The following is a 116,731-nucleotide window of genomic DNA, read 5'->3' on the forward strand; positions in this document are numbered from 1 at the left end:
CAGGATGCATTGTATTTAGTTAGAAGGCAGCTCATCTCTTGTGTGGCCTCTGCAGGCATATTAAGAGTTTAGTGTTTAGTAGCAGTCTGGGGTTTTCTGGGTCACCAGAATGCTAGGCCATCCGAAACACCTTGTTTGTAAATACAGTACATAAGGTAACTTGTGTGTTGTATGTAGTGTAGTTTCTGTCCTGTCATTGTAACAATTATTTGTTTACCAAGAGTGTCTGGATTGTTACTCCTCTCAACAAAGCTGTGCCAGAGAAATAATTCACGTGCCTCCAATTATACCAACCACACGGGGAACATTTCTAGAAATTACTTACAAGATGGGGGTTATGGATAATTATTTCACTGATTGACTAAACCGCTCAGTCTGGGGGTTTCTACTGTGGGATTACAGAGTGTAGCAGATATTGTAAGGGGAAAGTCATGACCTCCACTGTTCATATGTTATGGAGTTCAGTCCACAATTCAGCCCTCATTACATTGATTCATATAACATTTAAACCAATATAAATGAGGAAACAGCTATTTTACTTTCTGTACAATTTGGAAAATACATGCCAGCAGGCCATGAGAGCACACACATGGCTTGCTCAGACAACGGGCCAGCCCAGAATGCCCACCGCAACCTTCCACCAATTTGAATGGTTGCCAAGGCAGACCTTGGCCTTGGAATAGTGCAAGAGGCCAGTTGTGGCGTTATGGAAAATCAGTGTCAGACATTACTGGACGAAAGCAGAACCACTTCCTTAGGAGGGGAAGGTACAGTCAGGTAGAGACACATTAAGCCAATTAAGTGTCTTCCTACAGAAACAAAGCACCAGCCCTTTGACCAAATATACCTGCTATATTCCAGTTCCCTATGTTTATCATAGAGTATTGGATAATTTGAGGAAAGATAAAGTTCCTCTTAGCACATGCTAAAATGAGCATTATGCATTATATGGTTTAGAGAAATAGTTCTCATCATTTGCACAATCAATAATAGTCTTTCCTGTGGGGAGTCTTGTTTAGAAACCTGTCCCATCTCACTATGGTGTCCCTTTCTTATCATTTGCACTGAAGTTGGTCTATCTTTGAGGAGGTGAATGAGGGTAGCTTTGGACTGTGGAGGTCCTGGGCTCAGGGATTCTGTCTTTGTGAATAAATTTGCACAGTAGGTAGCAATTGATGTGTATCCTGCAGACACTAGGACAACTAAGTGGTCAATTTCAATTTCTTACTCCTCAATGTTGGTTTTGCAGGCAGCGGATGCTTTCTAATATCAATGATCATGTCTTTGGTTTTTGACACATTAAGAAAGGAGGGAATAATCCACTACAGGCCCATGATCAGTGTCTATGTCTTGGAGGAGACTGACGTTGACAGAGTCATCAGCAAATGTAATAATTTGTCTGTCTTCCTAAGGGCTTCTACATCTGTCTGCATACAGAATACAGAATGTATGAGATGGGGGACGGCACACAGCCCAGAGCGGGCCCAGTAAGCCTGCTCTTTTATCAAGGCTCTGATATAACACTGTTTACGATCACTCTTTGTGATCTGTTAGTCAAAATGTTCTCAAATGACTTCTAAATTAAAGAGGTCAATACCACTGGTCGGAAATCATCTTATCTTGGGACATTCGTGTTTAGCAACTGGTATGATTGTTGCCTATTTCCAAATTTTGGGTACTGTTTTCTGATTCAGAGACATTTTGAAAATATAATGAAATATTGTACTGAGTTACACAGCACATGACCTTAGCCTTAATGATTCATATCATTAATATGGAATATCAAAAATAAGGAATATCAAATTCTTGAAAATGTCTGAAACACATTTAGTATCAAATTCATCCTTGGTGGTTTCAGAGAGCTTCTCTTTAAGTTCCCTGATGTCTCCACTAAAGTCATGCTCGTCAGATCTAAGGTAAAAATGATTAAGTCCATCATCCAGCTCTTTGTTGGTGTTTCAACCATCAATATGCACTGTGATTTTGGATGAGATTACTTTTGTCTGTAGCCCCACCATAGTTTTCATCCCACTCCATGCAGTTATCACATTATTAGAACTGAGTTTGCCTTCAAATTTTATCTTCTACTTTAATTTTTCCTTTCTCATTTCTGCTCTTACTTCAGATCTGATTTCTCTCTAAACAGACTCATTAACCTGTTATGAAGCAAATGTAGTTTTTTTTCTCATTTTCTTTGTTGAGATGTTCACCGCAATAGTGTTCTGCAGAAATATTTCCACAGAATCATCCCACGCACCAGGCTGGTTCCACTGTAGCAGGAGTTCCCTAGAGTATCGAATCACATTTGTATGTGGAGGACGCAGGTCAGGTGGACTCTGTGTATAGTTTAAGAGAGTCACTAAAAGTAGTAAAAAGGTAGCACCAAACATTAAATGATTATCTTGACTGGAAATGGGTTCACACAGGACTTTACAAAAAAAAGTTAGGGCTCCTTTCCACCAGACAAGAAACAAACAACCTGCTGCCATTCACTACAAGAGCAGAACCCCTAGTTTGACCACTCATTCTGCTAAACGACAGTGTTTATTATTTTATGCGCCTGTTACCCCACCTGCAGGTACACAGCACTTGCCGTTCTAGTGTGTACAATAAACGCAGAGTGATGGTGTCAACAATATCTACATGTATACAATAAGCTGTAGCAGGACACACAGAGAACGACCAATTGCTCTTGCATCACAAAAATATGGTATCTGAGTCAGACAACATCCAGGAAGATACTGTATGTGCACATGTTTTACAATTCAGCAAAATGGGACATTACTAGAAATGTGAGGAAGCAACCAATATTCACTTTTGTCATCTTAAGACTTTTTAATTTCTGTTTTTTAAAAAATGGGTGGTATTATTTAGGCAATATAACAGTATTATAAATATGGCTCCAATTCTAAAGTTGTGTTTATAAAACTGTCTTCTAAATAGGTGATTAAAATGACTGTAAAAGGAACAAATATGGTTCTACTGTATCTCTTTATTGGTTTTTCCATATAGTTTCTTTTTCACATCTTTTACAGCTCAACAATATGGGACATTACTAGAAAGGGGTGAATATTTTTGCAGGGTACTGTGTCCATATAACAGAATTTACAGTCTGAAACCTGCTGAGAATAATTGTACAGTATGTACATTGTAACACCCCTGCCAATTAAATAAATATAAAAACATCACAGTTTTTGTTTCTGTAGTGATGAAATGCCACTGAATAATTTCCTGTTTAGATGTGCAACATGGCCTTGGTATTTTAAGGATTAAATTATTTATCTTAAAGCACTGAACTGTACTAAAAGCACTTGTAAAGTAGGGAATATTAAAACACATACTGTAAGTAACATACAGCAAGTAACAGATCACAAAGGGACTTAGAAAATGCTGATGATTTCTCACACTTCATATTTTATCAACTGACTGTTCAATTCTCAAAGTGGTTTTACAGTACAACTTCAGGTTGTGTATTAAGACCATGCTAATGAAAGAGTACATCATTTAGTACAGTGGTTCTCAAACTATGGTACGAGTGGTACACCATATGACCCTGGAACTTTGTTGTGTGAACTGAAAAATCGGGACGGGTTTTCATATTTTTTTATTTTAATACGTGTCGAATACGCAGCCCACGTACTACGACACAGAGCTACAATGTAATTCTATTTCGTTCTATAGGAATGCGTGCTACGAACGAAAGCGGCCAATTGTATTTAAAAAAAGGTATCTCCAGCACATAGGGAGGTAGGAGAATGTGCGTGACTTTGGAACACCGCCAATCTTGTAAGCACGGGAAAGTCGAGCAAAACAGAAAAAAAAACTTACCTCTTAAATAAAAAGCGTACAAAGAATGACTTCGAAACATTTCCTATAAAAATGAGAAGAAGCAATGTAAGCGCAGTATTTCTATTCGTTTCCAACATTAGTAACCTGGGATAACGGCGAAAAAGGCTTGCTTTCTGACTGTAACCCCCAGGTGACCTCGAGCTCACAGCCAGCCTCTGCTCACCAAGGCCCGTTCCCCTCTGTCACTGTTCTTGGGTTTGCACCCCGAGGGTGTTTCTCGAAGTGTTTCTTGCACAAACCCACCTGACTGAGAGTAATCCAGCCATCTGCCTGAAACTGTCAGAGCCTTGGACCCTGACTCCGAGTCAGAACCCGACTACTAACCGGATTTCTGGCTGTTTTCTGTGTGTTGCAGGGCCGCTGATGGCATGTACAGCCCCCCCCGCTGATTCTGCCCACCTGCGCCATTCATGCCCTCATATCCCCTGCCCTGCCCGTCTGCACCACTCTGAGATAAACTCCGAGACATGGTGGTCTTTGTGCACAAAAATAATAATCTGCTACACTCAAGACTTTTGAAATGTAAAACAACTTTTCTTAATTGGAGGATGAACTATTTCTAAGAGTTTCGTAAACCCGACATTAGTAGTATAATAAAGCAATAGATGGGACCTGACTTGTCCAGTGTATTATACAGTATATGCCTGAGAATGATATATCTGAGAATCGTGCTGCGAAGCCAAGTGCGGAACTAGAGAGAAAAAAACATTAAAGCAGCAGAAAGGGCACTGTGGACAGCAGAAACGGGCACAGCGGTGACGAGTACGCAGGCGCATCCGAAGTGTACGTAAATACCGATTATTTTAATTTTGTTATTTCTGCAAAAACAACAAACATTACAATACAAGCAAGAGTACATATAACAATTCAAGACAAAAACATCGTCGGGGGGGTTATTACAAAATAAATTCACATAAATTCAAATATAAATATAAATACCGAATTTACGAAGTCGGAGTGATATGAAAACACAAAAAAAAGGGCAAAAAATGAAGAACGGCACTTTCCTATTACCTGTGTGTCTTTATCACATTCCACCCAGTTTTGAGGAAGTAAAAAATGTTGTGCTATAAATGTGACTTTACCTTGTCCGGGATTCGTTTCTGAGGCAGGTTTTAGGGAACATTCATTTTTGAAAGATGCTACCAAGCTTGCGTCGCTTAATGTTGCGAGCTTCACGCTGCTGAGCCTTAATGAAAGGGGAAAGGCAAAGCTTTGCCAAACAAAGCACCTAGGGATCCCCCGAGCTATTTAAAAAAAAAGATATAATCCTGTCATTCTGAAAGTGCTAAAATAAAGTCTAGAACATATTTGATCACAGCGGGTCAATTGCGACGAACTGAAAGTAGCGTACTAACAGTAGTTCAACCCGTGCTTAATACGCAGCTGCGGTTTAAACTTGTGCTCCACTTTAAGACCAAATGCAACGAATTTTGCCGCTGTGCTTAGTCCGCAGCACCTTAATAAACCCGTTCCCAATAGCAACGAACACAAAGTAACAGCTGCTGTCCTCTAGAGGTGACTCAAGTAGCGGACTAACTTAAACCACCTCTTCATATGGTTTAAGGAGCATTTTAGCCTGGTCACACTGTAAATGTATTTACAAAATAGAAAACTTACCATTTTCAATATCTACTGCAGTAATTTTAGAAATTTCCTGTATGAATGAGATAATGCGAGTTCAATATTTCTACTAATTTCTAACATGATGAAACTGGGTTAACTGTAGGATGCAAAAGAAGAAGTAAATGTGTATTCCATACTGAAAAGAGAAAAAAGAAGCACAGCGTGTTGGCTGTGGGACCTTCTTCAGGTGTAGGATTGCCACTTTCTGACTTGATATTTACCAAAAACACTTCACTGACATGAACTGCATTAAATGTCATTTTTGTGATCATATTAGAATGTCTGAATGTATTTTATTGGGATAACAGACACTGACTGAGCATCGCGCAGTAACATTTAATGGAAACACCATTTAGACTGTGTAAAAAACATGTGAAATATACTTTCACCTGCCTATATTCACAACTGTGTAAACAGTAGAGAAAATGACACAATAGATCAGATAATTATAATCTGTAAATTACTGCCAGAAGAATTAAATGTTAATATAGTTTATTTTGAAAATAAAAAAAAATCTGAATGTACTAAAATAATATCAAGTAAAACATTGTTTTAGCCAAAAATACTGCCATGTTGGTGTTTGATATTATTCAGATTTAGGACTGTGCGACTTGTGTTTACTCACCATCGTGTAGGTGATACACAGCTTCTGGATCTGACAAAAAGAAAATAATTAAATTAAAACAAGTCCTTTCGAAATGCCAGTATATTGCAACAATCTACTAATTACAAACAATGCGGATTTATATGTAACAAAATGTTGAGAATAAGCTACTGATCTGAATTAAAGATGGACACCTATATGAATGAACGTTTTTCCATCTAGACGAATTTCTATTGTTTTCCTTCTTTTGAGAAAACTAACTGTTGTTAATTAACATTTGCAAGATACAATTAAGACATAAATGACATTTCCTGTTTTACTATTCGAATAACGTTGGTGTCATTAACGCGATATACAGGTTTTAAAGAATACGGACTCAGTACTTCATTCTATGGAAGGCGGGATCCGCCAGGGAGTATAAAAAACTCGCTATGGTATCTCGCAATTCCAACTAAGTATCTCAGAATTGCGACTTAGTACAGTATCTCAGAATTCCTACTTAGTATCTGAGAATTGCGATTTAAAAACTCAGAATTATGACTTTATATCTCAGAATTGCGACTTAAAAACTCAGAATTAAGTGTTCTTTAGCTCAGGTGGCAAGACCTGGGTTCGAGCCCATGCAGTGAGGTACGAAATATTGTGGGAGCGGCGAGGGCACAAGCCCTAGAACCCGAATCCGTCACAATAACAAAAGGACAGGCAATGAAATGTGGGCTATTTCGAAGTCGCAAGTGTGAGATATAAACTCGTAATTCTGAGTTTTTAAGTCGCAATTCTGAGTTTGTAAGTAGCAATTCTGAGATATAAAGTCAGAATTCTGAGAAACAGTACCATAGCGCGTTTTTTTTTTCAATCCCTGGCAGAAACGGGCTTTCATAGCATTCCCTTTTCTACATCTCCAATAAAACTGTTGCTGCCTAGGAGACGCTGAGTCTCGTTTTCAGGCAATGGAGAACGAAATAGGAGATATTGGCAATGGAGAAACAACATCACCTTTTACTTACAGTAGTAGCGCAGCAGCACAAAGCAGCTTTGCAATGCCGTGTAGCGACAACTGTTTTAAAGGTTTTGCGTTTCACCAAGCTAGACCCACAACTTTCGGGCAGTCCTTCAGATTCTGCAACTCTTCTGATTAAAAGAAGCTCCAACAACAGGGCAGGTACAGTAGTCCCAGTTGTGCGTTCTTTGTGATAACACGTTTTGTGAAAGTCAAGGTCACAGCTTACCCAATAATAGGTAAGTATTACTAGCTGAACGAACTGCCGATTGGCTGTATTTTATACTCTTAACCTTGGTTTTAACCCTTCCTTTATTACAGATAGGCCGTGAGTCTGGCGATATCTTAATTTTCAGTGACTTTCTTCTTTGGCAACACTGCAATTCATCAGTTATGTCAATGAAATTTGAACTGGATTTTATATCTATCCGTTAGGACTGCGCCCGCAATCATTTGAGTTTCTGACCTACATTAAGATTATTTCCATTAAAGCGCGTTTCAACACCGAACGTGAAAGTGAAAGTTTCTGCTGATTCATTTTGAAAAAAAAATATCCAACGTTCAGCATATTTACACTATGACTGCTAATTTACTAGCGCTTGCTCAGAGTAACAAATGTGGGCAGAAAATCTTCTTAAAGCTTTGCAGAAAAATGTTCCTTTCCAAACATATAATTCTTAGCTGATGTAGTGCACATCTTTTGTCACTAATAAAATAAAAACCCGGACCACACAACCATGAATCAGAGCCATTTGTCACATGCATGGCCGGTTAAGACACAATAATGTAAATCACTGTTGTGTCTGGAAGAATTCACTAAGTACACCTTGTGTGTACTAAGAGAAGAAATGCTGTGTACCACACGGTATCAAACATTTAAAGACATTTATCATTTTTTTGTCGACTCTTTGGATTTCCTTCTGACTGGAGTCCTACATCTTTGCATTATTTTTATTTATTCGAGGCAGGAACAATGCCCAGAGGGGATTGGGCTTCTTATAACTTTTACTAAATAAAGTAAAAAATACTTCAGCAGTAAGGGTGAGTAAAATAGAAATATGTGTAGTTTCACCTTTGGATAAGAATGACTGAACAAACATAGTGTATAGCAAACTAAACTGACATAGAGAAATGTGTATAATGAAAAATCCTAATAAATCCTAATTCTGCAATGCGAATACATCCCAGGGACACGAATGTGTTAGCAATGCAAAGAAACAGGTAACGGGTTAATCCCATCGTATTGCAAACAACACTTTTTCACCCTTCAAGTCTGGTTTCAGACAATTACACAGCAAAATTTCCCATTGGCCCTTACCCATCATGGCCTCCTAATAATCCCCATCTCTGAACTGGCTTCATCACTCTGCTCTCCTCCCCACTGAGAGCTGGTGTGTGGGGAGAGTACTGGAGCACACCTGTAAAGTGCTTTGAGTGGAGTGTCCAGAAAAGCGCTTTATAAGTGTAAGCAATTATTATTATTATTATTATTATTATTATTATTATTATTATTATTATTATTATAGCACAGAAAGTGTCCTTTAACAGGTTAGTGTTAAAGTCACTAATCATTTTCTCATGTCCTCTGCTACTGATTCTCTATCCCTAATCTTCTTGAGGTCAATACTACTATCAGTTTTAACTGGAACTGTTACCTACTTAAATGCAGAGATGTAGTATTACATTCAGAAATGAGAATGTAACAAGCAACTATAGTCATTGTGGGAGTGACTGTGCTTTTATTTCTGTTTTGTTTAGTAAGGTCACAACTCCTGTAGGAGAGGATAACAAAATTATTTTCTTCCATAGTGCGGAGTTAACACTCACACAATTCACACATATATCCTAATATACGTATATACAAAAATCCACATCCTAGGAAGCTACTAAAAAATGATAAAAATCTTCACTGTCAATACATTTTTACATCTTTTGTTGTTGTTGTTTTTCCTACAGGACAATGAATATCACTCTTGAACAATTCTCCAGGCCACTGACATTGCTCTTTTTAATATCTTGCTTTTTTATACACAGCTTTAAAAATTTGGGAAATTAAAATAAAGTTTTTTTGTACAAATTTGGATTAACAGTTTTAGAACATAAATACTAATCCTGGAGGCAAATCCTCAGACTTTTTCAAATTAATGACATCAACAATGAATTCCAAAATGCATTCTGTGTCAAGCGTCTTCACAACACTTTCAATAGCCACTATTCCCATTCAGGGTCATGCTGGCTGGTGCCTATCCCAGTGGATATTGGCAGGCATTTAGCGCAAGGCAGGGTACACCCTGGACCGGCACACTGGGATCATTTTTGTTACAGAAGCCAACTTACCTACTGGTACATCTTCGACTGTGGGAGGAAACTGGAGCACCTGGTGTAAACCTACATGAACACTGAGAGACCATGCAAACTCCACACAGACAACACCCCAGGTCCGGAATTCAACCCAGAGCCACAGTACTGCGAGGCACAACCACTGCACCACCACTCCCAGTACATTCCATTTTAAGAAATAACAGATTTGCCAAGAAGTACTCAGGTAGGTTGCAGATATTACAATATGTGAAATTAAAGTGATGCTGATACTGTATTTTTACTTGTCAAGTTTTATACATCTGCTTGCTTCAAAACAAACCGTTATATGTTTAAATATGAATTAAATAGTCCTAGATGACCATAATAGCACATAGCAAAATTGACACCTCTCAAACAAACGCATCTTGTGCATTACCACACTATGCTCCCAAGCACCCAGACAAATAATTTCAAAATAGTAGTTTTTTATATAAAATAGTTTTTATAATTTTAACGCAGCTGCAAAAACATGTAAAATGAAACAATTTTTATATACACAGTTTCAGTTTGACCCTTATCAATTTGAAGTTTCCAAAAGTTTCTTGGACAACTGCAACTTATTTGTCAAGGGTAAATTTGTAAGGAGTTCAATTAAAAGTGATGATAATAAAAGATATCCAAAATGGTCAACACGACTTGTACATAGATCGTAGTACATTGAGTTTTAAGATTTACTTTAGCAGGATATTATTCAAGGGCAGTTAAACTCCTGTTAATAATCCTGAGTTATGATCAGAGGGTCCAGATCGCTGTTCCCAGGGGAGAAGAAAGGACGGACAGTCCTGTCAATTTCCTCTTTGAAAGTATGGATGAGGGTGTATTTTTCACTTTTGTTGGAATCTTTAGAAGCATCAGCATTGTAGAAGTGTACTTTCTTCTCCTTATAGTTCACATAGATCCCAACTCTTCTGGGAACTTCTGTGTTCAGTGGTGTCTCTGGGTCAGTCAGGGCCGTCAGCTTCCCATCCCAAAGACTCAGGACCCAAAACCCAGCTCCAGGGCTCAGACTCAGTTGCCCCTTCCTGAAAACTGAGTCTCGGGCCACTCCCAGCTCCCAGGACTTTTTGTTTCCAACCTCCACCTCCCAGTAACACCCCCATCTCATCTCTGCTGGTAACCTGTTGCCCAGCACACAGGGGTATTCATCAAACCGCTCAGGATTGTCAGGGAGATTCTGGCGCTGGTCTGTCCACCTCAGTTCTCTGCCATCTTCTGACACCATCAGGTAGGGGTTCATTGTGTCCTCATCCAGGGTCATTATCACTATAAAATAGAGAGAGGGTATAAGTTTTCTCTGTCTCCACTTGAAATACAATCCACCTCTTAGAACTCTTCAGTGCAATAGTGGGTTTCTCTAAACAAAGAGGTTAAAGATTGAAAATTGAGCATTATTGAGAATAGTTATAGCTATAAATGATGGTACATTGTGAGCAGTAAGCTGTGTGAAAACTGTGTGTGAGGCTGAGCTGTACAAGAGCTGTTTCTTGAGAGAAAGAATGAGTGTATTGCGCTGGGCCAGAGAAAGACCCTGCTGGGGCTTGATGAAGAGATCAGGGGCTTAGGTGCAGACTAAGCCTTGTGAGCAACTGTGGGCTGTGAATAAGACAGCACACACTGTATGCTTAGCCTGAAGTCAGACGGGGATTTAAAGTCATCTGTGGGAGCACATTCGATTCGATGAATTTGAGTGCCCTGCATCGGCTGACCAAATTTGAAGAGACTAGAGTAAAACTTGCTTAAACACTCCTTCACGTTGACAGTTTCCTTTACGTCACCTCTAGAATAAACTTGTCTGGTTTTCATGCATTATAGAAATGTAAAGAAATGTGTTCTTCGTCTGTTTCTTTTTATGATAGTCTTCATGTTTTACTGAGTGCTGAAGCAGCAGCATGTTCAAGAAAATGAACCAAAGATATCACTGTTCTCAGTAAGCCATGGTACACTCGTTACCAGTAGATAAGTAATCTTAGGATCACGGCTATCCTCTTCATCAAGGTTGCCAAGGTAATTTTAACCCACTCTGATGGAAACTATTCTACCCACCTAACCTTAGTTTCATATCAGCTACATATTAATTTATACTGGAAATCACATTAAATACAGTGCTGAGTGCTTCAACATAACAGAACATCCAAATGAAATTTAAATAAGAACTGAACATCTCAGTTTATATAATTAAAAAATAATAAAATTAATTAAAATGGAGAAGTTACCTTCAAAAATATGCACATGAAGGAAATCTGGAAAACATAAAATCAACAAGTTAGTTAATATATTCTTTGGTTTATAACATTTGAATCACTTGTAGTGGGTGAACTACTGTTGTATGAAAATGTAATTGATGACTCTGTCTTCCAGAAATCTAGGTGAATTGATTTATGGAATATTTGTTATATAAAACTTTCCCAGCTGCTCAGCCTTCCTGATCTCACCACTCTTGTTTTTGAGCGCACTTGTTTTTTATTTCTTACTTAATTGGAGATTTATTTCTTCCATTTCTTTCCACAAAAGTTTCAATGCAGTCATTTGTAATTTGTTATAATTTTGAAGTAACAGAGGTCCTGTTGTTATTTAATGTTATTAATATTCCTACTGTATTTATTACTTTCAGTGTTAAAGTACATGCTATCCTTGTAAACTGTGTGTCTCGCGTTATTATTTATAAGTTATTTATTATGTGTTCTTCAAAGCTGGTTAACAAGTTTTCTAGTTAAGAATGTATTTGTAATAATTTTAATAATTTATCATTTATATATTTAATTGCTCTAAGTAGTCAAATATGGTTGTGTTGGGAGCTGATAATAATGTCTGTGCAAATCATGATCTGGAGGGACCCCTTTCCAAGATGTTGTCTAGGACCCCAAAAAGCTGGGGCTGTCCCTCATATAGCTTCATGTGCATCATTTAATATACACAATACCCTTTACATAAATAGCTTGAAAAATACAAACTTGGCATCAGTGAATTACAGTGTAGTTCAGGGGTCAGTAACCTGTTTTGTATCCCGTGCCACTTTTCCTGCTGTTAAGTTTAACATGTGCCACGTACTATCAGCTGGTTTCAACAGTAAATATTTGTACAAAAATATACTAGAAATGTATTATAAAAAAGTATTTAATTGACAAGTAGATCACAAACACACCTGTAATTAACAACCAGTTTAAATGTTTTAACTGGCTATGTACAATGCCAACAATGTTGCATATACATCGCTGAACACTTCTATCCGAGAGAGGTACGTCTCTAATTTTAGCCAAAATATCACTTTTGTTGGCAAAGCCCTCAAACACATCTTCGGCGCATTATGAAAAGATGTTCATTTAAAAAATGCGCAATACTATGTGAAATATATAGTTCCGCTGTTGCCTTACTAGACATTTTGAGCTTTTTTGAAAAACTTCAATAGCGTGGAATAAACCTATTACTTTGATCCTTTACAGCCTACGCATGCTGACGCAGCTACCCACCTGAAATATTTCTTTATATATTTGGCTCTGTCAGCAGTATCCGTATGTAACCATGATAATTCGTGTTAAAATGTCTCAAAACATTGTGTGTGCCAGCTTTCTTTGGCTGACATTTTTTGAAAGGGTTGACTTGCAACAATACCAAATGTTCAACTGAAAGCATTTTAGTCATACATATCTCACTCACGCACAAGGTTTTTTTAACAGAAAGACCACTTACAGAATACCACTTAGTCAGAGACTACAAGTTTATGTCACGGGGAAGACGCTAGATCAAACAGGACTGGAAACCACCAGTCTGGCTCTTGTCCGTCCGGTTTATGTAAGGACATGCAGCGACCGTGACGTGATTCTCATCTCTTAATTTGCTGTCACGCCTCAGGCGCATCAACACTTCCACTCTGCTGGAATTTAAGTAGTCCTCTTTAGGATCAAGTATGTAGCAGATCAATCCCCACAAATCCCAATTTTTGGGTTGCTTTTTGTGCCCTACGCTAAATCTCAGCGGGTTCCACTTAGCACGCGTGCCACAGTTTGCCAGCCCCCGGACTAGAGTAAAACTCTCTCAAACTCTCTCCCCCATTGACAGTTTACCTTACCTCACCTCTAGAATAAGCTTGTCTGTTTTAGTGCATATGCTAGAGAAATCGCTCTTTCATCTCTGCCTTCTCATGATAGTATTCATGTTTTACTTGGTTACAAGGCTTGAATTAAAAGTCAATTATCCAGAGCTCAGTCTGAGAACATGAAGTGTTTGGAGTATAGAAGTAGTGGAAAGTTCAAGGAGATGAACCAAATGAATAGAGAGGATTAGAAGGAAACGAGTCTGTCGTTGAGAGAAGAGGGAAGGTGTGATCCTAGTTTCAGGATAATTTTGGTTTCAAATGTCTTTCTGTAAAAGGAGTTTTGATATCAATCTCTGAAAATGCAGATGAAGAGATCAGCAAGATTGTGGCTGTTAGAAATGAAATGGGGAACTAAGGGTTTGGAGACATCTTTGATCCTGACAGCTATGACAGTGGAGGACCAATTCTGAAAGACATATAAGAGTCTGGGTAGGTGGATCAAGCACTGTGCATTTGTCCAGGGTGTGCTTGAGGGCTATAAGACCATCATTGTGGAGAAAAATGATGTATAAGGATGAGATGTCCAAAAGTGATAAAAAACAAATTAAACCCTGAAAATGGAAATAGTTAAAAGACTTGGAGAGCACGGTCAGTGTCCTTAATATACTGTATGAAGGAAGCCCTTCAACCAGTGGTCTCATAAGGCTGTCGAAAAATAAATCACTAGTCTCAGCCAACCAGGTTACACTCATTTTCCTTTATGCCAGCATCACACTACGTAAATTTTCCTAGGATTTTCAGTCGTAGCCATATATATGCAATCGTAACAAAATCACAGCGAGTTGTAGAGTGTCGGAGCGCGCGCCCGTTACCTTCAGTTGTGTAGTGTGACGCCCCCAGAGACTCTTAACAGCCCCTACGACTCTTTGCGACCCGCTACGACAAAATCAAACTGGTCTCATTTTCTCGTAGAGAGTCGTAAGTCGTAGGATTGGGCAGTGAGCCAGATGTGTAATAATATTACACGTTATAGCGCAATATATAATTTGTTTACAATATTTGTTTTAAAGGTGTTTTATCTTTTTAACTTGTATTTTTGTAAATTTGTTCTATATTTATAAAGAAGAATTATATTTTTGAAGATTATTTGTGGAAAACAATGCCTGTGTTACATTTTTCAAGATGTTTACGTGCTTGGTCTCCGTGTTGGTTGGCTGCCAAAATGAGGCGGCCTCGCGGTACTTTTGCGGCGCAATATGAGATTTGGACCCGTGATGAAAAGTCATGAGGGAATTGTGTAGTCACCCCCTGCGATTCCTAGTCCTAGAATTTGACACCCTCTAGTACAGAAAAGGCAGCGAGATTCAGCAACTGCAGTCGTTAAATTTGACGTGCTGTCTGACTAGAAGTCATGTCGAGTCCTGTAGTGTGATGCCAGCTTTAGTTACTATTAATTAAGTAATCTAAGGATCCCATCCACCCACTTAATCAAGCATGTCAAGGTGATTTGAAACAATATGACAGGGAATCTGTTACCAGACTCCCAAAACCTCTGTGTAACACAACATTTTCTGTTGTCCGCATTAAAAGCACTTAATTTCAAACAATATAATCTTGTTTTCACTGCTGGTTTTGAAGGGGTCTGCTGGATTGACCTTTCAGAATTTTTGTTATTTGGATAAAGTCTCCTCATACGTGTGTTCTGTTACAAATTGGAAGAAAAAAAAAACGACATTCTCTCAGCATCCTGGATCAGCCCAGCTACAGTACTAGGACAGCAGCCCCTACTCTGCTGGAAACTGTTTCACCGCACCTGATGAACCCTAGCTGTATATCAATTATATATTAATTAATATGGAAAATGTAATTAAATGCATGTTGAGTGCTTTTTCACAATAGAATGCACAAACGCCAATGAATCTGAGCTGAACATTTCAGTTTATAAAATGAAAAAAAAACTATTACAAAAGAGACATTACCTTCCAAATGTTTTATCTGAAACAAACCTGGAAAACCTGGAAAATATAAAGTCATCTTGTTAATATATTCTATTGTTTATTATTAACATTACGTCATCATTTGTATCATTTCAATTAGCTAGAATCAGTGATGGAATGAGATACTAGTGAGATACGATCAATTGTCTACTATGATACTGTCCATTTCAAAATGAATGATCTCTTCTCGGGTTATGTGATTTTAAGGAATGGTATTCCTAGGAATACCATATACACATATACAGAAACATATACACATTCATCTGGAAGTTTGTCATGATACCTCAAGCGTATATATATAAGGTGCCGTTTAGGCCATTATTCAAACTTTACCTTTTCGTACACACACAAATTGCTCTCACACTCTCCATTTTACCTTTCACACACACACACACAAAATGCTCTTACATTCACTAGTTTTACCTCACACACACAAAAGGCTCTCACATTCACTAGTTTTACCTCTAAGGTTTTATTACTTAAAGCTATGGCTTGGCACAGTGCTTGATGCGGTTGAGGTTGCTTTTTTCCTCCATCTTGTAGAGCAGTAGAAAATGAGAAAGCTTGTTGATAAATTCTCAGCCAATCACATTGTGCCATTTAGACGGACTGCCTACATTGGGCCAAAATTTGCATTTTGTGTGAATGTGAGAGCGTTTTGTGTGTATGTGAGAGGTAAAACTATTTGGATCATTATTTGAACTATAGATGGGCTAGAGAATTTCAGTTTCTTAGTTTGGAACAGAGAGTGTGAGGAAACTTGATCCAAATAATGAAAACTATTTGGCTCAAGTCTCCTCATACTATCTGTTCCAAACTAAGAAAAAAATGAAATTCTGTAGCCCATCTACAGTACTGAGACAGAAGAGCCTACTTTGGTGGAAACTATTTCACTCCACCTGATAAACCTTGTTTTATATCACTTATATATTAAATTATACTGGAAATTAATGTCCAAACAACATTTGGATTTGAATGTAACATCTCAGTTTAAAAAAAAAAAGAGAAATTACCTTCAAAACGTTGTATCTGATGGAAACCTGGAAAATATAAACTCATGAGTTAGTTAATATGTTCTATTGTTTATTAACAATATTAACGTTTTCATTTGAATCATTTAGATTAGCCAGAATCAATCAGATTCTAATAAGCATAATAATTTGATTACTATAACACTGGACATTTCAAAATGAATGATTAGGCAAGGAACTGTTCTCAGGATAGATGATTTTAAAGAACAGTGTTCCTACATTAGTCCTTATTAGTCAGTTCATGATGGAATATAAGTTGTGAGGCACGAAACATACAGTATATACAGTACCTGTAAGGAACAAACATCATTCTCTGCATGTGTGCATGTATGTGGCTATAGGTATTACTGCACATAAACTATACATTAAAGCTTTTTATCTGAAGCCCTCTGAGAAAGAAATATAAAGTTCTCAAATTTCCAGAAATGTAGGTATAATGTATAAACAAACATATCTGTGTTTTCCCGAATTCACTACTCTAATGCTCTACTCTCTGGGGTATCTAAATCTACATTGAACAAACTGCGGTATGTCCAAAATTCTGCAGCCAGAATCCTGACCAGGTCCAGTGCAAGTGTTCACATTACTCCTATCCTGGAGTCCTTGCACTGGCTTCCTGTCAAATTCCATGTGGACTTTAAAAGGACAACCGATGAGATCAGATCAAGAGAGAACAGAGAAAAAGAATAGACAGAGAAAGAGAGGAGACAGAACATAAAGCATGTGCCAGGTGAGAGGTTCTTTTCTAAGAAAAAAACCTTTCTGAGGAAAGACCTGAATGAAACTAATTTTTTTAACCTTGCTAAGTGAGCCTGCTATTCTGTAGTTTTGGGGGAATTTTGATTTCCTAAAGTGAAGAATCTCTTTGAGTGCATTTTAGAATAATGACCTTTTTAGGATATGTTCCCATTTATTTTGTGACATCTGAGTTGGCAGAGAGAATGGTTTAACTGCAGGTCATATTCTATTTAGTTTATTACACAAATTCTCTCTTTTTTGGCCTCTGTAGGCATTATTGAAAAGTCAAGTACTTGGTAGCAGTTTGGGGGTTTTCTGGGTAGTCTAGACATTGTCACGCCCTCATCCAACCAGATTCCCACACGGAAGCGCTCTCATGCTAATTACACTCCAGCCCTGAGCACTTCTTCCAAACTGTCAATCAACCAACCCCAACACCACCTGTCAGCGCACCTTCCTCCTCTCACAATATTTAAACCCTCTAAAACCCTCTGTTCTTTGTTTGGTATTGGTCGCCCCTTCAGAGCTCCTACCTTGCCGTCCTTTCCAAATCTTCTATGCGCTTTTGGATAAGAACTACAGACCTCACCCTTGACCATGTTTCTCGCCTAGCCCTCTCTTGCATTGGAAGCTTCTGGGTCTTTTCCCTTTGTCTCCTGATCACTGAGGTACCGCACTGGGTTCATCCTCTCGATTGGTCTGCTGATCATTCGTGACAGACATACAGTAGGTCTCTGAAATGCCTTGTCTTTGTTAATAAATATGTGTTTACCCAGGTGTGCCTGGATTAATACGTTTTTCACCAATGCTGTGCCAGAGAACAAACAATTCACTTGCCTCTAAACTATAGCAACCGCTCGGGTATATTCTTGGCAGAAATCTTTACAAGCAGTTATTTCCTGATTTTCTCCATTTTTGTAACCCCTCATTTGTTTCAATAAGTATGTATGACTAAAGGTATTATTCACCTTGTGTTCTTTAGATATTTTAGTATACCTCAATTTAGATAATTTAATATAATACATACATTATATACTCATAGCTTCAAAAATACAAACCTGGCATTAAGGAAGGAAAGTGTAGTTCCTGCAGTCTAATTAAGTCACTAGTTGTGTGTTGTGTATTCTGATAGACTTCAGCTGTCCTTTTAGATATGTGTTCTTTTTACATCTTATTTTCCAGATTGAACACATAGTGAATCTTTTCACTTATTTAATAAAATACAATATCAATATGTTGTATAAACATACAAATACTTTTTAAATACATTCCAAATCATATTTCTAATCGTGAAAAAAGCATCTGTAAAGATTACCTCCCAAAGACCAACCCCTAGCAAGCCGGGAGCAGATTATTATTATTGCTCAAGTAAATAAAGGGGAGAAATAAATGGCTGGATAATGAAAAATGGACAGGAAAGGACTGGAAAAGTACAACAAGAGCATTTAAAACATGTGTGGACATAAAAAACCTCAAATCACCGATTTCATGAAGAGGTGGAAAATATAAGTAATGGATACTTCAGACTGTAGGCAAAAATGATCTGGTATAAAATACATTTCTTCAGATTATGTTCTCATATGGAGTGGTGTGAACACTAATCTCTCATCCTAGCTTTAATCCTGCATCAGCAGGTCCGCTTGTCGGCACGCCCGTCTCCATTTGGTGGTTTGAACCAAATCTTTGAGCTGACGTTGCCATTAAATGCGACAGAGAATACTCCAAGCGGCGCGTCGCTCCGCCTGCCGTCGGAGTGGGAGGGGAGGAGAACAAAGTAATGTAGCCAATTAATAGAGGGGGATTATTGGGCTTTTTAATGACCACAGAGAGTCAGCACCCCAGTTTTACATCTCATCCAAAAGACGGCGCTTGTTTACAGTCTACTGTCCCCATCACTATACTGAGGCATTAGGACCCACATGGACCGCAGGGTGAGTGCCCCCTGCTGGCCCCACTAACACCTCTTCCAGCAGCAACCTTAGCTTTCCCAGGAGTCTCCCATCCAGGTACTGACCAGGCTCACACCTGCTGGGCTCCAGTGGGGCTGCCAGTTGTGAGTTGCAGGGTAACATGGCTGCTGGCTAGTGGTGTGAACACTAATACTAATACTAGAGCAGCACATGGTGTGGGTTTCATCTTGCATCCAGATACTGTATAGCAGCAAATGTCTTGGAAGCTGAATATATTTCAGAGAGAATTATTAAGATTCTGACTATATCCAAGTTTATGCACCATGTAATGTAAGACCAGACAAAAAATACAGTACAGTACAATACGGTACAGAAATACTGGGAGCTTCACCAGTCCACCACAACAGCTGATCAGGTGTTTTAGTCATCTTGCTCACCAATCAACTGGCGTACAGTGAGATGTCAGGGTACAAAGTCAAAACCTGGACTGAGGTTATCAAAAAGCCACTGAGAACACATAGACAGTGGGCCACACAGGGCCTTCCAGCTGGCAGCTGGCCTATAGTTGTATCTCCCTGCGACACCTCATGGTATTGAAGAAAGATATAAGATGTGAAAAAAGGGTTAACTGATTTCTTTCTGCACAAAGATGTCTTGTGACACAAGACATCTCATGCTTAGGCACCTTTGAGTTATGGTAGGGATGGGAGTTAATTGATATGAACTTCCAAGTGCAAGATAAAGACCCCCCCCCCCCAACTAAGAAAAGATAAAACCGACCATTCAAAGTGGTCAAGGTCTTGGGAATGTCCAAACACAGGTGCCCCCCCCATTACCATGGTAACAATTTGCGTCAGAAGCAGCTGAAGTTTGCTCTATAAACTGGAAGTTTTGTACCTATATTTCGAACAATACTTTGGTCTTATTGTTCCTTGCATGCAATAAACTCAGTTGTTTAAACTTCATCTCAGGTTCTAGAACTTATTTGGCTGTTACTGCAGTATCTAGTCATCTATTATTCCCTTCCATGATGAAGTCTAACCAAACAGACAGTGCGCCAGTGTACCATTTGTTGGTCGGGTTGATATGCTGGTGTTGGCAAGAAACGAAAGAGTAGAAAATAGAAACTCAAATAGAAACCATGGACACGTAAAAGCATAAAGCATGAGGCCAAGTAACCGACTTCTATACAAAATGAAAACCTCTCCTAGTAAAGCCACTAAACTGTAAATATTTCAATACTTACAGAGCTCCTCTTGCTTTTCTTTCAAATTTTCTATGACAAGGTTTGCTCTGCCTGCACATAGACATTTACAGTTAATAACAGGATATGACAGAGACTTTAAATAACTAAAAAAGGAAGAGTTATTTAGTTATTGTTGAATGACAAAATTCATCACAATGTGAGGGATGTCAAACAGAAACAGGTGGAATGTGCATAAACCTCTTTGTGTTTCAAAACAAGGATTGTGAAAATGTTTCATTTACTCTTCCAGACCACTAAATATATGTACTGTATATACTGTAGTCTCTATATACTGTATGTGAATATGTGAATATACTGTATGTGACTATGTGAATATGTCTGTAAGTCTAGCATGTTATCTGTATTCTCAGAGGCTATTCAGTGGAAACAAGCTGACAGGAGAAAGATGAAATTGTCCTCTTTTGTGAGAGAAATCATCTGAGCTGGAGACAGAGAATGACTCTTGGGGAGACCTGAAGGAAGACAATGTATGGGGACAACACAGACACACTGCGCACATTGTGCTGATTGCTGCTTTTTTCAAGCCAACCAGTGAGGTAAGAGAACTCTGATGAGAGAAATCTCCATTAATAGAAGATCACCATTGTTGCAGATTATGGGGATATTTCCTGCTCAGTAAGTCAATGCAGAAGTGTTGTTTTTCTGAGTGGACAATACAAGACATGACAGTGCTGGGAATACAATGGTGTGCCTTCAAAAAAACAATCTAGATAAAACCAGAACTTTTTCCTGTATGTTTTTTTCTCCTAACCTCCTTTTCCTCAAATGGTACATATATGGGTCAAACATGCAAATCAATAGGAGACAACAGTAACTGGACAACACTGATTCATAACATTCGTGCTGTAACTTTTGCAAATGCACAGTGTTCATCTGTACCGCTATTTGTAATATGGGCTTTATGTAATGTTTGAATGCTGGGAAACTACAATCAGTTCACAAAGAGACCATGTTGTTAAATGACCACTGTTTGAAAGTCCATTGAGTGATCGAAAAATAAAGACTTGACTGTACATAGCTGTTCCTGTCGAGATTAACAGAACACTACACCCTCCTGAGTGAGATCATGAGTGCTTAACTAAAAAAAACCAAAGTATTATATCTGCTCTTATGCCTGTAAAACTACACTATTAAATGATATCATACTTCAAAGACAGAAAATAGAGCAGTACTTACTGATCTCATCACGCAGCTCTTTATTCCATTGTTCAAGCTCCGCTATTTTCTCTACAAATAAAGATAACAGTAGATAACCACAGAGCAAAGGTCCCAATAATGCAGTAGCATATCTATAAGATAAGATCACTTTATTAGCCATATACAATTTCTTGCATTAGAAATGTCTTTTCAGAGACAGGGAGAGAGAAGCTGGGGGTCAGAGCACAGGGTCAGTCACTTATACAGCACCCCTGGAGCAGCTGGGGTTAAGGGTCTTGCTGAGGGGCCCAACTGAGTAGGATTCCTCTACTGGCCACAGGATTTGAACCGGCAATGTTCCAGCCACAGGCACAGAGCCTTACCACAGTGCCATGCCTTCACCCCAGTCTGTGTGAAGCTGAAGGAACCTTTGGCTTCTTCTGAGTTAACAATGAAGTCTTTCACTTTAGACTTTAATGAAGTCTTGAAGAATTGTTTTTTTGTTTTGGACACTGAGGGTTCTGAGGATTCATGTATCCCACACTCAGGTTTAGCAACATGAAGGGAACAGGGGTCTTGGTTTACTGCCAGGGCTGACCTGAACTAACTGCCAGACTCTCTGACCTTGTTTATGCCTTATTAACCAACAAATTTTTACTGACCAATCATAGAAACGCACGTCTCAGTATGAAACATTTTGCTCATCTTCAAGAATAAAAGCCTGTTGTTCTGTTTGAAAAATCGAGTGAGAGACAAGCTTAACCTCTTAAGTTTTCTATCCTCCTTTCTTTATTTCAATAAAAAATAGATTACTAAATAAAAAAATATGTTTACTCAGAATCAAATGTGTGTGTTTTTTTTTTGTGGGGTCTAACAAAGCAAAATGCTGAGGGCCTGAATACAATGTACAGACAGGGAGCTTTTATGCACAATCTCAGAAGTGCAAGATTAGAATTTGACCATCACACAAAATTCTGTTCACTAACACCATTTGTTGTTTTGCAGAATTTATATTGGGCACATTTAGAATATTATGCAATACACAGATACACGTGTGAAGGACCAAAAGAGATTAAGATTGAGCCATTCTGCCCCTATATCTCCTCGCATTGGAGGCAGGATAGTGATGCCACAATCCTTCCTGACTTATCGTTCAGTATTATATAAGACAGGGCCAACTTATTACCCCAGTGCAGAGGCCAGTGGATGGAGGAAAGACTGTAATGCTCCTCTTACTGTTAGACAGCTCTAGACATCACTCTTTCACATCTGGCCAGAGAATATTTTTAACTGTATGTTGAAGGACGAATGGTGCTTCTGGGTGATGTTGCCCACGACAGTACCATTCCAGCAGCAAAACTATTGTTCTGTACAGATCTAGTCTGGGACTCATCAGCCTCTTGTTGAAATTCCGTGTCAGGACGTCTGTGCCTCTCAAGATTGTGAATACATACAGAACTTACTTTTTTGCTCAGTGTTGTCTACTTCATCCATGTTGTGCCTTTTGTGCCTCTTAGGTGTTGTTTGAAACTCTTGGCCCTTTTGGTCTTTTTTGGCTGGAAATATGTAGACAGCAGTAGTTAATGATGATATTGAAGTGAAGTGTATTATTAATACCAGTGTCATTCAATTGAATCCTCTGGCTCATTCAGTTCTCCTTGACTGACAGAAGAATACAGACAGCAGTAGTTGTTGTATCCTGGCATTAGAACCACTGTCCGTCCAGACATACAAACTCACCATCTGTTTTCAGAGCTAGGCCTGTTTCACCCATTTGGTGTGTTTGGTACTCTTTTCCTAAATGTGAACATAACCACTGAATGTGAATTTGAAGTGATGTAAAGTGTATTATTAACACACAGTACTGTACCTACCAGTGTCATTCACTTGAACCTTTTGGCCCATTTGTTTTTGCTTGACTGAAAGAAAGAATATAGACAGAAGTAGTTAATGTTGAGGTAGTGTGAAGGACTTGTAATTTATCTCAGATCAATATTATCGTAGCTACGTATTGGCAGAGCAATACCAACAACAAAACTAATGTTCTGTACAGATCTTGATTGGGAATCAACAGCATCTTGTTGTATCCTGGCATTAGAACCACTGTCCCTCTCGAGATATGAACTCACCATCTGTTTTCAGAGTTAGGTCTGTTTCATCCACTTGGTGGTGTGTTTGGTGCTCGTTCCCTAAATGTGAACATAAACACTGAATGTGAATTTGGAGTGAAGTAAAGTGTATTATTAATAACACACAGTACTGTACCTACCAGTGTCATTCACTTCAGTCTTTTGGCCCATTTGGTTTTCCTTGACTGAAAGTGAATACAGACAGCAGTAGTTTATGTGGAGTCATGTGTAAAGCTTCTGTTGTATCTAATAGAAATGGCTTTGTCCTGTGACGCTGAACAAATTTAATAGGATTTGCAATTTAAGGATAGTAATGGACATTTGAACAAAGGGGTACAAGAAAAATAAGTTCACTTGGTTTACACTTTTCATGTTAGATGCTAAAAAAAAGGAGGATGCAAATGGGGGATGCAAACAACAACCTAGTGTTATGTACAGTACGTTTAATGGTTATTTGTATAGTCTGTAACTTTCCTAGTGTTAGTAGCAGCGACACGTGGATGAAAGAGTCAGTCTACACATCCAATGCACCATCAGAAAGACTGCCATACCTGTTGAGGGAACCCAGAGCCTACTCTGTCATGGCAACCCTAGGCTAATCATATCCATGGCAACCCAAGGCCTATCCTGTCCATGGTGAGCCACAGCCTATGCTATCTAGGATAATCCAAGGTCTATCCCAGAATCATAAGGTGCAAAACAAACAAACAAACAAACAAACAAAGACTTTACATGTAAATTCACAACTATAATTTACTATAATCACCTGGCTAAACAACAGTTAAGGCACGTTTCTCAGATGAACAATATTGTGATTATCAAGGTCATAAATATACCTCGTTGTGTCTTTCCTAAACAGCACAGGCAAACCAAAAGGGAAGAAACTGCGGTAAAGACAAGGCTCACTGCAAATCCCATTCCAGCTGGCAGTAACCAGGAGGGCACACCTTCTCCAGACTGAATACCTGGACAATTAAAAGGAACAGAAATGAGCTGAGTAAAACAGTCCTGGGGTCAATAATATGTCAATTATTACATCCCGTACTGTGACTGAGACCCTCATTCTGATTAAAACATCAAAGTTCAACACAACCCCATGATGATATTATAAAATTAAAGAGTGCATCATTAAAGAAAATTGTTTTTCAGAAAACATGTACTCATAATGTTTATTGACTAACTTTACTTAGGGATTTACTGCTGTTTACCTTTCCTTTTGTGTTCTATTATGTATTTTTGTTGACAACAGAACTAGGTTCTACTACAATAAAATTCTGAGCACAGATTGCCAGGCAGTACTTAGTAAGGTGTGTTTGCTGCTTATGTTGGATTTAGGAAATAATGACATAATAGAAAAGTAGTATGTGTCATTCCCACAGTGGCACTTGGTTAACAAAGAAGGTTCCTGTTAGAATCTTGTGAATCCATTTCTCTGTGTTTCGTTTTTATCACTAAAATGAGCCTATGAACAAGCCAGGCAGAACTTCTTACCTCTGAAATTTTCAAAATAATCTGTCAAACTTTTCAACTGCCAGTATGCTGCAATATTTTCTGGCAAGCCTGAAAAAAGAGCATAACATCCATCATGTAATGAACTCGTTTGAAGCAAAAGGTATCCAGTGATTTATGGCCTCATACTGCAGGATCATACAATTCAGTAATTCAGTCAAATTGGAATTGACCAGCCACCAACATGGCTGACCAGACCCACAAGACGACAGCATGGAGGTAATTCCTGTATTCTCAATTAATCAAATGAGAAAAAGGCGTGAAGCTCTGAAAACACTATAAATCAAGCTCGGATCAGGTTGATCACGTGGAAGCCGATACAGTAAAAGTGAGGAAGGTTATATGAGAACCGTGGCGCAGTAAGAATCTGTGAATGAGAAGTGTGGAATGTGAATTTGGACAGTTAAGGACTGTGGACTGCTAAAGAAGAGTGAATATTGGATTAAAGACTGTGATTGGTTGCTAACGATTTATTTTCAGAACTGTGAACAACATTCCATCCCTCAGGCTAACAAACCAGGACATACATTTTTAATAAACAGTCTTAATATATTAAGAGGGATCGGTCAATGCTGTTTAAAGAAGGATATCTTTCCCTTATCTAGAACTTATCCCCATAAAATCCTTACTTTGGGGAGACTAGTGGCATGCTTGTCTTCTATGCAATTAGTTATTATTTACCTTGTGTAGAAGAGAGGAAGTGCAAGATTAGAATTTGACCTCCACCTGAGCTTCTGTTCATCAACACCATTAAGTGTAGCAATGGATAGGGCTACTCCAAACATATGTATCATAGAATAACATTGCTGCATATTTCTTGCAATGGTAATGTTTTACAGTCTGGCAATTTTTTCTGGTTTTAGTAGCTTGAAAACCTCATATTCTGTATACGGGTTTCTATCCAAAAGCCTACTCTGGGAGCACAGGGAGCATAAAAACAACACACTTTTGTGACGACTGATACAAAACAATTAAGACGAGTGTCTCTCAGATCCTTCTCCCAGAGAACACTGCTGGGCCCCAAAAAGAAGAGTTAACTGACCAGCACCTCCCTGACCTAATCATAGCAGAAAGTGTCAGAGGATTCCCCCCCACCACCTCCTGAAGGGGAAATAATAATTGTGAGTGTGCTTGCCCCTTTCAAACAACACAATACATTGCATTGGTCTGACATACATCACAGAATACTCTGCATCGATGGCAGGTACTACTTGTATTTTATTTTTTGTGATTATATTTACTTTCTACTGTATATTGGTTAAACTTTGTAAACAAATGAGCTCTACAAATTTAAAATTCATCATGGGATTGTACACAAGTGTTCCTGTATCTTATGGCTCTTTGAATCCTGTGCTGTAAAACATACCTGATGGCTCCTGTGGTAATTTGTCTGTGTAAAACAGACCTCCACCAACTGCAGCAACTGCAGACAGAAATATCAGGCCAAGACACGTGTTCCGCAACATTCGAGACTTCTTTTCTAGAAAAAAACAACAACCAGTGTTCCAGTGAAAAGAGATCTGAACTATCATATATAGGGCTGTACGTACTGGTGTCATTCACCTGAAGCTTTTGGTCAATTCATTTCCCCTTGACTGAAAAACATTACAGAAAGCAGTAACTAATGTGAATATACAGAACATCTAATATAAATGGCTTTTTGTTCAGTCCCATGGCACTGGACACATTCAAGGAATGTTTCCAACTAACTGAGAGGAAAGACAGTGGAGAATAGAGACTGTACAATACAAAAATGTGTACCATAAATAAAATGTTTAATTTGCTCTCAGCTTTCCTTTAAAATAACAAAATGTTAAAATGTAGGATACAAAAATGTTCTGGTATTCTAGATATTTCATGTAATGGCAGTTTTTATAATCTGGTAATTATTTTAGTGTTATTACCTTGAATACTTCATTCATTTCAATTGTTCAGTCTCATCCATTGCAACCCTAAGCTAATCATATCCATGTAAGCCCAAGGCCTGTCCTGTCCAGGGTAATCCAAGACCCATCCCAGAATCATGAGTTGCAAACAAACATCAGGAGCTTACATGTAAATTCACTGAGTTACTACAATCACCTGGCCAAACAAAGCAGAAAAGGTGTATGTTTCTCAGAGCTTTAATTCAGTTTGAGATCATCAAGATCATACATTTACCTTGTTTTCTTAAGCACAGCCGGTAGACCAAAAGGAAACACACTCCAATAATAAGGCCCACTACAAATCCAACTCCAGCTGGCAGTAACCAGGAGGGAACACCTTCTTCGGGCTGAATATCTGGACAATTGAATCAGAACAGAAATGAGTAGAGTACAACAGCCCTGGAGTCCACAACCATACCAACAGGATTTCATTATAAAATTAAAAAGTGAATTATTAAAGAAAATAGTTTGTTTAGAAAATGTAGATTTATATTTTTTTTCACTCACCTATCTGAAAAATTTACTATTCCTTACATTGTCTTTTGCCTTCTCTTATGTTTTTGTTAACAATTGAACACAGCACTTCAATTTTGAGAAGTCATTAAATGGAAGCATTTACATACTTTATCTACTGTGGTGTTTGCTGGTACCTAGTGTTTTTTGTAAATAATGGAATTTCAGAAAACAGAATGTGTATTTCTTGCTGTGGCATTTGGTTAAAAAATGAGATTCCAGTTTCATGAATCTTGTGAATCCAATTCTCTGTGTTTCACTTACTAGGATGAGTCTGTGATGATGCTAGACTGTACAATATTTCTTACCTCTGAAATTTTGCAAATAATCTGTCAATCTTTTCAACTGCAAGTATGCTGCAATATTTTCTGGCAAGCCTGACAAAAAAGAGCATAACATCCATTAGGTTACAAACTATATTGAAGTTAAAGGTATCCAGTGATTTATAGCCTCATACTGCAGGATCATGCAATTCAATAATTCGGTCAAACTTGAATTAAGAAATGAATTGTTGAATGTAAAGGGATAGCATACTTCTAACATTGGTGGTAGCTCTCCTGGCAGAGGAAATAACAGCACTGGCTGAAGATTATGAGGAATGAACCAGGGAGCTGCTGCTAGGGTGAAGTTGGGGTGGAGGGAGGGGTGATTGAAAAGATGTGTGTAGAGATATAGGCAGCCAGGGAGCTTTTACATTTATCTGATAAACTCTTGAATTACCAGAATTAAACTATTCTCATGCAAACCTAAAAAGAGAGAATAATATCCATTATATCTGTTGAAATATCTTCAATTTATTAGTTTGGTCAAATTATAATTGCTATGACACAAGCTGACAAATGTCAAGGAGTAGCGTACTTTGTATTATGATGTTAGCTCTCTTGGCTGAGGAAATGACATGAATTTGCTGAAGATCAGCTCTGTCACAACCCTCCTCAGTTATGAGGAATGAACCAGGGAGGTGCTGTTAGGGTGCAGCTGGGGTGGAGATTTGGTACTTGTAATTGTGATGAAACGAGATAAATATAATTCAGTAGCATACTTTATACTTTGGCATTGCCTGTGTTGACAGAGGAAATGGCAGTGCTAGCTGATGATCAGCATTGTCACAAGCCCCTTCATTCATGAGGAATGAACTAGAGAGGCAGCTGCAAGTATGAAATTGAGGTCAAGGGATGGAAACTAGAAAAGATGTGAATAGAGTTGTGTCTGCAGCCAGTGAGCTTTTCTAATACCTTACTGCATGCGTTAGATATATGCCCAGACCCCACCAACACGTCTGACCAGAGCCACAAGGTGGCAGAACTGAGGAAATTCCTGTATTCTTAATTAAACAAATGCGGAAGAGGTGTGCAGCTCTGAAAACACTATAAATCAAGCTCGGATCAGGTTGATAATGTGGAAGCCGATACAGTAAAAGTGAGGAAGGTTATATGAGAACCGTGGTGCAGTAAGAATCTGTGAATGAGAAGTGTGGAGTGTGTATTTGGACAGTTAAGGACTGTGGACTGCTAATGAAGAGTGAATATTGGATTAAGGACTGTGATTGGTTGCTAACGATTTATTTTCAGAACTGTGAACAACATTCCATCACCTCAGGCTAACAAACCAGGACATACATTTTTAGTAAACAGTCTTAATATATTAAGAGGGATCGGTCAATGCTGTTTAAAGAAGGATATCTTTCCCTTATCTAGAACTTATCCCCATAAAATCCTTACTTGGGGAGACTGGTGGCATGCTTGTCTTCTATGCAATTAGTTATTATTTACCTTGTGTAGAAGAGAGGAAGTGCAAGATTAGAATTTGACCTCCACCTGAGCTTCTGTTCATCAACACCATTAAGTGTAGCAATGGATAGGGCTACTCCAAACATATGTATCATAGAATAACATTGCTGCATATTTCTTGCAATGGTAACGTTTCACAGTCTGGCAATTTTTTCTGGTTTTAGTAGCTTGAAAACCTCATATTCTGTATACGGGTTTCTATCCAAAAGCCTATTCTGGGAGCACAGGGAGCATAAAAACAACACACTTTTGTGACGACTGATACAAAACAATTAAGACGAGTGTCTCTCAGATCCTTCTCCCAGAGAACACTGCTGGGCCCCAAAAAGAAGAGTTAACTGACCAGCACCTCCCTGACCTAATCATAGCAGAAAGTGTCAGAGGATTCCCCCCCACCACCTCCTGAAGGGGAAATAATAATTGTGAGTGTGCTTGCCCCTTTCAAACAACACAATACATTGCATTGGTCTGACATACATCACAGAATACTCTGCATCGATGGCAGGTACTACTTGTATTTTATTTTTTGTGATTATATTTACTTTCTACTGTATATTGGTTAAACTTTGTAAACAAATGAGCTCTACAAAATTAAAATTCATCATGGGATTGTACACAATTGTTCATGTATCTTATGGCTCTTTGAATCCTGTGCTGTAAAACATACCTGATGGCTCCTGTGGTAATTTGTCTGTGTAAAACAGACCTCCACCAACTGCAGCAACTGCAGACAGAAATATCAGGCCAAGACACGTGTTCCGCAACATTCGAGACTTCTTTTCTAGAAAAAAACAACAACCAGTGTTCCAGTGAAAAGAGATCTGAACTATCATATATAGGGCTGTACGTACTGGTGTCATTCACCTGAAGCTTTTGGTCAATTCATTTCCCCTTGAATGAAAAAGATTACAGAAAGCAGTAACTAATGTGAATATACAGAACGTCTAATATAAATGGCTTTTTGTTCAGTCCCATAGCACTGGACACATTCAAGGAATGTTTCCAACTAACTGAGAGGAAAGACAGTGGAGAATAGAGACTGTACAATACAAAAATGTGTACCATAAATAAAATGTTTCATCTGCTCTCAGCTTTCCTTTAAAATAACAAAATGTTAAAATGTAGGATACAAAAATGTTCTGGTATTCTAGATATTTCATGTAATGGCAGTTTTTATAATCTGGTAATTATTTTAGTGTTATTACCTTGAATACTTCATTCATTTCAATTGTTCAGTCTCATCCATTGCAACCCTAAGCTATCATATCCATGTAAGCCCAAGGCCTGTCCTGTAATCCAAGACCCATCCCAGAATCATGAGTTGTAAACAAACATCAGGAGCTTACATGTAAATTCACTGAGTTACTACAATCACCTGGCCAAACAAAGCAGTAAAGGTGTATGTTTCTCAGAGCTTTAATTCAGTTTGAGATCATCAAGATCATACATTTACCTTGTTTTCTTAAGCACAGCCGGTAGACCAAAAGGAAACACACTCCAACAATAAGGCCCACTACAAATCCAACTCCAGCTGGCAGTAACCAGGAGGGAACACCTTCTTCGGGCTGGATATCTGGACAATTGAATAAGAACAGAAATGAGCTGAGTACAACAGCCCTGGAGTCCACAACCATACCAACAGGATTTCATTATAAAATAAAAAAATGAATTATTAAAGAAAATAGTTTGTTTAGAAAATATAGATTTATATTTTTATTGACTAACCTATCTGAGGAATTTAATATTCCTTGCATTGTCTTTTGCCTGCTCTTGTATGTTTGTGTTAACAATTGAACACAGCACTTCATTAAATGGAAGTATTGACATACTTTAATGTTGTAAAATAATCTGCTGTGGTGTTTGCTGGTACCTAGTGTATTCTGGAAATAATACATTTTAGAAAATTCTGCATTTTAGAATTCTGCATTTTAGAATTTTAGAATTCTGCATTTTAGAAAACAGAATGTGTATTTCTTGCTGTGGCATTTGGTTAAAAATGAAGTTCCAGTTACATGAATCTTGTGAATCCATTTCTCTGTGTTTGCCTGTGATGATGCCAGTCTGCACAATATTTCTTACCTCTGAAATTTTCAAAATAATCTGTCAATCTTTTAAACTGCAAGTACGCTGCAATATTTTCTGGCAAGCCTGAAAAAAAGAGCATAATATCCAATATGTGACAAACTATCTTGAAGCAAAAGGAATCCAGTGATTTATAACCTCATACTGCAGGATCATGCAATGCAACAATTCGGTCAAACTGGAACTGAGAAATTAATTGCTAAATGTAAAGGGATAGCATACTTCTAACTTTGGTGGTAGCTCTCCTGGCAGAGGAAATAACAGCACTGGCTGAAGATCAGCTCTGTCACAACCCTGCTCACTTATGAGGAATGAACCAGGGAGCTGCTGCTAGGGTGAAGTTGGAGTTGAGGGAGGGGTGATAGAAACAATGTGTGTAGAGATATGGGCAGCCAGGAAGCTTTTTCATGTATCTGTTAAACTCTTAAATTGCCAGAATTCACAACTATTATCTTGCAAACCTAAAAAGAGAGAATAACATCCATAACTTAATACTGTGGTGTGAGTTCTCCTGGCTAAGGAAATGGTGCCATTTGCTGAAGATCAGCTCTGTCACAATCCCCTTCAGTTATGAGGAATGAACATGGGAGCTGCTGCTAGGGTGGAGATTGGGTAGTATATATATACTGTATAGGAGAGTGGAAGTGCAGGATTAGAATTAGACCTCCTTCCAGCTTCCAATTAATCATCACCCTTACATGCAGTAATGGATGTGGTTACTTAAAATGTATATAAAATATATACTTATATATATTTATACTTGGATACATATTTTTTGCACTGGTAATTGTTTATAGTCTGATGCTTTTTTAGTTTTAGCAGCTTGAAAGCCTCTTATTCCTTGTAACTCTCACACCCATCCAACAGGGTCTCACAAGCAAATTCATCATTCGCTCAGCTTTATGATACAGTAGTGGCATACTACTAATGTTTTTTATGTGGGAGAACAACATTTGTGATTACCACGGACATATTGTGATTATACAAATTTGCTGATTTAGAAATTAATATACCTTGTTTGCTCTTCATTATGAAGTACAGGCAAATACTTCCGATTCCAACAAACAAGCCCACACCAAATCCCATTAATGTAGGCAGGAACCAGGAAGGCACTGCTACTTCAGTTTTAATCCCTGGACATTGAATAAAAACAGAAAAGAGTTGAGTACAACAATAAATAATGCATAAATAATTTACAGTCCAACCTTGATTGAAATTTGAATAATTGTGATTAACATTCTAAAGTCCACCAATCCTAAAACTATTTTATCAAAAAGATCAGTCACATGAAACACAAACATGTTGAACATGAGGTACTTTTGATCAAATATGATGTATATAATTATATTTATTCATCAAATTACCCAAAATAAAATGTATGTTATATTGAACTATTAATATTCCTATTAATTTCATGATTAAAAATAGAAATGGCTTGATTTTAAGGTAGTAATAACAGTTTTGACTGTGGTGTCCCCCTACATTTTTTTACCTTTTGGGTTGTGTTTCTCACTGCTGTGGACTGCCTATTCCACATATGCATTTATGTTTTCTGAGCAAAACAAAATCTAATGATGATTTTTAAAGTGTGTATTGCAACTATTATTAGAGCTAAAAGCTGTCATGTTAATATTGCTGACTACAGTAAGTGCATGGGGAGTAAAAATTATTAAAAATTATTTCAGAGAACCCTCATGGTTTTATTGCGTATTGACTTGTATAGTGTGGACGTCTGATTTGACTGTGCTATGTTGTAATCTGTCTTAGTAGAGTCTTCAGATGCTTTTCATCATGGCAAACTCTACATGACAACTATCGACATGAAGCTGTGCTGTGTACCTGGATTCTCCTGGACCCTGACGACTCGGATGAAAGAGTATGTAGAAATCAAGATGGTCACAGCAGCTGACACAACAGGCAGGCAGCTGTCTGCATCATCACAAGGCATCATTCCTTAAAACAAAAAATGAAAGGTCTTCAAAGCAATTAAGAAAACTGTCACTAAATCTCAATAATGCTTCCCCCATTAGAACACTACAGGGCCCCAAAATGGAGAATCAATTTGCAACATGTTTCTGTAAACAATAGCAGAACGGTGAACTCCCCTTCCCCCATCTCCAGGAAGGGAAAATTATCTTCAAAACCATTAAAAAGTACAAATAGTATGGCAAAGAAGTGAGGTAATGGAGAAATGGGATGATTGCTGGGTTAAAGATCTTCATAATCAAAACACTCTAACCAGCTTAGCACTCATTGAGGAGAAAGTCATAAGATTGCCTACTGACCATAAAAAAGCTGTGAGAGGAAGGTACTGCAATGAAAACAGCTGATTTGAGATATGATGTCAACTTTATAAAGTTCATATTAAACCTCCCTATCATACTTAGATGCTTTTGTGTTTTTAAATAAAAAAAAGAGATTGTCCCTAACCATACCATTTTCTGGGAGGGTTTTAGTGTTAAAAGTCTAAACAAAAAAAAAGTTTTCTGGGTGTCATTGGTATATATCTAAATATGTATTTTATGATATAAAGGAAAATGATTTAAGGACATGGTAAATATCCTAAGCTGTTCTTATGGAAGAAATACCAGGATTATGGTCTCTAGCACCTCGTATTTACATTTTAAATTGCTACTTTTCAGTCCTTAAAAGTGACATAATGGGGACTCTCTGTATTAAGATTAATCACAAAGTTCAAATCAATCATGTGATCAAACAATGTTCACGGATCCTACACCTCTCTGGATTCTGTGCTGTAAAACATACCTGACAGCTCCTGTGGCAATTTACCAGTGTAAAGCAGACCTCCAACAACTGCAGACAGAAATATCAGGCCGAGACACGTGTTCCGCAGGCCTCGAGACTTCTTTCCTAGAAAAAAACAACCAATGTTCCAAAGAAAGCAGGTTAAAAACAGGAAAAAACGTATTAAGCCCATCGTGCTCAATTCCATTATTTCTTCAATCTCCCCCTGGAAGACTCACAGAGAGAACTTGCTTGCTCTGGGAAAATGAGCTATCTTTCTCCTGAAGCCAGACCAGTAAATGACAAATACACACTGATAAATATTTAAAGAAAATGAATTATATACATGTATACAGCAGTGGTGCTGACAGACCCCCCCACAAACCAAAGTAGCAGACTCATTTATTAGTCTTTATTAATATGTTTTCATTAACGATAAGTAAGATAAGTAAAATACATATTTCCCCATATTACTTTAGTGGCGTGTCATGGCTTCATATCTAAATGGTTTAGCAAATCTCTTTGTCCACACCTTTTATTTTAATGAACCAGACAATGGAAACTAGCAGACAAAATAAAAATAGAACGATGTGCTTACAAGTTAGTGGAAATAAGGTGATTCTAATACATTTTGATGAGGATAAAATAGGGGCAGTGCAGTGGCTCTGTGGCTAAGGATCTGCGCCTATCGCTGGAAGGTTCTTATCCCAAGGCCGACAGAGGAATCCTACTCCGTTAGGCCCCAGCTGCTCCAGGGGCGCTGTACAAATGCCTGACCTGCGCTCTGACCCCATGAAGACGTGGTCCATATAGCAATTTACCAGTTTTCCTAAAAACATTTCAGTTTAAAAATGAAGTACCTTCATATATTTGTATTACAATAACTTCAAAAAATACAGCCTTTTTTGTGTTGTATTCTATCATAATAACACTTGTTATGTAAATGCATGTGTCATGATTATGTTTACATAATATACCTTTAATAACACAGATTTTGAGATTTTATAATACCTTGTGTTTTTCTATTCTTCATCCACTGGAACAATATAAAAACCATCAGAGCCACTGCCATTCCCAGTACAAAACCTTCTCTTCGGTGATCCCAATGGGAGGATAATGGCTGTCCATGCTTCTGGCCTGGAAGATAAAAGAATGGATATATAGTGAACATTTGATCAATCAGTTATCCATAGCTTGACAGTAAGTAGAATCTAATTATGAACCAATCTAATTGAACACCTTTAACTTCGAGGAGGGGGTGAAAGAACACATCCTATATTCACTCTTGCATTATAGTCAGATTTAAAATTTCAAAACAGCTGAGAGATCATTTTTTTGGCTAATTAATTATGCAGTTCTGATCCCCAAACCTAACACCATTCTGCTCCATTACATTGGTGTAAGTAGTGGGATGTGGAGCAATTAGTCTGGTCAATTGTGTGATTTACTACAGGAAAATATAGCAGCACTGTAATCTAATATAGTATAATATTATTTTATAACATTATTAATATAATATAAACTATAATACGATGTTGTGGTGTAGCTGGCATTATACAGTAGAGTGTTGACGCACCTTACTAAAATGAAAGGTCTTCTAAGGAAACTATCAAAATGACACCATTCAAAAAGCCTTTTATTGACACGTAATCTGTACACATATTAACAATATTGTTCAATAATGTCACTGTTAAAGACTATTTTGTGTATTTCTGAACACAAAATTCAATTAATACCAATATGTAACTGAGATCTAATGAGCAGGGATAAGTAGTGCTTGGGGATGAGTGTTAACTGCAAACGTCCAAATAGCATATATTATATATAATATATAACTGAAAGTAACAGCCATAGTATAAAAAGCTCCAGTACTCACCTCTAACCACTATCTTCAACTTAGACTCCAGCTTGTTCCTAAACCCCGAGCTGACTTGGCATGTGTAGATCCCTTGGTCAGTGATCCTGATATCTTCAAGCAGCAGGGACACGTTGCCTCTCTCCAGCTCCTGATGGAACAGCTGCACTCTGCCCTGGTAGCCTGGGCCTTCTGTCTCCCTCCTGTCTGTGTACTGATGGACCAGCTCACCAGAGCTCCCTTTGTACCACCTCACCTCCAGAGACACGGCGCTCGTCTCAGGTGTGAGGTGACAGGGCAGGACGATGTCACGGCCCACATTGCCAGACAAAGATTTTGATGGAACCATGAGTGTAAATTGATCTGTGGTGAACAAAAGAGAATAGTGCTTTGGTGAATGTCGTTAAAGGGATTTAGTGTGCCTTTACACTTACAGTATATAAGAGAATTAACAGTGTAATATTTAAAAGATGGTCTAAAAGCCACTTTTCTTGCTTGTCAAGATTCCAAATCCCAGTGCCACAAAAACTGAACCTCAACACAAAGGAAAAGAAAAAAATAAAATATTGCGATCTTGCACACAGTCGCATATTAGTCCCAGGAATATCTTGGAGGCAGATTAATTCCTTATCTGGAGGTTAGAAAATTTTGACACTGCAAGACTGCATTACAAGCGAATAACATTTAGTATTATTTAGTATTGGTTTCAGATTCCTTTACTGCACAGTGTTGCATTGGTATTACTAGTAGGCTGGGGACCCAGCTGTTTGGCTATCTATGTGCTGCAATGCAGGCACACAATGTGTCTCTTAGACGTACAGTCTATAGGATGCTATTATGGTACAGTTCCCATCATACAGAACTTTTTGGCACAATTATGATTATAAGGAGCAAATTGTGAACTTTTTCTACCATTACAGATCTTTCGGCTGCACTGGTGTTGTACGAGTGATAATTGGCACAATGTCTGTATTTTGATTTTCATTAAATTTCGGAGCTCCTACACACTCTCACACACCCACATAATCTGAGAGTATCACTGAGACGAGGTATCTTGGGAGCAGCAGAACTCTTAAAAAAACATCGAAACATATTTTTTTAAAATGTTTTTTATAACAAATATATACTCTGAATGTTATAAATGCAAAATGGACATGTTGCAACATGGTTAACTTCAGGTTTTCAAACAATAAGCATTAACTATATGGTTCACAGGGAACGTGATTAATATCCAAAGGTACTTAACCTGTGATCACAACTGGAGGGGCAGGAGTTGGGAGATCTTCTGAAACAGAGTCTGGAGGAAAAAATATTATTTTTCTGGATTACCATTATCCATGTTTTAGAAGTTCCATGTAATGTAATGTAAATATTTGACTTGATATTTAAAGTTAAGGATAAATTGTGGAAAAAATTGCACTGTCAAAATTCAACAGAAAATGCTAAATGTTTTTGACAAAAAAAGATTTTGAAATGTTAAATTATGTTTGCATTCTAAAACCAGATCCAGCCATTCAGAATGTACACCAGGTAATGCAGCACATTGTGTCATGCATATATTAACACACCTTAACACATACCTTAAGTGAATGCTTAATATGGCGTGTGGAAGCATTTGGTCTATCGCCAGAAAAAGCCTGGTTTCAAGTCCCACACAATGCTAAGCTCCTTGAGATATTTTTTTCAATACATAAAATTAATAAAAATGTCATTATAGTATATAAATCTCTTCCAACAGTGTTACCTGTAACCAGCATCTCCAGCTGGGAATCCAGTTCATCTCCCTGCACAGACTTGATGTGACAAGTGTAGATGTTTTGGTCTGAGGTTCTGACATCTTTGAGCAGCAGGGACACGTTGCCTCTCTCCAGCTCCTGATGGAACAGCTGCACTCTGCCCTGGTAGCCTGGGCCTTCTGTCTCCCTCCTGTCTGTGTACTGATGGACCAGCTCACCAGAGCTCCCTTTGCACCACCTCACCTCCAGAGACACGACGCTTGTCTCAGGTGTGAGGTGACAGGGCAAGACGATGTCACTGCCCACACTGACAGACAGAGGTTCCAATGGAACCGTGAGTTTACACTGTAGACCTGGGGGCGAACAAAAGAGAATGGTATTTGGGTGGCTCATTTTGTAGCCATGTACTGTGATTGGATACTAATATGAGAGAATTAATACTGTGTAATACTTAAGAAACACAAATATCTGTCCCTAAACTCGCTCTTCCTGTTTGGTCAGATTGCATCCCCAGTGGAACTCTGGATGTCAAAGTAAAGGCAAAGGAAGAATATATTGTAAGCACACATTTAGTCTTGAAGGAGTTCAAGTAAGACCTTAATGGCGGATTAATTCTTTGTCAGGAGATAAGACAGTTTGAAGACACAAGCTTGTCTGCAGTGCTAGCATTAAGATTTGACATCATGCTCTTATTCCTGTCTGTACAGTGACACATTGGTGTTAATCGTGGGATAAGGAATCTGTTGTTTTAAGGTATGTGTTGCAACTGTGAGCTGCAGTTCAGTCACATGCTGTGGCTTGGAGGGATGCAGCGTACATTTTGTTATTCAGGTACAGTTCCCATCAAACTTTGTGCTTTGATAGCTTTGTGGCAATAAGATAATGTGATCTTTCGCAGTTTGTGTTCTCTGGGTTCTGTTCCCAGTCAACACAGCAGAAAGCCATCAGCAAGATTCACAGAATAAAATCAGGTAAACTGACAACTTTGTCAGAAGTTTCCCCAAAAATGTGTCTTTGCACATATTCAAGATGCTGGATTTACAACCTGGTCTGGTACCTGGTATAGTTACATGCACCCATGTTAACTGCTAATGTCTGTGTGATGAAACAGTTCTTACTAAAATATAAACAGAACTTTATTAATTAAAATGTTTTTTGCTGACATATATGTAGATATTGCTCAGACTCTAGTAAATAATGTGCATATAGCACAACAGATAATTTACAGTTTTCACACACTAGGCTTTTATCAAACATTGCACAGGAAACATGATTAATACCCAATTGTACTTAACCTGTGACTGGAGATGGTGGGGCATGAGTTGGGAGATCTTCTGATACAGGTTCTGGAGAAGAAAGACAAATTACTATTATGTATTATTGTTATAATTGATACAGATGGTCTGAAATATACAAACATTTACATAACACGTGTTATGTAAATGATAAGGAGAAGTGGTGAGAAATTCCGAAATGTTAAAAGAGTAAAGCAATTAAATGATGGTTTCATATGCTGAAAACAAGAATTTGAAATTGTAAAATGTGTTTGCATTTATAATATAATGTATAATAATATATTTAATATGCATATTAATAATATATATTATATATCTAATATATAAAATACATCATAAATGTAGATCTGTTTTTTAAGATAAAGGGTCATTAACTTCTGGAGATCTGGAGATGATTGTGTACCCTACATTCTGCTTCATAGCCCTAAAAATGTTTATTGAACATAAAATGTTCAGTACATGAACAATATTGTTCCATCTATAAAACAGTCCATCCATCTTTATCCTATACTGGATTGTCGGGAAGGGCGTAGCCTATCCCAGCAAGCCATGATGCACTCTGGATGGGACATGAGTCCACTGGAGAACACACACAAACACACACACAATCTCTCCAGGGCCAGTTTTCCCAGGAGCCAGTTAACCCACCTGCATGTCTTTGGACTGTGGGAGGAAACCGGACCACCTGGAGGAAACCCATACAGACACAGGGAGAACATACAAACGTCATGCAGACAGCATCCCAGGAACTGAACCCAGAGACCCAGCACTGTGAGCTGTGGGTGCTGACAACTGCATCACCCTGCCACCCCAATGCAAATGATAACATCTTAAATTGTATTTGCTCATAGCAACCCTGATTCTTGTTTTATTTAGCAACCTGAAAGGACTGTCTTCAACTGTGTTACCTGTAACCAGCATCTCCAGCTGGGAATCCAGTTCATCCCCCTGCACAGACTTGATGTGACAAGTGTAGATGTTTTGGTCTGAGGTTCTGACATCTTTGAGCAGCAGGGACACATTGCCTCTCTCCAGCTCCTGATGGAACAGCTGCACTCTGCCCTGGTAGCCTGGGCCTTCTGTCTCCCTCCTGTCTGTGTACTGATGGACCAGCTCACCAGAGCTCCCTTTGCACCACCTCACCTCCAGAGACACGGCACTCGTCTCAGGTGTGAGGTGACAGGGCAAGACGATGTCACTGCCCACACTGACAGACAGAGGTTCCAATGGAACCGTGAGTTTATACTGTAGACCTGGGGGCGAACAAAAGAGAATGGTATGTGGGTGGCTCATTTTGTAGCCATGTACTGTGATTGGATACTAATATGAGAGAATTAATACTGTGTAATACTTAAGAAACACAAATATCTGTCCCTAAACTCGCTCTTCCTGTTTGGTCAGATTGCATCCCCAGTGGAACTCTGGATGTCAAAGTAAAGGCAAAGGAAGAATATATTGTAAGCACACATTTAGTCTTGAAGGAGTTCAAGTAAGACCTTAATGGCGGATTAATTCTTTGTCAGGAGATAAGACAGTTTGAAGACACAAGCTTGTCTGCAGTGCTAGCATTAAGATTTGACATCATGCTCTTATTCCTGTCTGTACAGTGACACATTGGTGTTAATCGTGGGATAAGGAATCTGTTGTTTTAAGGTATGTGTTGCAACTGTGAGCTGCAGTTCAGTCACATGCTGTGGCTTGGAGGGATGCAGCGTACATTTTGTTATTCAGGTACAGTTCCCATCAAACTTTGTGCTTTGATAGCTTTGTGGCAATAAGATAATGTGATCTTTCGCAGTTTGTGTTCTCTGGGTTCTGTTCCCAGTCAACACAGCAGAAAGCCACCAGCAAGATTCACAGAATAAAATCAGGTAAACTGACAACTTTGTCAGAAGTTTCCCCAAAAATGTGTCTTTGCACATATTCAAGATGCTGGATTTACAACCTGGTCTGGTACCTGGTATAGTTACATGCACCCATGTTAACTGCTAATGTCTGTGTGATGAAACAGTTCTTACTAAAATATAAACAGAACTTTAATAATTAAAATGTTTTTTGCTGACGTATATGTAGATATTGCTCAGACTCTAGTAAATGATGTGCATACTTGTTATGTAAATGATAAGGAGAAGTGGTGAGAAATTCCGAAATTTTTAAAGAGTAAAGCAATTAAATGATGGTTTCATACGCCTGAAAACAAGAATTTGAAATTGTAAAATGTGTTTGCATTTATAATATAATATATAATAATATATCTAATATACATATGAATGATATATATTATATATCTAATATATAATATACATCATAAATATAGATCTGTTTTTTAAGATAAAGGGTCATTAACTTCTGGAGATCTGGAGATGATTGTGTACCCTACATTCTGCCTCATAGCCCTAAAAACGTTTAAGAACATAAAATGTTCAGTACATGAACAATATTGTTCCATCTATAAAGCAGTCAATCCATCTTTATCCTATACTGGGTTGTCGGGAAGGGCCTGGCCTATCCCAGCAAGCCATGATGCACTCTGGATGGGACATGAGTCCACTGGAGAGCACACACAAACACACACACAATCACTCCAGGGCCAGTTTTCCCAGGAGCCAGTTAACCCACCTGCATGTCTTTGGACTGTGGGAGGAAACCGGACCACCTGGAGGAAACCCACACAGACACAGGGAGAACATACAAACGTCATGCAGATAGCATCCCAGGAACTGAACCCACAGACCCAGCACTGTGAGCTGTGGGTGCTGACAACTGCACATCCCTGCCGCCCCAGTGCAAATTATAACATCTTAAATTGCATTCGCTCATAGCAACCCTGATTCTTGTTTTATTTAGCAACCTGAAAGGACTGTCTTCAACTGTGTTACCTGTAACCAGCATCTCCAGCTGGGAATCCAGTTCATCTCCCAGCAAAGAGTAGACGTGACAAATGTAGGTGCTTTGGTCTGAGGTTCTGACATCTTTGAGCAGCAGGGACACGTTGCCTCTCTCCAGCTCCTGATGGAACAGCTGCACTCTGCCCTGGTAGCCTGGGCCTTCTGTCTCCCTCCTGTCTGTGTACTGATGGACCAGCTCACCAGAGCTCCCTTTGTACCACCTCACCTCCAGAGACACAGCGCTTGTCTCAGGTGTGAGGTGACAGGGCAGGATGATGTCACTGCCCACACTGACAGTCAGAGGTTCCAATGGAACTGTGAGTTTACACTGTAGACCTGGGGGTGAACAAAAGAGAATGGTGGTTTGATTTCCAATATTGTAGGGTATATTGTGGTTCAACAAATGTGAAAAAAGTTACTTTTTTAATAGACAATTTATTTTTTATTTCAATTTATTTCAATTATCTTGATAATTCACCTGATTGCTCTCACAATATTTGCTGCAATGTCAAGAAAGCATGCACGATGGAAAAAGCTGGCATTGAGTGGTTTAAACCAAGTGTAAAGTAAAGCATAAATCATTATTTTTACCCCGCAAGAAAGTAATATAGCAATCACGCCAAATGACACTACACAGTCTAGCTGTGGTTGGTTTGGAAACAGACCGGTGGGCTATAAGAACAGGCCAGTGCTGTAGAAGAACTGTTATCAGCAGCTCATACCTGGCTTAGAAATTGTACTGTCCTTCCGTGTCCAGTTGACCAACCCAATTAGCAGTGTAGTCACTAGATTTATCTTGCTGTGTATATCCATAACGTTCCTGTCAAAAAGCAAATTGTCAGAAGTTTCCTTCACTTTCCCACAATGAAGTGCTGACTGACCCAAACAACACGTCTCTATAGTCACGTCTCTATAGTCTATATAACACATTCATACAAGCAACATAGTGTCACCTTTCATATGTGTGCTTTACCGTTCCATGGGTAGGACAACTAATCTTACTGACTGAACTTAAAATTCTTTTTTTTAATGTCTCTATTCTGTTTTCTTTAATGTCATGACTTATTATTTGTTGCAGCTTCACCTGGTTTGTCTTGTCCTATTGTCCTCTCCATATTTATTCCAGTAAAATACAAACCCACTGTCCACATGTCACTATTACGACTGTTCTTTGTAGCAACAGCTCTATCACAGCTTAATATAATCAATAATAAATGAAACAATTTAAATCACTCATCTTTTTTATTATTATTCATAGTAGTATATTGTTACTGTAATAACATGTAAATTACCCTGATTTCATGAAATAACTTTATCTTAATTCATTCCTAACCGAAATAAAAAATTAAATAAGTGAAATCAAGCATCAGCAAAATGAACGTTTACAGTTTTAAGCACCTAAAACCAAGTATTTTTGTCAGAATACTTTCAAATTTACAGGAATACTTACAGAAAAGTGTCGCTGCTTAAAGAGAAGAATCAGTTTATGTGACGCCACAGAGTAGGCGCCAAGATTTTAAACTACAGTACAGAGGTGAAATCTGCCACAATCACAACGGGTGTGGGTCACATGACACCATTCATAAACAAAATCGCGCGCAATTATCAGTCGAGTCCGTATTTTCTTAAGACAATACAAAATTCAAGCTTCCACTAACCGAGTTCGTGGGAATGGTATACTGTATACATACAGTACATGTATACAGTAATGATCTTCATTACAATCTAAGCACTTCACAACAATTACACTCTGTCGCCTTTTTTAAAAACAAAAACCCGTTTAATGAACGTTGTTTCTGTACCTTTATGTCCGCAAAATGACCTTTTCAAACCAGTAGTTTTCCCCCGACAGACTTTGCTCCTTTGTTTACTCCTTAGTTAAAAAACGTCCCTAGAATTATCGTCATTTTAAACGAAAATTAACTTCTATGGGTGTCAACAACATCAAAATACTACAGTCGATCTAACTACAACAAAACTCTTTCCTATTAAAATTTGATATATTTATATTTTATTTCTGGAACAGAGAGATCATTTTAAAACCAAAAGTGAAAGTGTGACAAGCGGTTGCGTTATGACACCGCGGTGGGAGTGACCTCCTCATATGACACTGTAATTTACAGTATCGCTCAGAGCAGAGCTGCAGTAGGAGAGGCCGGTGTATTATCATCGACCACAGCGCAGGGCTCACTGTTCACACAAACCACAAACATACTGTAAATCCTGCTCTGTCACAGGCGGTAGAAAGCTAGTAAAAACTTCATTTTTTCACCCTAGACCTTTTTACATCACTTCGGTTTTGCAGGGATCGCTTCTTCTACACTGATTCCATCTTTTCTGCTGTTAATCAGACACCCATCCACCAAAATTGTGCTTCCTCCCATAGATACCAATATTTCTGACCTTTTTTTAAGAAAACATTTTCCATTACCATTTGAAGAACAGAAATTCATCCTGAAAGATACTACTGTGCCAGATCTTCAGACTGAAGGGGCTTGATGCGCCAAATGGATTCCTCTCTTTTTTAACCTTACGTTTTGTGTTCTTATCATTAAATTATATATAAATTTAATTATAAATAAAAAACCTGTTTTGTTTCAAACAGATTCGGGGACGTGTTTCAGCTCTCAACGTCTGAGACGTGTGTTCTCTATTGCACAGATCCCGTATAACGCACAGAAAGGGGGCGTTTTTAACGAAGTGCCTGTGTGCAAAAGCCTGTTTTTTTCCTGGCCTGAGTTTCACAAGCAAATTAAACCTGAGCGACATTTCTTCCTGAGAACTGAAGCGTACGGACAGTATCAGAACAGGTTACAGGAGACGACGTCCTGATTATTTATCTCGTGTGAGGTAAATATCACTTGCAAATAGCCTTATTTGAACACCCAGAGGAATGGGCAGGCATCACGAAAATAGTAATAGTGCGAGACAGATTTCAGACGCACTGTGAAAATTCACCAGCTCCACCCTCCGGTTATCGCGTTAGCCCGAGTCAATGAAATGTCCCTTTTTTCCAGAATTTAGCAACGTCAGCCGTATTTCAGGGTCATTAGCCACGAACTCAAGATTTGTGTGAATTTCTGAGAGCTCTTTTATAAACCGCTAGATAAATACATATAATACATTAATACATATAGTAGTTCAGGTGGGGAGTTGCGCCAGCATGCGTAGGCTGCAAAGGAACAAGTTATAGGTTTATTCCATGCTGGGAAATAGAAGAAAGAAAACACAACGTTTCGGCCGTGGAGCCTTCTTCAGGTGTATATGTTAATATATATATTATAAAATGATGTGAAAAGGAAATTACACCCCCTTACGATTCTATGGCTATACGTATTAAGAGATATTGGACCTTCATCTAGTCCTCACCAAGTCCTAACAGTAGATAAAGCTGACCTCATGTGACAGATAACACACACAAATCTTACTTTCGCATTATTTATTAAACAAATAAAATCAGCCAACATTCAATAGCCGTATGTGAAAAAAGTACGTGAGCACAGTAACACGTGGAAGCCCCCTTAGCAGCGATAACGTGACGTGTTCTGTAACATTTTCCATTCCAAAATTCTGATTTTTTTTTTCGGCCATTCAGGTTATAGATTTTCCGGTGGGTTTTGGATCACTGCCCTGTTGCATGACCCAATTTCGGCTAAGCTCCAGCTGTGGGACAGATAATCACGTCATTTTTGGCGCGCCCTCTCTTTAAAGCCCTGGCCAAATACGAAGTACAGTGATAATTCAAACTAAATTAAAAACTACACATCCCAGTTACCATGGTGGTGCTTGCGTTCGTTGCGTTTAACCAACGAAAAAGTCACATGACATTGGGGCTGAGTTTCGAAAGCTTAACCTATCAGCAACAAAGCGAAATATACACGATAGGCTACCTCAAACTGTCAGTTACACGACTGTGTCTGTCGCTTAAGCCACTCCTATTTGGCATTTTAGTTATGGAAGCGGGAAGCGGGAAGACGCCCCCCCTGCCTCTGGGAGTCTGACTTATCGCCGTCTTTAACCGCTCTGGCGCCGAGCTGCAGCGAATGAGAGAGATCCTGAGAAAGAAAAAAGATGAATCCAGAGAAAACGCTTATGTGCCCTGGTGGTAAGGGAAAGCAATACATCAGTAGCTACTTCGAGGAATTAGGGATAGATGTAGAGTCAAAATTTGAACGAATACAAAAACAAGATGTTAAAATCTTGACGAACAGAGCGATGATGGAGATCTACAAATTTTCCGGAGCCAAAAAAATCAAATAGGAAACAGATGCTTTTTGATATCTTTAAATCACAATTTCGATCTAGGTTTAAGAAATGAACAGGAAAAAAGAATATTTTCAGCGAGTGATTAGTCTGTATGTACAGAGGATCATTAATAAGAAACCCCGCTTAAGAAAAAGCGGAAGGGAAGATTTTAACCGCCAGATCTTTGCTCTGCCCCTAGTAAGAAAGGAGAGCAGTGAAATTTCAGCGTGTGTTTGAGGATTTGAGTGTAGGTCAGTTTATTGCAGGATGCAGAGCACTGGGAATTATTTGTAAATTAGTGACAGAGCCTTTGTGGAAAGCTCTGGGGAAAAAAAGAGCATGTTTTGGAAATGAATGCAAGATACAGGGAGCTAGTGTGCAAGCTGAAAGAATGGCAGGCTGCTAGCAGTAAATTAGTCAGAGGTGAGGTACATTCTGGGCCTCTTCTGCAGAAGCTAACAGAACAGAGGAGCCCTGAATTTGAGGACATGACTGACAGGCTGTGGAACCGATCCTTGCTAGTTTTGTAAAGGTGTGTTGTAGGATGGTAGCAGATCATTTAGAATATGGCAGGTATGATGAGGTTTCAGAGGAGATGTTTGAAAAGCTTGAATCAGCACCCAAGACGAATGTTAGCTGTGAGAGGGCTTTTGGAATCTTTGATAATTTACTTAAAGTTAAGGCCAGAGCAACAGCATTAGCTGTCGAGGGTATGATTATGTTCAAGGAGAACAGGTCTTGGCAGTGGCTTGAAAAACTAGATTCTGAAAAGAAGGCAGAAGTTTTATCTCAAGCTAGAGAATCGGTTAAAGAGCAGAGGGCTGTGTTTTGTGAGAGGATGGCTAGGATAAGAGACGCCAGGTTGCAGACACGTAGAGAGAAGAAGGAAAAAAAGATAGAAAAAGAAACAAGAGATATAAGGACAAAGGAAGTACTAGCGGTAGAGATAGGAAAGTATGGGGGACTTTGGAACAGCGAGGAAGAAATAGATGTGTAACTGAGGAATTTAGATGAGGACAAGAAGCTTCCTGCAGTTACAGCACAGTTGAAGTTTAGGAGATTTGTGATAGGAATGAAAAATGAATGGGATTTTTTCTCTTCGAAACGTGTGTTGTCTTTATGAAATTAGTGTATTTTAAACGTTTAATTAAGAAGTAAAAACTTTACAGCGTACATAAAGATTCTGAGCTGATCATGAGGAAGAAGAATCACCTGTTTTTCGCGCATAAAAGTGGTTTTTAACTCTCGAAACCTGTTTTTATAGGTTTTAAAGTCGTGCAATGTGCAATGTCTAAGTTAAGCAGGAACACATCATTATATCTCATTTTTTATTTAAAAAAAAATTAAATCGTTTGCCCAGCCTAGTGTAAGCCTGTGAAGCCTAGTGTAAATGCTGATCCTTACCCTACCTGGGGTGTCCACTGAGCATTTCTGCGAACTCTATCTGAAGTTCTCTGGGCATAGGATTTTGACATGTTCCCCAAACCAAAAGGAATGAGTGGGAAACAATCAAGACCCCGGATAGAAGCACTTGCATTTGAATGAGTTTCAATCTTGCTTGGGTACTCGTGTAATCTGACCGACTCAGTTTTGGAATACAACCGCGCAGTGCACGGCGACATCCAGGGACCCCGGAGTTTCCGAAAAAAAAAACAACAATTCAGCTAGGATCACGAAACCACTTTTCTTCAACTTAACTTGGGCCAAAAATCCATCCCTGAAAATAAAAATTCTGTAAGTAGTGTGTAAATGCTGATCCTTACCCTACCTGGGGTGTCCACTGAAAATTTCCGCGAACTCCATCTGAAGTTCTCTGGGCATAGAATTTGTGGTTCTTTAAGTTGCTGTTTTGCAGACCTAAGCTGCGGAGCAATTTTCTTTTTGGAGTGAAGGGTTTTTTCTCCCGGCTATCCTTCCATGCAACCCATTCTTGTTCAGTCTTTTCCTAACAGTAGACTCATGAACTTTAACGTTTAGCATATTGACAGAGGCCTGTAGATCCCTGGATGCATCTCTGAGGTTGTTTGGAATCTCTAGGAGCATCATATGGTCTGATCTTAGGGTGAATTTACTAGGGCACCCACTGCTGGGTAGACTGGCATCTATCTTGAACTTTCTCCATTTGTAAATTATCTTTCTTACTGTGGAGTGATAGACTTCTTATTCGTCCAAATCATCAACTAATCATGTGCGCTTTTTTAACATCACCTGATCCTAATTACATTCTTAATAATAATAATAATAATAAAAAGAAGAAGAATTGCTTACCCTTATATAGTGCTTTTCTGGACACTCCACTCAAAGCGCTTTACAGGTAATGGGGACTCTCCTCCACCACTAACAATATGCAGCATCCACTTGGATGATGCAACGGCAGCCATAGTGCACCAGTTATCTCACCACACACCAGCTCTCAGTGGGGAGGAGAGCAGTGTAATGAAGCCAATTCATTGATGGGGATTATTAGGAGGCCATGATTGGTAAGGGCCAATGGGAAATTTGGCCAGGACGCCAGGGTAACACCCCTACTCTTTTGGAGAAACGCCCTGGGATTTTTAATGACCACAGAAAGTCAGGACCTCGGTTCTACGTCTCATCCGAAGGACGGCACCTGATTTGGAATCAGTACAGTTGCACTTAGTTTTAGAAGGCTTCTGAATGTTGGCTGATTTTTGTTGTTTAATAAATAACGACAAAATAAAATCTGTGAGAGTTATTTGTCACATGAGGTGAGATTTATCTATTGCTAGCACTTGGTGAGGACTAGGTGAGGTTCAGATACTGTATGTTTAAATACATAAAACCATAGACTCTTAATATATAAATATCTCACTTATATAGAACAATACTGTAGATTACACGCACCGCAAAGACTCATTTAAAACGCTTCTGAAATGAGCAGACCACAGCAGGATAGGTTAGCAAATATATTTTAATATATATAATATAATATTTATATTTATTTGAGCACAATGACAAAAATGGCATTTCTTTCAGTTTAGTTTCATTTAATTCATGGAAAAGCCACACCTGTACTTTTTAATTTTAAATAACATTTTTCAGCTTTGTTCCTTTTGTCACCATCTTTGCAAAATATTGTTTTTTTATTTCTTCTACAGGAAAAATAAATCACACACACAACCAGAAAGGAAAACAATCTTTCAAACTCTTGGTTTTTCTAACACAGTCATGTTTAAAAAATAATAATAAAGAAAAAGACAGCGCTCTGTACTTCCACTATCCTCCCCATCTGCCTCGTCTCTTCTAACAGACTCGAACACCCTCCTGCATTGAAGCCTGTTTGGTTTTCAGCAGGTAATTGTATTCAATTTTCCTCAAACTAAAAGACCCTTATATTAGAACCTTCCTTTTTCCTGTCTGCCATACACCCCAGCCCATCCCCAAAACTCTCAGTGGCTCAGTCTGGGACTTCAGACAGATGCAGCACTATACCATTGGAAAGTACGGACTCTGCTTTATACCACAAACATCACATTTTGTTTTCAAAAGGAGTATTTCTGTGACCCTGGGAGGAATTCTACGGCAAGCCTATCTGTTACCTTTTGCAAATGAATCTCCAGTCCTTGGACCAAATGTTTGTGAAAGAAAAAAAACAACAAGAGCCCTTCAAAAGAGTATTAACTGTTGAACTACCATAAAGCAAACAAAACAAAATAGAGTTAAAGTCAATTTGCAAGAAGAGATCAGTTATTTCTGGAAAACATGGAACTGACTTAAGCAAGATGGATCTGGAGTCAGTGCCAGCATTTCCTTCCAATACCCTTCAGGTTTGAAGCTTTTTTTTTTAAAGTGATCTTAGCCTTTTACATTTTGATCACTCACACATCACTTCAAACTGAACTCTATTTGCAAACTGAGACCCCAGCAAGTGGTTAGATTGCAGCTGTATAACAGAACACCCAAAGAGGTGAAATCTTTCTTCTCAAACACATGTGAGTGGACACTTTACAAATCCGTGCATCCTGTTCGGTATTTATGGAGTATTCTCACGTCCAGTTCCCTCTCACACACCCACCACACCCCCTCTGCACCTTCACCCTGTTGCTAATCTCATCATCCTGCATCTCCCTCAAATGTATACCCCTCCACCCTCCTGCCTTTCTCTGCCAAAGTCATCAGCTAATGCCCACTTTTTCTAATGGCCAGAACCATTATCAGTAGGTTGTAACAGAATATTGCAGCACCTCTCCAATCTGAACTCGCCCCCCACCACCACCACCACCACCACCAATTCCCAGGAAAACCCTTTTCCAGGAATTTCCAAGATCCATAATGGACTGTAAATGAAAAGGCATTACATTTCACTCATAATCTTCATCCTAAATAATATTCGGCACAAGCTAGTCTTTGCCCCAGCTCTGGGCCTTTCTTTACAGGGACGCATGGGAATGCAGATCTCTTCTTCGGTTTTATTCCAGCTCCAACCCGCCCTGTTCGTCACCCCACTGCGTTCATGAAAGAGAGAAAAACTTACTATCTCTGTCTCAGTACAGCGCCTCGAGCCACTGTGTCAGGAAGCTGTATTCTACAGCACAGCAGTTACAGATCTGTATCTATACCCCAACCTAACCTCTAATGTGCTGACTGTTTAGGGTGTACGGCCTAATAAACATCTTCAAATCAAGATCTTGCTTAGCACACAGCATGAAAGCACTTTGGCACATTGTCTAGCACAGAAGCGTTAGTGCAGAATGTAAACTGTCATTTTTTTTAATGTCGTTTTGCATCGTTTGTTGGGGAAGGAAAATACATTTGGACAGAAATCCTGCCAAGAGGCCTGATTTTTTACATACAAAACGGAGTCTAAGTAATGGATGTGCAGTTTTTACTAATCTACCTCTAGAACCATGGAGACAGCACCACGTCTCTGTCTGGCCTTCCTGTTTTGTTAACTGGAGTCCACTTGGCTTTCAGTTGATTCCCCTGAAATCCGTTCTGTCTTCGGAGCTAGGAGGTCAGAGTATTTCCTCTATTTCTTCAGTGTAACAAAGCAGAATGAACTGAATGGCTGAACGTGGCCTCTAAGCTATTAAGAAAATGAATGTAAAAGCTAAAATAAGAATTGGATTCTAAAGCCACTGAGATCCTCAAAGAATGTGCTAGATGCAGTTTCAGGTCGCTTAGGAAATCTGAAATGGTCCTTAAAGATATTAGGTTTTCGAATGAAAAATGAACCTTGCCTATCGGACGTGATCATTTTACTTGGCAAATTATTATTTATATAACAGGTTAAGCCTGTTTTTCAGTTAGTAACTTAAGGCCTTGGTGACTGTGTAGTTTCTGTCAAACTATAACGTGTTTTCAGTAAGCAATGTGGTTCTGTATCAAAGCTACTCTTTTCAAAACGGGAGAATAAATGAAAACAAAAATGCACTCTTTGCATACTCCTTAGCCCTGCATCTTTCCTTTTTCTTTTTGTTTCTGAGAATACAATGCAAAGTATCAAGCCAGCCGTTGGCTTCCATGAAATCTTTTCCAGGCCATAAAAGTACAAAAGCATCCAGATGTGAACGATTTTCTAGCCTTTTCACTTCCTTTCTTTGTGGAATTGTGAGAAATCACCTGTCCATTCCCGACTTTCCCTCTTGGGCTTCATTTTAAAGCTGCTTTCGTCTTATCACCGTGGAATTCGCTTGCTTTTTTTCCGAACACGACGGTGACATGCTGTATAAAAAATAATAATAACAATAATAAAAATAAGCTTCAGATTACGCTTTGCGAATTGAAACGTAAAATTTTCAATCGCTTCTTCTGTGACTTCAGAGCAAACGGGACAAAACCTTAATACAGTTACGCGGCATATCAAGTCATGTGCCCTCTGCTGGTTACAGTGGTAACTGCAGTTTGCCACAGATTCAGTTGCTCGTATTGCTACTCCAGGAATTTCATTAAAAACCAAGAAAACAATAGGCTCTGAAATCGCCGACATGGAGAAGCGCATATCTGAAATTGGAATAAGTCAAAACCCCGGATACTAGTCCACACAACCAGGCTCCTGCAGGAAAACGCATAAATATGACCTGATTATAATTTTCAACATAGATCAAAAACCTCTCTAGAATTCAGATTTAATCATGCTACGTCGATCAATGAAATACCGCAGCTCAGCCTTCGATACAAAGCAGTTCTGTTTGTGGTGTGAAAATCCTGTTAAATGCTAAGCTACCAAATATCCTACAGCCAAAATAACACAGACGCTGAATATTGTTGAGATGATATTCTCTATTGGGCACGCTTTCTGCTGCTGGAAAACAGAATCTCCCAACTTCACTCACCCCTCACAAATGTGGAAATCTACAATATTTTAAATAATATCGTACATTTATAATTAATACTGTATACACTTATCAATAATCCTGTGTATGTGGACTGGTATATTTATGGGGTACAAGTTGGGTTACTAAAAAGACAACTACTTTTCACCACATATTATGCAATTCTTACTGAAAATGCTTCTTTTCCTTTCATGTACAATTATGAGCACAGTCTCATTTTTGTCTTTACAACTTTTCCAGTTAGTAAACATTTTCTGTTACATTAAACCATATTTGCATTAAATAAATTAATCAATAATAAAAACACACTGAAATAAACTCACAATATTTATATACAACTTCATTAAGAAAGAAAAGAGCTGCTCCTATCTAAAAATACAATAAAAAAAAGTGTGTGGTGCTAATCTGGTGACAATAGTTCCCCAGGCTTGAGGTCTGGTATTCTTTCAGCTGAGTTGTTAATTAGTTTGTAACAGTGATTCATTTTGAGAGCACTGGACATGGCTTTAGTAGATATATTGTTTACATGAAAATGATTATATATGGCACAGAGCAGAAATTACCTACAATAGTACTCAATAATCAATAATAAGAATAAGATCTGTATCGTCATTGCCCAAATACTCAGCTCTGATTTACACAAATAGCAATTAATACATTATGTAGATTAATGACATATTTAGTATACAGATGAATTTATGGAGAATTGAAGACTTCATATTAAATTTCATATTAAAAGTATCTTTGTTGGGAGTATAACTCTCTTGTACCCTGAAATAACATTGAACTCCATGACACCTAACTGAAAGAGGTACCTCTGAACTCCATTGAGTTGTCTGCCTATCCTAAAACGATCCCCCTTTCTTTAACAGACACTGAATCTGGGAGTGCATGCCTGGCACAAGTTTGTTTTTCTTAGTGGTGGTTTCACAGTGATACAGGCCAAATTGGTGCACAAACTTGCCTCCCACCACACGAAACCTGATGCCCAATTTAATACTAGTAAATTTGCCAAATCTGATGTAGAACTCTGGCTACAGATTAAACAAATCTCTAATTTCTCTATGGTTTTCTCTATGACTTGAAAAAAAAAACCTAGAAAATAATGCAAGACATGTGAAATTTCAACAGCCAACAGCTTGTGGGAACCAAAGACTTCATAGTCACACAGCACTCTTAGTAGGCAGAGAATTCCACTATGCCAAAAGGTTGGGCCTCTTGAATGGGGAGAAATTGGTGTGACATCACATGCACTCTGTTACAAGCAATGCAGCCTGAATGTACACTCAGGGGTTGCACAGGATAGCAAAGGCAAGGAATTTATTCAGAGGAAGAAGTAAGCACTTACACACCTTAAGGTGTATCTCCCCAAGAATTGCCAGTAAAGTCCCTACCAGAACCAACAACGTTTTCATGCAAAATCCTGTTTTCTCTTCTGGGGCATTTTCTGGAGTATGTTTGGCAGACAGGCCCTTTATGGAACCACCCAAACCTGGGGAATTTAAATATACCATTCATCAGACTAAATAATACAGTTCTGAATTTCACAGGAAAAAAAAGAATTTCAGTCGAACTATATCATTTTTGCAGTACAACTGGAAACTGGAATGGAATGCATGGCTGTTTCTGTGTGATGCATGATCGTGTCTTGGAATGAGATCTCAAGATTAAAGACAGTATTGGTCATTTTCAAAAAGCTGCAGGACTTCAGCAGGGTGTACCTCAAGAGCTTGGCATTTTCCACAATGTTAGGACTGTTAGGGGTGTCAGAGACAATAGATGTCTAGTGTTTGCCAAAGAGGATGAGGACTCACAAAAAAGGAGGCTAGGCCTCTCCTTTAACCAAGATCTACCGACAACATACCCAAAGACATGAAGGAAAATAGAACCTCGATCACCAAGCATATTGAGGAAATCAAAACCTTTTTTAACACCAAACAATACTGAGCACTCAATCACAGACATTAAAATTAAACAGATCTACATTCCAAGCACCATAGAGAACAAATAAAACAACTTTCTCCTCTGTTTGCCCTGGAGCTATCCGGACACTTTTGGGAAAATTTCAACGTTGATATCAAATTTCAAAACTAACGTTAAGCCATTTCGAGTCTGTGCCAGCTAAGGGAAGTGGGAAGCACAGCGATGCTGTTCACGTGTGCATTAGTGCTCGCCTCTGGAAGGAGAGATTTTCCCAGTTGAGCAGATAATCAGGATCCATAACCGATTGAAAACAAGCAGTCTGTGGAAATAGTTTTTAGAGGGCATAGAGGTCAGCACAGCTAAAATTTAGAGAAACTGCCTGGACCGCTTGTCACCCCCTTCCAGATCACATCGATCAGGTTCTGTCTTCTTGGTCCCTGTGTTTAAGTGGATATGCAAAGCAACATTGCGATGCTGCCCAGAGTTAGAGTAAAAGACACTGAATCACCACCTTCTACGTCACCAGCAATACTCTATTAACATACTAAAACACACGGCAACAGCAAAACAGTGGCAAGACCACATTTTGGCGGTAAGAGGCTGCTGTGGTCGAGAATAAAAACGCTGAGCAACCAACGAAAGCACACAGTTCGAAACGTACAGACCAGTATCTCAGAAAAAAAAGCAATATATAAGTCACTGCTCTGCGGTTTTCAAGACTCTCCGCAGGAGCGAGAGTGGTACAAGTGAGAACACCCGCTTCATCATAGCAGACATTCAACCACATCCACTGAACATTACATCGAATTAACTTCGACTTCCTCTGTATAATTAACAAGCGAGAAATTCCGTGCTTCAACACGTTACTCCGTTCACAGCTTGCAGCTGAAAAGCTCGATATGTAAATATAATCTTGTTAGGTAGCTGTATAACTGTAAAAGGTAGCATGCTTTATCTTAAATCTGAGAAAATACGTATTAAGGTGTTAACGTAACTTTACTGAACATGATCCAGGCTGATATTTATGGTTTAACACATATACACCAAGGGCATCCAGATTACAACAACACCAGAATTTAGTCGACAAATTAAGAGATTTTTAAGAAAGTTCGACCAAACACGGAATTTCACAATCGATGATTTTTCAAGAGCTACCCTTCAGAAACACAGGGAAAATGATGCAATCGCTTCGCTTTTGTTAGGGGTGACACGTACGAATTAGCGTCCGGGGGTCATGTGGGGGGGGGGGGAGGACGCTAAATAATAGAGGAGAGTCGAGGGGTGTGTTGACCTGTAGGTTTGTCTTTTTTTTAGATGCTTTGCATAGAATTGAGTATCGTCTGACTTAAAAAAAACTTTTTTGTGTGTTTTTCTTCCCATGAACACTTGTAAAGGCTTGGTACTTGGCACGTGAAGTATAAGTGGAACAGAGTAAGAAAGCGGCAAAGTTTCTGAAAACATAACACTTAAAAAAGTACCACGCTTGTTAACCAATGGACAAAAACGGGATTCGACTGACAACGGACCAAGTCGTGGACGAACGAAACGTGGCACATCAAAAGCAGAGTTTCGTCAAGCCTGCGGTTCCCAAACCGGGCAGCCGGAGGGAGGGTCCCGTGGGATTTCTAAAGACAAGGCCTCACCTCACCAAGGCAGAAACGCCACGGTGAAACCAAAGGACCTTCCGTTCGCCGCGCTCTGCTTATTCATTATGTGTCAAAGCGAACAGTGAGACACGATGCGCCTCAGAAAACAAACAAAAAACTCCGCCGCGAGCAACGTTTTAACGCTCAAACCGGACGACGCATTGAAAACGAAGGCCAATGCGCATTTTCTGCTAAGGCTTAATTGAGTCGTGGAAACACAGTGATAACGCGTGTATTGTCAACAGTCTTGTTTTAGGATCGTGTGCATGGCTGGAATGATTCAAGTCCTCAGAGAAGCAGTAAAGGGATATCTCAAGTTGTCTGATCATGCCGAGATAGCAGATACCTACTACACAACTGCCCTAAGCTTTAAAATTGGCCTTGATTTGCCTTCGTAATGATGTATAGTGCACCACAGTGGGTTTTAGTTTAACACCACATATTATTAGTTGATATTCTTTAGTATTTAATTTAATTTGTCAGTTTAAAACTTCTGACAATCCGTTAAAAAGCTCCCCAACAGTTCAAGAACTTCAGAAAAATTATGTTGATTTTTCACTATACTATCTTAGAACGGTTTCTACTTATTTTCTCCGGCTCCTTCTTTAACCACTCTTCTGATCAACCACACTGCTCCTTTACTGCTTTTATTTAAATTTCATTTCTATAACATTGTGTTGGATGTCACAAACGTCTAAAGAGTCTTCAGCGTACGCTTTCATGATCAGAAAGGAATGCAGTTTTTAAATAAGCCTATAAAAATATTAAATATATACTATTCCAATATATAATTTAAAAAGAGATATCTCATTTTAGACATGAATAGTCGAAAAGTGAGGATTCTTGTGATCTCAGGTAAGGGTGAAAGATCAAAAAAGTCCCGACTTTTGACAGAATCATGATAATTACACTTATCACAATAGTTCTCCCATAGAGAAGATGTTAAAGACTGAAAAGTTATCAAGTGATATAGTGAGTTTAGCCCACCTACAGGCAAGAGTTGGACTGTAGCGGAAAAAATATGCGGTAAATAATTTTCTCTGTTCTTGAGAAACATCTGATCAGTAACAATTGGATCTATAGTGAATTTCTAATGGAAATACTATCTGAGGTCAGCTGCATCTTTCCCATTAGCGTATAACAATAAAAACCAGATTAACAACAAGTTGCATCTGCAATATCAAGGCTAGCGTTACAACTTCAGCTGCCATGATCACAACAGGCGCCACACAGCGTACACTATATTGCGATATAGGCTGCATAATACATGCGGCATTTCTTTTTTTTTTCAATTGCAATAACCGGGGCACACTATTGCGCTATGCCATGCCATATCACGACAAGCAGTGGAAAAACCTCAGGAGTTTACGGTTTGGGCTTAACGGCAGAAACAGAATTCCAGCTGTCAGAAAATGATAAGTAATGTACCATGACTTTTGTTCAACCCCTGACTAATCACTTGGCATGTGGAGCAAACTATATTGAAGCTCTTTCGCACTGCTGGGGGAGTAACAGGTTACGCCATTTTGAAACACGCTCAGCTTGTCGGAGGGCCAGTTAAACGGCAGACTCTTCAAGGAAGAATTCCCTCTCCATCTCCCTCTCTCGCTGCCAGGTCTTATTTATCAGAGGAGAGGCGGGACTTGTCAGGCATCGTGGGATTCGATTGACTGGTCGGGAGGCTGCTAGTGCGTCGGTGTTGTATGTCAGCGGTGAAGGATGTGGGAGGGGCAAAGGGGGAAGGGGCGGGGTTTCTGCGGCGCAGTCGTCCTCGACTTCAACCTCAGACTTTCTTGGGGGGGGGGGCGAGCTTGATGATCTCTTCTTCCGAGGGCTGGCGGATGATATCTGAAAGACAGGAATGTCCGTGAGGCCTGGCATGGGACAGCATCCTTTAAAAGAAACGTTTCAATCGGCAAATCTCGGAATTCACAGAAGACCGTCACAAGGAGCTTTAACCTAGCCTACCGTTTTGAACAGACACTCAAAGGGCTACTACACTGCTGCTCTTGCCTTTTTGAAGCCTGAAGACCCATGCGGCAGTCTGGGGCAGTTGTTAGGGTCTGGACATATAACATAACAAAATCTCCTGGGTTCAAACCCCAGGAGTGACAATGCTGTTGTACATCACCCTGACTGCTTCAGTAAAACAGCTGAAAACAACCTCGCTGTATAAAAGGGTACAAATGTATAATAAAACGCCAACTAAATAAATGAGTTCAGTAGTTCAGTTACACCCTAATACTGTAAATGTGAGAGAGAGATGAGATCGAGAGTATAGTTAGCTAAGAGAATAGACAGACTCGCCTTAAGGATGAGGCTACTCTCAAAACTCCCCCCACCTCAGTATCACGAGGATTGAGCCAGGGAGCCGCTGCAGGGGTGTGGTGGGGGAGTGGGAGGGTAATAAGAGAGATGGGCTACAGGAAGTCCCATGTGCAAGACTTATGTACACACCCTCTGGAAGTGTCCGATGTTAGGATCTAACCATCCTCCTGAATTTCCATTATAACTTTGTTATAGTTCCATGAATATTAATGCACGTCACCCCAGGCACAACTGTTTGGAATGTCTGTTGTGGTGTCCTTGTTCTTCTGCCCTCTTGGGGTTGTGAGCCGAAAGAAAATCCATCTAACAATTTAACGAGGAGGGGCCGGGGCGTACCTTTGTATTTCTTCGCCGAGGGAATGCGTGTCAGCTTGGTGTCGATCTCGTCGTCCTCGGAGATCTTCAGCACGGTGGTCCTGTACTCGATCACGCGGGTCAGCAGGTCCGGGCGCCGGGAAATTTCGAAGATGTGCTCGATGTAGGACAGGTTGTCTGGGAGCAAGGCAGAAGCAATCAATGCACGGTTAAACAACTGACTCGAGACAAGACAGGATTGTGAAGCTGTCCCTCATCGTGACCACTTTATCCAATTCAGGGTCGCCAGAGTCTATCCCAGCAAGCAGCAGGTGCACGGCAGAATACAAATACAATTCTGAGTGGGTCCACTATGTGGTGGCAATCCACTATACCCACTGCAATACTGGGAGTTGTGGGAAATTCTCAGCAGAGGAGCGAGACCCTCATGGAGTTGCACTCTGTATTGACCTCAGTTCGTTCAGTGACACAGTTACACAGGGCTGGGACTGCCCTGCACAGCAGTTGCACAGCACAGGGTTCCCAACTGTAATATACAGTACAGGCTCAGAAAGAGCTTTGTTTCACCCTAGGGTGCCTGTCCAATTCTTTGATACTCAATGAGTTCTACTCTTATCACATTGTAGGATGAAATAAAAAAGCTGCACCTGTTAATATAAATTATCTTGTTTACATACTGTACCTTTTAGTACAGCCAGAACAAAGCTAAGTCAACACAAGCCAGCAATTACTCTGACCTCCCACAATAGGATTGAGTAGTGATCTAGTAGTGTTGGAAACGTGATATACTGTATATATACAGGGCTGGCCCTAGCTGTCTGGGGGCCCTAGGCAAGACAGTGGAAAGGGGCCCCTCCAGGTCATGATTTGCATAGACACTACCATACACTGCACTGCTATCAGCTCCCAACACAACCTTATGGTACTACTTAGAAAAATAAAATTAATTAATTATATCACTTGAAAACCTTTATTAACTAGCTTTGCAGGACACATAATAAACAAGTTATAAACGAGAACATGAGGCACACATTTTTAAGATAAAGTATTTTAACATTGCAAGTCATGACAAAGAATTGATATCAATATTAATAACAACAGGGGCACTGATAACAATAAATGATGATAAACAGGATCTCTGTTACTTCAAAATTCCAGCAAAGCGGAACTTACAAATTAGTGCTTTGCAACCCTGAATGAATTGCAGAAATAGATATGAAATTAAGTTAGAAAGAAAGAGAGCTCTCATTGACAAGGGAGGTGAGGTCAGTAGAGGCTGAGCAGATGGGAAAGCCGCTGTCACTGGGAGAGAGACTGCAATCCGAAGGTTGGGTTAACAATACTCCCATTTAATGAAATACAGGAGAAACCGCAAGGAAAACAGTGTGTTTTAATGGCCATTATGTATGATCGCAGGACAGTCTTTTGTACTGCACATTAACTTTTACACCTGGCTGATTTTAAGCCAGGTGACCCACACGGCATCTGTACAATTGAGGGAAACAGCTACTGTACGTCTCGCCTGAAAACATCTGCTGTTCGCTAGGTACATGGATTTGACAGACTCAAAACCGAAACGAACTACAAATGATTACATTATTACGCATATCATGCATTATTACACGGTGTACCTCTGTTTAGGAGATCTTTAATCCCACTCGTCTTTTCTGTGCTTCAGAAACATTACGTATTTAATTAGGATCGGTCAGTTTTTGACTGGACATCCATTAGGACAATCCATACCAGCAACAGAAAGAGCCGCTATAGGGAATTTTTCACTCACATTTGAATGTACTGATTAAAAATGTGTTGTGTTGCACATTGAGGGGGCCCCTTGAGCCGGCCCTGAATATACAGGTATATACATATGTCCCACTTCACTTGGCATTTCATTTTCTGATTCAGATGTTGCTTTTGTGATTTGTTTGTAAGACACAGCTGTGTAGAGGGATCAGCCCAAGAGACACTCATGTTTACCTTCAGTTCTTATTTCAGCCATTCATTTTCTATCTGCTTTTTCCCACTTCCGCTGGAGCCTAACCCAGCCAGCGACGGGCACAAGGCGGGATACATCCTCAATGGGATACCAGTCAATCAGAGGACACACACAGCCACACACCTGCTCAAACTCATACGAAGGCATACAATTTTCCCAAAAGTCAACTAAGCTGCCAGCATCTCATTGGACTGTAGGATCATCCGGTGGAAACTCACTCAAACATTTGGGAGAACATGCAAACTCCACACAGATAGCACCCCAAGAATTGAACCTAGAGGTCCAGCCCTGTGGGGCAACCATGCTGCCCCTAAAAGGTAATTACTTGCTCAAATTAGGCTACATTGGACCCTGATCCTAATGCTCAGTTAATATGTTGATTTTCCAATTAGACACAAGTCTGATAGTGTCCTGCACCTAGTGGTGTGCCCACAATGTGACAAAGCAGTGTCCTGCTCTTCCCTACCCTGTGCCAGCTTGTCGTTCTTCTCCAGGTAGTTGAACCACTCTTTGGAGGAGGTGATGTTGGTGCTCTGGTCCTCAGGGATGTCCTCCTTGCAGGCAGACTTCAGCTGCTCCAGGTCCTCGTTGGTGATGTTCTCAGAGAGGTCGCTGAGCAGAGAGCTGTACTCTGACATGGTCTGGCCAGCAGAGGGAGACAGAGGGGCAAAGAAAAACTGTAAACCAGATGATCTGTTGCTGGAATAACCAAGGCAAATCTGCGCTCCAAACAAGCCTTTAAGTATAGAATTCAGCTGTAGGATTGTTTAAGTAATGATGAGTCAGTTAAAGGGTTTTGATCAGCTAAATTCCACGAGTCTCAATTCTGCATGAATGTTTACTGCTTATCTGATGTTATTGTCAGTGCATGCTGCTTTATGATCGGAATTTGGAAACCGTTTTGTAAACCTTCGCTCATTCTTTCATGTAAACGCAAAATAATTCTTTCAAAAATCCAGACCATGCTAAAATTCTGAGTTTTCATCTCATAGGCTCATATTTTTCCTCAAATGAGTCGCCAGCAAACAGTAATTACATTCTGCTGCCAGCAGGTGGAACCCTTTCCCAAGAAAGGACTCCTACAGATGCACTTAGCGTTGCTGGCCTTGGAATAATGTATCATAACGCCAGAACAAAACCGGGAGACTCTGTACATTGTAAATACCAGGACAAGAGACCTTGAAAACGCGTCAGGATGGCCCTTCTTTCAATATAATTAACAAAGCTCCACCAACCCGCGTTTTTTTCTCGGCTTGGTAACAAACATACCAGCTGCGTGTGACAGCGCTTCAACTAAGTGAACTGGAAACACACCTTGAATGCTGTTCATTTATTTTATTCCATTTCACGGAATTCAAATTTAAGGTCACGGGAAAGCAAGAGTCTACATGCAAGCAGAAAGCAGCAGGTGTAAGGTAGGATACACCCTGGAAGGGACGCCAGTCCATCGTAGGGCAGACACGCATACACGCCAGTTCCATTTAAATCTGATCTGCGATTGACAAAGTCACCTTTCGAATGGTTCAGTCGCACCTGGTCTGTGCAACCCGTTAATTACTGGCGTAACTGAAATCTCTTCCAAGGACCAAGACAGTACAGTAAGTGCTGGTCACGCGAAACAACATGAAGGATTTTATCAAGAGCTAAAAAGAAAAACACGACGTCACAGATCGGAGGGGTTCAACTTTGTCACGAACGGACACAAAATTATCGGCGTGCTTTGAAAATGAATGAAAAACGTGGCTGAAATGTACAAGGTGATCGCGCTCGTCCCGAGCTGTGCATAAGAAGAAGCGCGTATTATTTACGGCCCTCAGCGAGGCCTGCTGACCCCAGTTCACGACCGATCGCCCCTGTCCTCGCTCACAAAGCACAAACAGAGTTACTGTTCGCCGTGTCCCCCGACCCCCCTCCTCCACGGCTTCAGCGCGCTGTCTGGCGGTGACTGCCGGCCGCGTGCTGGGAACAGCCTTGCTGTCCTGTCTGACTCACTCGTCTGCCGGCCGTGACTGAACTGAAAATCGACCCCGGGCGGGCGAACTCAAACGGGGTCTTCCATGCCGGCAGACAAAAAGGCTAAGGACTATTTCCTTTCCCATGGTGGAACCAACATGTTATTTTTTTATGGTGGTGGCTTTGTGCGCCCTAAAAGAGACAAATACCTCTTTCTAAAAGCAACGAAATTCGCCTGCGACTGGACTATTACAGCAGGGCGTCCCAGATAAGAATCCTGCACATCATGTGGATATTTGGGGGTGGTCGTAGAGGGGAGTGTGACAACCATAGAAGAGCTACTTCTTGTTTTTTTTTTTAAAAAACAGGATTACGTGCACAACGACAGACTGGCATCGTATTAATATCATCGTGATATATATATACAATATATAATATAGCGTAGTAAAACAATTGTTTGCCCAGTAAAGCCCAAATGTACTGTAGGTGGAAGATACAGCGCATTCAGACTAGAAGAAAAAAAAGTTCAAAGCATAGTTACAGACTGTAGGAGCAGAGGCGTGCAATGGTGAAAAACGTTTTAGGACGAATACAGAAACGCAGCTCTGTGTAACGCGTGAGAGAGCGCTGCTCCACTGTGAGTACGACCCGTGACTGGAGATTCGTGTGTTAGAAGCCCATATGGGGCACATCTCTCATACCCATGAAGAAATATTTCAGTCACGTTTGTTTCAGTGAAACAGTGTATGAACAGCCCCACACGTAAGTCGCTTTGTACAGTATATAAAAAAACAGGTAGTAATAAAATACTGTAACTGCCAGGAGCTTAGATGAAAGCACTTACAGACGTGATCTAATTTGATATACAGTAATACAGTTATTAAAATGGAATGGCGCCCTCTTTTACTCTAGTGTAGCGTGACCCACTCGAAAGCGCTCGGACTGAGTCCATCGCGAAGAGGAGCCCAATTCAGAAAATAAAGAAAATAAGGCCGTTGCACCATAACAACGAGCAATGCCCTCGGAAACGGAAAAGTGGCATCAAAACCGTATAAAAGAGTATAAAAGGCAATTAACACATCTCGAGAAACCTTAAAGCTACTAGTTTTTTAAAAAAATACACGTTATCTCAAAATAGGCAACCTGATTCTTAGCTAGAGCCGGAGCAGGAGTGTCCCAATAAGACCGGGGGCTGTTGAGGCAGCGCAGTGTTGACGCGGCTGTGAGCAGTGAATACTGTATATAAACGTAAATCGCGTTTCTCACACCATTAATTTGTCAGTAGGTGTGAGCAGAACGTACCAAAGAGCCACATGCTTTTTTTTCTGAGCAGCTGGCGAGTGTAAGTGGCTTTTTGTCCGCGCGTTTTTAGTTCACAGTGGCCTGCGAACGCGCCTCCGCCTACGCGCTGCTCTGCTTTCCAAGAAAAAGCAGAGTACAACTCTGTGTAACACATCAAAACTGCTGTCTCCATACATATGAAAACACACTCTGTACGCTTTATCGTTACACATCATTTCCCTCACTTGTTGTACAATCATTAAAATTACTAACGCTAATTGCATTTACATGCGGTGAAGGCGGGCTCCCAAGGGGGTGCGGTGGCTCTGTGGCTCAGGATCTGCGCCTGTGGCTAGAAGATTGCCGGTTCGTATCCCGTGGCCAGCAGAGGAATCCTACTCCCTTGGGCCTCTGAGCAAGGCCCTTAACCCCGACTGCCCCGGGGGTGCTGTATAAATGGCTGACCCTGTGCTCTGACCCCAATCTTCTCTCCCTGTCTGTGTGTCTCATGGAGAGTAAGCTGGGGTATGTGAAAAAGACAAACTTCTAATACATGAAATTGTATAGGGCCAATAAAGTGATCTTATCTTTACAGTATATACTGTATTTTTTATCTCGAAGAATACCGAGCACTTTACAATTTAAACTGATTCTTTAATAGTGAGGTAGTCGGGACCTCGGTTCTACTTCTTACTCTGCCCTCCTGATGCTCTTTCTAGTGCACAGTATCCCCAGTGAGTTGATTTAAAGTTTTTAGATATAGAGAAGAGGGTGGTACGCTGGCGCAGTGGATAGGATTGCTGCCTCACAGCGCTGGGCATGTGTCCAGTCCCGTTCCTGGGGGGCAGGCATTTCTGCAGGTCTCCTAAGTCTTAAGAGCTGGAAGAAGTCGCTAAATTGATCTTAATATTAATTGTAATGGCACCATCTATATCACCCTCTACCTTAACATAAAGATTTGATCGCAAAATGGCTGCTCGACCCTGCAGATGGAGTATCTGCATTCTTTGACAGAGCAGGACTGGTCATAATGTGTACTGTAGCTGTTGAGATTGAAACAAAACTCTACAAACTCTGGGCGCCCTGGGGGGTTAGTAGTGCTACCTCACAGCGGTGGGGCTCCGGGTTCAATCCTGGTTCTGGGGTGCTATCTCTGTGGAGTTTGTATGTTCTTCCACTGTTTGTATGGGTTTCCTCTGGGTGCTCCTGTTTCCGCCCATTATCTAAATATATACTGGTATATAAGAACTAACTTCTTGGAAAATCGGTCCTGGTGTGAATGTGTGTGGTTGTGTCTGTTTGTCCTACAATGGACTGGTGTCCTATCCAGGGTGTACCCTGCCTTGTGCCCATTGCTGGCTAGCATAGGCTCTGGCTCCCCTGAGACCCTGAACTGGAAAAAGTGGTTAGAAAACTGAATGAATATACACAATCTCTCCAAAGCCTACATGCATTTTGAATAATACTAACACCCCCACATAAATAGGACACATTTCCCATTGGAAATGAAAATTTGTGATCGATTGTTTTCTAATCGCCTATAGGTTATGTAATGCCTTTCACGGATAATAACTAAACATCACATAATGAATCAGTAAATGGGAATTGGAGGTGGTCAAAACTCACGCGTAATTATATTGCTGGCTATTTAATCCGTTTGCGAGTCTAATACTGTACATCAACGGAACTACACACAGCGCGCACCGGTGATAACCCTTTAGATCACCGTAGGGAATTGGGTCCGTTTTGTTGTTGTTGTGGAAAAATAAACCCAGAAATCGTCTACGGTAAACTGAATGGGAAGAAAGGATCTAGTCAGAAGGATTAACTAGTGCGGTGACTAATGTAATAATAACAGCGTCTGAGCTGTAAGCGCTGGGCTGTCAAAACACAGAACAGAGCAATAAACGTGGACGTCAGAAGGACGAACGCAGCGCCTGAGCTGGTACAATCCCTCGCCGTCGCTCTTTGCTCTTCTCTGCGCCCACTCCATGAACCCAGCGTTGCGTCCTTCCAACACATCCTCATTTCAAAATGTAGTGTCCAATGCCAGCGGTACGCTCTGTCTCTTAGGCCCGGAAATATAAACTTTTAGTTCATTTTCACTAGCGTGAGCGCGTTTTTACGCGGCGATTGTTAGCCTTATTACCCAGTATTTAGCGTCTCGGTGTTACCGCGTGCAACGTGTTGGTTTCTTGGCGTTTGCTTTCTTCTGCGCTAGAACAATGTACTGTATGTCACCAAGTCCCTTCCTGTCAGGGCCTGTGTTTTATCCGTGCCGTGTCTTCCATTAAAAATACTAGAAAGGCTGTTAGTCACAGTCGAGTTCCGCTGTTTTCCTACTGTGCAGTTTGCGTGTTATTATGATGTGCAGTAAGTGACCAAACTAACGGTGAGCACTACGTGTTTTTTTAAAGCTCTCATCGTGCGACGTGTGCCGTGCAATTTTGAAATCTGCATTATTTTGTATCATGACTCAGGGGATCCCCTTTAATTGACCAGGTGTCATTAAAGAAGCCTTCATCCAAAAATTAAGAGAGAAGACTGGTCTGAGAAACACGACAGATTGTAAACGAAATATACCTGGTGTATGATTGGCCGATTCTAAATTTAAAGTCATATGAACTGCAAGGAAATGCTGAAAATGAAGGGATCTAAGTGCAACGTGCCTGTTTTGTACAATGAAATTAGTAGCCGTGACCTCTCAAACCTGCAGCCAGTGAGATATACATGGTATGATAGATGTGGCAGAAAGAGGAGACTGATGTGTGACCCCTGCAGGAAGGGGACAGGAATGCACTTTGGCAGTGAAGACATCATATGGGGCTCTTACAATTCCACACCGCCCTAGACCTGCATGCTAGCAGTGCTGGGAGCCCCCGTTCCCTTTCATTTCCCGTTGTAAGCCCCGCCCGTTACTTTTAAATCGATTCATTGATGTTTGTTCTGCCTTTTTATGTGGCGACACTCTCCAAGCGCATTAGCGGATCTGGCGAACGCACCGCCTGTTTAGAATGCACTTCAAGCGACCGGATCAGGTATCCATTCGGCTCTCTTCCCGACATGGGCACGGGACGAGGGTTTTTACAGAAGACAAAAAACAATCCATCAGAAGCTCTTCCCGCAAACGCACAACCACGAACGCCTCTTGCGCCGGCGGGCTGTCAGCTTTATTTTCCCATTCACAAGATGGAAGGCAAGATGAGAGAGAGAGAGACGACTCTGAAGGCATGAATATTGCATCGTCATCCACATGTCAGATGGCTGAGGGAGCTCTGCTCTCCAGGGGGGTGAGTAATGGAAACTGCAGGTGTGGAGCGCCTGACTGCAGGCCTTGCGCTGAAAGATCACTCCATTATAAAGTTGTGCTTGTGTATTTGGGGGCAGCCTATGGATTTTATAAGGCATCTCTAAAATTACATCCCTTTTGTCTGTGTGACTTTTATTTCATGAATAACTGAAGAAACGACCAGCGCAGTTCTGAAAAGAGAAGCACAGATAGGTAGATACACAAGGATTAACAACACATTTACTGTATTCTGCCCCCTCTTTGGGGAGATAAGGTCCCCAGTGCTTGTGTTGGCCACTACAGCATGTAGATAGAGGGAGAGATGAACTGAGGAGCTGACAGACAGATCAAGGCAGACTTAGATACACATAAAGACAGATAGAGATGGATTATAGGGACATGAATATTAATGAGCTTTTGCTGGTGCACAACACTGAGGGGTGGGAGTAAAGAAACATCCATTCCTGCCTTTTGCAAATATAAAGTCAATGTTAACAGCCATAGATAGTGTAATGACCTTATTAGGGTTCATCAGCTAAATTTGACCAGGGCAGCAAGTGCATATTAATACTATTCAATATTCATTTCAATACTGTAGGTCACTCATAGTGACTGTGTGCTCCTAAAATACATCACAAACCTGCGAGGTGTTACACACATACTGTAAATATATACACGGAAAGACAAAACCTCAGAGACCACAGAAATCACATCATAAGGGTTCGTCTGCTGTGCCATTTGAAACACATTCATGGATGAGTTAGAACGACAGCAATCCGATGAGCTTGGAAAAACAGCAAACATTTGTTTCATCTTCCCCGTTGGTGTTGTTTCAGGCGAAATTGACACAGTGATTGCGTGCAACTTGCCGGGGCGAAATATGATTCATTGAAGCTGATTAAGTGGTGCATACGCACGGGAGATTCATTAAAGAGCAACACATCACACTTCCTGCGATCCGGCGTTTACAGGGGAACGGGGTGACATCACGGCAAGCGAGACGTTGCAGCGGTGTGAAACGAAGTATAAAGAGTGATCCCGCCGAGCGAATCAGCCTGGCCCTACCGAACACGGGCCAGAAACAATCCCCCGTCGCAGCCAAACCGAGAGAAGTTATCTGGCTGCACCCATTTTTGCTGCTTTTAGCACCACATTGCTGGCTTTCACTATTTTTGGCTTTTATTAAGGTTTTTGAAATTGATCAATTTTTACTGAATTCGGGCAGACCGTTCCTTGTATTAAACGCAACTATGAATGCTTTTACGTAACTGAAAAAAACTAATCTTAAAAACTGATTTACCCTGCGTAAAATGATCATGCAATAGGACAAGAAAGACGCTGCTTGTAAGTTCACATTCATTTTATTTCACTTATCTAGCACTTGCGGACTTATTTCTAGTTTCACACCCGATCTTTTCTCGTGAGAGCTTTCTTTCTTTGTGCTCACAGAGGATGTGCTGACTTTCACATGACATGACGATGTGCGGAGCCTGTCTTAAAGGACGAGGCTGAGAGAATTCTTTTTTGCGACCTTGACAGACAGTGGACTTTTACAGATCACAGCTTTATAGCATCGGTTTAATGGCATATGCTGTAGACAATCGTCACTCAGGCTGGATGTCACCTGACCTGCAATTATTTCTTAATGAAAGTCTCTCACATAACGCACATGTATCTATCCATTTATATTCAGCACATGGTCCCAGGGGAGCTGCAGCCTCTCCCGGCAAGCAACAGGCTGGGTACGTCCTCAACAGAACGGCAGTCCATCACAGGACACACACATACACACACACTTACACCAGGGCCAGGAGACAAAGAACCCACCAGCATGTCTTTGTGGAAGGAAAGCAGAGCACCTGGAGGAAACCCACACAAACACAGGGGAACATGCAAGCTCCACACAGATACTACCCCAGGTCCAGAATTGAACCGAGGGCCCCAGTGCTGTGAGGAAGCAATGCTAACCACTGCTCTACTGTGCTGCCCCATAAGGCATATATCCCTGTGAATTCTCAGGAGTTTTCTCACAGGGCTTGCAGTGCTGATATGCGTGTCAATGTTCTCCTTGCTTGTCTGAGCTCAGCTGCAAAGCAGGTACTCTCAGAACATCAGGTCATCGGAAAGGCCGTTCATAAGGACAGACCATTTAGTTCTATTTAGTGCAATTGCCAGTAAAGGTGGCAAAGACAACACATTCTCGTAGTCTGATATCTCCCTGCAAAGATATTTTTGAAGTCACCAATCAACCTGACCAGCATGTCTTAGGGATGTGGGAGGAAATCAGAGCCAGTGGTGCACCAAAAGGAAACGTGCAGACTCCACCGAGACATGCACACCGAGCAGGAAGAGCACCCAGAACCCTGGAGCTGCAAGACAGTGAGTGGTGTAGACACCCTGCTGAAGCAACAGAAACTCAACCAGCTCGGGGTCGGTTCTCATTTGGCCGACAGCGAAACGTCCTGGTGAGAGAGAAACTGTGTGCGTGGCAGAGCTGGGGTGGGGTGGGTGGGACCATGTATGGCTGTGCTCATCTGGCCTCATACAAATACATGCATGCCCACTGTGGGGCCCCTCTCGCGCACCGCGCTGACACACCCACCTGAGTCTATTCCTGCCTTTCTCACTTGGGTGGGGCGGATGTATCTCTAGTGTACCTCATGCCAGCAGCCATATCACCCCGCAACTCACAACTGACAACGCACTGAAGCTCAGCAGGTGTGAGCCTGGTCAGTACCTGGATGGGAGACTCCTGGGAAAGCTAAGGCTGCTGCTGGAAGAGGTGTTAGTGGGGCCAGCAGGGGGCGCTCACCCTGCAGTCTGTGTGGGTCCTAATGACCTAGTATAGTGACGGGGACACTAGACTGTAAAAAGGCGTCGTCCTTCAGATGAGATGTAAAACCGCGGTCCTGACTCTCTGTGGTCATTAAAAATCCCAGGGCGTTTCTCGGTAAGAGTAGGGGTGTTACCCCAGTGACCTGGCCAAATTTCCCCCTGGCCTTTACCTAATTATCCCCCTCTCTGAATTGGCTTCATTACTCTGCTCTCCTCCCCACTGAGAGCTGGTGTGTGGTGAGAGTACCGGAGCATCATCCAGGTGGGGCTGCACACTGGAGGGGACTCCCCATTACCTGTAAAGCGCTTTGAGTGGAGTGTCCAGAAAAGCGCTATATAAGTGTAAGCAATTATTAGAACATTTTCCACTTAGTGTGGAATATAATAATGGAAGTAACAGAACTCCAAGAGAGAACAGAGAAGGCAGATCAAAGGAAGAGCAGACAAAGAGAGCCTGCCCACAGAAAGGGCTGGAAAGGTTCCTCCCCGGAGGGTGAGAATCAGGGCTCTCTAAACGCTCCAGCTCAGTAATTGGTGTCTGCACTTATCAATGAAGACGGCCCAACTGAGGTATTGTTAATCCCTCACCCCTGCAGCCCCGACTGTTGTGATTTTATTATGAATTTCAGCTTTGCAATTACTCTACTGCAAATTTGCTTTGATGTCAGTTTAAATGAGGGCTCTCTGTTGAATAGGCAAACGTGCTCACAAAGAAGGGATGGGAATGAGTGTGGGGTGGCGCAGTTGGGAAAGTTTGAGAAAATCCGAGAGAACAGAGCAAAAGGATATAAAAGACGCCCCCCTCCCCAACACACACAACCACCTCCAAACTCCAACACATCATCTCTACCACCACTGCCAGAACTGCTACTCCCTCCCACCCCACACACACCCAGGCTCAAAAAGCCCCCCCCCCCCCTTCTCTTTCTCACAGCTGACATCGCCATGGAAACCAGTCCCTTTTCATTTTCAGCAGGGAGACTGTCGCCTAGCAACAGAAGAGCGCACAAAAAAGGCATTGAGAAAAAAAAAATAGTGAACATGAAGAGTGATTGTAAGTTGGAGTGGGGAAGGTGTGTGCGAGTTGTGTGTGTGTGTTGGGAGTTTGCAATTAACAGTGTCTTACTGTGCTGTTAACTCTTTCCACAACAAGGACAGAAAAGGAACTCCTCAGGATAAAGTTGTTTGCTGTTCCGTTCCGTGTTAATGATTTACTCTGATAACCTAAAAGGGGCAGGGGAGGACAGGGGAGGAAATTTCAGACATACACAGGAAAGTACATGTAAATAAATGTGCTAGGTCAGGTCACAGGTCACACAGCATTTTTTAAGGCCTAGGAGACTTCAGCCATTGAGCCCCTGTGTTAGTCTTGAGGCCGAGAAGCCTGCCTGCCTCATCTGCAATATGAGGGGATTACGGAAAGAGGTGTAAGGACCCCACTCCCTCCCTGAAAGTGAAAGAGACCAGATGGGAACCCAGAAGAAGAGGAGAGGGAGATGGTGTCCCATTTGTCCCCAAATACAAAAAAATGAAATGATCCCTCCCTGGAACCCCCAACCTGAAAGCAAACAAAGTAACAGTGCCATAAAAAATGCCAAGGTCATCCCAGGAGTGTCTAACCCAGCACTGTCCCCTGCTTCCCAGGAGGGATACAGGCAGAGCCAATGTTACGATGTACATGGCTTCCTAAGTCTTTTCTCTTCATCTTTGATACTTCCATGCAGGAAGGTCACTGACCAAGGAATGAGGGTTTTAGTGTGCTACAGAAAGCCAGAAGGAGGAAGGTTCTGGCCAGCAGCCAGATCACCCTGCAACTCACAACTGGCAACCCACTGAAGCTCAGCAGGTGTGAGCCTGGTCAATACCTGGATGGGAGACCTCCTGGTAAAAACTAAGGTTGCTGCTGGAAGAGGTGTTAGTGGGGCCAGCAGGGGGTCCATGTGGGTCCTAATGCCCCAGTATAGTGACGGGGACACTATACTGTAAAACAGGTGCCGTCCTTTGGATGAGACGTAAAACCGAGGTCCTGACTCTCTGTGGTCATTAAAAAAAGTCCCAGGGCATTTCTCGAAAAGAGTAGGGGTGTAACCTGGCCAAATTTCCCATTGGCCCTTACCAATCATGGCCTCCTAATAATCCCCTTCTATGAATTGGTTTCATTACTCTGCTCTTCTCCCCACTGAGAGCTGATGTGTGGTGAGCGTTCTGGTGCACTATGGCTGCCTTCGCATCATCCAGGTGGGGCTGCACATTGGTGGTGGTGGAGGGGAGTCCAAATTACCTGTAAAGCGCTTTGAGTGGAGTGTCCAGAAAAGCGCTATATAAGTGTAAGCAATTATTATTAAGGTTGGGCACAGATCTGAGAGTCACTGTCAATTACAAGTGTAATAGGCCATTATTTCACCTCTGTTTACACAAGTGTAATAAATATTTATTTATTTCAGATAAGTCCATTGAGAAAATATGGTCCATTTACTCTGGAGATTGGGGATATACACATTTCATACAGGCGGGAATTTTAATGGTGCAGTTTAAGCCATACACCTTGCTGAAGGGCACAACATCAGCACCCTATAAAAGGATCTGAACCCACAAGGTAACGGCCATGACCAGGAGAGAAGGCCAACCTCAACGGAGGACGGGGTTTGACTTTGTATGGAAACCAAAGGTGACTCCACTGGGTTTCGGTGTATACTGGAAGGGTTTCAACTTGATCTTCCAACCTACAAAGCCAAAGTCGGCCTATGGAGGCCGGACTGTGTGGACTGTGGGGTCTTGAGGGTGATTAAGTCAGAGATCTCCGGTGGCAGAACTCTACCAACCAGTCGAAGTTCACCCAGTACTGAAGAATTTGCAGAGGAGGGATTTGAGTCAGTGTGCCCAACTACCCTGCATGAGTCTTTAGCCAAGCCAAAAAACAAATGCTATACCATCAGATAAGGAGCACAGTAAGTGCAGGTTCAATAAGGGAAAGCAAGCCGAAAGTGCAAACAAAAAAACATCAGGACACAACAACCAAACTACTATGCCACCAAGGCCAGGTTACCGCACATACTGTACTATAAGCCCCACTCCTGGTCCTCTCGATGGACAAGTGAACCTCCATTTAAAGGGGCAGGTTGACAAATTCTGTATCCTGACACAACATGGTGCAACAGACCAGCACAAAACAACAATGTGGATCCACAACAGGTAACACACAATAAAATCTAACCATACGTACATTACTGAAATAAGATGGCAACGTACTTATAAAAACTATATCAAAATGTCCTATAACAGGCCCAAGAGGACATGCAACAAAGGGGTATCAGACAATGAAAACCCTGAGGAACAGCTTGGAAAGCAATCACCACTTTCCATGAGGGGTCCGCAACCCGTGAGAGGGCAGGCTATGAAATTGAATGGGAAGCAGATTGGGGATTGGAGGAATGGAGAAATTGTATACAAGCTGCACGAGACAGCCAAGGCCGCCACTGGTAATTAAATGGTCTCTTCCCAGGAAAGACCATTTAGGGAAGGAGGTTCAGTACTCAACAAGCTGCTAATTCCCTGGTGTCAGACCAAATGGCACCACGATCCCTTCATGCTTTTTTATGCACATTATAATTGTCACAAAAAAAAATAACTGGCTTGAAACTGCTCCTCGCCAAACTGCACAGGAAATCGCAGCTCTACCCAGAACACTCAGTTTTACAACAGAAGTGGTAGGTTGTTGTGTCAGCAGCAAGGAAGAGGTTAATTTATGGCGGGGAGTGGAGGGGGGAGGGGGGTGGGTGGGGCGGGGGTTGTAGGGGTTAGCCGAATGTCAAAACCAGGCAAAAGCTGAACCACCGCTGTTATCAGTCACCATGGCAACAGCAGCAACGGAGATTAGAGGGAAAGAATCTCTCCTGACAGGGAATTGGGAAAACAGGCTTCGCTACAGCGCTTCTCTTCCTCCACCTCTCCAGGAGACAGCATTATCACGGAGGCTGAAAAACGGTAGCAGTCAATAAATGGGACTTCATTAAAGGACGACCGATTAGCTCGCATGTCTCCTTTAACTGGTAGCCTAACCAAGCATGTAAGCAGTGAGCGTTTCAAGCTGGGAAATAACTGACAGGCATGTAGGTGATATAAAAACATATCTCAGATGTTGCTAGACAAATTGACTGCATTTAATTGTATATATGCAGGAAAGCTGTCAAATAGTGTGTTTGAATTTTAGGTCGCATCGAGCTGCTTTAAAACCATTGAATTCAAGCCAGTGAAGCAGTTAAGAGGAAAACAGTGATGTAAGCTGAACTGTATTGTTTAATTTTAAATACGAGTGGGAAAACAAGGAGTCCCAAATTTCAATGCTGCTACACAATCACTGCATTTTCAAAGCTCTTGACATGCAGCACGTTATCCAAGACTTTAAAGAGCCCATGGCTCTGTTTGGAAGAGTAGGAGTATGAAACCTGGTATTCTGGCATAGTTCCACTCTAGTCCTGAACAATTGGACCTCCAAACATTTCTCCTTTGAGCGGATATTGTGACCATTTTTCCTTCTTCTCCAACTGATCTGCTGTGTCCTAAGGGCTACTGGGCAACCAGGTGGGGACTGCACAGTGATGGATGCAGAGGGATCTCTTTATGTAAAGCACTTTAAAGTCCTATGGGTTGAGAAGCATTATATAGATGCAAAGCATTATTAATCTTATTAAAAGAAGAACCAGGAGGCAGAATGTGAATTTGTTTGTTTATCCCTATTCCTGAGCACACATTCCTGCTGACTGTCTTTTATTTTTGTAGAAATAAAAATCTTCCTTATCCCTGGTCTCTGAACCATCTTCCCTGCAAAGACTGTCACAACTTCCTGAGTGGAAACTTCATTGTCGTGACCTTGCCAGCTTCTGAAACTGCTTCAGTTCACAGTCATCTCTGGGCGGTGATCAAAACTTTAGCTCCATTCTATCTGTCTCTCCATCTCTATCGCGTTTCATCAGTCCCCTCCTCGGTCATTCAGCCACACTGTCTCTGACTAAGCAGCACTTTGTCAAAAGTACTGGAAATCAATGCTCGGCTTTTGAAATCAGCTGAAACGTTAAAAAAAAGCCTGACAAGCTGAAGATGAACAGAATTATGTGGGATGGCTTTATGGCCTGGTTGTTACAAGCAGCTTCAGTTAGGGGCTGACAAGGTCGGAGACAGCCGAGTTACCTTGAGTCTTATCTTCCAGATAATGAACAATCCATAATGCAGTAACGCAACAACAATATCTTGTTGTGCAAAGAGACTAAACTATAACCCTAACCACCATTGTGAGATCCACTGAACTAGTAGATCTGTATTAAATGAGTAAATTGTGGGTCATTTTTTAGGAAACCCAAATGCAAGTCATTGCCGTACATCCTACAAACACATTTGCTTAACCAGTAGCTTTTGATTGTTTATTCCTGGACTTCAGCTATGAATTGCATGAAGATTCTAAGGTCAAACGTATTATCAACACTGATTTAAAAGTGCTCATGGGGTTCTGTCTAAAATGCGTAAGTAAAAAATGCTGGTGTGAGAGAACTGAAGGGGGCTTTGAAATAGGCAGTTTTAGGTAAACAACTCAAAGACTGTAAAGAAAACTGGCCTTTCCCAGCTTCAGATGCTCAGAGAAAAACATCCATCAAAACAGTTTCTGAGCTTTTGAAGTGTCTTGCCAGGTTGTGAGCAGTTCTGCTTATTGATTTGGGTCAGCAAAGGGGACATTACTTGTGTGCTGTTTTGCAAGTGTTCTTTAATCTTCCAGGTTCAATTACTGGCTATTCACATCTCAGAAAAGCCGTTTATTGAATTTAGTGGTGGTCTGCCAATGTTCCTCTGTGAACACACTGAATCTACACTCACCAGCCTGTGCAGCAGTTCAGACCAGGGTGCAAACATTTTCATTCGCTTTGACAAAGCTTACGGAGGTTTTTGTTGTCCCCAGAATCTAATTAATATTTTTATCACTGCCAAAATTCTGGCAGTGCTTCAGAAAAGAAACGTGTTTGGATTTGCTGTTAGGGGTAATTTGAGGGAGAGAGGGGGTACTTGCAGAAGGGGTTCAACTGAGATTGGTAACAGAGAAAACAAACCCCATCTGGAAAGGAACTTGGCTCAAAGGATGAATGCATTTCACTAATAAGCAGCAATATCTTCTTCCCCTCAAGTTATGACTGTAAGGTAAACTGGGTTACTATGGAAGTTCCACAGAATCTCAAAAGGGGCACAATCTTTCCCAGAACATGCTTACAACATAGCCAACGTTCCTTGAGCAGGAGACATTTATGGAAATGCAGCAAAAGAAGATTATAGACTACAGTAGAAAACAATTTGTACCGGGAAACAGGAAACACTTTTTTTACAATTTTAAATAAACAATGATTTATTTCTTCTGACGCAGCACATAAAAAAAAATCCAGGTACCATCCAGAAACATCCTGTGATCTTTCACAACTCCTCTGCTTGAGCAGCAGTGGTTAGGACTCTTGTCTTGTGACTGAAAGAGCATCGGTTCAAATCCCACCTGAGACATTGCTGTTGTAGCCCTTGAGTGAGATACTGCACCCAAATTGATTTACTGTAGGTAAAAAACCCAGCTGTTTGAATGGAAGTTCATTTGAATGAATGTCAGCCAAATAGATTAAGAGTTTAAGAAAGGTTACATATAAGAGGAGGCCATTTTGCTCATCTGGCCTTTAACAGTTAATTCATCCAAGGATCTTATCCAGATGCGTCTTGAAAGAGCTTTGTTGGCTTCAACACCATGGCTGTGGAGCTTGATCCACTTTCCCACAGCCCTTTAGAGAGAGTCCTGGGTGTGGAGGGGGGAGTTGTTAAGTTACCTTTGGGTAAAGAAGTGCCACCTGCTTTTGGTTTTAACTGCACTTCCCTGCGGCTCTCACTTGTGTCCTCTGCTTCACGTTTCACTGTTCCTTCTGAACAAATCTGCTTGGCGTGGCTGGAACGAACGCTGGTTCAGAGACCAGGCATGAGGAAGATTTTTATTTGTACAGAAATAAAAGGCAGTCTGCAGGAATGTCTGTGCAGGGATATGGATAAGCTATGGATTCACATTCTGCCTCCTAGTTCTTCTTTTAGTAAGATCTTCTTTTATTATTGACTCTCGTTCCATTGGGGCTAACATATGTCATGACCATATGGAAGCTGGCCAGCAGTCAGCCCCGTTGACTTTTGATAATAATAATCCCTTACACTTATAAAGTGCTTTTCTGGACACTCCACTCAAAGAGCTTTACAGGTAATGGGGACTCCCCTCCACCAATGTGCAGTCCCACCAGGATGATGCGACGGCAGCCATAGTGCGCCAGAACACTCACCACACATCAGCTATCAGTGGGGAAGAGAGCAGAGTAATGAAGCCAATTCATAAAGGGGGATTATCAGGAGGCTGTGATTGGTAAAGACCAAAGGGAAATTTGGCCAGGATGTCGGGATTACACCCCTGCTCTTTTCGAGAAACACCCTGGGATTTTTAATGACCACAGAGTTTCAGGCCCTCGATTTTAGGTCTCATCCACAGGACGGTGCCTTTTTACAGTATAGTGTCCCTGTCACTATACTGGTGCATTAGGACCCATGCAGACCGCAGGGTGAGCGCCCCCTGCTGGCCTAACTAACACCTCTTCTAGCAGCAACCTTAGTTTTTCCTAGGAAGTCTCCCATCCAGGTACTGACCAAGCTCACACCTGCTGAGCTTCATTGGGCTGCCAGTTATGAGTTGTGGGGTGATAAAGCTGCTGGCTGACCTTTCTTTAAGGGCGATAAGGCTGCTAGCTGGCTTTTCTTTATAAGGTCTCAAAATTCCAGGTTTTTCAAAAGGTCTTCATTACCTACAATATATGACTGTTCCATGAGTTTCAGCAGCTCCTTGACAGATTCAGCAGAACATTACAGAAATATCACATTGTTCAAAGAGGTAATTTCAGCAACAATCGTAATAAAAACACAATCAATTTGTTCATATCTATAGTGTGACGAGCAAATGTTCAACACTCTCACTTGCCTGCAGTTTAATGTCGAGGGATCACAGCTAGTTGCAGATCATAATATATATTTTAAAAGCTCACTTCATAAACGTAATTATCCTGCAGGGCCCAGGGGAGTTTTATACAAGCCCACGTGAAACCTTTACCAGCAAGGACAGACATTGCAGATAATGAAAGAATATCAAACTTGCAGCAAACTGTATTTGTGATACTCAAACAGAACATATTACAATTAATAAAAGGAGACAACCTTGGGCTCAATAAATGCTGCGTGAAAATGATTGCAGATGACTATGTTATCCTGCATCGTTTTTTTATAGCTGTGACAGATGCTACAAAACTACACAACTGGTTTTTAATGTATATGACTAAATTATTTCTACTGTAATTGTGCACCAATATAGTCTAGAAGACTGGCGTCTTGCGTTGCTCACTATCCTAAGTACCTCTATGTTTTCCGCACAAGCTGTACCTTTGAGGTAGATGCTTTACCCAAAAGACCCCAGCAAGCCCATCTGTATAAATAAGTACCAACAGTTGTATTTATACACTTGAAAGGGATTATAACCTCAAGGCAAATAAATTAATAACAACTGCAGCAACAACTATCTATTTCATCCTTGTTGGCTAATTTGTGTAGTGTGATTAGAAGAAATGTTTTGTTTTTCTCAGTACAAAGACCCAGAATGTCACAGTTTTTTTTTTTACTCCATCTGGTGCTCCTTCGAAACTGGAGAGCTGCCACGCAGAGTGGGTTGGCTGGCACACATTTGCCCTCACGGTCCACTCCGCTCCAAGTCTGATCCGTTCTGGTTATTACTGGGAGCTCATCCGCCATGGGCTGGCCAATTCCAGAGGTCATTTCACAGATTGCTCAGTAATCGACGGTGAAAATCTCTTGGTTTTCTGAACAAAACACAGGAGTGAATGCATCATTGATTAAAGGTGGCACATATAGATTTATTTGTTTGGCTGTTGCTTTTCTCCAGGATGATTTATATTTGAACCCATTTACACAGCTGGGTGTTTCACAGGAGCGATCTGACTGAAGTGTCTTGCTCAAGGGTACAATAACAGTATCTCTCACGCAACTTGAATGCACAACCTTTCAGTTCTGTGTACAGAACTCTTGTCACTGTTCCAAACTATTGCCCTTTGATTTTCCTTTGTTCACAAAAAACATCGCTGCAATCAAGGTTTATTATATTGAATCGTGACATCAACAGTGAAAATAATGGCTTTTAGAACTGTCATTATTGCTCTCTTTCCCATTAATTCCAATTTCCACCATTCATGCTGCATTTGAAATTTATTTTTTGTACATGTCCTCTGGGCTTCTAAAGCTGAGCTCTTTAAGGTTAATTCTCAAACTTACTGATAACAGTGCAATTACAAAACACATAGACTTTAACAGCCCATAATTATAAAATTATTAAGTACAGAATACATGACTGTGGGTTTTTGAAAGGATTTTTTTTTTCAGAGCAAGCTTGTGTTTTGAGACCAATATGTGTGTGAGCGTCCAATCCTATTCTATAACTGCACTGGAAAGAAGAAAACCAAGCCTTTACATGTGCTGAACAGAACACTCAGTCTGATTTTTTATCTGAAATTAGTTTCATATTTAAGAAGTAAGACAGACAGAAATTTCACTCAGTATGTTTACTTACATGAATGCGGTTTTGTTTATACACGATTCTATCAAACAATATTCTTTGGCCTAGGATGCCGCAGATTAAAGGTTTTAAAGGGTGCTGAGCAGAGACCTTGGCCAGTTGGATGCCACATTTACCTGTGACCATATTTACTTCGTCGTGTTTCTCAAGTGTCTTTGCTCACAAATGTCACACGGTAAAATGTTACAGTTGCAACTGAACTGCCAAAGCTTTGATGTTGCACTAGTTTTGTTGCTATATAGTCTGTATAGAGATAATACTTTATTAATCCCGTAGTGAAACTGATGTATGCAAGTGTTCCAAACATCTGAAGATGTCAGCTTTTTCTCTCACAAAACAAAGTCAAATTAAGAGAACTCGACAGGGCTTCAAAACACAAAAACGGTTCAATTTCTCTCTCCCCTCTCTCTCTCTCTTCCCCAATGGTTCATTCACGAGCAGCAGCCAAACCCAGTTACCATGGAAACCCAGCTGTGACTGGCCAGCCGGCTTACTTCCTGTGGTTGTTATGGAGACACTTCCTGCTCGGGCTGGGGCAGAGGAAAAAACAGCAGCTGGATTCACCATTGGAATTAGAACTCAGCTAATCCCCCCAGGTGCCGGCTGTCTTTCTCCTGGCTTATCTTAAAGCCATGAGCCTGGCGCAAGGCACTTTCTACACTAAAAGCAGTCATTGCAGTATGAGATATTAAAGGTTAAAAATGAATGTCTTTAACCCTTAAAAGTCTTTTTCCATTCCCCTGTGTCTCTTTGAAACACAAACTGAAAAGTATATTTGGTTTCTTCAACATAACGTTTTACTATATTACATATTGCATATAACAGATTTTAAGAATTTGCAGCAGTTATAAACCACATGGTCCATCTTGTCCATCAATCCCTCTGTAATTAATAATACTGTGAAAAGCAATAGCATACAGTATGAACAGCTCCTTGAATTTAAAGAGGACATCTCTTACACTAAGTATGAACGTATGAAAGTAATGCATATAACAGCTTTCTGTTCTATGTAAGCTAAATTTGCATGTATCTAATAGAAAGTTATAAAAGTATAAATATACAGTAATTCACAGTTCCAATAAAAAAAAAATCACAGCACAGTTTCCCTTAAGTGAACACAAAATCTATTGAAAATGTTTTAAATACTGGATTTCACTTAAAAACCTTTCATGACCCCTGTCCTTGAAAAGACTTAAAGGAATTAAGACCACATCTCAAATGTGCTGAATGGAGATGTCCTGTCTGGTGTGAAAAGCCACAGCATTTTTTTTTTCCAAGAAGGTGGGCTTGTGGAGTCTGTTGAAAAAGTCTTTGCTCTCCAGGAAAATTGAATTCCCACCGCAAAGATGAAAAAAAGAACACTTTCAAAAGTTTCCTTCCTGCATTTTATTCCAAAAAAGCACTGTTCCCTTTGAAAGACACATCAAGTCAGATTCTCCTAGTGTTAGAACTCTCCTTTCAGTGGAAAAGAGCAGGACTACTGTATATCCAGGAAAAATGTGAGTCAATAATTCAGGGCACCACAATAGAGTACAGAACAGTGCAGCACATATTGTAGAGATATAAATTACATTCATGGTAATTGAGTCTCATCTGGAGACTCCAGATACAGTTTTCTTTCTTAGTCATAAAACCAAATAACAAAATATTGTGGTTTTCCTTTTTTTCAGTTTTGCAGTTTGATATTATTTTGTATTTGCTTTATGGTTTAATTTAATCCGCTGCTCTGCGGGATAAAGTAACATGTTGCAGATGTGCATTAGTCTACATTCAGAAATGAAGTTTTTAAACTGCTGCAAGGCCAAATATGTGCCCCAGTGCTAAGGCTGTCTTCCTCTTTGCTTTCTTCGGCCCCACCTCCCCACCCCACGTCCTCCTTCCTCCAGCCTCTGGAGACCAGAAGTTTTTTTTTCCTCTCTCTCTCTGTCCTGCCACCACTGAAGCAAGAGATGTGTGCAAGACTCTGTGAATAATGCTGGGGAGGATGAGTTCTGGCAGCGCCTTCTCATTCATAATTTAAAGCACTTCAAAACTGCTGGACATAAAAAAGCTTCTTAAGAACAACTCATTGACACCCATATTCTTGCATCTACGCAGTACACTCCTGCATTACACTGGTTAATTATTCATCTACTAATTCCGTATCTCTACACAGTGATTTTCATCCCAAAGAGTCACTTAAAGGCTTCACTTCTAGGACATGACCCTACCCTTCCTCCCCTGGAGTGGAGCAGCCACCTCTGGGTGACTCATGGCAGCCATCTTATGCCAGCTTTCCAGGATGGGTTTAAGGAAGAGTTCTAGGAAGGTCAGATTACAAAAACTCAGGCTGAAAGTCCGAACACTGGGATTAACACCCCTGATCTTATGAACATCATTAATAGCTTGGCTCTCAGTTTAATGTGTCATCCATAGAACAAGCTCCTCCTACACCACACTGCAGATACTGATTGGGAAATTCTGGTCTAGAGGGAAGAGCACCACCTACTGGTTGACCAGCACGACTTTTCCTTGGAGGTCTTCCATTCCAGTACTGACCAGACCAGTCCTGCTTAGCTTCACAGAGATGATGCCATCAGGTGAGAAGAAAAGCATGTGCAATAATTTAGGTCTCAATGCTGCCTGAGACACTGCAACAGGGAACTATAAAAAAGAAGTACAGTAAGCAGCTCATGACAGCATTATTATTTCCTGCTGTATAATTACTTGAGTGTCTGTGTGTTTCCAAAAGAATGCAAAGTATGCTTGATTTCACTTACCATTCCTGTTTGGAATGCCTACCTTTAGTTTTTAAAAAGCCACATTTCTTTGAAGAACAAACAATACTAATGCACATATCACCTGATATTCTCTCAGCTGCAGCTGAATTAATTCTGTCAATATAAGGCCTGGTACTCAATCCAGCACATTCAGTGCTGTGAGGGTGTCGGTTTTCTTGAAATAAAAGAAACACAGTCACTTTTTTTCAGTCAGTTGTAATTTCTTTTCCAAGTAAGAGCCAACATCGAAGATCCTGTGTGATGCACCGCCAGGCAACCTCATAAAGGCCTAATGACATAACTGGATAACAATCTGTCTTTTATTAAAAAAGCTCTGATGAACGTGCTTTTTCCTTCTCAGATCCACAGCCTCCCATCAACTAGATATTAAAAAACGATCTCCCTTGATAGACTTAAATGACATACAGTATATAACTGTACTAATGTTCCTTTACTTTGGAATATCCACTGCCAAAACAAAACATCTCTAGTAATAATAAATTCATCTACAGTGTGCTGAGAAGAGAAGCCGGATGTGCAGCAGCTTGAGATGCCCATACTAGTGTTCTTTCTTCCTCACTGTAAACCCTGTTTGAACAAAGCCTTTTACATACAGTTACTTTCTTCTATGGCAATTTACTTCAGACATTGATAAGGGCACTGAATAAATTCAATCTGTTGAGTCCGTGTTTTATAAAGACAGGTGGAGACGTGGGATAAATTCCTACAAACCTGACAAATCCCAGTCAAATATTGATGTCTGTAAACCTTGTACCTGTGTGTCACAAACGTATGTACTTTGTCTGTGTGAATCTATTGGGTGTGTGTGCTAAGTCAAAATAACTGCATTGATTAATCTAAAAGGTAGATAATTCAGGCTGCATTCTTCCGACAGAGGATATTAGTATTATTATCACACCATTCATTACACACCTGCACAGTTTTAACAATTCCACACTCAATTAAACAAGCAAATCAAGCACAGGCATTAACCTATTGGCATCTAATCTTTTTGAAAGAGATGAAATTTCATCTTATTTGAATCACGTCTTTGTGACTGTGTGTGGACCTATATCACTTTTAAACAATGATAATGAAACCATAGCCAGGTCTTAGTAAGGTCACTATTTTCTAGTTATAATATCATTCTAGCTCATTTTCATGTTTGAAGTCTTACATAACCCTCCATACATTCAGACTGATGACAACAAGACACATAGAACACATTCTTAATGGCCATTTCCTCATTTAAGACTAACAGAACAAAAAGAGTAATGGAAATAATATCAAAATGCCTAAAAATAAGCTAAGAAGTTTGGAAAACCTTTACATTTTTTGTAACTGTAAGACAGTTATAAAACCTACTGGATGACTCTCGTTTGTAGCCTCTACAAACGTTCTTAAAACCGTTTCTCATTGTATTCTGTGGTCAGGTCACTAGCTGACTGTAACTGTGACTCCCCTAGTAGAGGTTGGCTGACTGAAGAAGTAATGTGGAATAAGTCAGGCAGGGCTCTCTGTTCTCGGCAATACAGTGCCCCATCATCTTTCCCCTTCAGATTGCAGCCATGTTCTGCGGCCTGTGATGGATGTGCTTCTCTTCCAGGCCATGCTGAAAGTCAGGCGTGGATCATACTTCCTGTCGCAATCATCCTGGTCGCGGGGGTGAAAACACACAACTGCGTGTGCGCAATCAGTTGGGTATAAAAAATAATAAGCAGATCTCTCTATATTGAAAGCAACGTGTTGCTCTGTGCATGTCTGTGTTAGTGTCTGTGTATGCCCTGCAGTGGGCTGCCGTCTCATTCAGGGTCTCATACCCTGCCTCGCACATGTTACTTTCCAGGAAAGGCTCCGGCTCCCCTGAAGAGGAAGAAGCAGTCAGAAAGTGGATGGATGGATATTACTCTGCGGTGTATCTCAGAGGATGTTAAAGAAAGTCCTTACAGTAACAAAGTTCTTTAATTCATTTGAGCTAGGAGCTATAAGCAATGGAAAGCTAAGTCCTTCCTGTTCAGAGTCTATCCACAGAGCAAGTGCAGCAAGAGGCATGGCAGCTCGATTTTCTCTTCAACACACAATAGCAGACATATAGCTCTATATCTCTGCCCCCTCACTGGTCAAGGTAAAGGGAATTAAGTGTGTCTGTCAATAATACAGACACTTAATAGACCAATGGAAGTCTAGGTCTTTATCTCAGGATAGTCCTTTAAATCAATGAAGCTTTATGTCTCTCTATCCACAGAGCAGGATCAGTACAGGGAATAGGACATCTGTGAATCTGTATACAGACACTGTATACAGAAATAAATGGAAGTTCTACCTATGTATCCAATTATATGTATGGCCGTCCATCTGCCAGACAAGAGGGATGTCTGTTTTTCTCCATGTTAATCTATGCTCTGTGCTCATATGTATCTATGCTGTTTCCCCCCATTTTTCCACGAATCAGGTCAGGACATCCATCCATTTTCTAACCACCTTATCCAGTTCAGGGTAAGAGAAGAAATTGAGCCTGTCCTGGAAAACAAAGGGTCAAAGACAGGATAAATTCCTCGTTGTGATGCTAGTCCTTCACAGTCAGTCCTAACCAGCTGTAGACAATTTTCTTTCAAATCAGCTTAAGCATCAATCCCAGCAACTTTAAACAAATGTGGTTAAATTTCACATAATTTCTCTGCCTCTCTAAATAATTAGGATGAGAGAGCTGCAGTTCAGTCTCTATAACCATCAATCCTAGGCTGTTGATTCCACATCATGCCCCATTGTGTGCTAGGCAGAGTCTGTAGGCTCATCAGATCACAGGAAGTAAAAGAGAATTGGTAAGTGAACATGAAAAGCATTGATAGTCAGGACTTGGCATGCTGTCTCTAAATGCGCTCATCAGCCCAGGCAGGCTACAATCGCTGTCAGCAGGCTCTTGTCTTTATCAGGCATCAGATTCAGTAGCCCAGCTTTGAAGCGGGCGGATCCTGAATTGTGCTCTTTTGTCCTGGGATTCCTGCGCGTACAATGACCAGCATTCAGCGGACTAGATCCGCAGAAATCCTGAGAAAAGTCGCTGAGTCACTGTTTTGCTCTGGCCTGTCCTCTCTTCTCCGGTCACTAAGCAATGAGAAATGGAGGCACAGGCTCTCATTCAGCTGTGGCCGATGCTGAGCACGTGAATCCTGCTGCTGTAGCTCTGCCCAGCACTTAGCCTGGAGGTAAGATCTAAAGGTGGGTTCAGCTGTCAGGACGAGGAGAGAGCAGGCAGCGTGAGCCAGTGTCTGGAGCGGAGGGCCTGGGAGACTGGGGAGGAGGTTGAGAAGCAGTGGGTGTTCCTCAGTGGGAAAGAGAGAATGCGGTGGAGTGGGCTAACGATCAGATCGAAGACGGAGGCAGAGGGGTGGAAGCCGTGCGCGTGTCCTAACAGCTTGACGGTTGGTCGTGACTGCTCCCGGCCCCAGTTTTCACTCTCCATCACTAATCTAAATGGCAATCAGTCGCGACTGCTGCAGGAATGTAGCAGATGGTGCGATGCAAAATCCGAGATGGAGAGAGAGCGAGGGCAGGAGATATGTAGGTCACTTGAAAATGAAAAGGGTACCAAAGCATATTGACGCCTCTTGTTTCTAAGCTTTTAATGGGCCCTCTTTTATGTCTGGCTTCGCAGGTTATCGCAAACACTAAAGAAATACGTGCCAAGATGCCGATTTTATAACAGATGAGCTTGCACAAGGTTGCAACAACAAAAAACGATTTGTTGTTTTTGGCTCAAGATTCTCCAGAAATCTCCACCTTCGGTCTCCAGGGCAAGGTGATATCTCAAAGTTTAGGTATAGACTACCATCTGCATTTTAGGGTAATTTGATTGCCTGCATACTGTAATGATTTTCCTTCAGCAGGTCCTGTTAGGGATGTTCTGTTGCTATTTATGCTGACGCTCAGACTTTCCAAATTTGGAAAACAAATACAGTACATCCCAAGAGCACCGTCCTTGCCACTGAATTATGGGAAATAAAAATGGGCTCTTTTTTTATTTCTTTTACTTCAGAACGCGACAACAACAGCTTATAGCAAAGCTGTACATAGAGCAAAAGGATTCACATTACAATAAAATAACGTGTTATTGTATGCATGTTCAGTCATCTGGGTGCTACAACATAGCTGGTGAAATTGTAAATTTCTGGATTTTCTGTCATTCTTATATCTGTGCTCTTTTATGCAATATCAGGGCACAAATGACTTAAATTCCAGTCTCCTCTATCAGACAGCCAAAACTTCGACAGAGCAATCTGTGGCTGTGGAGATTTCTGGTACTTTGGATCGACACCAGGCATCTTGTGGCGGTTGGGTGAAATGTCCTTGCTGAATCAGACCAATTAACTAATTGGTACGAAGGATGTGAGAAAAATCACAGGCTGCAGCGTATCTGCTCTCAGCCCACGGACAAGCAGTGCCTTTTCACAGCACGGGATGTTTCTGACTGGCTGCTTCGCCCCCCAGTTTGCAGCCAGGCCTGAGGTGATGAAGTCTCTCAACGGGGAGGGTAAATCATCGGTATGAGTCCTGTATTTAGCCCTGCGGATGTCCCGTGTAACCTTATCTCTCCTTTCCTGCTGATCTACGAGCCTCTTCCTTTGCGCCATCATTTCATTTTGTGATGGGGTCAGAGAGCCTTCAGCTCAGCCTACCTACCACGCAATCCTCACCTGCATCTGTGAGGTTAAGTGTGAATCTGTGGGCTGACAAGGTTAGAACCTTTTGGGCTTTTTCATTTATAATATCCGCTGCTTTCTCCCAGTTTGGTATCACTAATTGCTGTTGTTTTGCGGCATTTTTTGGTTTTCCATGACATGGAAAGCCCTTGCCTCATCCCTCTTCTCCCTAAACTGAGTTTCTGGGAAAAGCATCTCTTCAAAATATACACACACAGAATTAAGACTGAGGCAATATTAATTAAGAATGAGAGGTCTTGCCAGTGTTTCCATACGTTCCAAAGGGAGATTAAAGCATTTGAACTAAAATAGCCCAGGGGAGGAAGTGGTGACTTGAGTCTAATTAAAACGCTGATTTAAAAAAAAAAGAAAATGAGAAGTTATTGGAACCACAGTATAGAAAAGTGCTGAAATGCCCCAACTATAAAACTGTGGGCCTGCGACCTGTATGATTTCAATGAATCAGACTCTGAGCAAGCCCTGTGTGGCCAGGTCAGGGTGAGTAAGCAGAAACAACACCAGATGGATGATTCAAAGAATTACGTCCAATGCTTTGTGTTCAATAATTGCATAAAAGCCTACAGAAAATTGGACGGCGACACTCTGTACATCAGAACGCACTGTGCCTGATGCACGTTGGCCACAAATCACTCTAGGTTTAAAAAAGCTGACCTTCAACAACACAGACAGAATTCTATCAATCACAATACAAAATCTGGAAAATCTAATAACTGATGGTGTAGGTAAAATTGAATAATGAAAATTGCCCATTGGGTTCTGCCTGTTAGTCAGGGCTGGTTATAAACAATTTAACGCAACAGATGCTCTTTCAGCAGTCCACGTGATGGACTTCTGGTGTCAATCCCAATAGCACCAGAGGGGAAAACACGAAGCTCCAAAGCTCTAAAACAGCAAGAGAGATGCTCTCTGACAAAGGTCTGTATGAAAACGGAGAACTTGCCTAAAACGGGCCCTGTTTCTCTTTGTAACCCCCCACCCCTGTGGTACCAGTAGGCCAGCCTGAGGAAACCAAATACAGTAGACTCGCGTTTTACAATAAACGTTTTTACGGGAATTCCTGTATACATGGTATGTATTCCTGTAGTAGTTCAGGTGGGTAGCTCATGCATCAGCATGCGTAGGCTGCAAAAGAACAAGTAATAAGTTTATTCCATGCTGAAAAAAAGAAGAAAGAAAACACAACGTTTTGGCCGTGGAGCCTTCTTCAGGTGTGAGAAAGACAAGGCAGTAGGCAAAGGTAATGTCACATTACACCAAAAAGACACCTCTTTGGTGAAAGATGTGTGCAGACTACAGAACACTTGAACTGGTGGGATCCAAAATCCTGAATTTGGGAATTGTGGGTTCATTTCATGAGGAAACACAGGGTGACGGATGAAAAGAGCTAGTCTTCCAAAGCACAAGTGAGCAAACCAAACCCTCCAGAGAACATCCAAAATGAAGTGAAAGGAAAACAGCACTCGATAACATAAGACGCACTTCAAAATACCATAAGAGGATTCTTTTTCTAATCACTGCTACCTGAGATTTCGAAATTAACTTCGGCACCCTTTCTCTGATCACCCTTAATCACTCAGATGATAAGTGTGAAGCAGAATCGATCAGGATCCTGCTGACTTCCTAATCCGCCCCTTTAGGAGGTCAGAATCTTTTAGCCTCGCCTCGCGGAGCTGCGCTCTCCCAGCCTTGTCCCCCACCGGAAAGGGTCACTCGTGTTGCGGGGAAGATCTGGGGAAGAGTGCGTGTTGACAGGCGCACATTGATCGCCATGCCACTGAGGGACGAGCACAGGCGACTGCAAAGTCATCCCCCCCGAGCCAGAGGGAGGAGCGCTGACGTAGCCCTCAGCAGGCTCAGGAGGGGGGGAAAGAGGTCACCCTGAAAGACGGACTTTGTAGCCGGTGTTGCCTCCATTAGACAACTTTTATCAATGTCCGATGCTGAGTGCCTGATTCATGCCAATCAAGGCTCGATTTCTCCAACTATTTTCTCTTTGGGCTGCCTAACTCTTTCCTCAACAAGCTGCAATTTGTTCTAGCCCTGCAGCTAGACTACTTACTCACACCAGACCCAGGCAGCATATCACTCCTACACTAAAGCCTCTACATCGGTTGCCTATAAGATAAGATCACTTTATTGGCCATATACAATGCCTTGTATTAGAAATTTGTCTTTTCCATACTGTACCCCAGCTTGCTCTCCATGAGACACACAGACAGGGAGAGAAGCTGGGGGTCAGAGCGCAGGGTCAGCCATTTATACAGCACCCCTGGAGCAGCTGGGGTTAAGGGCCTTGCTCAGGGGCCCAACGGAGTAGGATTCCTCTGCCAGCCACAGCCGCAGATCCTGAGCCACAGTCGTGTATTTAATACAAGAGCTTGTTGCTGACCTTCAAGGCTCTAAACAATCTGGCTCCATCATACACCTCTGAGCTCCACATTTACACTCCCCCCCCATAGGCTCCATTCAGTTGAGGCCGGTCATCTTCGGATGAAATCACTGACTCAGGGTCACGCAGTCTCTGTTGCTGCTCTATTGTATCTACCTTCCTCCGACTGTACGAAAGGGCAACTTCTTTAACTCTCTTCAAACCTAAACTTAAAACTTGCCTTTTTACCAAGGTTTACGTCTGATTGCCTGCAGTCAGTTTGTAAAAACCTGTATGCACTTGTATATTTTTCCATTTACTTTAATTTAATTTTTTCATGATGTACAGCGTCCTTGGGTTTGAAAAGGTGTTTTATAAATAAAAGTTATTATTGGTATTGTTATTGAGGCACCCTTGTTAATGAATGAGGTCTCTCATATTGATACAGCCCTACAGAAAGAGCGCTGAGGTCCCTAGACCCCATTTTGGACCACTGTCATCATTACAGGGGGGGCTTGATCCGCCTTCCTCCTCTGCCTTTGAGCTGAGCAAGCTGGCTTGATAATTTTGCCAAGATCTTAGCAAAACCAAACTCCTTAATCACCCAAGAAAGAGATAAATTTGGTGTGAATCTGGACAGACAGCTCCAGGACCAGCTTCACCTGACACTGAGGAAGCTCTGATAAACATGGTCACTTAAAGGAGGATCATGCACCTTGCTGCATGACATTCAATTCCTTCGCTAAGTCGTTGGGATCCCTAAGTGATTAGATAGGGTCTGATCATTTGCATTCCATGGGGGCTATTTTAAACACAGGCCTGTCGATTCTCAAGCGAAACACAACTGTTCTTCCTGAAAGCACGAAACTACATCACAAAAAGAAACCAAAATGCTCTTTGTTGCAGTCCATCTAGTTCCATCTAGTTATGTGTAGAGATTGGCACTCTGTTGTGGCAGCTTACTTTTCAAGAGAGGGTGCATTTAGTCAGGTGGCTGTATAATGAGGTTGGGCACGCCTTAGCTAGAGGTCACAAGGTCACATTCGATGATGTGGTTTGCTGCGTTCTAGAACAGCAAGTGCATTTTGCTCCCAAAATTCACAGCTTCCCCTTTAAAAATAGCTCCTGCGATATTGAAATTTTGCCCGAGGTTCAGATCCCTAGGGAGGTGTCAAATTTGATTATTTTTTGATTTGCAAAATCTCTCCACCTGCTACCGTACAGTGGTATCAAAGTCTGAATCTGTTGCCAGTGATATGGCTCAATGAATGTGCTTTGACACAGGCGTTCCGTGGCTAATAGTTCCGATGACATACCATTGGGAGAGAGTCAAGGGAATAGCGGAGACAGGTTGGTTAGTGTTACAACAGCTAAATGCCAAGGAAATTAAGATGAAGGATTTTGAGAGATCTGAAATTCTTCCCTCAGTTTACTTTCTCTGACACACATATTGATTTTAATTGGAACAACTAGCTACAACAAGACACATGCAGGTGGAGACAGCAGGGGGGGAATCACAGAGGATGCATGCATCTCTGTTATTTTAAAATGGCTACTGTTCACTATATATACTATATACTATACACAATACACTATATACTATATACTATATACTATCTACTATATACAATACACTATATACAATACACTATATATACTATATACTATATACTATATACTATATACTATATATATTATTCACAATACTAGTGCAATTCTACAATGAACTGCAGCCGGCACTAGCGCACGGACAGTGCAGAAGGCTGGTGTGAATCCCGCTGGCCGTCCCTGTTCAGTGAGGAAACCGTTCCTCAAGTCCTGTTAGCTTTCTAGGTGCTCCGCGAGACAGACAGGCACCAAGTGGGAAAAAACTCGAAAATAATGGCGATAAACAGATGACACAAACAGATCTAGACTTCAGGACTTTTTTTTTCCTTTTCTTTTGGTCCATATGTCCATGCGTTCTCAAGCCAAAGATTTACAGTGCTGTCATATTATTGTTATTTCTGTTTCTTTTTGCTATTCTTCCAGACCATGGCTGCCACAGCATCAGTGTAAGCTGGTCACCACCACACAGAATCCTGCTTCTGGCCACATCAGACATATATTTAATACACCACCCCGGAGCGCAATTCAACCCCCACCTACCCACCCATAAGTGGAAATGTGAGGAATGTGAACCCAGATCGTCTAGAGTCTCGGATTCTCAGTGAGAAAGCCACTAGACTGGGTCACAGTTTCCTGAGGTATCTGCTTCTACTCTCTTATTTCTCCTTCCAACCACAAACACACACAAACTCCCCCAGAGACTGGAAGAGACTGGAGGGGAGGGGGGGAGTGTTTTCAGTGTCTCTCTTGGCTTCTTTCTCACTAACACAAAGCACATTTGAGAAGATTACTGTTTAGGCGGGCAGGGCTGAGTAAAAGCATTTTTTTTGTAGTTGTGTGGATTTGCAGGGAAGTGATACAAGAACCAGTAAACCACATGTCAGGCACTGATCAGCCTTAATCATCAACCATCTCACTCTCCCCGATCACCCTTAATCATCCAGTGTAACACTCTTTCTCTGATCACCCTTAATCATCCAGTGTAACACTCTTTCCCTGATCACCCTCAATCAGGGCGGTGTGGTGGCTGTGTGGCTAAGGATCTGTGCCTGTGATTGGAAGGTTGCTGGCTCAAATCCTGTGGCTGGCAGGGGGATCCTACTCTGTTGGGCCCCTGAGCAAGGCCCTTAACCCTAACTGCTCCAGGGGTGCTGTACAATGGCAGACCCTGTGCTCTGACCCCAAGCTTCTCTCCCTGTCTGTGTCTCCATGGAGAAAAACTGGGGTATGTGAAAAGATGAATTCCTAATGCAAGAAATTGTATTAGGCTAATAAGGAAAAAAACATTCCATTCCTATTATGATAATAATAATATTATCATCCAGTATAGCACTCTTTCCCTGATCACCCTCAATCATCCAGTGTAGCACTCTTTCTCTGATCACCCTCAATCATCCAGTGTAGCGCTCTTTCTCTGATCACCCTCAGGTCTCTGAGTGTAGAAAGAAAAATCTAAGAAGACAAATGACTGAAACTTTCTGCCCCTTCCAAAGACATTTTTAGCTTTAGCTCATTCATTCACCTTGATCTTACTGGCATTACAAGACCACGGATCACACAGATAACTCACGACTGGATTTGTAAAAATGTATTTGTAAAAACTCCTGCAGTGAAATTATGCTATGCATAAAATCACAGGCACTCTTAACTGACAACAGTGATTTTGCTTTTTGTATACCATGTGATAATTATGGTTATCAATCTTATTTTCTGTGAAAAATGTAGTATCCCCTTGGTACAAATATTTAGGAGTGATCATTAAGTTTGGAAATGGGTACCAATAGAATTGGATCAGTCTGCGCCACAGCTGAGCACTACTCATTTCCTTCACGTTTTAACATTTAGGAACAATATAACTGAGAGATCAGAGGAACCTAAGTGGATGTAGCTGCAGGTGTTCGCCTTATATCTCTATCCCATACAGTAACCTCCTGCCTTCTATCTCCAGTTTCTCTCTCTTACACCTTTCTTCTCAAATCTGCACAGCACTATCATCTTACCAATGAGGTGCTTTGGGGCAGTGTGATGGTAGAGTGGTTCATATGGCTGCCTCACAGTGCTGGGGCCCTGGGTTCAATTCCAGACCTGGGGTGTTATCTTTGTGGAGTTTTTGTGGGTTTCCTCTGGGTGCTCTGTTTTCCTCCCACAGTTCAGACACACACTAGTAAGTTAATTGGCTTCTGGGGAAACTGTCCCTGATGTGAGTTTAAGTGTGGGAGTATCGGTGCCTGTGTGTGCCCTGAGATGGACTGGCATCCCTTCCAGGTATATTATACCTCGTGCCCCTTGCTTGCTGTGATAGACTCAGGCTCCCCTGCAACCCTGAACTGGATAAAGCACTTAGAAAATGGATGGATGTTGAGCCTTGGCATCTGTTAATATGGCAGGGGCGTATCACTTACGTGCTACGCTTATCGTTTCCATGCTGACATTACCATTCTTCAGAACATTGGAATGTTTCATTGTATTTAGTACAGTGGGTGTTTCTGAAAGTCCCCTACATACAATTTAGGTTCCCGCTACTGTTTTCCGAAGGAGAAACCTTTCTGGAGCCAGAACTATGTTGATATGTTTGTCAGAAGTGTTCAAAAGTCCTTTTCAGTATCTAACACTTCTTCCTCACGCCTGACAGTCAAAGGACCCGAAGCGCTGAGCTTCTAAAAGATGTCAGAGAAGCTCTGCCAGCTCCTCACCTCTTTTTTCCACTCAGCTGTTTCACTGTAGAATTATTTATCACCCGCCTTGGGAAATGCTAATAAACTGGATCGCTCCGTTAAACTAGGGAGGCGGATAATGTGAATTGGGGACTTTTAACCACATTGCTCGATGCTGCTTTTAAACCCCTTGAATATCTCTGCTGTGAGCGGCTTGATTTTGTTGCTGTCCTTCTTCTGAACGTCAGAGATCATCTCAACACATTGCAAAATTCTCTTTTGTTCCTAATGAGATTTAAGAAAACAAGTGAAGAATTTATAGCAAGAAGAAGAATCTCCCTCTAGTAACCCTTCCTTTGATCTACATCCTGAATGTTCTGATCATAGCAGAGGGGCCCCTCAATTGGTCAATATTAAGCTAGTAAACACTGGTCAATAGGTAGTTCTGCAGCTCAGAGCTTTTTCATGTTCCATACTTGCTCTTGAGCATTTTTGTTCCATAGAGATATCTGCAGGAGAAGCAGATGCCCATGCAACATGCAGCCAGGACCACAGGAGGGGACATATTCAAGGACAATTGTGCTGAAACCACTGTGCATGTGGGGGTGAAAATCATTTGAATACATTATGATCTGCATCATTTACAGAGATTCAGAACTATTCCAGCCTTAACCAATATCTGGGATGGTTGTGAGGGGGGAGGGATTTTATTGCTACCTCAATTCAAATCCACAGTAGCTCTAGAAAGACTCACTTGTTCTCGTGTACTAAATGCACAAACAGAGCTCCAAATGCAACATCAGACTACGTGGTTGCAGTGACTGTGGTTTTCCAGCTGCAATATCACCACAGATACACTTGTAACAATGTACTTTAAGGATTCCCACAATCCATTCATTCCCAACATCCTCCAGAAAGCACAAAGCATTATGTTCAAGCTCTTACATGCATTCACCCTTATTTGTGTTCTTCAAAAATACCGTGACTAAACTTGCACACCTTTCATACTATACACCTGTACATTGTTTGCAACCTTAGCTACTGATTTGTTCAGAGATTTGTATTCAAATTTATCCATCCCTTTTCTAATCAGCTGGGCTTCAAAGCCAGACTGAGTTACTTCCAGGTCTGCCAGTGTGCCACCTGATTCATAATAGTTTTATAAATAAATGAGGACATGCATCAGATCGAGTGGTAGTGCGATTACTATTTTCTTTATTGTGCTTATTTGTCAACACCACAGTTCCTAACAAGCCATAACCACTGACAAACCATGAAAAGTCAATGGTGCTCTTATGCAAAACTACAGAGAGGATCAGATCCTCGATATTAAAATCTCATAAAACAAGGCATGCAGCAGCTAAACATCTTGGCTCCTCCTAACATGAAGTTAACCTTTGGTTCTGTCTGATGGGTCAGTCAATTATGCCATACCTAACTAGGGACAGCAGCATTGCCCATTGTGTGGTCGTGCGTGACTCTTATGGCGAGAATTACAAAGTCCTTGGTGCGAGATCTGTCACAGAGCACAAAATGGGCTTCATGCCACACCTCTGTCACTGAGAACGCAACACAATACAGTCGGAACTAGACTAGGATATGGAAATGAACTAATTGTGCATGGGCTTTCAAGACTTGTCCTGACCTTTACTTACCTGAACATTTTACTAAAAGCACAAACAACTATCCCGCTATAAACACACTGGCTCAATATATAACAATATGTGCACCTGTTGGACAAATGCACACTGGAGCTAAGAAACAGGATACAGAAGAACAGGAAATGCAGAAAACTAAACAAAATTAAAAACAATGGAGCAAATGTCCTTTTTTTTCCATTACTCTGATACTTGCCAACAAGACAGATGCTTGATGCACACAGCAGGTCCAGTTCAAATTTACTGCATATGTGTCATTACTGCAATCCCTAGAATTTATCCACAGTGTCAATACTTGCCTCGTCCAATACACTGCCAATCTGATGCCGTGTTCCGATATAACTGCTGCAATACCAATCAGGTTTTGTCTACAGCACTTTTGTGATTAAACATACAGTACTCACAGAGACACGAATAAAGGCTCATATTGCATAGCAGTTGGATCCATTTCAGGTATTTGTATTCTATCAATGAAATTCCACACCAGTGGTCCCCAGTTGTGGCCCTGGAGAGCTCAGTTCTTTCAGGATCTACAAGGTTTGTTCAGTCAGTGCTTCAAGATCGCCTTGCTCTTTACATTGACTAGTAAAGCCTACATCAATGAGAAAGCTGTCGGACTCAAAAGCAGAAGATCCTGTTGCTCTGCAGGACCAATGCTGGACAACACGATGCAGCACAAATCCTGAACTGGATCACACTGCAGAGCAATGGGACCCTCAGCTGTTTCCTTGCACAAACCAAGGCAGCAGAAGAGAGCGGTTAACACCTTCTTCTTTCATCGCACCTTCTTCAACAGTGCAGACAGGTGCCCACTGGATCATGTGATCTCGCCCTCTAAAGACAGAAATTTAAGTACCGCACAAACCTTGGTTCCAAACCGAAGTGCGTCGAATGTCAAAAATGCACTCTAAACTGAGAGAGATGCCAACAAATATCTTGTCTCCCTTCCCATTTCTGCCCAAAATACATTTACCAATCGTGACACTGTTTTCAGAATATATGCACATACTTCTGCATATACAAAGAACAGATTCGTTTATAGCGGGACCAAAGAACGGAAACGATGAAGAGTGACATGACCTCAGCTTCTGTAGCCACAGCTGTGCTTAAACCATTTGCAAACTTGATGTGGCGCCAAATTCAAGATTATCGCGCACAAGAGACACTTCCATGCCCCCAGAACAGCCCCGGTCGGTGATCAGAAGCTCAATAGTGTTTGGTAAAACAAAGGTACAGCGAACAGGCTTTTAAAGTGCTGCCAACAACCACAAAAACAGTGCGAGGGTCCGTGTACTTGTGAGCTGCCGAACTCACAAATCACTCATTTTTTGTTGATTGTTTTATTTTTATTTTTTTAGTCATTAATTTACAGGCAGAATTAGGGACACTGATCCCTTACAATCCAAAGGGATTCTGAAGGCCACTTCTCGGGCACTTTTTCCAAATGTTTCCTCAAGCGCTTCTGCAACTCTCCTTTATCTTCCTTGGTCTTCCTTGGCCTTGCCGTGATTTCTAGCAGCGATCCCGTGGCCCAGAGCCCACCTGTTTGTGCATTGTAATGCTAATCCCTCTTTGACCATTTAAGAAAAGATCTAATTCATACAGTACATACTCTTGAGCCCCTCCATTTTTGCCCAGGTGTGCTCTGTATTTAAGACATATATTTCTCCAGTTTGTAATGCACGATCTGCCTATCTACCGATCCATTTTATTCCCATTCTTCTTCTGCAGGCTATCAGCATCAACATTTTCACACACAGAACCACTGTGTGTGTGTGTAGCGTCACAACCTCCAGGAGGGGCTTCCTCTCACGTCTCTGAAGGTTGTTGGAAAACAAGAGCTATTGACCTCCCAGTCCCCATCCCCACCCCAACCCCAACCCAGCACCATCCGATCAATATTTTCAGCCAGGGAGGTAATAAAAAAAGAATTCCCAAATTAGGAGTTTATGAAGACGTCTCCCTACGGGACTCCTAGTGTTAGGACTTATTGAAAAGCGCGAATAAGAGGTCAACTGAAGAGCTTGGCAGCCTTCCTCCCCCGGGTCGAAGAGAAACAGAGTTTCTTGTATGTCCAGATGCCTGTTTTTGCCCATGTGTTGCCCAGTCTCTTTTAGGTGTTTTTTCTGCGCTTTGGCAGACTTTCAGCTTTAAAAGAGCTATGAAGCACTGACTGAATTTCCCCTTTTGACAAATGGAAACTCCCCGAGACAGATCAGGGAGGCACAGTTCAAATTCTCATTTACCTCTTAGCATCTGATAAGCATGTTTCACAAGCAGGACACATTGCACTCCCCGTGTGTTACCGTGTGTGTGCACACACCTCACTCAGACACCGAATCACTTCCATTTGCCTCTTGTATTCTCCGGCTTTGATGCTGATGCCTTCCCTCTTTCGCTTGCTGTGGCTTCAGTTTGAAATAGTTTTTCAAGCCACTTTCCAAAGATTAAAAGAACCGAAGGTCTTTCAGAGACCTTGGAGAGGCTCAGATGACTCGCACTCGAAAATGTGGAGAGAGATGAATAAAGTCAACCCAAAGCTCTAAGAACAAAGGGGATTTTCCCAAGGAAAACGGGCCATTCAGACCCCCATCAGTGCTCTCTCTTTTTCCCGGCACTTCAAATCGTCTTTTGTTTTTAATTCTGGCCCCTGCAGTCCACCCAGATCTGCTCGTTCTCTTTCCGATGTCACTCCAAATGATCAATATAAAATGATAACTAGCCACATTTTTCTTAACTTCATTAAGACTCTGTTTCATGATGTTTTGTTTTTCTTAAGTAGTTAAGAAATGCAGGACACCTGCCTCTACAACCATATTGAATCTACAGAAGACGAACTTCGATCCATCTGTTTTCAATAACCGCAGAGTCCAATACCGGCTCTTGGAAGGCAGGGGGCGCTAGGCAGGTTAGGCCCTGAATGGGACTCCTCACACATCTCTGGCACAGGGGTTAGTATTGCTGCCTGCCATACAGGCAGCAGGTGACCACAGGTGGATCATGCCTAGTCCACTCAGAAAGCAAGAATCGAACCCAGGATCAGAGCTCTCGGAAGTGCTAAAGCACTGCGCCAGCACTGAAGTCAACTTAAAACATTACTCTAGGCAGCTGGGACCTCTGATGGACAGGACATCAACAGACACAGAGGAATCTCCAAGACCAGGCCAGGAGAATCTTCCTATAAGCCAGTGATCCTCACTCCTAATCCATGTGCAGGTTTTCACCCCAGCACAGACTTTCAGAAAGCAAGATGACTCAGGTGGCTCAATCTAGTTCAGCACCTTGATAATCTAAAATCCATTCATAACAGCAAATGAATAAAGTTCCACCCATCCATTATTCCAATTCAGGATAGCAAGAAAGCTGGAGACTATCCCAGCAAGCACTGGGCACAAGTCAGGGTACACCCAGGATAGGAAGCCAGTCCACTGCAGGGCACACACAGACCCACACACACTCAAACCAGGGTCAATTTTCCTGGAAGCCAATTCACCTACCATCATGTCTTTGGACTGTGGGAAGAAACCGGGGCACCTGGAGGAAACCCACACAGACAAGGGGAGAACATACAAACTCCAAAAAGATAGCATCCCTGGTCCAATATTTAACCAAAGGGCCCCAGCACAGTGAGGCAATGTCACGATCATAATCCCTCCTCTTAAGGGCGCTCCGGCTCTTTCACATTTTAGTTGATTGTGTGCACCTGCCTCCTATCCAGCCCCTCCTCATTTAAGCCTGGTGCTCACACTATTCCTGGCTCAGCATTGGGAGATGGTCCAGGAGTGACCCAACGGCATAGGCTTCACCACGTCGCCCTGACCGTCTGGCTCCGGGGCTCGGAGTGCCTGGCCTTGTTATCCCGTGTTTATTCCCCATCTCTGCAGCAGATCCCGTTCCGGTTTTTAAACCTTGTCTTGTTTTGTCTTGGATGGATCACCCGGCTTTGGACTTTTGGACTTCTCCCTGGACTCCTCAGGACTAGTTCACCATGGCCACCCCCGAGCCCCAGTGCACAGTCATCACGCCTCCCTGTTCGTCAACCCACCCAGATCCTCATCGTCTGCTCCCCGTGTCCATTTACTTCCGGATTATACCGCCTGCACAGGGTCCTGACCAACGCATCGTTACAGGCAACCATACGAACCCCTGTGCCATCATACCGCCCCTTAAAGTTATATTATAGTTTGAAAAGCAATTCAAGATATACATTGTAAATCTCAGCTGGAAAGCAAGGCACAGAAACAAAGCACCTAATGATTTACAAATTAGATGAAATCAGAAAGTGAGAATTACAGAGGCGGAACGTGCCATTGCTGTGAGGAATGTGAGAGGTGCCTTGGTCACCTGGTGAGACATACTGTACTAGTGTAACAATCAAACTTGAGAGCTGTTGAATTGAGATAAGATAAGATCACTTTATTGGCCATACACAATTTCTTGTATTAGGAATTTGTCTTTTCGCAGGCACCCATGGAGCAGTTGGGGTTAAGGGCCTTGCTCAGGAGCCCAACGAAGTAGGATTCCTGTGCTGGCCGCAGGATTCAAACTGGCAACCGTCTTGCCACAGGCACAGACCCTTAGCAAAGATGAAGAGGTAAGTGGGAAAAATTTATTTTTGCTATTACAGTGAGTGTTATGGATTAGGACAGACAACAGAAATTAGATTCGAAAACTTAAGGGTAAGCAAGTCTTAAATGAAAACATTGTAGAAACTATAAATTAACCATACTGCTCAACGCCCACTGCTCCCCTAGGCGAAATATAACTTTTTGTTTTCCTACACTTTAAAATCATGGCAGCAATTATCAGGTTTTATTGTTTCACTAGGTAACCCCTGGCAACTGGAAATCACATTAGCTCCTCACTTAAGTGACTTCAATCCTGTCGAACTTGGGGACGCAAGAATTCACCAATCTTAAACACCTGGACAAAGAGAAATGTCCCCGTCTGGCATATCCGTTTTTCAAACGCCTTTCCCCGACGAGCTTTATCACAAAACCTGGGCCTCTCACCCTCCGCACCAGAGAGCCAACACAGTCTGGGTGACGCGCTTCTCTTTCACGCAAGAGCACACGATCCGGCAGACGGAGTATGAAAATGGAAAAGATGCTGTTGCTTGGAAGGTTCATGGGTGCGTCTTTGAAGACTTAAACTTGCGGACTCCCGACTTTCTGAGCAAATTCAAAATACTTATAATGATTATTAGAAATTTTAACGCTGAATTAGTGCGAATGGAAGGGATTTGGCTATTTCTCCTTTGCCTCGGGCCGAAACATTGACAATTTCTTCAGTCTCGGAAATAGAAAACCTGTATTTCATGTTATTAATATCCCAAACAAAATCGCAAAACATGAATCTGATTGTCTCATCGAGTACACGATGTGAATTGAAAATGTAATTCGCTGTTATACTGTACGTGTATGTTAGTAACTCTTTAAGAAATCGAATACTTTAGGTGTTATATAGAAACAACGAGACAAAATCCCAAATCCTTTGAGAGGAAGAAGAACGAAAGAGCAGATGAAAACACGGCAACAACACAGACACTGGCCTATTTTTTTGTTTGTACAGCAGGACAGAAGAAGGCTGTGTTAAGAGTCGTTTTGAAACGCAATCACGTCCCGGCAAAAAAAAAAAGCAAATCGAATCAACTTGTATCAAATCAAATTACACTAAGCACGACATTTTATTTGAGAGAAAGAAAGTGGATTAAATGCTAAACGGTGCTGGCACGCCTGAGCATACTAAGCATGCAGACGGCCCTCGAATCACCTCTTTACATTTCCCAGCCCGGCAAGATGCGTTTAATACGTCATTTTAGATAACGTGAAAAACCCGCTAGGCTTCTCATCTGACAGGGCAGTTTGTTTTTTCTATTTAATTGGCCAAGAACCCAGGCACTGGAGGAAAAAAAAAAAAAAAACAAGTCTGGGATTCTATTTGATCTTTTCATAGGGACAGAAAATAGGTTATAAACGCCATCAAGGACGCAGCTAACTGATCCAGGCTCCTCATCCAGCTGTGTCTTCAGCGAAGCCAGGGTATGGGCTTCAGCTTCATGCCTGGGCAGCTTGTTCCACACTCCCACCACCATCGGTGTAAAGAAGACCTCCTGCCCTAGTTGGAAGATCTCATTCAACTGTTTTTCAAAAGATGCCAGGGTGTTTATTGGCTTCAACAACTTGGCCAAATAGATTGTCCCAGACCTCTTCGACCTCTTATACTGTATATAAAAGTGCCCCCTGTTCTTATTCTTTCCTATAAAACATCCTGATTTTAGAGAACAAAAGATTCATAAATATAAGATTCCTTTAAGAATGAGAAACCTATCCATTCTTCAGACTGTATATATATAATGAGATTTTACCTTTATATTTTCTTGTATATTCTTTCTTGTTTGTCCAGCACAAACACCAAAAAAGCCCTTAAGACTGATGACAGGAAATGACCAGTAGATGTATACAGTCCCCACACCGGAGTATTTTCTCAATGGATAAAGAGGGTGTGGCACGCCATGCTTTTGGCTTCCCAGAGACAATTGCTGGAAATAAGCATTCACAAACACATTTTCAATGGTGTCTTTGTTTGCCAGAAGGACACTAAAACATCTTAAAGCTACTCTACAAAAAATGAATAATGTTCTTGATTTTTGTCACAATTTACTCATTTGCTCACCCAATTTCCCTTTGAGCAGTTTAGAAATATACTACTCTAACCCTCCCCAGACCTATTTATGAATGCATTTTAAGAAGCAGAAGGTTATGCCTAGGACCAAGTCTCAAGAAACAGAAACCCTCCCCAGACCTATTTATGAAAGCATTTTAAGAAGCAGAAGGATATGCCTAAGAACAGGTCTTGAGAAGCCTTCAGCGCCTGGTTATGCCTAAGAACAGGTCTTGAGAAGCCGAGAGTGCTTGTTTAATCCTATGAACAGGTCTTGAGAAGCCGACAGCGCTTGGCTATGTCTATGAACAGGTCTTGAGAAGCCGACAGCGCTTGGTTATGCCGAAGAACAGGTCTTGAGAAGCCGACAGCACTTGGTTCTGCTTAGGAGCAGGTCTTGAGAAGCTGATAGCGCTTGGTTCTGCTTAGGAGCAGGTCTTGAGAAGCCGACAGCGCTTGGTTCTGCTTAGGAGCAGGTCTTGAGTGTTTGGGAAGCAGGCAGTGCTTGGTTATGCTTAGGAACTGTGAAGCAGACAGTGCTTGGTTCGCTGTGTGTCACTTCCATATTCACTTAAAATTGAGGGCGATGCATCATCGATGCCTATCCATCACATTAGCACCTCAGTTAAAAACCTTGCTCTTAACCATCCGTTCCTATACCATGAGATCAGTTAAATGTATGATTGTGCCAAATATGATTTGCCTATTAAGAACAAGTTGTGCATTTTGGGTTGAGCTCAATGGCCAAGATTTAAAAATAGACAAAGGATGATTCCCCTTCTGAAACTGTCTGCTGACTCAGGCTCTTTCATTTCTTTCTGCAAACCAGCAGAGGATCCACTTCCTTAATGTCGTTCTTCATTTTGAACACAGTAAGTGTTACTGCAAGTGCCAGTCATCACTGGGCCACTATTAGCCCCTGTATATCACAGTTATGCCACTGTGGTTCCAAATCTTGTCGATGTCTATGCTGACATGCAGTGACCAATTTTGTAAATCACCAAGCATTTAAAAATATGAAACCACAACCCTCACCATAACAGACTGATCTATGTCTCTTTCTCAGTCTCTTAACATTACAGTGCTTGTTTGTGGAGCCCATCCTGATACCACAGGACCCAAAAGCAGGACTACACCTCAGACAGAATACCAGTCCATTGCAGGACACGTATATGTGCACTTACTGAGCAATTTAGTGATGCCTTCGGGCACAGCAATGATGTCGCTGGAGTATAGGAAGAAACCACAGACCGTGGTCAAAATTCACACAAAAAACATCCCAAGCCAGAACTGATTCTAGGACCTAAGACAGTGTTAACTGCCCCCCCACCTCATCAGTGCTCCAGTACTGAAATCTAGCACAGCCCTGCAGAAGAGTCAGCTTCTGAGCAAGAGAGAAAGGGTGATCATATCTGTCACGTCTGTCCACAATTGTCAATTGTCAGTGGATTGTTTTTCCTCTCCACTCTGTGTGTGCTCTAAACTGGCAAAGGGTACCCCTTATTTTCCTAGAAGGACCACACCAATCCCTTACGTTGCCCGAATCTGAAGCTGTGATGATGTCTTGAGACTGAGACTGAGACTGGGAAAACTGCCTGCAGGCTTGCACGGTGGACTGTGACACTGGAGATGACATCAACACACTGCACAAACACAGGGCCTTCCTGGTGCCTGATTCCTCCGCTCTGCCAGTCCCTATTGTCAAGGGCCGATCTTGAAAGCACGAGGCTTGTAAATTTTATATTTTCCTTTTGACAAAGGCAGAAGAGAAGGGTGGTGGGGGGCTGATGCAGGGAAGAAGGAGTGAAGAAATATTACCATTATCCTCTGGTTGTCCGGACTGACTCACAACTTTATCTGCTACCCTGCTGGGATGTAGCTGATCCAGACCAGGACAAGATCGTTTCTCATGTGCTACAGCTGACCATCGGAACAGGATCCTACACGTTACAGCTATGATAATAGTGTCTCTGCGTACTGAACACCCACCCACTCCCAGCAGGGAATAAAACGGTCCATTTTCCCACGGATGTGATCATACTGTATGTATGTGCAGTAAGTGCAGTGGGAAAGCACGAAAAAATCCATTATTTCAGTCCAATAAAGCCTCTTGGGCAACATGATTATGCAGTGGTTAACATTGCTGCCTCACAGCGCTAGGGTCCTGGGCTCAGTGCCAGTTCCAGACCCGGGGTGCTATCTGTGTGGAGTTTGCATGTTCCCCCCATGTTTGTGTGGGTTTCCTCCAGCTGCCCTGGCTTCTTCCCACAGTCCAAAGGCATAGGGGTGAGTTCAATGGCTCTGGTGTGAGTGTATGCATGTTTATGTCCTGTGAGTCTGTGTCCTGTGATGGACTGGTGTCCCATCCAGGGTGTACCCTGCCTTGTGCCCATTGCTTGCCAGGATAGGCTCTGGCTCCCCTGAGACCCTGAATTGGATAAAGCAGTTCAAGAATAATGGATAAATGAAGCCTGTTATTATCCCATTATTCTAACTGCGTTTAAGCTTTATAAGTATGGTATCTGGGGGCTATCCACTGGCTCTGAAGTGGTGCAGCATATTGTACTGTGTACAGTATATTGCTGATATGGCTCCAGAGGGGTCAGAGGTGTCTCCGTGAACAGCAGAGCAGGCGAGCTGCTCACTTTGTGGACTGAGGGGTAGGTGAGTGCAGAGTGAGATCACGCTGTACACAATGCTGTGGTTACAGAGAGTGTTGCCCACAAGCCACATGGGTGTAGTTATAGCTGTACTAAACTGACAGGTTATTATCATTCGTGACTGGGCTGATGCTTTTATCCACAGAGAGTTGCAGAGTTTACAGTGACCTGTTTTGTTAACCTATACAGTTGTGACTTCCATTTATAGAGCCGGAGTGGCTGGAGGGACCTGGATGAAATATCAGGATCGGGGGACGAAGGGATCCACCCACAGGGCTTGCAGTCAGGAATCTGGATCCCAAACTGCCGCTGTTTCCAGAACACAGCCGGTAGCTGTCTGATTACCTTGAAATGGAAGATCTCCCTTTGCAGAGTGGAGAAACTCCATGCTGTCTGTGTGAAAGGGAGAGGGCCTCCCATTTGTGGCAGAAATGTGGCTGGTTTTATTCATTTTCAAGGCCGAGGCCTTAATCCCACTGATTCTCAAACACCATAGCTTCCTTTGGCATCTGAGCCACACCCTGTAGAGGACTCAGCTACACTGTCAGTGATGATCAGGATGGCTCCACCTAGTGGTCTCCCGGGGATTGTCTCTGTACAGCCTGAACGGACTGTAACTGCTGACCCTACAGCCTGCTCTGGCTTTGCACTGTCCAGTTGCTGTGCTATTATTCCACAGCACCATGCATCAATCCACCCTTCGCTGGGAAGCTGCTGATTGCTGCTGAAAGTCACAACAAGCAGCAGCTTATTCCCTGCGATCTCAGTGTGAAACTCCCCTGCAGTGCACTGCAGGCCATAGACACTCAGGGGCAGTTTAAGGACAGTGATTCACCTAGCCAGGCAGCTGGGGTGCGAGGAAACTAGAGCAACCAGAAAACGCCCATGCGAGCACAGGTGAGAGCATGCAAACTGAAGGTGCCCCCAACTGAAATCAACTCCACGACACACGAATTTTATGCCACACTTGTGCAAACCCCTCTATACTAAAGTATGTTACTTCATGTACTCTTTACATTGTATTACTTAGTGCATTTTAATACAGAGAGGACCTCTCAAAGAAAGCCCAGTCAGTAAGGTATGGGGCAAATGAGTGGCACTGCTCATCAATAATACATACTGTATATTAAGGATATCTGTGCAAGGCTGAATATATCATTCCCAAAACAGTACAGTAAGCTACACCTGGGTGTGACAGCACCAAGAAGATAAAAAAAATCCAGATTGTTTTGAAGGCCCTACTAAATTATATAACAATTCACCATAGTAACAATTGTATGGTAATATAATAATAATGTTTCTTTATTAGCCCTGTACAATTTCTTGCAGTAGGAATTTGTCTTTTCACATACCCCAGCTTTTCTCCATGGAGACACAGACACAGAGACAGGGAGAGAAGCTTGGGGTCAGAGCGCAGGGTCAGCCATTGTACAGTGCCCCTGGAGCAGTTAGGGTTAAGGGCCTTGCTCAGGGGCCCAACGGAGTAGGATTCCTCTGCCGGCCACAGGATTTGAACCGGCAACCTTCCAGTCACAGGGGCAGATCCTTAGCCTCAGAGCCACCACTCCGCCCTACCACATTGTAGTACCAGCATGAGCAAATACGTGATTTTTACGAAGTGGAGCACAACACGGTAATTCTGTTTTACTAAAGTCTCAGTACTCCCCTACATTACAGTACATGTTACAGCTGAGCGTGGAATAGTTCGCAACTGTCAAACAATAGCACCGCTGTATCAGGTTTTACCAAGACACGGGAAGGTGATACAGTAGGTCTGGTACTGTTTCACCTGGGCATAAGCACAATCGCTGACTACGGGGAAAAGGGCGACACCCGGGCAGCCTGGCTTGGCTCGGATGTGAACAGAGGGAGGAAACTGGCATCAACAGTAAACGCACCGCGGCACCAGCTGATAGACCGTCGTACTTGAGTCAGGAGAGTAACCTGGAAAAACAAATTAGCGAGAAGGCACTTCACCGACTCCCCAAAGAACTGGTTTTATTGCCTCGCTATAACTATTAAATGCCGCCATCATCTTGTTTAGAAAAGAAAAGAAGTTTTAACGGTCCGTTTGCTCCAAGCGTTGGTCCAAACTCGGATGTCATTATACTTCGAATAAAAACGTAAGCTGGGTAACTGACGGTCTCCGTCGCCTCGTGTCTTAATTTATGACTTACTTAAGATAATCGATACAAAAAATAAGTAAGAAACAACTCGCACGGTGGGGTGGCTGTTACATTCACCGAACGGAAGTTATTTTACTGTTCATTTTTTTAACTAAGCCCATGTCTATACGGGGTTAATGGTGAACTTACGTTTTAAAAAGAATAAGTTATTAAAAGAATAAGAATTATTAAGAATAATAAAGTTGCCTCTTTTTTTTCTGTTTGCACATCACATTCTTAAGGTACATGTCAACCGCTAGGATGGTCATATTTAAGCACGTTTAAAAGGCCGTCTCACCCATAAGGTGCCATTCAATTGTATGGAGAAAATAGGTCAGAGATTGATGGGCTGTTTATGCAGAATACTGATGCCAGTGGAAGCCGTTTGTTTTGCGTCTGCAGGCACGACATTTTCCAGACACTGATTTGTATAAATATGTTAATTATTTATTTAGCTTACATCCAGATGCATCGGAACGACTGGAAACTAATTCTGTCGTTTTGTAGTGGGAGGTACTGTACATTGAAAGGCGTTGGTATGTACAGTGAGCCGGATACAGGCTGCTCTAGAGCAAGTTTCACGATGACTGTTGTGGTTGTGTTTTCTAAGGGGAGTGTTGAAGATGGAGGCATTGAGAAAATAAAGAAAATCTCGGGTAGATTCCAGTTCAAGACGATGTCATCCGAGCTCTTTTCTTATTATTTACCATGTGGTCTCGATTAGTTGGCAGCAGCTCGAATATATACCTACTGTTTTCTGCGCAAACGGGACCAAAGTAAGACTGGCCGTAGATAACGCATGATTTGGGGTTTTGAGACTGTTTGCAGCGGAATTCCTGGTGTCTTTCATTCAGCAAGAACAAAAGAGAGCGTAAACAAATGAACGCGTGAGCCCAAAACAAGTGGTAACCAAGCGAAGGAAACAGAGGTGAAAAGAGATGAATACATACGTAATGAGAAATAAGAGTGTTTTCGCACTTACTCCGTGCGGGCGAGTCGCTTAAGTCAGCCGGGGACGGGAAGATGCTTTTTCTGCCTTTCGGGGTAAGAGGGTGAAAGTTGGCGATTTCCAGCTGCTTCTGGGGGCTTGGCAAGCAATCCGTTTGCAAGTCCGCTCGTCCCTCCTGGCTTCGGCTTTAACGGTATCGATCTGCTTTTGCCGATGTATCGGATTTGGTTTCAGCGCTACGAACGTCCACTCTGGGTCGTCTAACCGGCTTCTCTATGGAAACGCCTTTTTTTCCCCTTCCTCCTCGGAGCCCTGTCTGACTCTGGCTCTACACAGACACACACATCCACACACACATTTTTTGAAGCTGATGTCACACGTTATCCGGTCAGCAAATCCCTCCTCCTTCTCATTTCTCCCTCTCTCTCTCCCTGATTCTTTTCTCCTCTGTAAACGCCGGTCAGTGTGTGCAGGGTATGTTAAAGCAAGGGGGAGAGAGGATATTTCACTGTACTTCGTCCCGGCTGGTCTCGCTATTTGGACGAGCTTCACGTTGTTGAACGACAGAAGGTCTTTAGGAATGTGACATCGGTCTGTTCTGCTCGCCGGCCCCCGAAGCCCGTTTTGTAACGACAGGGAGAAGGGGAGTCAAGGATCGCTGCTGTACTGTGTTATACAATCGCATATTGCACGATGCAGGTTACATCTGTACAAAACAAAAATTCAGACCTCCCAAGTACTCACTACATCCCAGCTAGTACAGGAGAGTCGTTTCGTCTAAGATTCATTTTCTTAGTTACTACTGTCCAACTAGGAATGAACGAAATCTAATATCGAATTTTCACCGCAAAAAAATGCTTTCTGCCTGTGTTGTTGATGATTCCGTTCAAGTCTGCGCTCTCCCCCAACACAAACTTGCAAAGTCATCCTTTATAAACACATTCCGTACTTCACGTCGCTGGTCTTTTCTTTGATTACATGGCCAGATTCACGCTTTGCCTTTCGTATGTCAAACGCTGTGCAAAGGAGTGCCCCAGTCACGTTTGGCATCAGTAAGCCTCGTTCATTAAAAAAAAAGTTAAAAGGAGATGGATCCGTCAGCATGACTCATAGAAAAAAAAACCCTTGCAATTTCACTGACCTTGACCACATTTTTAATCTCATTCACGATCCTTTGCCATGACACAAGCGGCAATGAATAACTATGACACTGGTTCTATAAAAGGCATAATATTTCGGCACAAACACGGTGGCATAGTGCAGAAGACATGGGCACTCTGGGTACAGGCAGCCTCAGTGAACAGCTGAATGGTTTTGGTCAGTAACACCTGCCCAGCGGTGCCGGGCCTGTTGTCACGCCGCTGACGTCATTATTCGCGGCTTTGACGTGCTGTGGGTGGTTCTCCCGCCTAGCCGCCTCGACCCCTTTCTCGCTCACGCATGTCCATCCCGTTTTCTTGAATGAATAGAGACCACTCCAGTCCTTGTGTACCTGCCTGTTTGAGAAGTACCGTTCAAATTGTGACTGCCCTGCATAAAACATTGCTGATGTGACTACGTGTCCAGGCAATGACTTCAATCAAGTCATTAAGGTCTGAGATGGGCTGACAATCAGAAAAAAAATATAACACTGCAGCAGTTCTATATTGGGTGGCCTGATGTCACAGTGGTTACGATTGCTGCTTTGCATCACTGTGTGGTGTTTTGATGTTTTCCCCTTGTTTGCATGGGTTTCTTTTGGGATCTCCGGTTTCCTCCCACAGTCCAGTGACATACTGGTAGGTTAATTGGCTTCTGGAAAAATTGACCCTTGGAGTGAATGTGTGTGTGATGATGTGTGTGTCTGTGTGTGCCCTGTGATGGACCGGCGTCCTGTCCAGGGTGTACCCTGCCTTGTGACTGATGCTTGCTGGGATAGACTCCAACTCACCTGCAAATTTGCAACCTGCAAATTTGGATGAAGCAGTTGGATGGATGGATATATATCTCTTCCAGTAGTTCTTGGCACGAGGGAAATTCACATTGCTGGCTGCAATGTTGGCAAACCAGTAGGTGGTGCTCTTCTCACTTTGCTGAATCACTGTGCGAGCAGAACAATGAACCTCATTGCGTTGTGTTTCAGATAAGATCCTAGGGAACTGACGTTATTCAAATCTCAACTTATCTATTTGAATGACAGTGTTTGTTATTGTTCTATAGCTGCTTGTTAATATAATATTGTTATGAACAGATGTTCATCATCCAGGTGGTGCTACACATAGCTGGGTGGAGGGGAGTCCCCATTCCCTGTAAATCAATTTGAATGGAGTTTCCAGAAAAGTGCTATATTAGTGTAAAGATTATTATTATTATTATTTATCACCCGATCTTACCTATTCATCAAAGATGTCCAAGTGCAACACATAATTGTTTTCCCTGTGGTTTATTAGATCAATCCAGCTGGCTTAAGGGTGTCTTGTATTGCATTGTAGACGAGTCTATAAAGTAAACAGAAGAAGTAACCAGTGTTGTCCAGATAAAGCAGAAGGGCTAGAATAAGAACATAAGAAAGCTTCCAAAAACAAGGTGTCTGTTATACCCATTGAGCTTGGTTGCTCATAACCTAATGCCAATAGAATCAAGAGCAGCTGCTTATTAAAGGATCCTACAGAAGTGGTTGAATCAACGTAGCCAGGCAGCTTGTTCCCTATACCCACCACCCTTTGTGTAAAGATGCACCCTTTGTTCTCAGTCCTAATTACCACTGTCCTCCCAACTACCCCTTGCGGTTTGGGGGTCCACAATATATTGCACCTGTGATGGGTTGGAGTCTTGTCTAGCGTGTGTACCCCACTTTGCCACAATAGGCCCCAGCTCCCCCTCGACCCTGTATTTGATGTAGTGGTTAGAAAATGCAGGGATGGATTTATTGCTCAGCAAGGAAGGCTAAAGAGGCTCAATACCTTTATTCTGCCCCTGAGGGACAATCTGCAGGGCCCCAGAATTCCTGTACTCCCTTCTCTCTTCATTGAGCTGTTCCCAGGGCAGGAAATACCCTCTCTGGAACTCCACCACCAGATTGAGCCCAACAGTCAGGCTGCAGTCTCAGTCAGGTGCCTAGGTCCTAGTGCTGCCATGCTGTGTCTGAATCACATTAGGATCTCAACTTTGTTTTGCACTTCCTTTCATTCAAATTCTAGTTCTAATCTGTGGACGGAGACAGAAATATTTGGCCAGAGGCAGGAGTGGCAGCCTTTACAATAGAAAGCTCTGTGTTTACTGCTCTGTGTTTACTGCAGTTGAATGGGAGAGGAAATAAAAATGAGGACACGAGTAACAAGCAACTTGTGATCAGAGATCACAAGTTTGACTATTTTTAGGAAACGGCAGTGCGGTGCTATGACGAACAGGAACAAACTGCTAAGAGAACCAAAACAAGAGAGAAAGCGAAAGATTCCTCAGAACACACAAAAATTCAGAACTGCCAAATCCCACGAAACCGGCTCTTTCTGAACTTCCCAACTGCCTGATAAACTAGCAACAGACAGTTTCAATCTCCTTTTTTTACTCCATTTTTCCCTTTCACATTTGCATCAGAATGGAAATCATTTCCACTAATTGCTCCCCTCATTAACGCCATGAGCCCGGGAACCTTCTTGAAAAGACGGAGACATGAGAGGGAAACAAAATCGCAAAGTCATATTCATTCCTTATCAATTCAGCCTCCTCGTCTCCCCTGCTTTTCATTCTGCGTTTGAATTGCAGAGCTATTCAGCCACTCAAGTCATAGAGACCTGCAATCTGGTCGCTTTTGTCTTAATTTTGGTGAGTAATGTGTGGCTTTTGGAAAGACTAAGAAAATAAAAATCCCAAGAGAGAGAAATTAAAATGGAAATAACAAAATGAGTCAATCCTATTCATCCCTCTCCTCATCCCCAAAGCACTTTAACCCTGCTAGAGCTGGAAAGAGAGAGGAATACTAATCAATAGATTTACGGCTGGTTTAGACACTCTGGGCTGATAACAACGTGTGATGCCCAGAGGGAGCAGGGAGGAGTAGACCAGTGGTCATTACTTCTCACTTTAATCCCTGAGTTAACAAACCCCTTGCCTACTTCTCTCTTCTACAATACATACAGAGTTAGAAAGGAAGCTGTGTCAGACGTCCAGAGGAAGTCCAGTGGGAACTCAATTTACAGAGGACAGCTGTAGAGATTTAGTGGATGTGGAAAATACCTGATAAGTCAACAACAATATCAATACTGCGAAACCTTTCACCTCTAAGGCATAAACAGACGTACAGATTTGTCCTTGTACACTCAGTGATCTGTGAATCTGTTGTGTGTGTGTGCTCTCCACATAATTGCATTGATTCATCATGAATTTTAGTTGCGTTCTTCCCACGGAAGTCATTAGCATTACTACCACAGCATTAATTACACACCTGCACTGTTTCAACAATTACAAGCCCTGTTAAACACAATACATCAAGCCGAGGCATGAACCCGTTAGCGTTAAATTGCACACTGAAGGAATAGATACCTCTGCCGATTTACCGGTGACCTCCTGAACTGAATTCATGATGTGGGAACTTATGACAACAGAATAGAAAAATGGCTCAAATTGTTCTGCTGAAACAAGACAGGGCCATAAAGAAGTCCAGCACCCTGGACTCGTAACTCAGGGGTCTAGCCGTACACAAGACTGCCGCCCGGGTGGAGCGCTCTGAAGTCCTGCTCCGGGGGGCACAAGTGGGTTTGACTCCACAAGAAATCACAGTCCCCAAGGGCAATGAAGATAAGATAAGCTACAATCACTGTATTAGCCATATACATTTTCTTGCATTAAGAATTTGTCTTTTCACATACCCTAGCTTGCTCTCCAGGAGACGCACAGATGGGGAGAGAGGAGCTTTGGGTCAGAGGGCAGGGTCAGCCATTTATACAGCTAAGGGGCACAACAGAGTAGGATTCCTCTGCCAGCTGCAGGATTTGAACCAGCAACCTTCAAGCCACAGATCCTTAGCTACAGTGCCACCACTCTGCCCCAAAAGCCGAGCACAGTGCGGGCTCTAGGAATTCAGAGATTACTAGAGACAAGGCAAGCTACGACTGTGTCTGGCTGTAGCAGCTGGACTTCAGAGCTAGCCTTAGTTACTTCCATCCCTCCATTTTCTAACCAGTGCAGGGTCTCGGGGGAGATGAAGCCTAACCCAGCAAGCAATGGGAGCAAGGTGGGATACTCCCTGGATGTCAGTCCATCACAGGGCACACACAGATACAGACACGCTCACACTCACACCACGGCCAATTTTCCCAGAAGCATGTCTTTGGACTGTGGCAGAAACTGTGGCACCTATAGCAAACCCATGCAGACACAGGGAGAACATACTTTACAAACTCCAGGCAGATAACACACCAAATTTAGAACAGAACCCAGGACCCCAGTGCTGCAATTCAGCAATGCTTACCACTGCTCCACTGTGCAGCCCAATTACTTCCAGTTTCTGTTAAAATAAAGGGCAATTACCACGTAGTCTAAATTTCAGACTACCTCTTTTTTTCTGCTTTTCTCCTCACAACCCTATACAGCTGCTCAGGTTCAATATAAACCTGAAAGACAAATGGGGTTGACTTAAGATTTTAGCTTTTGGCTGATTTTCCTTGGGCTCCCATCCTGATATTCGGTAGATCTGCAAAGAGAATTAATGGTGACAAAAAATAATTGTGCCTACAAACGCTTAAGTCTCTTTTAGAGATTCTTAGTGAGACAGGAAAAGGAACGTTGAGAATTGACCTCGATGACCTTTCTTGTGGGAGAGGGAGTCACTACTGTATTTCTAAACCCATAATGGGACAGGCTGGCACCCCAGTGATGGAGGAGAGATTACAGAGCTGACCGAAGAAAGGAAACAGACAGACTGCTTACCTCTGTCTCTTCGGCAGATGGAGCAGATTCAATAGGGGCTTATGCTGAGACACTGACACAGGCAGTTTTTTGTGTTGCAGGGCACAGCCACACGGGCTCGGACAGCAAACAATAAACAAGTCTGCTTTCTTCCAGGAACAAGACCATCTTTGACGGAGCTCAGGAGACAAAATACCGGGGAGTGTTTGAGACAAGAGGCACGGACAACAGGGAGAACGAGGCATTTCATTTTGGCTGTGTTTCCAAAATAAAAGTCAGACAGGGAGCAACATGCAGAAAGTGTCCTTAAAGCAGGGGGACACCTTTAGAGGTCAAGAGCTGTGCTGCTGGGAATGGTGGGGGGTTGCTACAGGATGACTGCAAGCACTATGTCAGAGGTATCTGACCTCTGTCTGTTCCTCTTGTGCTTGCTATTTGTGCCATCAGTTTGAGAAAGCACTTATGCAAGGTGGTATACAATATTACAAGCTACCTCCATCCATCCATGTTCTAACCATTTCTTCCAATTCTGGATCATGGGGGAGCCAGAGTCCATCCCAGCAAGCAATGGGCGCAAGGCGAGATATACCCTGGAAAGTGTCACAAAGCGTCTTTCAGGACCCTATGCAGACAGCACAATCCGGAAGGGAGTGAGTAAACACAGGGAAAAAAGACTAGGATAGGGGCCGGAAGAAGAACAGGGGGCGTGTCCAAAGGTGCGCTGGTGCTCGGGGGGGGGGGTGTCCAGGGAAAACAAGTCCCAGGGAGTCCCTTAGAATATCCTGGGAAAGCCAATGTCCAAAGCCGGGTGATCCATCCTGACAGAAACGAAAGTTAAAAGCCGGAGCAGGATCCAGCGAAGGGTCGGGGAGATAGAAGGGGTAACAGGGCCAGGCGCTCCCAGTCCCAGACCCAGATGGTCAGGATGTCGTTGTGAAGCCTATGCCGTCAAGTCGCTCCTGGACTCGTGGGTAGGTGGGCTTCTGGGCCTCCATCTTCCAAAGCTGAGCCCAGATTGGCAGGAACATCTGGCTTTTATAGCACTGGGTCGGGAACCGGAGGCAGATGCAGGAGATTAAGAATAAACAAGGGAAGGCTGGAGCGTCCTTAAGAGGAGGGGTTTACGATTGTGACAGATAGGACACCAGTCCTTCTCAGAGCAGACAAACAAGGACACAAACACATGTCTTTGGACTGTGGAAGGAAACCCAAGCGAGCATGAACATACTAACATACTGTCTGTGCAATAGCAGTTCCTGGAGAGCAGTAAACCAGTGTAAAGAGTGTCAAGGATCTGCGCCTGTGGCTGGAAGGTTGCTGGTTCATATCCCGCAGCCAGCAGGGGAATCCTGCTCCGTTGGGCCCCCGAGCAAGGCCCTTAACCCCAACTGCTCCAGGGGCGCTGTACAAATGGCTGACCCTGCACTCTGACCCCAAGCTTCACTCCCTGTCTGTGTGTCTCATGGAGAGCAAGCTGGGTTATGTGAAAAGTTCCTTATACAAGAAATTGTAGCTGGCCAATAAAGTGATCTTATGACACTCCATGCTCACACACTGGTCCCTCTACCCTTCCAGGACTGCTTTTTTGTAAAACCAAAAAAAGAAAGAGAGAGAACCAGACAGGTTAACATAAATCAGGGCAGGGTTAGTCACGCACGCTGGCAACCTGGGAAAACAGTTTGATGGACACGGAGAGCAGGGTAGATCAATCAGAGTAGGAGCTGCGGGGCCTCTTGTCATCTCCTCCATGGTTCAGCAGTTTCGGCTTTGAATCTGCAGCATTTTTCAGTCACGAAAACTACCCCCCTCAAGCAATCCTGCTACTGCACATAGATACACACTTACAAACACCTGCACACACACAGATACATACACACTTACAAACACCCGAACACACAGATCAACACACATACACACTTCTAAACACCCGAACACACAGATCAACACACATACACACTTCTAAACACCCGAACACACAGATCAACACGCATACACAAATATACGGTATATACAAGAATAACACACACCTGCACACATACATTAACAGATAAACACACATTTACAAACACCTGCACAAACACCTGCACACGCACAAACATATACACACATGTACACTTACAAACACAGATAAAGACATTGATACACGTGAAGAAACACATACACTGATATGCACCCTCACTTGTACACACTCAATGATAAACACACACGTGTACCACACACATAGACACAGCTACAGAAATATATATTTACACATACAGTACAGTTGCACAAGAGCTAACAGGCTCACAGATATACACAACATATGGAAATGCGCAACACGACCCCCCTCCCTTCCTGTCCACACTAACCTCAGCCATAAACCAGCTTCCCTGCACTTCAACAATGTCACCTGGTGATGGATCAATAACTAGTCAATACTTCATTCACCTCAGCTGATTTTTTCAGTGACTAAGAGGAGGCTGAGAGTGAGCACCTGGTGAGCTGGGGAAAACTCTGTACCAGTCAGCTCCAAACCCCAGTGACGGACAAGCCTGTTCTGCGTTCGTCAGCTCGCCACTATTTTTCTGCGACGCACCTCTTTACTTTCCCTGACAGCGATGTGCTATCCATCCTTCGGTCTACCTTTCCATATACTCAATCCACAAATCTAAATCTGTCTACACGTCTTTTCTAGTCATATGTCTGGACACTCAATACTGAAATCTTTATGATGGCTGTTTTATTTACTCAAAATTGTGGTGGGTTATTTATATTCATAAAAATGTGATTTGAAAAAAAAACACAGACTGTGAAATGTATAGTGGTATATGGTTGTTTGACACATTTGA

General features: G+C 41.7%; 2 protein-coding genes across 4 annotated transcripts; both read right to left on the bottom strand.

Moving 5' to 3' along the window:
* Positions 1 to 9,273: 9,273 nt before the first annotated feature.
* LOC107077246 (uncharacterized) lies at positions 9,274 to 44,548 on the bottom strand. The gene is made up of 30 exons (XM_069188532.1): positions 44,452 to 44,548; positions 42,743 to 42,840; positions 42,012 to 42,356; positions 40,041 to 40,385; positions 39,133 to 39,183; positions 37,846 to 38,190; positions 37,348 to 37,398; positions 36,123 to 36,464; positions 35,258 to 35,383; positions 34,268 to 34,372; positions 33,341 to 33,454; positions 32,515 to 32,634; positions 31,499 to 31,567; positions 30,873 to 30,992; positions 30,087 to 30,200; positions 27,938 to 28,006; positions 27,352 to 27,471; positions 26,558 to 26,671; positions 25,174 to 25,242; positions 24,519 to 24,647; positions 23,823 to 23,867; positions 23,683 to 23,742; positions 23,428 to 23,472; positions 23,017 to 23,109; positions 21,593 to 21,643; positions 20,396 to 20,446; positions 16,484 to 16,510; positions 15,453 to 15,488; positions 11,654 to 11,680; positions 9,274 to 10,703 (listed from the first exon to the last, which is right to left on the bottom strand). Exons 2-30 carry the CDS (start codon positions 42,831 to 42,833, stop codon positions 10,153 to 10,155), a joined length of 3,825 nt encoding a protein of 1,274 aa, XP_069044633.1. The 5' UTR covers positions 42,834 to 42,840; positions 44,452 to 44,548; the 3' UTR covers positions 9,274 to 10,152.
* Positions 44,549 to 49,179: 4,631 nt separating this feature from the next.
* Positions 49,180 to 108,566, bottom strand: LOC102693944 (proliferation and apoptosis adaptor protein 15). Of its 3 annotated transcripts, none has more exons than XM_069188587.1 (4): positions 108,019 to 108,566; positions 61,236 to 61,410; positions 58,795 to 58,950; positions 49,180 to 57,978 (listed from the first exon to the last, which is right to left on the bottom strand). In XM_069188587.1, exons 2-4 carry the CDS (start codon positions 61,405 to 61,407, stop codon positions 57,914 to 57,916), a joined length of 393 nt encoding a protein of 130 aa, XP_069044688.1. In that variant the 5' UTR covers positions 61,408 to 61,410; positions 108,019 to 108,566; the 3' UTR covers positions 49,180 to 57,913. The 3 variants fall into 3 exon arrangements, with proteins under 3 accessions (XP_069044688.1, XP_069044686.1, XP_069044687.1); XM_069188585.1 differs by having other exon boundaries at positions 108,051 to 108,551; XM_069188586.1 differs by lacking the exon at positions 108,019 to 108,566 and adding an exon at positions 62,656 to 62,882.
* Between the last annotated feature and the right edge of the window lie 8,165 nt (positions 108,567 to 116,731).

Source organism: Lepisosteus oculatus, chromosome 4 (assembly GCF_040954835.1).
Source record: "Lepisosteus oculatus isolate fLepOcu1 chromosome 4, fLepOcu1.hap2, whole genome shotgun sequence".
Taxonomy (NCBI): domain Eukaryota; kingdom Metazoa; phylum Chordata; class Actinopteri; order Semionotiformes; family Lepisosteidae; genus Lepisosteus; species Lepisosteus oculatus.

Excerpts from the sequence above, each read along its gene's own strand:
- LOC107077246 (XM_069188532.1), bottom strand. The coding sequence starts at position 42,833 with ATGGATATACACAGCAAGATAAATCTAGTGACTACACTGCTAATTGGG. Across the intron at positions 37,399-37,845 it reads GCTGGAGATGCTGGTTACAG|ACTCTGTTTCAGAAGATCTC; the intron begins GTAACACTGTTG and ends TTTTTCCTCCAG. Across the intron at positions 32,635-33,340 it reads CAGGGTCCAGGAGAATCCAG|GGATTAAAACTGAAGTAGCA; the intron begins GTACACAGCACA and ends TTCAATGTCCAG.
- LOC102693944 (XM_069188587.1), bottom strand. The coding sequence starts at position 61,407 with ATGTCAGAGTACAGCTCTCTGCTCAGCGACCTCTCTGAGAACATCACC. Across the intron at positions 58,951-61,235 it reads GAACGACAAGCTGGCACAGG|ACAACCTGTCCTACATCGAG; the intron begins GTAGGGAAGAGC and ends CCTTGCTCCCAG. Across the intron at positions 57,979-58,794 it reads CTCGGCGAAGAAATACAAAG|ATATCATCCGCCAGCCCTCG; the intron begins GTACGCCCCGGC and ends CCTGTCTTTCAG.